This window comes from Sciurus vulgaris (genome assembly GCF_902686455.1).
Source record: "Sciurus vulgaris genome assembly, chromosome: 3".
Classification (NCBI taxonomy): Eukaryota; Metazoa; Chordata; class Mammalia; order Rodentia; family Sciuridae; genus Sciurus; species Sciurus vulgaris.
This window is the reverse complement of record NC_136463.1, coordinates 169,226,207-169,370,385: the sequence shown is the minus strand read 5'-3', so window position 1 is coordinate 169,370,385 and position 144,179 is coordinate 169,226,207. Positions and strand designations below refer to the sequence as shown.

Sequence of the window (144,179 nt, the reverse complement as noted above, 5' to 3'; positions counted from 1 at the left end):
GAATGGTATTTCAATGTGATGGAAAACAGAAGTTGCTAAAATTTCCCATTACTCAAAAATGTTGATGCGTTGTATTTGAAAAGGAGCAATTGGAATCTACTGACTTGGTAGATAGTATCAGAAAAATCCATATTTTGCAGCAAAGGTGAAATTGTCCCATTTTGATAAATCAGCTCAGCAACTAGAAATCCTTTCTTAAATGTCACCTTTGTTTTTTGCCAGTCTTTTTGCATTTTAAACATTGTTTGGATAGCCAGTCTACTCTGACTTATTATTTCCAGCCATTAGTAGCCACACTTTAAAAGGTGATATTATTGTCCATGCCATTTCTAAGTTGATTCTTTCTTGACTTGTGTGGGAAATCTTTTCTGAGCATCTCCAAGTCTCTTTATTTCCTCTGGCTGTATCCTTTCACTTGAACCTTTCTGCAAGCTGCTGAGAAGTTGATGTAAATTTTCAATTAACTTTCAATTAAATCTAAAATAAATTAACTTTAAAAAACCCAATTGAAATAAAGCAGAATTATAAAATGACATTATTTTAAAGTGTAATTTAAAATTTAATTCCATCCAAAAGAAATCAGAATTAACTAGAAGAAAATTCTGTTAAAAAGTAGAATATGCCAAAGAACTTTCCATTGCATGCAAAAATCTGGTGTATAAATGTTTCCGTTAAACCTCACAACATATTAACTTAATAAATTTAGTGAATTGGTTGCTTGGCAAATTGATCTTTCTCAGAACTGGTTTCCTGGGTATTAGCTTTTAGCAAATTGGCCTTTCAGGGAATTCACTTTCACCCATTGGTGAAAGTGATTTTCACTGAACCGGCCAGATGACACCCATCTTCACCCTCTCCTTTTGAGTTCTCCAGAGTTCACTGTGCACAGTCCCCAAGACCCTGTGACTGTAGCTAGCTCTCAGGGTGCCTGTTCACCCTGAGAGTGTGGAAGGGCAGGTCTTTAGGAAGTAGAGGCAACATTCAGGTTATTTCTTTGGGGTCTTTCACATGACAAGACAAAGGGTTTTAAAAGGGTCCTTGTGACATAGGTATGGCATCCTTGTCCCATCCCTGATTGTCTTGAGAAACACTGGGTGACAGAATTGAACTCCATCTAAGCAGCAAGAGGGAAAAATTAAGGACTCTCATTTCATTCTGAAAAGATCTTACAATCACTTACGCCTGAGATTTCTCAATCTCAAGACTGCTGACCTGTTGGTTCAGATGATTCTTTATGGTGGGGGACTGTCCTGCTCCTGGGAAGATGTTTAGCAGCATCTTTGGCTCTGTCCACTAGATACCAACATCACTCCCTCGTTCATGACAATCAGAAGTATCTCCATATATTGCCCGATGGGAGAACCATCCTTGGTTAAGAACCACTTTCTCATCCCATCTAGAACTTTCCTTTACACTCTATACCCTCTGAAGTTTCCAGGACCGAAGAACTCACCTTCTCACTCAGGTTTTCCTGGGAGGCAGTCCCTTTGTTATCATCCTGGGTTTCCATTCTGTTTTTCATCAGATGAGGCTATGGGCAAACCTCAGAACCTGTTTCATCCTCTTTCCTGTTATGACCTGGTCCCTTCTTCACAGCTTTATGGAAAGGATTAACCAGCTACACAAATGCAGTGTTTAGCCCTTTGGTGTGCTTGATAACTGTATTCGTTTTATTACCCAATTCTCTTGTCTTCAGCTCCCCTCTTTGGACATTACACTCCCTGCAGATTGTCTGGTCTTTGGATCTCATGACAGCTCTGAGCTCATCCCTTGAAGCTTGCCATCCCATTCTCATTCCTTATCAGCAAAGTCCCCAAACCTTGATTCCTTCTCAGACAGTTCAGAGATGGCAACACATCAGAGTTTAAGGGCACCTTAGTTGTTAAGTCAATGCAAAGTGGGGCAGAAATGAGATTCAGGGCTGGCACTGTGAGGGGGATAGGGGATTCCTCCCAGGCCTGCCAGAAAGTTTGCTCCTTCAGACTGTGACAGCCACTGCAGAAAGCCTGGTGCTCCTTCAACCTGTGTCTAGAAGAAGTGGCAGATGAACAATCTAAAAAGAAACCAAAGCCCAGGGGCATAATTTTCTGCATGAAACCTAGTGCTGGGCACCCCAGAAGGGCCAGTTTAGGAGACTGAGGCTATGCTGCCCTTGGTGTCTTTCCACATCAGTTGCCCACTTGGAATTAGCTCCTGACACTTTCCAGGAAGTACAAATGAGACACCAAACTTGAGCCTGGAGACCTGAGTTGCCTGCCAGCTGACCCCTCAGAGCAGCCAGCATCTGCTGGGCAGTGTAGAAAAGAGCATTGGCATCAGAGAGCCAGCAGATGTCCCTGTGAGAGGACATTCTAAACTCCTCCTCCTTGTAGTGGTCATGGGCTGGGCTTACTTCATATGCCCCCATATGTAAATTGGACTTGATATAGCTTAATCGCTCTTGTTAATTTTATGCCTGGAAAATGCAGCCCCTGGGGACCGCCATCTTGTGTTGAGGCAGGAATCATGAGTCAGAGTGCTGGGGATCCACCTAGCTGCTGCCAGAAAAGATTCCCCTAGTCAGAGATGGCATGCCCTGAAGGGTAAGCAAGGGACCCAGGGGATTTCCTTCCACTGATTTTGATATATTCAAGAACATTTTCATAAATGCTCAAGCTAGCTCTTGATTCCCTTGGTATGGGAGAGAAGAAATTAAATTGAAATGACTCTAAATTGAGAGAGTGTTCTCCCAAACTTCCACTATAAATGGACTGAAATCATGAGTAATGTTGGGACTTGCTCATAGGGAAGCCCTGTCTGCCATTCCTGGGCAGGACAGCCTGCTAGTGCAGGGGATCAGATGGGATTGTTTAAACATGGGGCTCCTATGTCTGATCTCCAGCTGTGTGCAGTTTACTCTTAGACAGTCTCTTGATTGATGACTGTAAAGCTCAGAGCATCACTATTATGGTTTGGATGTGAGGTGTCTCCCAAATGAGCACGTGTGAGACAATGCAAGAAGGTTTGGAGGAGAAATGATTAAATTATAGCTTTAACAGTGAATTAATCCCTGATGGGACTAACTGAGTGGTGACTGGAGGTAGGTGGGGTGTGGCTGGAGAAAGAGGTTCATTGGGGTTGTAGCTATGGGGTATATATTTCGTGTCTGGAGAGTGGAGTCTGTCTCTCTCTTTGCTTCCTGATCATCATTAAGCTGCTTCCCTCTGGCACACTCTTCAGCCATGTTGTTCCTACCTCACTTGGAGCCCCGAGGAATGGAGCCAGCCTTCTATGGACTAAGACCTCTGAAACTGTGAGCTCTCAAATAAACTTTTCCTCCTCTACAATTGTTCTGGTAGGTTTTTAATCACAGCAGTGAAAAGGCTGACTAAAACAACCCACTGTGAATCACCAGTGCCTGCCCCTTGCTAGGTTTTAAAGATAAGAGCTCCAAATGGAAGGTTTCCTGGAGTCTGGGGAAGAAGAGCAAGACTCTATTTTCCACATCTATGAAAAAGCATGAAACTGCTTTTCTGGACATCTCTGGGGAGGGGGTCTTGGGATATGGGAGGAAGAGAGAGGCATTTCTAAGGTCTTTTCTTCTCTCTGAGGTGATTTGGGGAGGGGAGGATGGGATGGTTGCAATTTGAAGGTACCACATCTGGATAGCTTCTACTTTCTGTGGAAGATCATTACCATGCTAGAACCTCTTGAAACAAATGTGACTTCCATCCTTCCAGAAGCGCTGGGTCTTGGCTGGAAAGGATGTTCACTTGGGTTCTCTAGTTCAGTGTTCGGCCCAAATTTCAGCAACACAACCAAACTTTTACTCTAGGTCCACTGGGGTTTGAAGATCATTAGACATCATCAACGTCTATATTGTGACATCAGAGAAAGCCCAAGAGCTAAAGAAACTCTGAGGCCAGTCATCCCAGTGAAGCTATCCTAAAGTTAGGTTTGGAGAAGTGATGTGACTTGCCTACACATTAATTCATGTCAGAGTCTGGACTAGGGAAGAGATATCTTGCCTCCTAGTCTTGAACCACTTCAGAGAAACCCACCATTCTCTCTGGTTCCACCAAGCCTGTGCTTGCTTGGGGTGTTTCATTGCTTTTATAGTTTTTTTTTTTTTTTTTTTTTCTCTTCTAAACAATTATCTTTACCCTTAATGTGATCGAGAGCCAGGAAGAATGGTATCATCTCTATGTTCTTTCTCTTTAATAATGCTTATTGAATTATTCATGATCAATAACGTTTATTGGCTTATATATATATTGAATTTTTCACTCAACAATAGTCTCTGAACATTTACTGAGCCCTGTCTGTGTGGGGATGGTCCTCAGAGCTCTATGTGTGTTATCATATATAACCCTCAGAGTCACATTAGGGAGTAGCTACTCCTAATATCTTTAGTTAATAAAAAAAGACATGGAGTCCTGAAGAAGTGATCTGACTGCCCAGGTTTGCACAGTTAAACTTGGATTTGAGTCTCATTTATGCCATTTTCTGCCTGGCACTGGGGTTGATGATATTAACTATGATGGTTTATTGCATATGCTTTTCTACTTTAGCTCAAATTAGCTCAAATTCTAGTTCAAATTAATTCTAAGGTCATAAATGAGCATAAGTACTTCTACAGACTGACATTTGCAGTCTGACTTTCAATGTTTCACATTGCCTCTTTCCATAGGGAACTTCCGTCTCTTCCCAACCTACATGGAAATGAGCATTCTGATCTTTAGCCACTACCTATTCCTAAAAGATTGTCCCCAGAGATCTTTATGTTTATATATGTCCTTCAGGGCTCTGAAAAACATCTTCCCTACGGAACTCTACCTGTGTCTGGCTGGCTGGCAGGAATCTCCCCTTCCACTTCCATCCTCTAACTTCTTATCACATTTGACACCTTCCATTTGGTATCAAAAGGTCTTCACTTAGCTGGCCTTATAAATGAAAGTCTAAAAAATGATTCTAAGCAGGAGAATACAGGGTTAGATTCACGTTTGCATGTTCTGTTTTTCCATGCAGACAGGACCACCAGGGAGAGTTGAGCAGAATCAGAAAGGGCCACTGGACTGCGGGGAGTCTGGCTTGGTGGATGAGGAGGCTCTGCGGTGCTCTGGAGTGCTCAGAAAGTATTGCCAGTCTCTTCTTTCCAGCCTCTGGTGTCCCAGCCCTTTCTCTAAGGATATCTTCGAGCTCAGCATGTCTTCCTCTTTCCTCTGACATCCCACCCAAGAACTTCCATGTGAGAGTGTGTGTGTGTTTATGGGTTTGTGCTAACCTGCCATTGTTGTCGCCATTGCAGTCAGTATTCCGGATGCAGATGCAGAGAGATAGAAAGCCTCCAAGTGACAGTTAGTTAGAGTTTTGAAATGAATAGTGTTGGAGATTGGATACTGATAAAGGAAGTCTATCTCTGCTTGGCTTCCTGGATGTCGAAGTGGTGGGAGCCCGTGAGCAGGTGACTGAGGGGGCAGATTCATCTTCTGACCTTGGGAAAATCTCCCTACCCACTCAACACTTGCATCCGTTTATAGCAGGCAAGAGTCATTTTGATGTAGAGTGAGGGCACTGCCAAGATGACCCCTGGAAGACCCTTCTGGAATGCACCATCGGTGATACTGTCTCTTTAGCCCCTGAGCGTGGAGTATGTATCATTATTTAGCCACGTGAAAACAGAACACTGCCTAGATTCATGCGGCCGAGCAAGAGCTGTTCTGCGATCTGGAGTGTTTTTGCATTTCCTCTTGCAATTCCCTTGCTTCTTCCCCATTTTGGCTAATCTACATGGTATACAACCATAGAAACGAAATGATGTACCCCATTTGTGTACAATGAATCAAAATGCAGTCTGTAAAAAAAAAAAAAAAAAGAAAGAAAGAAAAAGAAAAACAAATCAAACCCCCCCCCCCAAAAAAAAAAAAACCAAAAAAGAAAAAAGAAAAGAAAACTATGCTCTCCTCCAGGAGAAAGAGATTTCATTTCATAGAGTGGGAGTTAATTCAGAGGCAGGACCCTGCAGTGGGAAGGAGGTGGGAGCAGTGGCCTCTCCCTGGGTCTGGTGAGTACTGCGAGTTGGAGAGGGAACATTCTGACCTTGTAAAAGAATCCCAACACAGATGCGCAGAGGCTCCCAGATGCGCCCCCAGCCCTCAGAGGGATGCAATTTAAATGAACAGAGACCTTGAGTCTCTTTAAAACAGCCTGGGAAGTAAGTTTATATTTACATTTTGCCAAGACTCAGTTAACACAGGGCTTGTTTTCTTTGTGATTCTGAGGCCCGAGTTAGAAGAGGTAAGTTAATTTCATTTGTGTGCACAATATAAAAAGGGACAAGAAGGATGGAAAGAAAAAGAAGAGTCTAAATGCACTGAAATATTGATGGAAAGACTAAAAGAGAAAACTGGCATCAAGATAAGTCAAATGATTTGTGTAAGCCCACTGGAGCATTAGTGGCAAAACTGACCTGAAAGTCAAAGGACTAAGTCTAAGTTTCTCTTAGTAATCCTAAAAGTCAGTTTTCTTACAATCAAAACAGTCTTAAGAATTCCCTGAGTCCATAAAGACTTGAGAGTCTCTCTCTTATATATTTGTGTTTCTGAATATCCATATACACACGTATGCACATACATGCTTACATACAATATAACTAAGAGAATACTCCAAAATTCCAATTGCACCTAAGAGGACACAGTCCCCATTCAACAGTCTCGACATGTTGCAGCTGCCATGAAGAATCAGGTAGAAGACTGTGGAAATCAGAAAAGGGGTATGGAGCCCTCCAAGTGGTAAATCACAGATAAAAGAACACCCAGAAAAAGAAGTTCACACCTGAGTTAAAGATAACACTCTGGGGCCAGGTAGCTTGATAGCCCTGCTCTAGGGAATTGAATGGATGGGCTTGATGAGCATGGAGCAAGGCTGGCCACATACGGAAGGCACCATTTCTGCAAGAGAGGAGGCCGTTTTGCAGAGGCAGTCGGAGGTTTGTTAGCAAAGGGTGATAACCAAGTAAGGATGTCCTGCCAAACAAAAATGAATCAACAATCAGAAGCCGCACCCACCCCTCCCCCAAGGGGTTATCTATTGAAGAAACTACAGTTTCCCATGCCAACAGGAGAGGGCGCTCTTGAACTGAGAAACACTGTCACCCAAACAACCAGAATCAGACCTATGGACAAGTAAATAATGTAAACGTTTAAAAATGAACAGAAAATGGCAGACAGCATCCATATGAGACCACTAAGAAAACAAAACAGGAGAAATAAAACATTTTAGTAGATGAAAATGCTCCTTCCAAAATCATGCATGAAGTAGAAGAGCACTATAACACAATACCCCAACTAAACTAAATAGCCCCAAACAAGCATTTTAAATATGAAACAAAACTCTTAAGTTACAAGTTCTAAGGTTTAGAACCAAAACAGGCTCTCTCCAACATTAATCCCCAGAAAATGTGAAATAAGAATTGAATGAACTCAGAAAAGTAAAAAATCACCTTAAAAATAAAGGCTAACTTACAAAGCACCCAAATCAAGAGATTTGACTGAAAATATAGAAGCCATTGAGGAAAGTCATGAAAGTCAAGTGAATGAAGATAAAATAAGCAATTAAATAAAAAGGTTAGACAATAATTGATAGAAGTAAGCCCCAGAAAATAGAAAAGAAAACATTATAATGGTCAATAGCTAGTATTCAAGATGATAAACTCAGAATTTCTAAAATTATAAGATTATTTGAAGCTGCATCTTTAAAAGACACACAGTGTAGCTGGGAAGAGAAACCTGGAATAGTGAAGTCCAAGACATACACTAGGAATGTCCAGATCTCCAGACAAAAGACTAGGTAGCTTACAGTGGAAAGAAACTCAGATTTCTGGAAAACAGGATAACAGTGCAGTTTCATTTTCAGGAAAACAAAGGAAGTGTGATACAAATATTTCTTATCCAGATGATACTGAGAGAAGACCCCAGAGGACATGCTGCTCTCACTACCTGTCCCTGAGGGACCATGACAGGGTGAGCATATTCAGTCCAGACAGGACCAGGACCTGGAAGACTCTGGCAAATAGCCGAGCATGAGCACTGCATGGATTTCAATGTAAGTGTGTAAATGAGCCAGGATGGGGACAAGGGCAGAGGAAGTATGTATACTGTTGTATGTTCTGAGAAAGCAAATGAGGGACAGCTGTGTAGGGTACAGGTGGGAATGGAGGATGGTGTTTAAAACAAACCAATCAGTCGGCAACAGAATGAGGACTAAGGAAGAGTGACAAAGGGCATCCTAAGAAGTGTTAATAAAATAGGTAAGAGCGAGAGTAAAATTTTAGCTTTCCTAAATCCAAAAAGGAATATAAAATGGAGCAGAGGAAACAGAGCCCATTGAAACAGAAATGACACGGAGTTAATTTTATACAAAATATGAGTTGAGATCAAGCATATAAATCAGATTTATAAATTATATCTATTATATTATTCTAACTTATTAATGCTTATTAATAAATTGTGCAGCTCTCCTATTTAAATTTTTCAAATTGACTCATGGCAAAGCACATTTCTATGAGATACATAAGAGACAAACCTATAATACAGAAATGCTAAGAATAAAGAGACATTAATAAAGGCATTCTGGACAAATGGAAACAATGAAATAATTAAGGACATAAAGATCTAATGCATATAGTAAATAAAGTAGGAATTATGGATATATTTCAAAGCTTAGACCTTGATAATAAACCCTCTTCTTAAGCACAAATAGAATGCTCACCAAAATTGACCTATGTTGTTGGGTCACTATCTCAATCTGCTGGGGCTGCTATAGCAACAACAAAAAGAACTAGATTGGATGGATTACAAAAACCCAAAATTAATTTCTCACAGTTCTGGAGGCTGGGAAGTCCAAGATCAAGATGCCAGAGACTCAGTATCTAGTGAGAACCCTCTTCCTGGTTCACAGATGGTTCCTTCTTGCTGTGTCCTTATATGGTGACAGGCACTGGCTGTCCCTCTATGGGTCTCATAAAGGCAGAGCCTCACAACCTAATCACCTCCCAAAACTCCATCCCTAGGGCCATGGCCTGGAGGTTAGGAGATTGACCTATAAACTTCGTGGAGCATGAGGATACAGAAGGTGCCACAAAGTAGCCACTCATGAGAAAACCTTGAAATGCCTCTGGAACTGAACACTCATGCCATCTAATACCCTCTTTCCATTGACAACTGTTGGGTGAATGGGGTGCTGGGAGAGTTTCTAAAGTATGTATATCGTAATTTATGTTCTGCAATTAAAGCAGTGATCTGAGGAAAATCCATGACCTTAAATGCTTAAATCAATAAAAATAATTAAACTAATTTTCAACTCAAATATCTAGACACATTACAAAAAGAAAACCCACAAGAAAGGAAATAATAAAGATGAAAGAAGAAATTAATGTGGTTAGAAGACAGTCAAAAGAGTAGAACTTATAAAGAATCATAATGTTGGTTCTTTGGGGAAAAAAGCCAAAACAAAACACCAGAGATAACCTAATAACACACACACCCAAGAGACCAACTACAAATATGCAAAATAAGTAAAAACTAGAGGGAAATCGTCATTGTGAAAAACATAAGTCATAAACAGACTACTTTGCAAAACTATGCAAGTACATATAAAAACTATGGAATTGATTACACTGTATGAAAATGCAGTTTACCAACACAGACCCCATTTGATATAAAAGTTTAAGCAGACTCTTCTCCAAAGTGGAAATAAGGTGGAGAAAGTTACTAACAAATGATTCCACACAGAAGTGTCAGGTCCAGAAGGTTCATAGGGAAATTCTACAGACTTGCAAAGATCTGACTATTCCAAGGCTTCATAAATTATTGTATAAAAAATGGTATAAAAGAGTATAAAAAATGGTGAAAAACTTTCAAATTATTTCTCTAAGAAGTAAATATAACACTGATACCTAAACATAATAAGAATTAATTATGATATGCATCATTATTATTTTAAGAATCTACTCTATAAATACAGATGCAAAAATTAAAGAAAATACTAGCGGAAAGATACGAACACTACATTAATAAAAGAAAACATCACTACCAAATTCTAGGAATGCAAGGAGTTAATTAAATTTTTTAATTAATTTTTTTGGTGTTGAGGATCGAACCCAGGGCTTTGTGCATGGTAGGCAAATGCTCTACCACTGAGCTACATACCCAGCCCCTGCAAGGAGTTTAAATAAGAAATTCATTAATGTAATTCATCTTATTAATAAATTTAAGGAGAAAAGTCTTCTGATTACATCCAGGGAAAGACCTTCAAGAGTAGTTGATATTCATTTTTGAAAAATATACTTAATAAGAGTTGAGAGATTTCTTTATACAATTTGTGTATATGTAGATGTACATTTGCATATGTAATTTAGGTACATTTCTGGCCTAAATTTATCATCTTATGTAATTGAGAAACATGGAAGTATTTCTGCTAATGCCAGAAATGAGGTAAAGATGCCATCTTAGATTTCAAATTGTATTGGGGATGTCAATCAATACTTTTAGCTAAAAGTGTAAGAATTTGCCAAAAAACTAGCTCCATATATGGATGAAATGACAAGTTAAGTTTGACCATTCACAAAACTAATGAGTAAGCTAATTTAAATTATATAAAGAATTTGATAAGATAGTAGGATATAATTTAGCATAAAAATCAATAGCCTTCATATATTCAGGAAATAACCAATGTCAAGATATAATGGAAGAAAAAAAAAACTCATTTATAATTGCAGCAAATAAAAGTTGAAACTTAAAAACAAGTATGCAAAATCTGAATGAGGAAAAAATTATACAAAGAATGATACTATACTTTTATCATTTATAAAATTGGAAAAAATTCACCAATACTCCTGAAAGACATTAGGGAACTAGTAAAAAGACATGTGTTGTTCTCACACAGGTGTCGATTCTTCTCAAATTGACAAGTGAATTTAACCCAATTACAAGAAAAATGTCAATAGTTTTTGTTTTGTTTTGTGGAACTGAACAAATTAATTTTAAAGTCATGTAGAAAAATAAATATCCAAGAAGAGCTTGGACAACCCTGGGCAGGGGGACGAGGAAAAGGAATGAGGGGAATGATCTCGCCAGGTACTAAAATGTGCTGTAATATTTATTTATTTTAAAAAATTAAATTTTATTTGTTCTAATTAGTTGTACCTGACAGTAGAATTCATTTATACATTTTGATGGTCATACATAAATAAAGTGCTGTAACTACTGATGATTGATGAGTGTACTACTGGCATACAGAGAGACCAGAGGGACAGAATAGAAAGTGTAGAAATAGATTTAAGTAACATGAAAATTTATTATTTGATAAATGTTGGCATTTCAAATTGCCAGGAAGAAGATGGACTTTTTAGTCTGTATGTTGGGACAGTTGGATACCCATATGGAAAAAGGGAAAACTGAATCCACACCTCAAACCATATGCTAAATATTACAAGAATGAAAAAGCTAAATGTAAAAATATGAAAGAAATCAACCATATAAAGTGCTAGAAGAAAACATGGAAACATGGATGAGTTTTTTGTAAATTGAACATAGGAAAGGTTTTCTAAATCTGACTCAAAATCCATGTGCAACAAAGGAAAAGATCAATAGATTCTATGACATGAAATTAAGAAAGAATTGTGCAAGAAAGAATAAAATCAAATGAATAGTGAGTGATTCACTGGGAGAAAATATTTGCAACATGAGTCAGAGATCAGTGGTTATCTCTCTAAAATAGAAAGCATTTTTAAAAATTGTGAAAAGGACCAAACTCATGAATCCCCACACAAATATTGGCAAATTATCCTCAAACACATGGAAATATGCTCAGCTATACTCAAAACAGTTACAAAGAATAATACTGTACTTTTATCATTGATAAAATTGGAAAAAATTAACAAATTTGATAATATGTGCTATTGAGGAAATTGTGGGGGGAAATAGATTATATTATTTTTCTAGGGATACCATAACAAATAACAGATTGAGTGGATTAAATGACTGATAGTTATTCTCATTGTTCTAGATTCCGGAAGTTCAAGATCAACTTAATCTCTTAATCTTAATCTCTTAAAGATTCTATCTCCAAATATAGTCATATTGTGAAGTACTGGAAAGTACCTGAAGTTAGGGCTTCAACACATGATTTCTTTCTTTTTTGGAGGGTGAGTATATTGGGTATTGAACCCAGGGATGCTTTACGACGGAGCTACATCCCCAGCTGTTTTCATTTTTTATTTTAAGACAATCTCACTAAGTTATTGAGTCTGACCTTGAATTTGTGATCCTCTTGCCTCAGCCTCCTGTCTGGGTTTATGGGCGTGGGCCACCATGCCCAGTACAACACATGACTTTTGAGGAAACATAATTCTGCCCATAACACAGACACATAAACTGCTTTTGGAAGTTTAAATGTTGTAATCCATTTGGAGGGATTATGGCAATCTCTAAAAATTATATATATAACATTTACCCTGTGACTCAACAATCTGACTCCCATAACTTTTTCCTGAAGCTAAAACTTCAAACATTCAAACCAACATAAAGAAAACAAAAACAAATGCACAAGATTAATCATCAAATCATGGGCCATAGGAGTTAAATAACAGAAACCACCTGAATACCAGTGTACAATATATTGGCTGTATCAACTATGGTACCTATAGACCTGCACACATTGAAGTAACTATTGGAATAAACAATCAAAACTCTAGGGAAGAACTATATTAATTACTTTGTGTCATTTCTAGGGTATGTTTTAAGTAAAAAAAAAAAATTTCCAATGTGAAAGGGTACATATATTAAATTATTTATTCATGTAAGAAAAGAAGGGAAATAACAAAGAAAAACATAGACACACACACACACAATTTTTGCAAAAACTGAACATGGGAAGAATAGAACCAGCTGCTGCTGAAACAGTTGCCTGCAGAGTGGGCAGAGGGTGGGAATGAGGACAGGAAAGGGGAATGAGGAAGGAGTGAAACTTCTGAGTATGCCTTTTTACATAACTTTGATTTTGAATGATGATAAAGTTATTCATATTCCAAAAGTAAAATTGAGCAACACAAAGGACAATAATACAAAAGGCTCTAATTTGAATACAAAGAGAAATAAACAAACCCTATTTTATAGCAAATCAATAACAGAAGCCAATTGACAGACACACAGAAAGCAAAAATGAACTCCCTTTGACACAGTGCTCTGACTGTACATGCTTGGTGGGCTATGACCTAAGGGCCAAAAAAAAAAAAAAAAAAAAAAAAAATGCAGAGAAATTTAAACTTTGCCCTGTTTGTTGTCGATTGTGGTATTGATATAGTAATTCACAGTAGTCTGTGCAAATTGTAGGCTAGAGAAATGCGTCAATATTGGGTGTTTTTAGCTACCATAAGAGAAGGAAGCTATGAATATAGAATGACAGGAGATGAAGAGTCCTTTGTTGTGCATTTGCTGGTCTCAGAAGGAACTTACAGTCTCAACACTTGAATTTCTTAGTTCTGTTCAAGGAAAAAAGTCCCAGGTTTGAGGAAAGAAAAGCAAAACTTGAAGGGAGTATGGTATTGTTCCAGAAAATAAGAAAGTGTTCAAGAACTAAGAAGAACATATCAACCCAACACAGGAGCCAGTTTGAAGGAATTCCCACCTGCCAAATTAGGGACAAATTGAGCATCAAAAAGAACAATGATCATAATGTCTTTCAGCACATTGACTTAAAAAATCATGTTATTTAAAAACCAAATGAGTGAGCAAATCCTCTCAGGTGGGAGGGTGAGAGTTCTTTCTTACAGAAAAGTACTTTACTAGCAGGGTGTAGACTAGGGAAGGATGGAGTCAGGAAACAACCATCGTGTTGCCATTGATGCACTGATTAATTAGGTAAGCATCACAGTGGATGCTGAAGGTTGTCAGGTATCAAAATACGCACTTCAGCTGCACAAATTATTTGCTAATTGGATATGAAAAGGCAGTCCATATTGGAAGCACCTGCTGGACTCCTTCTTAAGCGGTAATCCACAGTTTTATCTGTAATGGGATTGTTTGATCTGCCTCCTGATGTGATGCACTGAGAGAGACACAGTAAAACTTACATTCTTGATGAATATAATTAATCAAAATTCATATGTGAGAAAACCATACAATCATTATGAAAACTGGTAAGGAATTTCCTAAAAATTAGAAATGTCATATGATCCAGCAATCACTTCCACAGGAAATGATATTAATACTTCACTCTTACATTCATTGCAGTGTTATTCACAATACTCAAGAAATGGAAGTAAGCCCCAGTGTCCAGCAACAGATGAATGGACAAGGAAAATGTGGTATAAACACAGGATGAAATATTCAGTCTTAAAAACAAGAAATCCTGTCACTTGTAACAATACGGTTGAACATGGACTGCATTATGTCAAGTGAAATTGATGACTGAGACATGCTGAATGACATGATTAAGAACATTTTATGTGGAAACTAAAAAGTTGGAGTCAAGAACTGGGTGCAATGGTGTATGCCTGTAACCCCAGTGGCTCGAGAGGCTGAGGCAGGAGGATTACAAGTTCAAAATCAGCCTCAACAACTTAGCAAGGCTTTAAGCAACTTAGTGAGACCCTGTCTCAAATTTTTTTTTTTTCTTTTTTCTTTTTTTTTTTAAAGAGCTGAGGATGCAGCTAAGTGGTTAAGTAGCCCTGGGTTCAATCCTTGGTACTCCCCCCACCAAAAAAAAAATTTGAACTCAAAAAAGTAGAAAGTAGGATGTTGGCCAGGGCCTAGTGGGGTTTACAGATGTTGGTCAAAGCCTACATAATGCTGATTGGATAGGAATAAGTTCAAGAGCTCTGTTGTACAACAGGGTGAATATAGTAAATAGCAAGGTAGTGTGTAGTCTTGAAAAATTGCTGCGAGTTGATTTGAAGTGTTCCCACTACATGTGAGGTAAAGTGTTTGTTAATTAATGTAATTTAGCCACTCCACATAGGGTATTTCAAAAAAAGCATGCTATATGTGATAAATAACATACAATATTTATTTGTCAACAAAAATAAATAAATATGAGACAATAATAAGGAAAACCAAAATTTGGGGGACTGGTCTGGATATTGCAAAATTCTCATACTACTTTAAAGTAAGACAAAAAGTGAGAAAATTGTTAATTAAGAAAGAAGAGATGAGTCTGGGGCTGTAGCCCCGTGGTAGAGCGCTTGCCTTGCATGTTGAAGCATTGGGTTCCATACTCAGCACCACATAAAACTAAATAAATAAAGATATTGTGTCCACATACAACTAAAAAAATAAAAAAGAACAAAGAGACATGACAAATAACTGTGATCCTTGATTTTAAATTTGATATTTGATTTTTAGAAATTTCTAAAAAATACTTTTGTGATCATTGAGAAAAGTTTAATTTTTGATATTAGAGAATATTTTTGAAACTTTTTGAGTGATAATGATATTGTGGATACATAGGAAGAAGTCCTTATTCACAGCAGATGAGTTATGAACAATTTAGAAATGAAGTGTCATGATGTCTACAACTTTGATCCCGTTGGTTCAGAGGAAAAATTAATTCAAACACACAAGGGGGAAAATTGCTAAAAGTAGATGAATAAGGTAGGCATAATAAATTAGCCCAGAGCCACATGTGGAGTGGTCCATGGCTACGAAGGCAGTGACAAGTATCCTACAGATGCTCACAATAGACTTCTCGGACTTATAGATGGCCACACGTCATGGCATGTATATCACTCCAGATGAAAATGGAAACTGTGAGGGTTTTCATGGGGAAATGGCATAATAATGAATCAACAGATGACACATCCATTAACACAATTTCTTGCTAGTTGTATTTCCTTGGAAAACTGAAGATTTGTATGCTAGTGAAGAAACCTTTGGATTCAGTGAAAACTCTTAGAATTATTGCTATCATTATTTTCAGGGTAATTTCAGAGCCAGTCTTTTATCTAGAGCTGTGTATTTGTTTATCCACTTATACTATTTATCTCAGGTCAAATATGTTGCCTGACCCTGAAGATTAAAATATGACCCAGAATGTCTGCTTCAATGTCTACAGGGACAGACACGATAGAACATTAATTAAATATATTGCTGTGGGAGCCCAGAGGAGAAGTACCCTTAGACGGGGGAATTTCAGTGGGCTTCAGAGAAAACCTGATGTAGCTTCTTATAATTTTCCTTCCTGGTACTTATTCACATTTATGGCTATGAAACAATTGAAGAGATGACTGAGGTAACATTCATTTCCCTACTGGACTCGCGTGGTGGGAGCAGACACCAGTCCTGTTTGATTCACCATTTTAGACCCGGCACACAGCTTGGGCCATTTTGTATTTTCGATAGTGATTTTGACTGAGTAAATTGAATTGTTTCAGATCCCCGGCATGACTATTCATCAGATTAATAAGCAGTATGGAAGCTTTTATACTTGGAAGCGATGATATGTACAAAAACAAAGGAATGAAAGGGAAGAAAATGTTTCTGGATTGGAGAATTGCATGTACCATCGGCAAAGGTAAGTGAAGAGTGAGGAAGACGAGTTGTGGCCAGCTTGTGAAGCTCCAGAAGCCTTACTAAAAAGGGAGGGTCAGCAGGAGGTTTGTACCGAGGAGCAACATGACTTTTAGAAGTTTGATGGTAAGCTGATAAGAGCCAGCGGTACTGGAAGGACTACTGCTCACAGGTATCTCTGACGTGTAAGGAGGATTTGAAGTAGGTTTGGACAATGAGAGTGTGAACTTGAAGATACTGGTGAGGGAATCTAATCTGAGCAAATGAATCAACAGTGGTGCCATTCATTAAAATAGAGAAAAGTGTTTCTACTGAGTTATTTACTAGACATTCAATGGGAAACCTTAATCACATTATTGGAAAGCTTTGTATAGAACTTATGAATCTATTTAGAGACAAAAATCCTGAAGTGAGGAATCGTAGGTACAGAGGTGATAGCTGAAGCCATTGTGGAAGAGGACATTTCCTGAGGGTCGAGAGTGAGATGACGGGGGGTTGAGAATATGCTGTTAGGAAGCACTAATAATCCTTGAGAATCCTGTTGTCACTTATCTGTCCTCCCTGGGAGCTCACTCCAGATCATCAGAGCTTCAAAGCACACGGTTTCACTATCAATCGGGAATGCCCATGTATCAAGTCAGGATCCCACCAGGAAGCAGTACTCGCGGAGGTGGTTTGTGACTTTAATGAAGGGACTACTTCATTCCATGGTGTCAGCAGAGTTAAGAACAACTGAGGGCGCCAGAGAATAGCAACAGTTGGAAACCCACTTCTAGACCATCAGACAAGGAGACTGGTGAGAACTGGGGCCATGAAGAAGATTGCCTAATAGGAAACAGAGACAAAGAAGAGGAGTCGGGGTAAGGGACCCTTCCACCTCCCTTGCCTCCACACTTTAAAACATGAGATATGATTCCAGTGGCACAAAAGCTACCATTCTCAAGTTTGCAATCCGGTGGCTTTTCATCTGCTCACCGTGCTGTGTGCAACCATCACTATTATCCAATTCCAGAACATTTTCGTCATCCACAAAGTCAGCCTGGGAAGGCTTTGGATGCCTTACTAAAGGGTTTGGAATGTATTTTGTAGGCAAGGAGGAGTAAGGCAAGGTTTGTGCAGAAGCAATGTGATCAAATAGGTTTCTTAAGAAGAAGGCAGAAATGTGGAGAATATCTAGACCAGAGAAGAACCCCTCTACCTTTGAGCAGGTATGGCTCATGGCCTCCTTCCCAAGCTTTTGCCAACTGCCAATCTACTTTCTGTCTCTGTGGACAGAAATATGCTTATTCTGGATATTTCATATGAATGGATCATAGACTATATCTTTCTCTTTTCAATTAACATGAGGTTTTTCAAGTTCACCCATCCATGTTGTAGTATATATCAGTATTTTGTTCCTTTTGAGAATAAAAAATATTCCATTGTATAGACATACCACATTTATTTATCCATTTGTTGATTGATCGATTTGGATTATTTCCACTTCTTTGTTGCTTGCACAGACCCTCAAGTTCAGCCAGGGCCTTCTGAGTTTTTTTTTTTTTTTTTTTTTTTTGAGCATGCACACAGCCCCACATACAGGTGTGGACTTACAGGCTTCCAGGAATATTAGAGTGTCTCCAAGGCCCTGTGGACAGCTTATTGTCCAAATTATCCTTTAAAACTTTTTGTTTCCACCAACTGTTTTACTTTGCCTCAGGCAGCACATATATTGAAACTCCTGCAGGTAAATATTTTTGACAAATGCCTCCACCCCCAGAGGATTTTGGCACTATGCAAGTTCTGAGACAGGTAGAATTTTGGAATAGTCTGCAAATTTATCAGGCACAGAAACACAATTCCTAACATACCACTTATTCAGGCCCTTTAATAAACCAGTGCCTCTGGCAGAATTCCTGGTGCCTTTTCTCTCCATCCTGATGAGGCAGATGTACAATATTCCTTATTTAGGTCGTGAGATTCAACCAGCAACTATTCTTTGACTGATCTAAGGTTTCTGAATGGGAACTCCAAACTTCTGTATTTTCCACAAAAAAGTAATAAAAAGACTGCTTGATGAGGCCTGGGAATGTTGTTTAGTTTACAGAGGTCTAGAACTTGGGTGAGGTGCCTGACCCTCCAACCACTGTTCATTCGTCTGCCATGTGCGTTGCTGTGAGGAGCCTCATGAAGTAACCAGGTTCCAGGCAGAGTAGCAGAACATACAGTGCCACTCTCTGAGAGGTAATATATGAGTGATTCAAACATAAATTGGCAGGCTTTGATTATTTCCTGAACTCCCAGAAGAAATTGATAAATTTCTCCTCATGCAGAAATTCTCATCTCCTCTTACCATTTTTCTCTCCTCTAGCTCCCCACTCTCCTTTAGCATCCTGACCGCATGGAGTCTTAACAATTAGTGCCCATTTGAGTTTACATTTCAGACTATCATGTTCCAATTGTTCCCTTTCCTTGTAGTTATTAAAATCTACCTCTCTTGTGTGCCTATCATGTCAGAAAGCTATGCTCTACACTTTTGTACACTGAGATGATAACCACTGCAAGAGAATACTATTATTTCTTCCAGGTAATATATTTGAAGGAGCAACCAATAAAAATTCTAGGAAAAACAGAAAGATAGATATTTAACAGAGGTAGGTATTTAATAGCTACCATTTTTAACTTTTGACTCTGTGACTTTTACACTAGGTACTTTCTACATTTAGTCCAATCAGTTTTCATAACAATGCTGTGAAGGAAGTATTTATTTTCTTATTTTGTAGGTGATACATCTTGTGGATTGACAAATCTTATTGATCATAAAGATGAGGAGATATAGGTAGTGAAAGGTAGAGCTGTCCTGCAAGATTGGTTTCTTGAAACCCTTTCAGGAAGGTTTTCTTCTTCCTTGACTTTATAATGTTTTTTCTTCAAAATGCTGCCCACTTGCTGCTATGGTTCTGCATGTTGTTATTTGAATGCAGTGGGTGTGACTTATGACCACTGATGTTTCCCTTAGCATGTGACTTCTTACAAGTTCATTACTAACCTCCACTAACCTCTTCTTTGGTAAAAATGGCACCGCTTCCTCCAATGTGTTCTCTCTCCCTCTCTCTCCACTTGCCCCTTCGGACTGTTCTATCAGATCAATTTGCACCAAATCATCCACTCTAAATCATCTGAGGGTTAATATTTCTTTTTCCAAATGCTTTTTCTCCTCCTCCACTTTTTTTGCATGCCATTTTCATTCCTTTCATAGAACCTCCTGCCTCAGGAATTGATTTTCCATATCTAGACATGCACACTGTGAAGATGCATTTTCCAGTTGTTTCTTAAGGTCATCCAACTTTCTATTTTTTATCATCTTTTAAACTTCCACACAGGACAGCATTGAATATTGGTCTTCTGTTAATCTAAGATGATTATTTTGTAAAAGACTTTCTGGTGTACAAGACACAGCTGTGTCCAACTGTATATAGTCACCAATTAGTTTTCTTTGTTTTTACTTTGTCCTTTGCTATCTGTATTATGACTCAATGTGGATTTGTATGTATACAAATTTTATTTGTATGATTTCATGTTAAACCTCAACTATATGCTTCCTTATGTGAAAAAAAAGAGGTACTGTGACTTCCATACCTTTCTAAATTAAAAACTAATAAACAGTGAAAAAAAGAAAAGTAGAGCTATGAGTTGAACCCAGGTCCAAGGCTTTATTTCAAAGCCTTAAATGACCCTCTAGCAGAGTGCTCCTGGCAGGGAGCACTGCAGGATGGAGAAGCACATTCGGGATGATGAGGTCGGAATTCACGTTCTTGAGTTTCACTGCATGCCTTTTAATTCTAGTGAGACAGTATAGAATTCTCTTCCAACTCAGGAATTTTCTTCTTTAATTTTCATTTTCCTTCTTTGATTTCAAAGATCAGTTTTTTCCAGCTTTTGTTAATTGACAAGAGAAACCTCAGATCTTTCTCTTTAGGTGGTCCAAATTGCTCAAAGAACAGGAAGAATTAATAAAAGGCACTGTTCCGCGGGCAACAGTACTTTTGTGAGTCTCTAAATAATGAATGCTTCATAGCCAGGTAGCCCAGAGGAGGGTTCTGGATGAAGTGAAGGCAATAAATAACACAGTGGTCTCAATGGAGATGTGGTGAAACACCCGTACGCCCTTCTGTTCGCCTCCATCTGTTGTTGTGGGACTTAGGAGGAAAGGCATAGTGTGCCTTCAGGGGCAAGGAGCCCAGCGACGTTTGTGAGTGCTCTGATTTTAATGAAAGTCCAGGTTGGGAATGTGGTAGGTACTAGTCAGGAAATTCTGAGCCCTGGCTTGTGCTGCAGGGAAAGCAGCTAGCTCCTGATTGCTTATGGGTGGGTTATCTGATACCCGACTGCTTTTCCTATTAATTATCCAGTTGGGCAAGAAACCAGGGGAGGGTGGGCTATAAGTAAATCGTCCTCTACCTCTGTCTCTCATATATTGGTGAGATTCAAGCCCAGGGGAGAAAGATTAAATGTTTGAATTTGCCCATGATTGTTAAGGAGAAATAAAATTCAAATTTTGTGTATGAATTTCTGGCATCTTAGTTATGACAGAGGTGGTCTCAAGATACACTTTGGGATGTGCCTATGGATTGTGTACACTTTGGTCATGTTCTGCATGCTCACGTCATCCATGGCATTGATATCTAAGTTATAATGCTCTTTGCCTTTACAGGATTCTCTTTCCTGATCTTTTTCTCTTTCCATTCTTCTTCACTCCCTTTACAAATGAACAGTGTCCCCTTTGCCCTTAGACTGTAACAGAGGGAAGGGGAAGGGAGGGAGGGGAGGGGCCCACCACTGGGGAGGACATGGAGACCCAGGGCCAGGGACCCACACTGCTCAGCACATATTTGGAGCAGTCCATATTTGTTGACTTTTCACAAAACAGTGGTCCCTGAACCTCAGGTTATTGGCTAGAACTAAATACAAGTCTTGGTAATGAGTCTGAACAAAGTTAGAATTTGTTGGCTGTGGTGAAATCTGAGGGCAAAATCAAATTCCCATCTTGCGCCCCTGACTAAAGCCACTAAAAATAGTTCCCCATTGTGGTTTCTGAGATTAAAAGAAAAGACAGCTCTAAGTGGTTTATTACACTAGGTTCTGAAGGCTCACAGACACCCGATGGTTTCCACTCAGTTGGATTTTGATGGGTTAAGTTTAAGTGAATCAGAACCAGAAGGATTAAATTTCCTTTCCAATACACATACGTTTTAAATGAAGGGGGAAAGGTGCATGGGGCACAATACACTTATTTGCCAAACCCCAAACATTCAAAAAATAATTCAAGATGTCTCTGTAAATCCAACCAGCTGTGCATCTTCCCTCTCTCTGGAAATGAAGGTCCTCATGTGCATTCTGATAGGTTCATGGAAAGTGATGGCTGATCCTTTGGTATCCCAGTTTTAGATCATCTAGTCTCTGGTACAGATTACTCTAAATTCTCAAATGGTCTGTTGATAGGGTTTTAGTAGTCTTTCCCCAAAAGTATGATGCAAAGATTTCTTAATCCATCCAAACTCACCCAGTATCTGCTCAAATACACATTCTTATGAGGTGAAGATTTTGATTTACCAAGAATGTATGTCTCAAATATTTAGGTCAAAAGCATTTATTTTGTCTCCAGTTTACTTGTGGTAACATATTAATGACTATTTGCTGAGTCAGGGTGAGACCAATGTTATGGTTTGGATGTGGGGTGCCTCCCAAAAGCTCACATGAGAGACAATGCAGGAAGGTTCAGAGGAGAAATGATTGGGTTTTGAGAGTCAGGGTGGTAGGGTATGGCTGGATTAACTGAAGTGGTAGGGTGTGGCTGGAGGAGATTGGAATTGGGGTGTGACTTTGGGGTATGTATTTTGTATCTGGAGAGTCTCTCTCTCTCTCACTCTGCTTCCTGATGATGTAAGCTGCTTTCCTCTGCCATGCTCTTCCACCATGATATTCTGCCTCACCTTGAGCCCCAAGGAATGGAGCCAGCCTTGTATGGACTAAGACCTCTGAAACTGTGAGCCCTCAAATAAACGTTTCCTCCTCTTTAGTTGTGCTGGTCAGATCATTTAGCCACAGCAGGGAAAAAGCTGACTAATATAATCCAAAAAAAATGGTGAAAACATGGGTCAATTTTTTTCTGGAATCTGAGTGTAAGTTAGAGTATAGAGGCTAAATAAAGAGGAAGAGAGGAGAACAAGAATGTTAAATCAAGAAATGGCGGGAGGGGACGGGAAGAAATGGGAGCAATGGGCTATAGTATTAGAGGAGGGTACAATCCTAAGAAGATTCAGCTGAGTCCACATGTCTTGTAGACAACCAAAGGTGAGCAAATGGTTCCACCAACCATATTTGTTTAGGCCAATTTAGGTGATGAAAAGTAAGGGTAGGAACTTATTGTTCCTTTTTGCAGGTGGATTGTCTTAGGATATAGGTGGTGGATTACAAAAACCATGGTGTGGGCAGGTGGGAGTGAAGGTTAGAGAAGGTGCTTTCAAGGTGCAGGCCTGCTACTAGACAGATTGAGGTGTCATTGCTGGAGAGGGAGAATGGAGATGAAGTGAAGACAGACAGCGATGATGTCTTAAAGAACAATATCAAAACCACAGATGTATTTTGGAGTTGAAAGCATATTGGTGCTCATTTAAAAACTGCTCTTGACCCAATTCCAGTGTTGTATTATGTGCATGGAAGAATATGTAATAACAAATCCCATCATTGTGTACAACTACAATGTACCAATAAAAATGTGGGGAGAAACTGCTGTAATTTATATATTGGTAAATAGGTGAAGCTGTTCTAAATCCCTAGCTCACTTTCTAAGAAAAGTATAACACCCCTTCTGTGATTAGTATAGTGCTAATAAAACCCCATGGAATAGTCATCAAGATTAAGTGTGTCAAAATGTGTGAAATGGTAAAAAAATCTTCTCATTGCTAAGGTGATGGAGTTGGCCCTGGTCATTTTCACTCAGCTCAGCCTACCATGAACCTGCTGTGGGCAAAGTCCATTTTAAACAATGACCTAGCATCCTGTGTTCTTCTTGGTCTCCACAAGCAGACAGAAACCAAGGGAAAAGGCTCTCTCTCTCCCTGCGTGAGACTGCAGGCCAGTCACATTGCAGAGGAGCCCAGCGTTGTCACTGACCCCTCCCCAGCTCTTCCCTGTACCTGACGCTCTGGGGTTCCCGCCCCACTTTGCTGTTTGTCTCTGGAGTGCACATGTTAATGGAAATTACAGCTCTGCAGGGGGCACACATGGCCAGGGGCATCCCTAAATCTCTGGGAACAGTGGGAGGTCTGAGCCTGGAGAACCTGCATCCAGTCTGCCAGTTAGTGGCTTTGAGACACCCACTCCTGGAGGGGCTGCGGTCTGAAGCACACAAACCCCCAGGGAGCTGAATAGCCCAAGGGTGAGTTGCTCATAGCATGAGCAGGGGCGAGAGGCGGAAGAAACCGCAGTGACCCAAGTAAAGATGCCTTGCCGACCTCATGTCATCACAAGAGATGAAGCAGCCCTGCAGGCTTTCCACAGGTGCTGGTGGCGATGTGCGCTGGTGTGCATGCTCACGCACATGCGTGCATACACTCATGCTATAATGACCTCTGCGGAAACCTCCTCCGCTATCCTTCCCATCCACACAGTTGGAGCAATTAGGTAGGACTTGGGTAGAATGATTCATGCTTCAGTAAATTCAATTTCAACAAAACATAATTATGGTGAGTCACCTAATCACAGCTGTAATCATGGCCCACCCCTCCAGAAGTCAAAACAGTTGAGGGCATTCAGCAAGGGCAGCTGAGCCCTCAGGATGACTGAAGCCTCCACCTTTTGCCAAGCAGCCATTTTTGGGACTCCAATTTCTTTCTAATTTTTTAAATTATAGTACATTTCAGACATACATAAGGCTGCAATGAATACTCTAGGGAATGCCGTGTATACACTAACCACCTTAAAAATAAACATTCCAAGTATGGTTGCAATCCCTTGAACTGATCTCAGTTCCCATTCCCCAATTTCTCAGGAGACAACAGTATCTGATTTTGGTATTTATCATTCTCCTGTCTGCCTTTATAGGGCTACTCTCTCTTCTGCATCCTTCAATTTATATAGCAATGTTTTCATACATTTAATGTTAAACGGTATCATTTGTGTGTCCTTCTGCAACATGGTTTCTTTTCTTAACTTTTAAAGATTATTTCTATTGAACATGTATTTTAGTTTTATTGCTCTAATTTGCTTTTAGAATTGCATGTATAAACAGGTCAAAACATAGCTTTATTCATTCTACCTTTGATGGGTGTTTAGTTTGCTTCCAACATTGTCCATTACAAACAGTGCCTCCAAGAATAGCTGTAGAAATGTTCCCTGTACAGGTTTGAGTTACCCTGGGCACCCACCTAGAAGTTGAGTGGCTGGGTTGTTGAATATCCCCCTTTTACTGCTTATGCCATTAGTAGTGGAATTAGTAACAGTTGAATTTTGGCCTTCCATTGATTATATTACTATCTATTTTTTGTTCCTTTGTTCTTTTCCTCCCTTATTTTGGAGCACTTGAATAGTTTTAGTATTTTGTTTTAATTTATATTGACTTAAAGGAACACATTATCATCTTAGTGGTTGATCTCTATCTTTTTTCTATTCTCTCTCTCTCTCTCTCTCTCTCTCTCTCTCTCTCTCTCTCTCACAGTCCACTAGGAGCTAACAGTACCACTCATGTAATCCAACAGCTCTATAGATTTGTTTACTCCATATTCATCTTTCATATCATAGTTTCCAATGTGTAACATTCACATACACTGAAAACATCACCAATAATAACATTTTTAGTGTAAGCAATTATACATATTTTAAAGTGTTTGAGAGGAAAGATAGTATTGTTTGTATTGTCCCAGAAGTGATGGCCATTTGATGTGTCAACTTGGTTAACTTGTGACGGTCCCTGTTATTCAACCCAACACTGACTTAGGTGCTGCTGTGAAGGAACTTAATAGAGTTGCTTAAACCAGTTACTTTAAATTAATTGAAAGGGAGATTATCCTGTGTTGAACCTTTGAGAAGGGCTAAGGCTGTCCCTGAGCTCAGAGACTCCCAACCTGTGGGGTTCCAGCCTACCCATCTTCTTCCCTTCTTGGTCTTCTGCCCTACCATATTTAGATAAGCAAAATCATCGGTAGCAAGCCATTCTTTCTCTCAAATAATATATATGCACAGAAACAAATAAATATGTAATATACATAAATAAATATACATAATTACAGAGTCATAAAACATGGCTTACACATCAGAGGTTTCCTGGTTTTGATACTTTATTATTTCCTGAACAAACCCTAGATATTGTTCTTTTAGTCTGAAGAAGCTCTTTTTGGCATTTTTTGTAGTGCAGAGAGCTGCTAGCAATGAAGTCTTAGATTTCCTTTATCTGAAAGTAATTTTTTTTTTTTTTGCCTCCATTCCTGAAGAATGTTTTGCTGGATATAAAATTCTGGATTGATAATTTTTTTCTCCTCAGAGAACTTTACAGCTATTGCTCTACTGCCCCCTGCCCCAACCTCCATGGTTCCTGATGAGATTCCATCATCATTTGCAAAAGTTTTCTCTTGGATGTAATATATCTTTTTTTTTTTTTTTTTTTTTTTACTTTTCTCAAGATTTATTCTTTATTCATAATTTTAAGCAGTTTGATTACAATTTTTGTAGACAAGTCTTTCTTTGAATTTTATCAAAAGTTTCAGAGTTTTCTAAATCTATAACAAAAACAATTTAAAAGCAATAACTTTAAGTCGAATTTGTCTTCCACCAATTAGGGTGTTGTTTGTTATTGCTACAAAAAAATCTTTTAGCCTCATAGTTCCTTCCTTCTGGAACTTTGATTGTATATATTTAGACCTTTTGGTGGTCATTTTCTCTTCTTAATTTTTAGTCACACACAAAGACATATACACACACATATATATGTATATTCTGGATAATCTTTTGATAGTTATATGTTTACAAATTTCTGCTGATCTATTGCTTATCTTTTTTCACTTTGTAGAGTATCTTGTTTTATATATATTGTATTTATTTTAATGGAAGTAATTTTGATCAATCTTTATGTTTGCTTTTAAATTTTCTTTTCAATATAAATTTAAAAATTATTTCCTACTCCAAGGTTTTAAAGATATGGTATGATGTCTTCTAAAAGATTTTAGGTTTTCTTTTCATGTCTATGTATTCAATCAACGTGAAATACAATTTTGTCTAAGGGGAAATGTAGGAATCTTTTTGCATATTACTAACAAATTATTTCATCACATATTCTTTTCTCCAGTGATCTGCAGTGTTATCCCTATTTTACATTATGTTTTCAAATATGGGATTCCTCTTATTTCCTTAGAAAAGTCTTCCCATCAGAGGAAAGAAATTCTCCACCTAGGAAGACTTTATGGTGTCCAGAAAAATTCAAAAGGGAGGAAAAGTCAACATTATGATTTTATTAAGACTAGTGGTTACTAAATTGGCCCTTCTAGATGTTCTTTGAATTTATTTCTAATTTTGTAAAGGAGGAAGTTTGGGGAGATGGTCAAGTGGTGAGCTTCGGAGGAACAGATGTTGACCATTTTGTTTGTAGCACCCGCCAAGGTTACCAAGCTTATGAAAAATAAGTCGCTCATGAGAAAGATCTCTTGGACCAGTCTTTCCCTGTCACTTTCCAACTAGTAAGGTCACCCTCTGGGTGAACAATTTTCAGTGTCTTCTTGATAGAAATGGAGGGATTTAAACTCCAAATTTCTACTAAACTCCGGTATCTTGAGCTCAAGTCATGCATCTGTTCTATTTTTAAAAAATATTTTTAGTTGTAGATGGACACAATATCTTTATTGTATTTACTTATTTTTTATGTGATGCTGAGGATCAAACCCAGTGCCTCACCCTGGCTAGGCAAGTGCACTACCACTGAGCTACAACCCCAGCCCCCATGCCTCTGCTCTTAAGAGGAAAGTTTCCTTCTCCAGCCCTCCTTGACTGAGTGGACAGCTACAGGAAAGAAACTGGAAGGCCTTTGTTGGTACTCTCCCCTATATTGAGCCACATTCACAGCCAGAAACTGTTTCAAAGGCTTGGTCGACACTTGGAAACAACTGGTGGTTGTGGATGATGCCCTTCGTCCTCCAGCTTTCCTGACCACATAATAGCCAGCCTAGTCAGGGTCTGAACTGACCTTAGTGATCAGGTACTCTGAACCTGTAAATGTTGCCTTTGTATTTAATCTGTTTTTTTTTTTTTTTTCTTTCTTCTTATTGCAAGAAAGGGCTAACACAGAATTCTCACTCTGCCCACTGACCCTCTTCAGAGACTCAAAGAGCATTTTAGATTGTGTCTATACAGTTCCAAAGAATTAGTTTTAGAAACTTTTTGAAGAATGTTCCAAAGGGAAGAATAGTAGAGTGAATCTGACCTAACTTTCCTATGTACGTATATGGATGTGCTACATTGAATTTCACCATTATGTATATCTACAAGAGACTAATTAAAAAAAGAACTATAAGTAAATAGCAGTAAGATCAGTAGAGAGTAGAGAGACAGGAATGGAGGAGGGAGGAGGGGAGGGAAGGGGGAAGTACTGGGGACTAAATTAGAGCAAATTATATTCCACACTTTTACAATGATGTCAAAATGAATCCTAAAGTTATATAGAACTGAAAAGAACCAATAAAATAAAAAATACAGAATATTCCATTTAACTTTCTATTTATCAAATTGACCCTTGATCTTAGTAGCCTCTTATAAATGCACAATGTGATTGAAATCTTTGTTTTTAATTTTCTTGATAAGAAACATTCCCCCACATTCTCTTCCTGTTTTTCGAAAGCCCCCTCTTTGTCTTCTCCAGACTATATTCCAGAGTCAAAAATGAGCATATTACTTTAGTTCTTTTTCTCCATCAGAAGGACCCAGAACCACATATCAAAAAATCACACACACACACACACACACACACACACACACCATCTGAACACAAAAATGCGTTTGGGTCTTGGAAGCCTCCCATGGAAACTTTCTTTGCTGTTTACTCCATGTCCACCAATCATCTACCTTCATATTCCATGATATTCCGTGTAGGGAATAGCTGTAGCAGCACACTGCAGAGCTGGCTCAGGACTACACAGAACCATAGCGCCAATGGAAATTAAGCCTTTGATGTTAATGTCACCTCTCTACCTTATATAATTTTCTTCTTTGGCTGCCCCAGGTCAGCAAAGCCATCTGAAAGCAGTGCTCTGCAGAAGAAGACCATAGGACCAGGAGGCATGAGCAGATGACCAGCTGGTCATCTCAGTCAAGTCGAGTTTTCCATCAGTAAAGATCAGGGATCACAAACTTAGATGCCAAAAGGAACTAGTCATTTAGGTTAAATAAGGTAAGTGGATCTGGCGGATCCTGTGATAAGCGTGGGAGTTTGTTGTTCCTCTAAAATGCCAACCCTAAAAGGAGCACTTAGTTAAGATTGTTGCCATGAGGATGAGGGCCCCCAGTTTCCAGGTCTTCTGAGTTTTCTAGAGATACCAACTACATGCATTTTTTAAAAAGGAGCTATCTCAATATCTTGGTATTGGCAACTAATACAAAAACTCAGAAATTAAACTTTCTGTGTTACTAGTAAAATATGTCTCAATTCCTGGGTCACCAGTTGTAACCTCTAGACTAAATGGTATTTAAAGTCTCTTCCAGCACTGAAATTCTACACTTTAACTATCCAAATGTTCTAAATTGAAGAAAGAACTTGTGTTTGAATATGAGAAAAATTTTCCTGGCATCCAATTCTTATATTTTGAAACAGGTGACCAATGTGAATTGTGAAATGTCCTTCAAGTGATCTTGAAGAATAAAAGACACCTCCTCCTGTCTGCAATTAGTTATTAGTAGTTGTTTGGGGGCAAGGCGGGGGATGTTCCCTTGTAATTCTTCTCAGTTGGGATATTGTGCAAAATGGTATTTTATGAGTTTTGTTTCAAATGTCCTCAGATTCTTTCAAGAGAAAAAGGAGGTGGTAGATAGGTTTCTAATTCCCAGGCCCTCTCCCCACTCAATTCCTGGAACTACCCTGGGGGACTCAGTAAACTGAAATTTAAAGTTTCAGTTTGTAGCTTCCCCTCTAAGATTTAGATTAGGTTTCATAACTTGGAACTGAGTTCAGGCAGTAGTTGGAGTGTGGCTGAAAACGTCTATAGCTCTGCTTGTCAGCATGCTAATGAAAACCAGAGAGGGCAATAAATAAAGGTGGAGATGAGTGAGAGCAAAGAGAGGAGACTTTAACCTCGCCTCGATTTCACTGTAATTCTTCCCTTAAGAAAATTGATCACAATGACCCTGATCCATTTTCTTATGGATTAGAAACACCTAGGAAACCCACAAACATCTTTTATACATGATATGTGCTCAAGCCCAGAGTCAGCAGTTCAACAAGCAGAGAAAATTTAGTGTAGTTACTGATTGTATCAGGATAAATATGAAGTTTCTGATTCCAAAGTAACCGCAGTAAAGTAAACACACCACCACCCTTACAAAGAGACAGAAGATAGAGGCAAGAAAACAAAATAGAACACAGATGTATTTGGTTATTAATGAAACCTATTGCAACAGCACCGTGCGTATTCATGGAGGAAAAGGAGGTGAACTGAAGCCCAGAGAAGCCAAGTTGAGTGAATGATCCACTTTCATGTTTAAATGAATAACATGGGTCATTGATAGTGAACCCAAGGGAAGACAGGTCTGTCTGAGATCGTATTTTTCTCCAGTACCATTATTATCACCCAGTCTTTAAGTGCTAATCCATATACCTGTTAAGATGGAGAAGGGACAGAAATATCTAATTGAATACTGTCTATGATGGCCATGGTTTAGAGATATTATGAAGTGTCCCCTCAAAGCTCATGTGTGAGACAATGCAAGAATGTTCAGAGGTGCAAATGATTGGGTTATGAGAGTCTTAACCTAATGAGTGCATTAATCCACTGATGGATTAACTGGGTAGTAACTGTGGACAGGTAGGAGGTGGCTGGAGAAAGTCGCTCACTGCCTTTGTTTTCTGTTTTGTCCTTGGTGAGCAGACATCTCTGTCTCTGCTTGCTGGTGGTCATATCCTAAGCTGCTCTGCTCCTCCACACCCTCTGATTATGATGCTCTGCCTCACCTTGGGCACAAAGCAATGGAACTGGCTGTCTATGGATTGAGACCTCTGAAACTGTGAGCCCCAAATAAAACTTTCCTCCTCTAAAACTGTTCTTGTCAAGTCTTTAGGTTGCAGCAACAAAAAAGCCGACTAAAATGCCATGTGTCGTCTTGTCTTTCCAGCATCCAATTCTTGTTTCTTATGATACCGGCTTGAGTTTTCTTTGGGGCACAACTCCTCCAGTGCTGGGTGCGGCTTAAGTGGGCCTCTCCAGCAGCTGGCGACACAACCAAAGCCTGGACCCAAGGAGAGGCAAAACCTGCTCTCTGAAGAATTTGAATCTTGAGAGATGTGACCAGAAGTCCAACAATCATCCCAAGAGAGACAGTGAGTGTGTCCCCTCATGCTGTTCTGGGACCTCACCTTTTCTGAGGTCTGATAGTTTATCTTCTGTGACTTGTAGAACTGTCCCAAAGCCTGCAAATAGATTCTGCTTTACACCAACGTTAACCAGAGTCACCTCTGTTGCTTACACTTCAAGAAACTTAAGAAAGTATTCTAGATATCTTCCCTGTGATTTCACCAAATGAAATCTGATGGTGAGAAGACAGACTGAGAATCCAGAAAAAAATGATCAGAATTAACTAGTTAATTTGGTAAGGTTGCTGTATACAAATTCAATATATAAAAATCAATTGTATTTCTATTTATCAGCAATAAATAATTAAGAATAAAATTTAAAAATATACCATTTATAAGAGCGTCAAAGATGCCAAATACTGGGGATAAATCTACAAGTGAATGTATATGTATATAATCTCTACATAAATATCTATAAAACATCATTGAGATGACTTAAAGCAGACCCACATAAGAGGGTTGTTGTCTTATGTCATTAAATTTGGGGGCAACTATAGATTTCTGAAATAAAATCTCAGAACTGATGATGACACCGTAGTACAAGTTCATTTGCAAATAGGAAAATGAGGTTAGACGGATAGAACAGGCTATTGGAGTTAGTAGAGAACGATCTCCAGTAGCCTTTTACTACCAGTCTAAGCATCCCTGTAGTTGGGGTAGACCTATACTTTGTATCTCCCAGGGCCAATGCTTATACAATACTGGCCTTTGCCTGACTCTGCCATTTTCTTAGAGCATTCTACTAACCATGGAAAGATCAACAGGCTGGGTTTACTATCTGTGAGATTCCTGGCCTGAATTAAACATATAAATTCATGTTGATTTTCAAGGTTGGCAATTTGCTATATCTCAATTTGAAAGCAGCAGGTCTTTGCTGGGAGACTCCCTCAGTACCCCAGTTCAAGGGACCCATGCAAACAAAGGGCATCTTTTTGTTGCATTTTTCTAGTGTCTGGTCATAGACATGTGTCAATGCCACTTCCCTTCCTTCTAGAAAAACCAGACTTTAGTAACCAAGTTCAGACTGAGAACTACAGAATTCTATCCCACCCCCACCCTTGATTTTCCCTGTGCTCTTTTTTCCTCTCTTCCATGGGTTATTTTTTCCAACTTGGGAGACAAGGAGAATGTGTATCCCAGGTAAAGTGAGGAGGGAAGGGGGAGGAACTATGGCACAGACACATCAAAAGAGCCCTTTGTGCTCAGGGCACATTATTCCTGGATTCCAATCAAGTGCCCCAAAACCCAACCAAGCTTTTCAGACAGCACAGAAACCAGTCATGCAAGCCTCTTGGGCTCTGCTTTTTTAAAGCTTTATAGGGTACACTGAATTATTTGGTTGGGTCTTTTCAACCGTGTGACATTTGGGTTTTCAATGGCACAAATGGAGTTGATCATTAATTATTTGGATGCTTTAATTAAAAAAAAAACTCACTGTGGATTTATGAGGGTCTGCTGGGGGGCAAGGACAAGGAGGCCTTTAGTGATTCTCTCATTTGAATGAGAGTGAGGGTTGGGAGGGTCTAGAAAGGGAGGCTATAGAATCATCTTCCAGGAAGATCTTAAACCCAAGTTAGGTTTTATTTGATGGAGGATGGGCTTACAATGGAGAAAATGGAAAGGGACACAAGAGAATAGAATTCTGGGACCTGTCAAATGCACTAGGGGGCAGGGCATTAAATAAAAATCAATGGTGTAGCAGGGAGCCATCAGGAGTTCCGGAATCAATACCTTTCGTGTCACACTACTAAGTCCTCTGGGTTGGGATGGGGGAAGGATTGGCTTTAGGAACATTGGATTATTTGAAACCAGAGAGGGTCCCTGGGGAGGGGAGTCTGTGAGTGGAATGTTGAATGCCCAGAGGGACAGGATGGATGTCTTCCTATTTCAGAACAGTGAGCCTGGGAAGGTAGACCATCCATGTTCATCCTTTCCGGGGCATTTTGCAAGTTCAGTCTTCTTTTGTAACTTGGATGTGTATCCCTCTTGATTCACACACGCACTCTACTTCCTGACATTCTGAAAAACCCTGGCACTCCCAGAGTCTGCCTTTCCACAAAGGTCAATCTCAATGACAAGGGATCTTGGGTAGGGTGGGAAAACTTGGGAAAGGAAGGAAACTCTTCTCTAGAGACATGAGGGATGCCCATTCATGCAGCCTCAGGAATCCAGGGACCTTAGGAAAAAGACTCAGCATATTTAAAGAATATTTATGAAAATCACTTAACCTTGACATCAGGATGTACAGTCAGGCCATATGCTAAAAAACAAAGCAAAGCAGAACAAAACAAAACAAAAACAAAACAGTGATTTGTGTGCACATTTTTGCTGATTTGCCCACTTGGATTAAAAAAAAAACACACGAAAACCTTGCTTCTAGTTAGAATAATTCAATATGGAAAATAAAAATAACTAAAAAATTTGGATGACCCTGTTGTCTCTCCTAAAACTGCACAAAATTGCTTTAAGAATTATTTCTATGGTGCCATTTGACAGGACAGAACTATTTACTTCATTTCACAAGGGAGAGAAACTGAGTCTGAAGGAACTTAGACAACATGCTGAGAGTCATAAGCGATCAGTGGACTGAAATTTTAGTCTCCTGGAAAAACACATTTCCAATAAAAGATCTTGCAAACTTATCCACAGGGTTATAGCACAGGACTCCTCAGATGGTGCTCCAGAGCACTCACAAGAGAGTTACTGTTCTTCCTTAGAGACACGTTCCTTCAAAGACCAGCCTGTATGCATCCAATTTAGAGATGAGGAAAATGGAATTCACCCCAATGCTTGTAGCGAGTCCATCTGGAATGTTTGGTAGTGTTTGCTTTGTCCAAAGTTAAGGGCTGGAGATGTCAAGAAAAACTCTGGAGATAAACCTGCTCCAGTGATTAGACAAAGGAATGATGGAATTAGAGACTAGGAACCATGATGTTTAGTCAACATGAAAGCAGCAGCAAGTTTTTGGGTCCCCTCCCAGCCTCAGGAGATGATGTTTTGAAGGTGGGAGTTCAAAGCTGGAAGGGAAGAGATGGATCACAGCTTTTACTCCAGCAGGCAGAGAGGGCAGTGAATCATTATCTCAGGACTGCTGTCTACCTCAGTTAGAGAAGACACAGGGACCCCACCAGTGGGTTTAAGCAGGTTAAAGTATGCCATTGTAACTAGGCTCGTCTTGATTTTCTCTGTAACAAGAAGCAAGGGCCCTCTTTTGGTGGGAAGCTTGTAGGGAAAGGAGATTGGTTCCAGTTTTCATTCCAACATATATGGATAACAGCTAGTCACATACTTATATTTGTACCTAAACTCAAGATGCTACAGTAGGATAAAGTTTGATCATCTTACTTCAAAGTTAGGACTTACAGATTTCAACAAACTTTAGGGCTGTCTGCTGATGAAAGAAGATATGTTATTTAAGAGGCATTTTGGGGGATCAAACCCTGAACCAGAGTAAATGCATCTGATGTTCCTTTACCTGGGACGTTCTTTCCTCTCATATTTACCTAACACACTTGTGTTCTTCATTCCCATCTTACCTCAGTTCCTTAGAGATGCCTTTCTGTCCTCCTTACTCTAAACTAGATCTTTATGTAAGGTGGAGCAAAGCATTCTCCATTTTTCCTTTATACCACTTGTTACATTAAAAAAAAGAAAAAGAAAAAAGAAAAATGGTGATCAACTATTTAATCCTTTCTTTCACTAGATAGTAAGGCTCTTGAAGATAAGGACCATGCTCACATGATTTCCAGTGATAGACAATAGCTGTTGAAGACATAGCTCAACAGGAAAGCCCAATCTTAGATTAGGTACTCTGAATACCTGGTGCCCTAGCCTTTAAGAGACTCAGTTCCATCATCTGTAAGTAATGAGGTTGGAATGAATGATCTCTAAGGCTCTTTTCAACAATATCTCTCTATAGTGCATTGTGACCCACTTGTAGTTCAGTCCTCCTTTGGCAGCTCCTTCAGCTCCTTAATTCACCCCTCAAATAATTGGCACTCTCCAGCACATTAACGATAAGAGGATGTTTTACTATTGATTCCACAGTTCCTTGGACAAAATTGCAGCTCACAACTCCGTAAACTTCATTTCCCAAATTCCCATTTGTCATTTCTTCCCTTATTTCCTTTTTTGGCTCTCTGCTGCTTCCTCTTTCCCTTGGGACTCTCTCTCCTCTCTGCAGCCTCCAAACATTCTCTATTTTAGTGAGAACAATTTAGGACTTTCACAAATACCCTTCCCTATTCAGTTGCCTTGGGGTATACAGTTGTTGCTGCTCCGACATCCAGTGAGCTGACTGGATCAGCTCAAATTCATTGTGAATCTCTCTCTGAATTCACTATGACATGTTGGTAGCTTGAAACCAGCCATGGTAAAAGTATTTACACCATGGAAATTGGCAAATGCTACAGATCAGAATATTTGTCTCTTGGAGAAATAATTGTTACCATTGACCAACATATCACAGCATAAGCTCCTCCTCCAGTCAGGTTAGGACCTAGTTTAGGAAGTGGTTGAACCAAATGGCCTGTCTTCATTAAACATCATCAGGCAGACTTGTCAGAGCTGAGAAAGGTACATAAAAAATTGGAAGTTGTATTGATCACTTTTCAAACAAACACAACCTATGCCAGGTGAGTCAAGTGAGGGACCTTAATAAGAAACTTGTAGGTATTGATAGAGCTACAGGGGGCACATGGGTGAAGTGAGCCATAGGTCATCAGGAAGCCTCTATTCCCTCTAGGGCTGGACTGGCCAAGAGAGGAGGCGGTGTTACCAGAGTTTAGGAACTGGGACTGTAGAGGGACAAACTTCCTAGTGGAGTGGAACCCTAGAAGAGACTAAGCTGCTGCTGCTGTGTCTCCAACAACATAAGGAATGAGAAAAATATAGTGATTTTTTTTTTCCTTCAGTGTTACGCTGAAACTTAATCAGAAGCCAATAGGCGTTTAGGAAACGTAGCGGGCAGAGGTCAGTCCCTCTGATGCAGCACTGCACAGAACAAGGGTTGGACTGAATCTGACAACAAACAGGTAAGTCTCCATCTTAAAACTGGACATCTAATACCTTCAAGGCTGCCACCATATCATGCTGATTTCCTAAAGTCCCAGAACCAAGCATTATTCTATGTACCTAAATACTTCCCTTGAGTCTGACTCCTGGATTCATTCTACAGTCAAGAATGATTAAATTTCAAAAATTAAGTTGCTGACAATTTTGCTGTAGGTTCATAAAGTTGTTCCCAAGAACAGGGGACCATCTTGTTTTGTAGACATATAGACACTTTTCCATCTTTTATTCATGGGACGAAAATAGTAATGGCTAGACATATTCTTTCTTTTTTCTTGTCCTCTCTTTATTTGTGTGTTTATTATTTCTTGAGAATCTAGGTACTATACTAGATTGCCAAAAATGTTTTGGGATTTGCTATCAGAGAGATTCCCAGTAGAATGGGAAGCAGCTGACCATAGTGCAGTTAGGCAGGCACAGGCAATGTAGGATTCACAGACTAACCTTAAAGGTATAAAGATGCTGTTTCTTGGTTTGCTTCTGTCTAGGCTTGCTGCAGAGTCAGATCAGAGCAACCAGGGCTCTCTCTAGCAGCTTCAGTGCTGCCCCACACACACACTTGGACACTTTTGGGGTTAATTCTGTCTTTACTTATGTAAGATCCATCTTTCCCTAGGGTTATCCCCACATGTACTTTTCAGTAAATACTGATGTCCTTCAGTGTCTGCAGTGAGCTGGTTCCAGGAATTCCTATGGATACACAAATCTGTGGATGCTTGAGTATCTTATATATTTGCATGTACACACAATCTGAGCATATTCTCCAACATACTTTAAATCATCTCTGGATTACTTCTAATACCTAATACAAGTGCTCTGTAAATAGTTATTATATGTATTTTTTAGGGAATCATGATAAAAAAGCAAGTCTATACATGTTCAGTACAAATGCAATTAAACAGAAATTTCCATCCACTGCTGTTTGAACTCATGGATTTGGAGCCCGTGGGCATGGAAGCCTGGCTGCACCTGCCTATTTGGCTCTCTGCTCATCTTCCCATAGGGGGTTAGTTTTAGCATTTTGTAATAACTCCAGGGTCTAATACACATCAGCAGATGTCAGAAGATTTCTTCCTTGTCTGGAATGTGAGTCTCCATTTCAAGCCTAGGTGGACCTAGCAGTGTTTTAGAGAGTGGTGTGTTTACACCAACACCCTCTTAACACTGTGCTGTAGCATGTTGGTTCAGAGTCTCAAGGGGTGCCAGAATTACTCAACACTTTCCCTTCACCTCAAATCTTCAGTCTGTGCTCTTCTAGGGAATCCAACGTGGAGAGCAAGAGATGAAGTGGGTAAGAGTGAGAATGTAAGAATGAGAACGTGCATGGCATGTGATGAGGGTCTGCAGGAGGCATGGTGGAGAGAATCTGGGAGAGACAGTGAAGAGAGGAGGAAGGGGAGCACTGGGGACGGAGGAGGGAGAGAGACAGAGAGAGAAAGAGACTCATTCTTGCTGCCATGAGCAGCAGTGGCACATACTGGTGAGAAAGGATTTATCTAGGAAGGATTCTGAGTCAGCCCCTCTGTGTGCTGCTCCGGGGGCCACCCTTGTGCTGTGTAACACGGTGCAGTTCAGCTTTGTTATTTGGAAATGCTTTGACTTGTAGAGATGGGATTCCAAAAGACCCAACTCAGGTCACAGGGATCCTATATTCCAGCAGATTTGAATTATAATGTTCAAATTATGAAGAGTCATGAGTCCCTAGAGAAGTAGCATGCATGCAAGTATAGACAGAACCCTAGAGGTTAGACAGGGTTCTGGGGCTGCTCCTGGTGTGGTGCCTTTCTCTCCTTGTGCATTTGAGCAAGTCACTTATTGTCTGTTAGCCAGTTTCCTCATCTGCATGCAGCAGTGATGATAATCCTGGCCTACTACACGGGTTTATTGTGAGACTCACTTAAATTCTGTCTGGTGAAAGCATTTTATAAATTGGAAGGTGTTTCAACTATGCAAGGAATTATTATTTAAATGACATTTCTTGGTAGGGTTCAGCTGCTTTCCACAAAGTGAGGGTCAGATTACTAGTGCCACCCTCCTTGATGAAATAGTCCCAACTTGCATCTTTCAGTTTTCCTTTTACTAAATAGGAAATTAAACCCTCTTCACTTACAAGTGAAAATTGCTACAAGGTGTATCTAACTTAGAAATGCCTAAAATATTCCATTCAACTTGGTTCAAATTGTCCACGTGTGGAGGAGGAAGCCATAAAGGACTTCTCCAGAAGGAGGTGTGTGCCCCAAGCCTTGTGTGCTGCAGGCTTCAGGCCACCAGACTTTCCAAAGAACAGCAGGAAGAGGGCTCTTTAGGTTTCCATGGGTGTGTTCTGCAGCCTGGTGGGTGAGCATTTGTGTATGCGTGTGTCTCCGCGTGCTGGTGCATTTATGAGAGGATGTGGTGGTGGCTGAAAGCAGGTGGTTTCCGGTGCCAACACACTGCTTGCTTTTTAGAAAGAGTGGAGTTTTCCTTGGCTCCACAGCCAGATGCTTTATCTGTTTTCATTTTAAAGATATGTTTCCAAAGCAACATTTCCTGAAATCTTTTGGCTGCATCCAGGTATGAGATTCATAATTGCAAGTCCAGGGAGAAGGTGAGCTGCCAGGAAGAAGTTTCCAGTGGGTGGGCCGTCCAAAGGAATGCCAGTTGGGGTCTTGCCAGGAAGTGGAGAAGAAGCCAACAGCAAGGACCCTTCATAGGAAAGGTTCTCACTCCAGTTCTGACTGGAAATTCGTGTTCTAATAACTTTAGTTTGAATGATCAGACTGGATTCTTCTAATTGAGGATGGAATATTGAATTTTAAGTTTAACAAACTAACAATATTTGAAATGAGTACTTTCTCAGGATGAGCTTTTTGTTAACTGTTTGCAATTTCTCCCTATGTTTAGTGGCACCATGTGTCATCTTGATCTTTTCTGTTCACTTGGGTAAATAACTTGCATACTCTGCCAGAATTTGAGCTCTGAGCGCTTGTCAAACTTATCCCTAAGCTCTCCAGTGTCTTACAGTGCTAGCCCTCAGCTTGTACTTAATACATGTTGGTTGCATAAATAAATAATGAAAACATACAGATATTAACTCTAAAGATAACTTTTCCATCCCCCACTTTGTATATCCTCAGTTGTTGAGAACTTCTTGACTCTGTCTAGCTCCTGGTTTTGTTATTCCCACATTTATGGTCACTTTTCCCTGTTCAAGGCCTGTTCTAGGTGACGGGACTTACCTTGCTGAACTCCAGTTTGAGTTGAAATGACCTCAGGGTAGTTAGTATATTGCATTTCCCTCTCAGGCTCTTCCATCTGACCTAAATTCAAAACAACAGGGTTTGTTTTTTCCCAGTTCCCTGTTTTTTCCCCTTCTATGGCCCCAGAAGACTTCACTAGGCTTTGTGGATATAAGTTACAGAGGGACAATTCTTTTCTTAACTTGAGGAAAAACTTCTAACAGAGCTGCCTAACAATGAATCAGATTCAAGAAGCAATGAATTCCCTGCCACTGGAGATTCTCAAGGACCGATGCAACTAACTTGGTGGGTTGTGGAAGGGGCTTCTACCTTGAGTAACAGAGAGTACCACACTGCTATGATCCTTCAGAATTTGAGGTGAACCATGGTCCATGAATTTCCATCTCTGATGGGGGTTCTAGTAATCAGGCATCTGGTTAGCTATTGTTACCTCTCTCCAAATATCAGTGAAGCTCTATGTCTCTTTTCTAACAGATCTGAATTTGCTAAGTATAACCTAGTGGATAGCAGAGAGGCTCAATCCCCCTGCTCTCAGGTCAATGATGACAGCTCAGGGGGCTGTGCTGACAGGGTGGCAGCCTGTTGGTTCCACACTCACCATCCATGATCACCTTAGTTCTTTTTCTTCTTGCATATCCTAAACCACAGACATTTTGTTCTAATTCTTCCTCTTACTGTGATTCCCACCAGTCTTTCTTCCCTTCTTTGTTCTCTCCTAATGGTTCTAGAATATGACTCCCTTCTCTTCCATGAAATAGACTTTTCTAGGGCCATGCTTTTCATAATATGGAACACTGGGACTTAAGTAGTGAGACAAAAGTCTCTGGGGAAAGTTTCTTTCCCTTCCTTTCTTCTAGTAGCTGGACTGATGAAATCCCATAGGGGCTTATTAAAATGTGACTACTACTCCACTCCCAACCAGGAGTTAGTGACCCAAATAGTAGCTAAATTGTGAATGTGAAATATCTATACTAAGATATGCCTGGGTGTGGAAGACAGGAAGAAAGAGGGAGGAGTCAGGATCTCACCACAGGGCAGAGAAGGGCGCTATGTGTGTGGTGGGGTGGGGAGGCACAGGTCTGTACACTATTCCAGTTGGAAGGGGCCTTGAAGGTCTAGTCTCAAAGCCTTAAGAGGAATAGATATAATCAAAGCCATAGGTGTAAAAATATTCTTCCATCCTTCCTTAATTTTCCCCTAGGAGTCTCTGAGTGTTTTTGTATAGGGGCTTTTCTGGGGTGGAGTGGATTTCCCCAAGTTGGAAAATTGGGATAGATGTTGATCACTGCTATTTTGCAAAAGAAACATCACAGAACTGTACCTCATCCACTGAAGCCAAGTCAGGACTCACTGGTGCCCCTTCATGGTTTGTGTATTCTAGAAAAGATGAATAACAATTTCCTTTTGCACAGGAAACACAAAAGGATGCTTTTGGATTTCTACCTATGGAGGGTGAATCATATATTACACATCTTCTCTGACCCTCATTTTCAACATTTTTACCCATGGAATACCTAGTACAAGGTAGGTATCCCCAGATGCTTGCAAAGGAGGATGAAATTTTACCTATTTCATTTGTGGGATTTTTTTAAATCTCATAATAGGATTTCACAGACAAATGGCCAATGTTAGAATCATTTACTGTCCTTTAAAAGAGTTTGAAACAGTAGCCAGGTGTCTTTCTCTGGGGCTAAGGTCCTGAACAGCCATATTACTTCTGAGCAGCACAGAGGCACAAAATGGTGCTGTAATCCATTTATCCTATGGGGGAGATTGTCAATGTATTTTTTTCAACACTTTCAAAATCCCAGTTGTTTATAGTAACTGGAGATGGCAGAACCTGGCTGAAGTGGGAAGGCTGAGTTTTATCTAACCTCTAATTTACTTCTCCTCTCAAGTTTGTCCAAGTTCCTGAGACGCCTTTCCCGTGTAAGTTAAACCAGTTTGTCAAGGGAAATATAAATTAAGAGCTCTGTTTCTGAGTTAAATGGAAACTTGGGCTAGGGAAGCAGATTTTTGCTATGCTCCTCAGATCTCCAATATAATATAAGAATTGGAGTCAGTGTGGGACTTAGACTTGATGGATTCTAGAGGAATACTAAACTCTAAGAATGTGGGAGTAATGTAGAGCCCGAAGCCCAGACTCTGACTGATCAGTGCTCTTAATAATCAGGTTGGAAATTCCATGGCATTATTGAAAGAGGAAAGTTTCTTCACTTTTAGACAAAATGAGTTGTGAAACCATCCATATTCTCTAATTTGATTCCCAGATGGATCAGCCAAAGACCATGCCCAAACTAACAACTGTGACGCCATGGTCATCCCCATGTTTATTGTAGAAAGGCAGCTAAGCTTCTAGTACTGCCTGAGCTGTCCAATTATGGATCTCTGGATTGTATGACTTGGAAGACATACAATTAAGGAATAACTCTGGCAAAACTGGGTTTGTAAAACTGGTGTGGAGCCAATGAGAAGTAACACAAGTCTCCTTCTATTTCTTTTTGCTGGCCTAGAAATAATGATTGCGGGCTTAAAGCCTTTACTGTGAAAGGCAAAGGCAATTGGAAATCCTGTTCTTTAATGGACACTCACAGGGCACTAAATTCCACCTTTCCAGACTTCCCCAGTCTGCTGACCCTTAAATCAGTATTTCTCACAGAACTTCATAATGGTTACCTCATATGCCTCACAAAACATTGAAAAGATTTGATAAGAAAAGATAATGTGTTAACAGCCTGAAAACTGCTATCCTACTTAGTTAAATTATGAGGAGCCACTACAGTAAATAGGCAGATAATTCAAGGAAGAACCAATGGCAGAGTGTTTCTCAAGAATAGTTAGCAGATGACTGCTATTTAAAGCACAGTGGAGGGTAAAAAGGAGATCTAGGATTGTGCTTTCTAAATCCTCTGGATCAGATTTGCAGGGGTTGGGTCCCAGCAGTCTGCATTTTAAGCAAACTATTATTGTAGATTGGATGACATCATTTGCACATGTATGTATTATGGTTTTTAAATACACTAGGTGCTGTTGGAATTAATAAATCATATTCAAGAAGGTTCTGAATTTGTACAGCTTGGAGTTCTGATGTATTCTCTTAATCACAAGGTAGTTTATGAAATTGCTTGGTTTTAAAAAATGTTATTCACACTTAGAAAAAGTTGGGGGCCATGCTGTAGATGAATAAGTGTTCAAGATGTAAATCACTGTTAGAATCTTTCTGGAATCATAGATGGATTCAACTTTCAGACACTTAATGGGAGCCTCCCATGAAAGGGACACAGGTTCTCAGAATTGTCCAGCTATTGACAGGGCCTGGGCTCCAGCACAGGTCTTAAGACTCTGGGTCCAATTTCTTCTAACTTATGTATCTTCTGGAAGAGATGAGACTAGAAGTGATCTGACCTTATAGGGAGGAGGGATGAAGGAAAGTAGTAGCGAAAGGACTTCACAAGTAGGGAACTTGAGCTGGAGACATTTAGATTTACAGTGTATGAATGTTTTATGAAGACTAGCTTGTCCTGTGGGTATATTCTGCATATTACGATGGGAGTCCTGGGTTATGCTGGAACTAATGGGGTTGGAGGAAGCCTGGGGCTAGCAGGAGCAGTTAGCTTGAGTGACCTGGGGCCGGGGGCATTGCGACTTGTGATGAGGTAGAAGTTGGCCCCTCGTTGCTTTGTGAGGCCACTCTGACTCGTGCCTTTCCCTGTCTGGGTGCCAAGTTGTAAGATTAGCAATTCTGGGGCAGGACTTGCTCTTTGGAAACGGGCAACTCTCTGGTGTCACAATGCCACCACACCCTCCACCTTTTGATCTTGATGTTGACCACCCAGCCTGATCATGCTACCTTATACTCCTGGGACAATTATGTGAATTGACCTCCACAGCAGAGGGCTGGGAATTCTTCGTGGGCAGTCCTCCCGAGATTACTGCAGGGTAGGTCTCGCCAGTCCTGGGATCTGGGACCTCATGGGAGAATCAGGGCCCTCTTAGCTCTATTGCTATTCCAGTTTATTGAACACATAGGTGTGTCACAGATTCAGCAGAAACAAGTTCATAGAAACCAAGTTTTTATACTAAGGTTAATTATTTCATTGTTTCCTAGGAGCTGAAAATTTACAATTTTCAGTAGTCATCATCTCAATCTATGAGTATCAGAAGCATCTCACCTTCTTTTTATATATTTATAAACCTAGTTTATAAAACTCCTTAGAGGAGTTTAAGATATTAATTGTTTATTTTGCTTCAATAGTTTATCTACCCTCTAGTATTGATGTGTGCATGAGGGGGCATACACCCTCCTCCCCGCCAGTCAGTGTTCTTGGGACAAGGTAGGCCCAGGTCGTCAGGAGAATAGAAATGAAAGGCTGTTTGTAGCCTTGGTCTTTAAAGCCCATGACAGATGAGAGCAAGAAAGGACTCAAAATAAATAAATAAATAAATGAATAAATAAATAAATAAATAAGCAAGCTAAGCCAAAAAGAAGCCTAGAAGAACAACCCTAGAAAATACTCCCTCACATAGAAGTGGAGAAGAAAATGAAATGGGCAAAGGATGAGACTTTACCTTTGGTGGGTACTAGAAAGAGGGACCCTGCTTTTTTTATGCCACCTGCTGAGACTCCCATGCCCCTGGCAGGGTGCAGACATCAGAATGGAATGGAAACCCTGGGCCTTAACAGGCAGGTAGCAGGAACAAAAGATGTTGAGTAGCAACTCACTTGGATTGATGGCCGCTAATGACCAATTGCTCCAAGGAAGCTCAAAGGACCCTCATGTGACTTCATAGCTGAGGTCCATATGGGCTTTAGTCCTGTGTCTTGGGGAAGATGAAGGATTCTTGAAAGAATTGAGTTCTGATTCCACCAGAATAGCATCTCAAACTATGAATTTAGTTGTTACCACTCTCCTCTTTCCCACCTACCATTGTTTGATATTTCCCCACCTATCATTATTTCCTGTATAGCTGGCACATGCTGTAATAGGAGAGTTTTCTGAGTTGTAGCAAGCTGGTGGCCACAGTCACCCCATCCGTTTGCAATAGACAGCTGTGATGGCAAAGGAGCACCATCTATACAGAGGCCAGCCTGCATGGTCACTTGGGGGCCTTGGGTTCCTTGTTCAGCAAACTTTAGAGCTAGGGTCAAGAAATGGGCCGGCCAATGCTCTCTGAGCCACACCATTTCCACTTAAATCTACGTGATTTGGGAAAATGTGAGTTAGGACAGACGAGAAAGAGAGAAATATAATATTTGAATATTTCTAGGCTCACTCATTCTGGAGTAAAATACTCAGACCCACAAATGAACATTTACTTTAATCCTTTTGTCTTTAATTTGATTCCTCTGATATGTTCCCTCTGAAACACTTTCAGAGGTGGGGAAGGGGAACCAATTTATGCCTTCATAGAGTGGACATCCTTCTCAGAAGTCTAGGAAATCTCTTACAGATTTCAAAGGCATCTTAACCTTTTCTGACATTTAAAAGCAAACAGAAACTCTGCCAGATAAAAGTGAGCTGAAAATAATGGTCAAGTTGATGTCCAACTGGAAGGAGCCTGGTTCTTCCAAATTCCTTCCCATTTGCGCACTGTATTGTGCGCACACACACACACACACACACACACACAAACACAAACACACACACACACACACACACACACACAGAATTGCTCAGCCACCGCAGACAGAATGAGCTCAGGGCAAATTATCAACAGAACATGGTTCAGATAATATTTTATGCCTTTCTCTATTATTAAGGTTTTAAGGGTGGGTTTCAAAACTGGGAGGATTAGAGCTGAGCAGTTGGGAAACACACAGCTGAGCACACACTCTCTTCCTCTTTCTCTCATTGACTCTCTCTCTCTCCCCTCCCTCGCCTTCTCTTTAACAAGTTAGCAGCATGTGGCTTGCCCTTGTTCCAGCAGCGATTATTAAAATAAAAAACACCTTTGGCCATAAACACAAGTGAAAATTGAAACACGCTCATGAAATTTTATTATTTTTTGCTTCAATAACTTCACCCTACATGGAGTACTTTATTGGCCTCAGGAGGTCTTTGGGTTAGGAATGAAAAAGCACAGGGGTGGGCGATCCTGAATGATCAGGGTTGGGAGGCAGCTGGGGGTTGCTATGCGTGCATCTTGGCCTGGGGCCTGTGAGCTACTCAAGTGTGCAGGTTTGCACACATGCGCTGCTGGAGGCCAGGTCTCTACCCCACCTCCTGCCTTTGGGTCATAATAAGGGAGTTGGGTGCTGAGCTGGTTTAAAGCCAGCCCGCCCCTTTGCTGGCTTGCAGGACCTGTGTTCAGGTCATTTGGCTGATTCTATAGAGTTCCTGGAGCTTTGCTTTGACTTCAGGCACTTTTGCCCCTCCCTGGAATCTCCTGCATCCCCCAACTCAGAATGAAGGGGTGGGAGTGGAAGGGCAGATCTTAAGGAGCCAAAGAAAAGAGAGTAGAGAGAGAGGCCTCCAGTCATATAGGGTGGTCCAATCGAAGTCACTGACTTCCGAAAAGAGAGAATCCGCAGTGTTATATGATGGTGGTTGAAAAAAAGACTTGAAAGACAGAATTTGGGTCTTTGTGTGAGAAATAAATATTCATAAAAGAGAAATAAATATCCATATTAGCTTTTTTATTTTTCATTGTTCCAGTCATTTGCAGCTATGAGTAGTCCCAAGTATATAGTCAACCATTTGACAGCGTATGCTGTCTCTCTCAGAGGTGAAATACAAGGTTTGGGGATATGCTCTCCTAGACTGCAGTGATAATTCTGCTCTGGGACATTCTTGGTGACCTAGGCTCTGTAGAGATCATTACTGTAGCGTTCCTGGAATGTGGTCCCCCTTGTCATCATGGCTCAAGATGGTGCTGTCTATATTAAGGGAGCAGATGGAGAAAGGGAGATAAAGAAGAGGGCAAAGGAGTATGTCATCTGTCTCCAAAGGGAGGTCGCAGGGGCTGCTGATGTATGTATCCCATCAGCAAGAAATTAGTCCCTTGGCCATCCTATTCTAAAGAGGCTGGGAATATCAATCTTTTTAATGAATAGCATTCTAGTCAGCTAAAAAGAGAGAAGAGATCTCAAAGACAATGAGCAGACTCTGCCACAGCCATTAACAGGAGTCCAAGCCTTGCCTGTCTTGTTGGTCTGTATTGGTTTAATCACTGTTCTTTCCGTTGTTCCATGAGTCCACGTCTTCATAGGAAATCTGGACTCATCATTTCCGGGTTGGTTCATTTTATCTCTGTGACTTTTGCTCAACAGCCTTCCTCGATGCTTTCCCATGGATTCTTGTTCTCTGTCCCATCAAAATTGTCCTTGAGTCAACTTTATGCAAAACTTGCCAGCTTCACTCTAGAATCAGAACTCGGGTTGGAACTAATAAAGAGAGAAAGAGACTGAGTCTATTAACCCCTGTTGTAACTTTATCGGAATTTTTGAAAATTAAGAATCTGGGCACACAGGCATTTGCCACATGGCTTGCCTCGCACTTATCAATGTGAAGTAAACTTAACCAACTTCCCAAAGCCTTCCTAGGGATGGGCTGGGACCAGAATATCCTTTGGATGCTATCTGGCTCAAGAACTGTGGCTTTTGTTCTCCCTGTGGAGCTGCATGATTTTAGTCCCTCATCCTGAGCAGAGTGACTCACATCACATCAAATCTCCCTTTGACTTCCTCTGAGCTGCCTCTCTCCTGAGCCATGTGAGATGTCTCCAGCTGCTCCCTTTCTAGCATAATTAAATCCAGTAGTCCTCCTTGTTGACCTCATGAATCTGAGTTAAGCCCATTTATGAAATATGAAATGATCCCAAATGCTCATGATACAGCTTTCCCAGGGGCTTGTGGAGGTGGATCTTAAGCTAAGAGCTTCCTGCTGGAGATGCTGAAGGGGAGGCAGATGTGGCATCACTGGAGATAAAGCAGCACCTCCCGTGGGTTGGGCTGTAGCCTCAAGGGGTGGTCATGATCCTCAGTGTTCCCCAAGAGCCTTCTTTCTATCATCTCCCTGCTTCACTTCTCTTTCCACTTAAGGGTACTTAATCTTCCTTTGAGCAAGCAAGGAAAACAAAGGTAATGTCATTTCACAATGGGTTAATGCTTTGTATTGACTCTTCGTTGTGATTGGAGAAATGGAGCAGAATTAAGTTAACTGATCTAAATATTCACAAATGCATTGTTTCAATGGCTAAGTCACAGGACTGGGTTTCTTCTATTCATCATTCATACAAGAAGGTAATTAAAAAGAACATGAATGAATCAAGGCAAATGAGCTCCACTGGGGACATGAGAGCTTGCTACACTTATTGGGTAGTTTGGTGGGGACAGACAGGGAGCATATCAGAGACAAGGCCTGGTGTTAGTAGACAACACCCACCATCCCACCTTTCATGCTTTTGAAAAGGAGACAGGACTTCTCTGTTCCATCTCTCATAAGGGTGTTGAATTAGAGGACTACTTCTGGTTTGTCTCTCCTCCTCTCACCTACTTCCTAGCTCCCACCCCTTCGGCCCACCAAGCAAAGAGAAAGAACAGCACGTTTTATTGGTGAGACCATGTTCAAGCTCACCACTTTGGTGGGCCTTCTCTTATGGTAACTAGCTCAGAATTCACTGGACCTTTTCCAAGATGGGCACTTATATCTGAAATACAGAGGTGGGAGTGGTAGGGAGGATGATAGAGAGGAACTTTCCTATAGATCTTTCTGAACCAAAGAAGACTTAAATCATGTCCTCCAACATAGTAAACAAGAACTCCTATATTTCATGGCAGGGGAACATAGTCAGTGCTTATTTTCATCCTATCTAAGTCCTGTTTTCAATTTTGTGGAGATCTGGGTATGAAATCGGCTGAAAGGGACATGCCATGAGTTGGTCCTGTGCCTGGTCCCTCCTGGTCATACTCACTCTACAAAACTTTCTCAGCACTTACCTCCTTGAACACCAGTGCTTTCCCACATTCCTAATCATCTTCCTGTTCATTCCAGGTTCATGACATCACCCTCTATTGTACCTACCTACAACAGGTATGGAGGACAGGAAGAGGAGATATTAAGATGGAGAGAGGTAATACACAATAAGAATGAGACTGTCTTGTGTGACCAAAAGGTGAAATGCTAAAATGCACAAGCATGTTGAGGATGTCGGGCACTTCTTCTGGGTTCTGCCTGTCCCAGACTTGAATCCCAGTTCCATATCCTTCTAGCTGGGTGACCTTGAGTAACTTTCCTGATCCCTCCATGCTTAAATTCAATTGTACTGCTGACCCTATAGGATGGTTTTGAAGATTAAATAAGTTTTTATATAGCATCAAGCACCCAAGTGACTATTAGTTGTCACCACTACCAAGGCTGCTGTCGTTGTCGTCATTGTTGTCATAAATGTAGAGTTCTCAGATGTAGGCTCACATCAGGCCTGACTTAGGTGGTAGAGAAGATTCAGGTCTTATTCATGCTTTGAGGGAAATTGTCAATATACAAGAAACATTCTGGATTGAGAAGTGACATATTTACATTCTGGTCTCAGCTGAGTGTGGCTTTGGAAGCCCTTCCCTCTCTGAGTTTTAATTACATGGATAAAAAATAGAGGGTTTGTTTTTTAGTGACTTCCAAGTAGAATGACCACATGAGATAAACCTTGGTGCTCATTAAAAATGCAGAGTTCCTGTCTCCTCCCAGCATCTCCCAGACATTTCATGGGTCTGAGATGGTTCGGGGACTTGAGTTGTTTCAAGTTTAAGTTTTGTTTTTCATGTGCTATTTATATCTGGGATACAACCAGAGCTTGGACATCAGGACCCTGGGTCATCTTTAAGTCTCTTGCTCTAAAATGCTCTGCTTGCATGGCAATGGTGTGGGAAGGGATGGAAGGAGGAAGAGATCTGAACAAGAAGCATCAGAATAAGGGCTGGTTGGCAGAAATTTCCTGAAGGTTTACTTTTCACCATTTTTCTTATTAAAACAAACAAACAAACAAACAAGAGTTTCATACCAAATGTATGACAGGTTTCAAATCTCAGTTGACTAGAGCTTTCTGATAAGCTAGTATGACCCCTTCTGCTCTATCATGAGACACAGAGCCAGACTCTGGGAAAAGAACTGTCTCAGATAAACTGAAGGAATCTTCTTCCCAGAGCCAGTTCCCAACACCTCCATTTCCTTTGGAACAAATGCTCATTTGACTAACCAGAATTTTTGGCAGCCAAAAGCAGAAAGGAGAATCCATCTTGTTGCTCTAACATGGGGTGTGGCTGTTCTCAAACCTTCCCATCCAAGGGTCTTTCCTTGGCAAACAGGATGGCTTTGTTGTGGTCCCATAGCATTTGTCCCTTTAATCCAAAGAATGAAAGAGAAAAACAAAAACAACAACAAAAAAAATGGTTCCTTCCACCAATAAACTGGAAGTCCTTTCATCCATTGAATGACATGGTTTCTCGTTTCTTCCCTTCACCATGGGGACAGGGTGGAGTCCACATTCCCTCAAGGAACCCAAGGTCATGACATTCATGGTGAACAAACTGCAGCCTCTAGAAAGCATTTCCAATTAACACACACAAAGCGTTTCCTACTGTCTCTTAAATTATGGTTCTATATTTATCGCTGCCAGCTAGCCCCTCCCTCTCTCCCCAGCTCCCCCTATGCATGATTCCTTCTCCCCCTTTAATCATTTGTAGAAGTGTTCCCATTCTTCTTTCTTCCTTCTTTCATTTTTGAAACCAATTCTGTTATAAGAAGGGTGTAATTGTTGCTAACATTTTGATATCCCTGTCTACTAAAATTTACATGACACTGAGATTTTGTGATAAAATTCCTCATTTGCCTCCAAGATTTTTGTTGATGGGCATTTAATCTGTGCAGAATTTCATTATCCTCTGATTTACTGTGGCTTCAACCCAAGCAAAGACTTTTCAAGTGTCAACTTTTCCTCTTTTCCTTCCTCTCCCCTTTGCCTGTTGTCCTTCTAAACACACACACAGATGTGCCTGTGCTTTCTCTCTCTCTCTTTTCTCTCCTTTCCTCTTCTCTCTCCTCCACTTCTCTGTCTCTGTCTCTCTCTCTCTCTCTGTCCTCTCCTCTTCTGTCTTCCCCTAGTTTTTGAGTTTCAGTGTTCACACCCAATGGATTGGCATTCTGGCTTTGTCCACCCCCAGGACACTCCTCTAAGAGTAGCTTTGAGAGCATTCACCCCTGAGAGGTGAGGGAGCGCCTTCTGTTTGAGGAGTTGTATTGAAGATCCACAGAATGGCCTCAGAGTTCCCTTGAACAACTCACAGAGGCTGACCCTGAGCCTTCTGAAAGATGAAATCATACTTCAGCTTCCTAAGGGGCCAGTCTGCAATCTAAAGGACGTGACTTTTGCACGACATTTGTAAAATAAGATGCCTAATGTGTGTGTGTGTGTGTGTGTGTGTGTGTGTGTGTATGTGAGAGAGAGAGAGAGAGAGATATTCGTGCAATCAGTGGTGAGACTCTCTTCCCTGGTGCCACTTGTTCTTATCTCTTTGTTGACACATCCCTTGGAAGGTGAATGCCCACAAAAGGTAGGGAGGTATCTGTGGATTTTCAAAGGTGGAGAATTTAGCACCTTCATCCCACCAAGAAGCACCCCTGTGTAGTGTCAGGGCTCTTTCCCCTTTTACCTATTCTACTTGTACTCATCCCTCGCCTCTTTAGTTACCTTTTCTCGTCACTGACTACTGCCCCTCGTACTCCACGTTGTCCTCTCCTCTTGCCCTCATGTGGACAATCTTTAGCCTGTAGCCTTGCCCCTACCTCCTCACTCCATCCCTCCGTGTTGCTTAAGCATCCAGTAGTTTCAGAATCCAGTGTTTTCTTAGTGTGACTTGAGGGCTAAGAGGCTAATATGGTGCCTCTGCACACTTCAGTCAAGGCAGACAGAAGATGTTTTACCTTTCCCAGAAGAAGAATGCTATGTGGTAGAAACTCTAGCTACTTAGAAAGCTTACCAAGAAAACATGAACAATCAGGAAATAGGTCCCCTCAATTTACAACTTGTGTGCAAAATTCAGAGAGTTTCTCGCCTTGATTTGTTAAAACTGGGAGGGAAAGGTTATTCTTGTGTCCATAGATGTCCAATAAGCCAGACAAGGTGAGACCCATCTGGCATCCCCTGGAAGATTATTAGGTGTTATGGTTTGGATGCGAGGTGTCCCCCAAAAGCTCACGTGTGAAACAATGCAAGAAGGTTCAGAGGAGAAATGATTGAATTAGAGTCTTAACTTAATTGGTGAATTAATCCTGATGGGATTAACTGAAGTGGTAGGGTGTGGCTGGAAGAGGTGGGAATTGGGGGTGTGGCTTTGGGGTATATATTTGTATCTGGAAAGTGGAGTCTCTCTCTCTCTCTCTGCTTCCTGATCAATGTGTGAGCTATTCCCTCTGCCACACTCTTCCACCGTGATGTCCTGCCTCACCTTGAGCCCCAAGGAATAAAGCCTTCTATTGATTGAGACCACTGAAACCGTAAGCCTCCAAATGAATTTTTCCTCCCCTAAAATTGTTCTGGTTGGGTCCTTTTAGTCACAGTTGCCAAAAACCTTGACTAAAACATTAGGAAACCATCTTGCCATAGTTTTCTTTGGTTTTTATCAGAACCTTCAAATTCTTACTCTATTCATGAATACCTGGGCTACTTTTCCCTCATTGAAAGGTTCCCTGGCTGCTTGACTTATTATTCTGATGAACTTAACAGGATTCTCAGCTTTAGGAAGCTGAAACATCAGCAGACTCTTTGTTTTCAATTCTTGAGTTACCTCTGTCTTGCAGGATCTGGGGTGAGTTGGGTGACTAGGGACTTCCATAAACCAAGAGAATTTGAAGTTTTTTTCCTCTGTTGGATGGTCCAAATTTATATCTTGACTCAAGGACTTCCCAGAATTTAGTTGGGATGAGCCCCCAAAATCAGCTTTGAAAATTTACCTGCTGTGGTGGTTTTATAATATGTCTTCAAATTATTGGCAGGTCTCCACTGAAATTTGGATTCCCCTGCCCTTTAAGATGGATCAGGCTTTGCAACTGCTGTGACAAATAGAACATGGAATACACTGTGCTGTGTGCATCCAGAGCTGGGGCAGACGGGCTACTTGGCAGGTTCCTGGCGCTCTCTCTCTCTCTCTCTCTCTCTCTCTCTCTCTCTCGCTCTCGCTCTCTATTGCTCTCTCTCTCATGCGAAGCAAGATGATATGTTCTTAGTGGGAACATGGAGAGGACACAGAGGGTTCTGGCCACAGGTCCTTCTGATAGCCTAGCTGCTGGCCAGCATCAAGAGTCAGCAGGTCTTCAGATGATCCCCAATTCCAGTTGCCCCAGCTGATGCTGATTAGAGCAGAGATGAGCTATCTCCACTGAGACCTGTTCATGTCAGATTCACAAGAAAAAGAAGTGTTGTAATTTCAAGCTGTTCAATTTGGGAGTGGTGTGTCACACACCAATAACTGGAACACATGTGTTTTTTGTGTCATTCTTCCCAAGAGGTATAAGTACTGTCACATTTTTGGAAATTCCTGGTTTTGATCTAAGACCCTCATTCCTAAACACTCCAGTTCTAAAATGGCATGCTCCTATGAATGGATTCTGTGGACTAAGATACCATGTGGAATGAGCCTGTTCCTATCAGTAAGTAGCTTTGCAATTGCACTGGTAAACCTGGGACTTGGTTTCCTTAAATGTAAAATGATGGCATGGAGCTAGGTAATCCCCAAGGTTTCTTCCAGTTCAGTTTATATCTCCTTTCCTGTGGGTCTGCTCTACCTTTGATAGTGAGTTTACTTTCTAGAAGTTCAGCTTCAAATGACTGAACTGGCTTTTTATCACATGACCTCTCTTTATAAGTATCATTGGTCATTCAACAGTGACTTTTGGTGTCTTTCTCCAATGGAACCCAGTGATGGAGGCCACTTGGAGACTGCAGCAGTCTTAGGGAAAGGCTGTGTCCGTACTGGATGTGAGAAGTGAGCCCTTATCTGACTGCTGTCAGATATTTGGGAGTAAGCTAGTCACTGACTCCCCACTTCCTTGCATGTTGCCTGCGATAAGTGAATTAAAGTGATTCCTGCCTGAACACAGAAGGCCATGCTCCTGACATTGCTGGTTTAGAAAGGACCTATGCGGGTCTGAAAGCCATCTAATGGTCCTCCATTCTGTGACAGTGTGGATCTCTGAAATTCCCCCAGAATTCTGGACCTCTTTCTGGTCCCATTCAAAGTGAAGGCCTGAGTGATATTTCTCCTCTTCCTGCAGAAGCCTGAGAGAACTTGCTACTAAGTGTGGAAACCCCATGAGAAGAATTCATGTCCAGAGAGGGATTTCTTCTTAGTCAGTTTCTCCTGAGAAACAATGAATTGGCTCAAAGAGATGGGGGAGCAGGCCAAAATATGTTGGGAAACCAAAAGCAAAAGGAGAATAAAACAGGATGGAAAAAAATAATAAAAAGGGTTGGAACTCTTATAAAAGCCCAAACCAACAGTGGTAATTCTGAAAGTGGAGGACTTGATGACATAGCTTCATAAAATCTTTGGTCCTGAGCATGACCTGCTAACACCACACTCTCCTCCCTCCCTCCATTCAGCCAGGTGGAGGGGCATCCACAGAGGCTACTGGGCACTTCTGGTGCTGCTTTGAATTTGGAGTCTTTCCCTCATAGTCAGGACAGGGAAGGTTCTGGCTGGTCTTCATTTGCTAACCCTGAAATGCCAGATTCTGAGCCTCATTTTATAGGCTTCTTTTATTGGGCAACTTGATCTGCTAGTCTTTTTTTGACATGAACACCCTTGACAACTCCAAGATTACCTTGTCTCTTCTGTGGGGACTTTGATTCTTCAGACCACAGAAGTGTCTGAATTCCTCAGTTTCTTTTAACATGTCTTTATTCTCTGCAGAGAGAAAAAGGATGGTCACCTAAGTCTGGTGTCTGCTATGCTTTGCTCCATACCTACCTAACTGAACGTACACCCCTAAAACCTGTTCTGAGACTGGCAGCTTCTGTACCCAATCTACTTTGTTCTTACTTTGGCCCCTACTGTGAGCCTTCTGTGTCTGAGGATATCTTCCCCATCCCACCTCTAACACCTACTTCCTGTCTCTTGTGAAACATTCTTTGATCTTTGGGATCCACATTAACCACCACCTTTCAACGAGGACTTTCTCATGTGGGAAGAAATACGTGTAGAGAAATACACAAAGCAAAAAGTAAGTAGAATTCTCTCCACACCAACCACACTTTTCAGATGTAAACATTCAGAGTTATTTCTAGTTTTAGAACTTCTGCTGGTTATTTCCATATGTGTAAAAAACATGCTTTTACCTCCATTTCAATTTTTTAAAATAGCATGATTTTATACCTTTTTTTCCCCTATGGGGAATTGAACCCAGGCACTTATCCACTGAGCCACATCCCCAGTCCCATTTTATTTTTTATTTTGAGACAGGGTCTAGCTCAATTGCTTAGGGCCTTGCTAAGTTGCTGAGGCTGCTTTAAACTTGAGATCCTCCTACCTCATACTTCCAAGTCACTGGGACTACAGGCATGCACTACTGTACCCACCTATTTTATGCTATTACAGATGAGAAATTTAGATTATTGCTAGCATCCCTTTCATTGGTCTCTTTGCTACTTTAAATAACATATTAAAATGTCTATTTCTCTATTTAAAAAATTAGAAAATATCTTGATTTCTTCAGTATTTAAGAATGGCTTCAGTATCTAATAACTTTCTTCTGCCTTTTCTCTGACCCACCCTGCCTTCAAGTATCACTGTCCTTTTGAAATTTGCAGGCATATAGCATTTACATGCAATTTTGTAGCCTTAAAGTCTTTTTTTTTCAAACTTTTAAATGGCAATATACATATTGAGAACCAATAAATGGTATTTGAAAAATATCTCCTCCAAACTTGATAATGTATTTGGATATGAAGAAAAAGGGTAGAGGTTGCATGTTGTCACTTAAAATACTTCAAAGGTCAAGATCAAATAAATGCTCCTTGTAGATTCCAGTGATTTTTTAAAAATGATGATAAAAAAGGGGGGTTAACACAAGGAATCCTGTATTACCTCTGAGTTGATTAATGAGGGTAGGAGGAATATATAACATGGAGAATCAACTAGAATAAAGGCCATCCCTGTTCATACTTTAAGGGATCATGGGGAAAAGAATGAAGATAGAGGAAAATTGCAATGTCGTGCAGCAGATGGGATGGTGTGTAGGATCAAGCACTTAAGAAGCATCCAAAATAGCTACATAAAATGGAGTTTGAAGGCTGAGAAACGTCTTCTTTATCTCTTGGAGGGACTCAACAGAAAAGAACCAGCTTTCAGTTGGCCACATCAAAGTATAACTGATAGGTCCCGTAGTCTTAGGAGATGGAAGGCTTGGATTTTTTTTTCCTCTTGAGCAGCCTGAGTTCCTATGCTGTTTGGGAAGGATGTAGACCTAGGGATGAGAAGTTGGCTAAGAGACTGAGGGACAGTGGAAGTGGACTTCTGGGCAGGGCTGAAGAGGCATTAGAGTTATGGAATGGATCCCCTAGGCTAGAGCCTTAGGACGACTCAGCCAGTCCTGAGCACCATCCACGATGATGGCAGCAAGGCTGGGTCAAGCACTGGAGGGTGACTGGGCTATAGCCAAAACAAAAAAATATTAGGCCATGAATTATGCCACCGGAGACTCTCAATAACTAATGTCAGAAGATTAGCCTGGATAGAATCACTTTCCCAAACAGTCCTACTTGCCAGCATTGATCAGAAGCTGCCATGAGGGTCTCCTTTCTCTCTCTGGCCTTGAGGACACTGCAAGCTATGATCATATGCCCACAAACTATAGTGGGAAAGGAAACAATGGGAGAGTGATGAAGTCTGAGAACGTATTTTACCTAAAAGCACTGTTGAAATTATTATATCTGAGTGAAATTATCTGGTTTTTTTTTTTTTTTTTTTTTTTTTTGAATTTACCTGTTTCTCCTCCTATCACATGTGGATATCTGGAGAGGATCATACTACTTTCAAAAGTGTGAAGAAGCCACACTTTCTCTGCACATTTGGGTGTAATGTGAGTGTCTGAACCTAAGAGGTCTGGGCTGTTATTGGATACCATCTTTTGTAACCACTCAGAGTAGAACTATCTGGCAAACATCCTCTGGCTTAAGAAAGCTTGCACTGTCCTATAAAAAATTTGGGATTATTCACAGTCATGGGGGACAGGGAGAGGCTGGATCCTTGAAACTTCTCACAATAATTTAAAAATCTCATTTTTGCTGAGAGTTGATCATTGACCAAACTTTGCTCAGAGGTTGCCAAATGGACCGATTTGAACTGTATCCCTTTTTATTGTCCCTATCAGAGGACTGAAGAACCTGTGAGACAAGTAAACATGGTTTTAACTTCTTTTGGATGCTGGCACTGGGCAAGGGTTGAGAACGGAGGTTGAGGATGAAGCTGGGGGAGTCTCAGAGTCACCCAAGTTCTGCCCTGGGAGTGTATCTCAGAGAATCCATGACTTTCCTCTGAGCTCTTCAATGCCTTACTTCCAAGTGGTCCTAGAAGAAAATCAAAGTTCCTCTATAGGTGGCCAGGCTTGCCCCCACTGGCCTCTGCCTTTCTTCTGACGTTTTTGTGTCACTGTTTTCTGCCCCATTCAGTAAGCATCAAATGCTCTGTTTTATGTCAGTACAATTAAAAAGTTTTAAAAATTTTTCTACTTGCATATTTTTCTTTATTGGGGAGGTTTTGTCCTTATAAAATTAGTGCAAAACTTTTAGAAATATTTTATTTTACACTCACTTTCTTTTTTAAAAATTTTGTTCTTTTTAGGTATATGTGATAGTAGAGTTTATTTCGACATAATATACATACACAGAGTATAACTTATTCTAATTAGGATCCCATTCTTGTGGTTGTACGTGACATGAAGTTTCACCAATTGCGTATTCATGTATGAACACAGGAAAGATATGTTGTCATACAGTTTTTAGAAAACATTAAAATCTTTTCTGTTCCTTTAAGACATGATCCTATTCTCTTCTCAAAGCCTCTTCATGCCTTTCTTTCCATAGCTTGTCAACCTCAATGTCCCATTTTAAATGTCTTCTTTATGAAAAGGATCTTCCTGACCTCCTGTGACTCTTACCTATTGTTATCTTTCATGGCACCCTAGTTCTTGACTTCTTAGGCATGTATCACAAGTTGTGACAATTTCATTTTTTAACTTCCTCCTTTGTCCTTTTTCCCACTGGAACATAAGCTCTCAAAGGACCATACATGTCTTTCTGATCATTATATCTCCATTAAATAGCATGATTCTTGGCCTATACTTTTCTTTCAATAGATGGTTGCTGGATGAATCAAGTAGGAAGACATAATTTAATACTTTGAGCTCAGTTCAGACACACTGTAGCCAAGGGGAAAAAGAAGGACAAATCACCTCACCTACCCTATAAACTGGACAATGTCTGTTAAGGACTATGCCTTGGTTGTCCCTGGGGAGATGGATTAAATTAGGTGATGTGACAAGCTACCTCATGACATTGAGAGGGTTAACACTGAACAGAGAAAGAAAAGACAAGTGAAGTTGGTTCACAGCAAAACACATGTTTCACCTCAAATCCACTTTGTTTCCATCAGGAAAGGCGGGGAAGGAGCACTGGGGAGAGATGATAATGATTATTTGCCTGGACTTAGCTTCCTCTGAGTTGCCCAGTCACCAGTGACCTGGGGCTCTGAGCTTCCTCCTCCCCTTGACCCCTTTCTGCCTCACCAAATGAGTCATGGCCAAAGTGTTTGTGGAAAAGTCCTAGCAAATGGCAAAGGGGAAGGGGCTGGAGAAAACCCTGAGAGAGCTGGCTTCTGAGAGGTTCTAGAGTTATCTCAAGCCCCAGAAGATGAGTGTGGTTGTCTTCTGGGCCCCAGCCTGTGGGACCCTGTGAGACTCAAAGACAATTTCTCTGAGTGGTAAGGTTTCCAGGACACTGGGGCCATGGGGAGGGAGAGAGAGAGCTCACCTCCTCACCTCACCTCAGGTGGACAGAAACTCCACCTGGTCTTTGGCAGCAGTTTGATTTTGGGCAGGCAGGGATATTACTGGGTGTCATGCTGGAGTGCCATTAAAATACTCTGGCACTGCTGCTCATATTCAATACCCGAGAATTAGTTATTAGGCACTTATATATTTTTATTATTGAAAAATCAACACAGTGAACAAATGGTAAAGTTTGGGCTCACTACAGCACATAGTCCAGTGGGCTAATTATTGGTATGGGTTCATGTCACATGTCCTTACGTGTTGGGGACATTTCAGTGCTGAGAATAAAGCTGCCCTGTTTGGAGGCCCCTTCAAAACCATGGGATTGGTGGCATTCAATAATTAGAGTGACCGGGGCAGTCACACTTAAGATCCCAAGAGAGCAGAGCAAAAAATGTTTTCATAGGACAAATAGATGTTCAAATCCATGATAGGCGGGTGTTTCAGAGCTTCCTGAGGACAGAATGAGAGAGGTCCTTGGGGCATAGAGAGACTGTCAGCTGCAGGAAGCAGCTCCTGGTCTTGTTTGGTATCCCTGGCAGACAACAGGGCAGATTCTCCTGGTCCTCACTCTCACTCCCCGGCCACTGATAATTCAGCCACTCTCATGCCTCCTCCTTTCAGGTGCAGACCTCAGTCCTTCCGGCTCTTCCTTCCAAGCTCCTCCTTGGACTGGCTGGTACTCTCCAGCTGGGCAGGCTGTTCTTGCTGGCTCTGCTCCTTTGTGCTCTCCACATCTGCCACTTCTTTCTTACTGTTCTGGGTGGGATTTGTGGGGTAAGGCAGAAAGGGGGTCTCTGGGGGATGCTAAGAAATTACCCAAGTCCAGATAAGTTCTCATTGCAGTTCAGCAGTCCTTTGTCAGGGTTACACGCAGGTGCTCTCACCTACCCAAACTCCTCTCCTCGGATATTGGAACATGATGATCCCCTTGCTGGCCACTCTTACCTCCCATGACTGTCCCTCCTGTGCTTGAACAGTACCTCTGAAGTCATCACTTTTCTTTCATCCCCCAAGGACGTTTTCTTTTAGCCATTACCCCCATCCAACTTTGTTTGTCTCATACTCATTATAGACCTTGAGTTAAAGCAATTTGGTTTATTGTTATAAGAGGAAAATAACTTTCCTTCAGCTTAAGCTATTGTTTGATGTATTTTCTATTACATAAAGCTAAATACTAGACTAACCAATGCACCAGAATTCCCTGGTCCATTTGATTTTTTTATTATTTATTATTTTATTGAGACACAACATTCGTACATCTTTACGGGTTACATTATGATTATTCAGTACATGCACAACAATCAAATAAGGGTAATAAGCATTTCCATCCCTTAAAACATTAATCATTTTTATGGATTGAGGATTATCTATTCTTTTTTTCCATTTTGAAGGAAGTTGTCAATTATTATAGCCTATAGTTTTCCTACTGTGTTAAAGAAGAACCAGAAGTGATTATTCCACTCTGTTTTGGTGTCCTTTATTGATTTCTTTCCACTCCTTCTCTTTCCTGCCCTTCCTAGTCTCTAGTGACCACCATTCTGTTCTTCCAAGATTGACTTGTTAGGTTCCACAAATGAGTGGAAATATGTGATTGTCTTTCTGTGCCTGGCTTATTTCACTTAACATGATGATTTCCAGTTCCATTCGTGTTGCTGCAAATGACATGATTTCCTTTTTTTTTTTTTTTTAATGATGGAATAATGAAAAACTGCAGGTTAGGAAAATCAACATATAAAAAATAGATTAGGTAGAGGGGAGTGAAGAAAGGGGAAGTAGTATGGGGGTAGGAAGGATAGTAGAGTGAAAAAGACATTATTACTGCATGTACATGTATGACTGTATGACCGATGTGATCCTCCAACATGTACAATCAGTAAAATGAGAAGCTATACTCTATTATTTATGTATGATTTATCAAAATGCATAATTTTATTGTCATGTATAACTAATTAGAACAAATTTAAAAATTAAAAAAATAGCATTTTTATATACCAGGAATGAACTTGCCAAAAAAGAAATTAAGAAAGCAATATAATTCCAAGTAGATACAAAAAGTTAAAAATATTTATGATTACATTTAACCAAGGAAATGAAATATCTCTACCATGAAAATTACATCAACAAAAGAAATTAGAGAGAACGTGGTTAAATGGAAATATAGGCCATGTTCATGGACTGGAAAACTCAATATTGTTAAAATAATCATACTACCCAAAGTCATCTGTAGAGGAAATGAAATTCTCCTTTAATTTTTGATGTTTGATGCTGTAGCTGCTAAGGTTTTTCATGTCTCCTTTGATTGTACGCCTTGCATAATTTTAAGATCGATAGTGCTGTGAGAGCCCTTTGATATTAATATCCAGTTCCTTAATTTGGTATATGGGGAAAGTAAAACCCACAGGGGAAAATAACATGGAAGTTATCAGGATAGTCAGGACTGAAGCTCAGGAATCTTGAAAGTTAGTCCAGCATTCAGTGCCAATCATCTTCCAATCTCCTTGATTTGAAATCATAACAAAGGTTAAGAGTGTGGAAAAAATCTCTGCTCTTTCTTTGTGTGGCCACTGTGGACACACACTGAGCACAGTCATTGCCTTTGAGGCTCTGACCATCATGTGGAAGACAGACCCTAAAAACATGGGCAGTCATCACAACCTGGGAGAGTGCGGGGAGACCCAAGGCCCTTGCTCACTCAGCTTTTCTGTCCATTTCTCTAAATTACTTTCCTGGAGACAGATTATCAGCTTCTGTTCAGTGCCCCAGAGCAGCATTCAGATGTGCGCTCTGTGGTCACACAGGCTCCATGAGCGCACACTAATTAACTACAAGAGGCACACACAGGAAACATGCTGCTTGCCAGCTGACCATTTCTGTTTGTCTTTCTTTCTTAATCTTTACCTCTGTTACAGTCCATTCAAATGTCCAACATGTTACTTTTCTTACCTCCATTTCTGTCTGTGTGTATGGCATCTCAGCCTCATCCTTCACTTTGAATACAGAACATAGTCTTCATTTCCTTTTTATAAATCTCAGCTTCAGAGATTGGGTGGTTGAACGCACTTTTCCGTCTGTAGGGAAGCTCTCCCTCTGGCTCTTCCTTTGACTGTCTTTTGCCATTCCTGTCTGAGCACAAACATCGACTCCTTGGAGAGTCCTTTCTCACCATCTTGTGCTGCCTATCAGCCTCTCACATGCCACTTTCTTCCCTGTTTGGCCTGAACGTCTTATTTTCCACACAGTGTTGAGCACCAACTAAATGATTGCATTTGTGTATTTGCTTGTTTAGTTTGCATTCTTTGCATTGGATTGCAAGCATCTCTCCTAGAACCCCAGTATCTATTCTTATGCATTCCAGTATCAAAACTGTGCTTGGTTTGAAATAGACATTCAAAAATCATTTGTTGAACTGAAGTGAACTGAAGATGAACTTTTGAAATTAGCTAGTTCTATTCATGGGCTGTCAGTGATGGGGGTGTAGGGCAGCCCCAAGACCCTGGACAAGCCCTCATGTTGGCTGTCAGTCATAGACGTCTGATACAGTGAAGGACTAGCAAGCAGTGACTCTTCTCTCCTGACACCCTTGCCAGCATTTCTGCTCTCTTGATGTAACAGTGAGTAATCCTCAGATGTTAAATTAAGCTCATTTAGATCCACACCAAGCTAAAGAGTGGTTTTCTTTTGCAAGGATGGGGGAGTTTCCTCTAAAAGGTTTTATCAAAGGTGCCTGCCTTCACTTACTGCCTTCACTCACTGACTGCTAATCCCACCTCTACTTAACTTCTGAGCTTTTTCTGGGAAAGTGTCTCTCCTTCCCCTGATCTGCCTGTACTGGAAACCCACAATTATCAGAAAATCTCCTGTGATTCTCCTTGAGAGACTAGAGAGATCACAACTTCTTACATGCCTCCACAGATGCTTGGATGGGTTTCCAACTTGGCTCCCTGTGTCCCCTTGTGTTTGATTCAATCTAGTCTCCTTATCTTGAGCTTTATGGGCTGCTTCCCCCTTCCACACAGCTTCATTCCTCTGCTCAATATTACCATGTGCCCACTTCCTTCTATTTGCAGGCTCTCCTAAAATGCTTCCTGATCCTTGTCTGCATGCCCGAACCCCCATTCATTCGATCCTTGGCCCGTCACCACCCCTAGAGTATTTACCTACCGCTCCTTGTTCCAAATTTCTTCCTCATCCACAAATCCTTACTCAACATTTCTTCCTGTAAGAGGGCTTTCCTGACTCACTCTTTCTGGTTCTTATTACCTAATTCCAGACATCCCTCTGATGAATCTGTCTGTCTGCACACAGCTGCATCTATAGGATCCAAATGTGTCCAGAGATGAGTAGGTATCAGATTTTTGGTTCTCATTTAAATTTCGTGTTTGGTAGAATTTCTTCCAGGTAAGAAACTCATTTACCTGGGTCTGGGGGTAAATGGGCAGACAATTTGTCTACATTTTATTTAAATAACTTCCTTTCTCTTTTGTGGGCATCAGAGTAGAGTATAAATTGGAAGACTAAATGAGTAATCATCACAATGCCAGGGCTATACCTCCTTATCATTCTTGCTGCCCCGGCTCTTGCTCACCCTCTCCAAAGCCCCTTGCCACTTGTCAGATCAAGAAATGATCTGAGTCCATTAGAAACTCTTCTTTTTGAGGCAGCCCAGCACCGTTTGACAGGAGGAAGCAGAAGAGGTTAGCAGTAGAAAGTACCTCTGTCCTCAGGGGTCTCATAGCTTGTTGGAGAAGGAGAATCAGTAAGCAGACATAAAGGAAAACACTTTTAAAAGATGGAAGGAAATGGCTTGGAAGCCCAGAATTTGACTTCTGGTCTTTGTTTCACCCACCATTGACTCTCCTGGCAACTGTCTAGGAATATTTCAGAGTCACTTGGGTAGATCCCGAGAATGAATCAAACATCTCTTTTCATAGACCCACCAGGCTGGCCGAGAGCTGTGACTGTCATTCTGTCCATTCCCTTGCACCTAGGCCAGACCACATCAATTCTGCCTGCCCAGCCAGGGGCATCTCCTGTTTCCAAACCTCACCGGAGACGGATCCTACCCAGCTCTCTGTCTGCTTTTCCTGCCCTAGTGGTTTTGAGCATCAGTAATGAATGGCTGAGACCGCTGCATTCCTTGGCCACCTCTTTGCCCTGCATATTTGTCAAGCACTCCTGGGGAGGGAGCTCAAGGAGACGTAGAGGCAAAGGCCTCTGTGTGGTGGCCCAGCCATACTCAGCTTTTTCCACTGGGCTTCTCAACTGCATTCTGTCTGTGCTCCAAGGAGGGGAAGTGGTTCCCATTTACAAGAAGATGAATGCTGGTATTTGACTTATTGCTGTACCAGGGCCCAGAGACCCTGGCAGGGAAGGCATCTCTTTAATTTGGAAAAAAAAGACTGAATTCCACCTGCCCGTTCAGTCTTCAGCACCTCTTCCTCTTCCACCCTACTTTTCTCTTCTCACCTCTCCACATGGGATTGCAGCCTGTCAGGACAGGACTTACTAACAGTCCTGTCTCTGCTGGGGGTCCTCACAGTTCTGCTATCCTGATGGATGGAATCCTGTCAACTGATATTGTTCTGTGCTACAAACTGATGCTCTAAAGTGAAGAGGAAGTGGTTTTGGGTGAAGGGGTCATACTAAATGAAAAGAGAGTCGATCAAAGGCTGAGATTTATGTGCTTTTAAAAGCAGATACCTCAGATAAGTTTTCTGTGTGTATTTTCTATGGAGAATTCCATTCCTTCCAGATATATTCAGCTTTTCTCATTCTGAAGAGTGACTTTGTAGATATAGAATTTGATGGTCAACTCTCATTTACAGCAAGTAAAAGACACTGGCCGTCACATGTGCAGTAAAAATGAGTATGAAAATGGGTGTGATGGTCAGTTTTGTGAGTCACTTTGAATGGGTCATGAGGTACCAAGATATTTGGTGAAATACTATTCTGGGTGTTTCTGTGTCAATATTTCTGGATGAGATTAACATTTTAATTGGTAGAGTGAAGCCATTGACCCATGAGCCATAAGTTCAAAAAGCACCAGAGGCAGCTATGTGTTCAATTCTACTAGTGTAAAACTGGGTGTAGACAACCTCATCTCCACCTTTGCTGTCAAGTCATGAAGAGGCTGGAGAAAAATGCTTCATGGGTCTATGGCTTATTTAAAACTACACACCTTAGAAGCTGGAAGATGGTAAAAAAAAAAAAACCCTGAGCAAAGGCCAAGGTCAAGATTATTGCTGACTTGGAGATGAAACTTGTGATATTCCTAAAATCACATTCAGATGGAAATCTCCCATGGGCCTCTATGTATCTTGAAGTGACCTTACACAAGACCAACCTGTAGCCCCAATTCTGAAACACATGAAGAATAAAGTGGGCATCTGTGACATAAAAACGTCTGGAAAAATGAAAGTACCTCCAATGAAATTAAAATGAGAGAGCAACCTGAAAATAATTTAAAAATAAGTCTATTTAGGGTTGCCAAAGATATAACCTATAATCAAAACTTAAAAGATAAAACAAAAAATAATGAAAGGAAGAAAAAATCAAAGCCACATACAAGAATATTTAAAGTAACAATAGTAAATTGTGACACTAAAAAATAAAGTCATTGAGACAAATTACTATTAAATGGAATAAACTCTTAACTAGAATTTAGAGCCAAAACATTAAAAAAGAGAGAGAAAGAAAAAAATAAAATTAAAAAAATTAAAAACAAAAATGGGTGTGATGACTAACTTTATGTATCAGCTGGGCCATGAGGTACCCAAACATTTGCTCAAGTGTTATTTCAGGTGTTTCTATGTGGGTATTTTTGGATGAAATTTGCATTTTAATTGCTACAGTAAAGCAGCTGGTCCTCTATAATGTGAGTGAGCCTCATCCAATCAGGTTGGATGAAGTCCTGACTGCCAGAAGAAGGTCCTGCTCTCTCAGGAGAGAAGGATTCCTCCAGCAAGCCACCTTCAGACTTCATCTGTATCATTGACTGTCCTGGGCCAACTTGGCCACACTACAGACTTGGACTTAACAGTCTCCATAGTTGCATAAGACAATTCCTTGTAATCAGTTTCTATCTACTTAGGCACAAATCTTATAGATTTGATTTCTCTGGAGAATTCTACTACCAAGGAAAAACAGACCCAGGAACTGAAAGAGAACTTACACATACATGAAAATATGTGATGGGCAGTTAAGACTTATGGGAAATGGATTGAGAAGCTCCAGTACGCATCTGATTTAGTTCCACAGGAAATAGATACGAGAATGATATAAATTTCCAGAATTGAAGTCACAAATTCTTAGGTTGAAAGTTCACACTGAATGCAAATAGAACAAATAAAAAGTAAACCCACACTTATTTATGCCATTGTGATCTATAGAATATGAATAATAAAAACAAAATCTATCAGAAGAAAAAAAGTTATTGACAGAAGAATTATCTCCTGCTACATTAGGCCCCCAAATACAAATGAGTTAATATCTTGATAGTGCTAAGGAAAAAGTCAACCTAGAATTTTGTACCCATCTAAATTATTGTTCAGTTGTGAAAGCAAAATAAGAACACATTCAGTTATATAAAGACTAAAGAAATTTATTACTCATGGAGCCTTGTATTTACTTCTAAGGGAACAAAAGGGAAATTGGAACAATTGGAAGCAAGACAGAAAGAGTTGTAAAGTATTTCAGTGAAGAACACTGATTATTGACTAAAATTTTTTGTGTGTCAAAAAAAATTGAGTTAAAAGTCTAAGCAGTATTAAAGAACATTAATGGCAGGGAGTGCTCAGTTTGGTAATTAAAACCAATTCTACAAGCCTTGTGTTGTTTCAGGGGAGGCTTGAGATAATGAATACATTCATTTGGAACTTAGCAGAAATTTTTGTATGTGTACATATAATTAAAACTTTGGGAGGAACCATTAAAATAGAAGAAATAATGATTCAGCTTCTAAACAAGAAGCCAAGTGGGAAAAAATTGGTGACAGTGGGGAAAATAGCTGGACCTCTATTGATCAAAAAGAAGTCAGGGGAAAGAGGAAAAATAAGGATTTATAAAGAAGTACAAAAAGGGGAATGCACAAAATAAGCTAAACATTTGTTTTAAAACAGCAAGTAGCAGACTCTCATATATAATCATTCCCACTCATCTTTAAGTTTACCAAACACACAAAATGATAAGAAGTGCCTCTATATAAAAAATGTACTGAAAATACAAAAACTTGGGCAGAGGGGAAACATTTTTAGGGGAAAGGCTACCAAAAATAGTAAAGGTTGGTAGGAAACTTAAATTGCATCTTTAATGTTTTATTTATTTGTTTTGTAAAAAGCCTGAAACAGAATAATAGTAACATTTTTAAAGTGTCTATGGTGGCACATTGTTTTTTTCATTTTCTCTAGAATTTTCTATGTATTAGAAATATGTCATGATTTTTAAGAGAAGAAAAAAAAGAAAAGAAAATTGAACTGTATAGCTTTAGAAACAGGAATTAAAGCAGGTATAGATTTATTTCAGTGGTGCATTTCCTCAGGCTTGAGAGCCTTAGAAAGATTTGTAGGTCACAGGCAGGTAGATACAGATGAAGTCTGGAGATCACGCAATTCCATATTCATGGAGGTCTTGCCGTCTATGAACAACTAGGAAAATAAAGGAACAAACCATAAGGAAACCCAGGGCTAAGTTCTAGAACAAAATGTGGCACAAAGAGAGGTTTGGTCTCAGGGAGAACTAGCAAAGGGCTGTTTAATTCTCTCAGTTATCAGACTGACTTCACACACTTGAAGTGACTGCAGAATTTTTACCTGGTATTTATTGAGTACTTGTGATTCAGAAACCTCTCTGCTACATGTTTGGGCTGTGTTATTTTACATAATCACTCTCAGCCTGTGAGCACTAGACTTATTGACTATTTCATTATGAAGCAGTAAAATTCAGTGATTGGGGTCATGGGCTCCAGATTTAGATCACAGCTTTGCTCATCACCCGCTTTGTGATCAGGGCAGCTCACTTAATTTCTGTGTGCCTCGGTTACCTCATGTTAAAAAAAGGGATAATAATATCGATCTTACTGCATTGTTGTGCAGATTAAATGTGTTGATAGATGCAAAGGTTTAGAAGACTGGTTGGCATACAGCCGCCACGATGTAAATGGTTACCATTATTTATTGCTAGGAATGAAATAAAAAGGTCTGGGGAGACAAAGGAAATTGCAAAAGTTCACAGCTAGTAAATGAGCAGGATCTCAAATTCAGAGCTAACTCTAAAGTCAATTTCTTAGTTGCTACACTATTCTGCCTCCCCAGAAACAAAAGAGATATACAGACATCAGAAAATAGGAGACATTGAGTTACTGGAGACAAGTAGGGTGAGTTAGCAAGACAGAGATAAAGACTTTGTGGCAAAAGTCTTTCTTGATTTCCTCTTACATGGTAGTAGACAGAAGTGGTTCCCCAGTCCTTCAAACTGAGGAGCTTCCATAAGAAACAAACAAGCAGGAATTCAGGGGGGAAGACAATAATGACCTTGGAGCCCACCCATCAACATGTTCCCCCTTGCCTCCTTTTCTGTAGCCTGCTGAATTTGTTTAGGCATCTGCCTTCCTCTGTGAAGAGTGGGCTTTGGGGAGAATGGAGTCACATCTTCAACCACAGAAGCTTCTTCATGATTGATTTGAGACAGTAATGGTGCCCCAGTTGTTGCTAGAGATTGACTTGGGCATGGGTATGTCACATATACTAACTAAAAAATGCAAGAAAAGGTCTAGGAGGAGCCTTCTGTGAGAGGCACGTTAATGTGGGAATAGATGAGCTCACTTTTCTGCTGGACACTGTGGTATCTGGGTGCCAAAGTCCATTGACTGAAGTAACAAAGTAAACAAGCTGGCTTATAAACAACAGACATTCATTTCTCAAGTGCTATAGGCTGGGAAGTATAAGAGCAAAGCACCTGTCTTTCAGAGGCTGATAAGGACCTACTTTCTGGTTTATAGATGGCTTCTTACTGTTTTCTCACATGGCAGAAGGGGCAAGGCTTCTTTTATAAGGGCTTGACTTTCATAACCCAATCACTTCCCAAAGAGTCTGCTTCTTAATATCATCAGATTGGGGGTTAAATTTCAATATATTAATTTTTGTAGGACTCAAGCATCATTCTATATCAACAAGATTATGGTAGCCATCTTATACCATTGGCTTAGCTAGCCTAAGAATGAGCTCTCGCAGGGAGGGTGGTGGAACAAACAGATGGAAGGAACATGGGCCTTGGTGATGTCAGTGAACTGCAAATTAACCAATCTTGGAATTTCTCTACCCGTGAACTTTTGTCATGGGAGATAATATGCTTTCTTCATTATTCAAGCCAGTCGAGAGGTACAGTTTTCTGTTCCTTGCAGCCCATATCATCCAAGGCAGTTCAACTACCAAATCAATCTCACCCATCAGGGGCGAGAAAGCAATAGTGTCATGGGATCTTGAGCTTTCTCCACTGAGGGGCAGCCTCAGGTCTATGGTTTTGTTCCTGAGAGTTGGGAGCAAGTTGTGGCAGCCCAGTATGACAGCTGGGCTTGGTTTCTTGTACTGGAAAATGCATACTGTGAACTAGGTCATGAGCAGCTGGAGGACAGAATTTCCCCAGCTCTTTAAACTGAGGAGCTCTAGTAACAACCAAACAAGCAGGAATCCAGGAGGGGAGTGGAGATGACAATGCTCTTGGAGCTTCTCCCTACTCAGATCAGATGCATGAAGGTAATAAAAACCACCCAAAAGAAACTGTTAAAAAGAGGCCTTGGGAAGCACATCCAAGAGACTGAAAAGAAAGGAGAACAGAAAGAAAATCTTCCAGACCAAATGACTCTCCAAAAATAATGAGACCAAAGTTCAAAGAAGTAATTTAAACCAAAAAAGGCAGGGAGGGCCTAGCCAGTGAGGGGCAGGCTCACTCTGCAGGGAACAGAGGAGCAGCAGGATGGAGCTGAGCAGAGTTCAGTTGAGGACAGCCCATGGGTCACAGGGAACCCAGAAATGCCGCTACTGCGCAGGTCAGTGAAGGGGGCAGGCCCAGAGGGTGCATCCTGTTCTCTCCCCCTGCCCCAGTGTGCTCGGGTGTTATTCTGTCCTCACCATTAGCCAGACTACTCGAATTTGCAAAGTACAAATCCCATCTGCATGGGCATTCTGCTGCTGCAACAGAGAGCCCACTAGACCAAGCAAATAGGAAACCTTACTTGCTTATAGCCAAACTTCTTTTTAAGCCCTTATTTATATTTCATTGCAGCAAAGAATCACAGGACCATCCAATAAGCCAGGGATGATGGATGCTAAACTCATTAGCTGCCCGCTCAATTTGTAGACTCAGGCCCTTGATGATCCTGTATGGCAGATAATTGTCCCATGGGTAAGAATAAGAACATCCATTTGGCGCATCTGTGTCTTCTGCAAGTGAATATGTGTAATCATTTACACATTTACAAGAATTTTCTCTTTACCTCTCTACTTGCCACATGCCCTATTTTAGACTCAAACTTTCTACCATTTACCACAACCTTTTAAATCATAATTGTGTGTATGTATGTGTACATGAAATTGAGCATTTAAAGAGGTACTGCAATGAACCTGGAGATTTAAATCCCTAGATAGAAAGCCCTAGAATGCTTTCCATTCCATGTTCTTTGCTTGATTATGATCTTTGATATTTATTCCTATGACAGAGGATGAAACTGATCTGTGTATCATGCTCACTGATTCACTCTGCATTCAGATACACAAACAAAATGTGACTTATGTAGAGTTTAAATTTTTTCTATGACTGATCGATTAAGAACCTCAATAGCACTAGCCAATGGGATAACAACCTTGTCAGTCAATGATTTCTCAATTTCTTCCAGTTAAATAATATTTATATCGATGATACTTATTGAGTTATTTGAAAGACTCTTCCTTCCCCTACTCCCTCCAAGATGGCACCTGGAGGATAGGGGGGTTAGAAACAGTTCGTGATGAAAGAAAAGAAGGGCCAATATGTTATCCCATGGATTTCCACTGGTTTCTATTGGAGTGGATGTTGCTTCAGTCCCAGGATTGTTGGCCTTTAGTCCCCAGTACACTGGAGGCAATGTGGTGTCTGGGGTCTTCTCACAACCCCCTTGGCTCCTCTCAGGAGCACTTGTGAATTTCTGGGTCCACTGTTCACTAGCAGGCAATGGAGTGCAAGTTATGATGATCTCGGCTTACCTTTCCAGTCTTTTTCTTGCTCTGCTGCTCAGCTATCACGCAGACCATGTTGACTATGGCTTTGTGACTCTTCCGAGAAGACTCATAATTTCCTCCAAGCTGTGGTCAATGAAGAGTGCTGCTGGCCATCTCCCATTAATATTTTCGGTTCCTTCCATTTTTTTTTTCCTGGAAATTTCTACCAGGTTTTATTTTTTATTTTAATTTTTTTCTGATCTTGGGTTTATCTCAGGGATGAAGAAATAAGGACCTGTAAATCCAAATTCCCTGCTCTTCTTCTGTCTGCTCCCTGTAATCCATGTTGGGACACACAGTTTCCCTTCCCCTCTGGTCTGCAGAGTACATGTGCAACATTCCTCTAGTCTTCTCTACCTGAGAAAGACAGATAGTGTGTGAGGAATGAGAACTTGTTTTCACAAGTAAATGGACATGACTTTTGAAATATTTTTAAAAATACAGTAATTGCATTACCATATGTAGACCCTCTAAGCTAAATGGGAGCTTAATAAAGGCTGAATGTTTTCTCTGATATGTGGAAGCTAATTCACAATAAGGAGGGGAGGAAAGAATAGAGTTACTTTATATGAGGTAGAGGGGAGTGAAGGAGGGTAAGGGGTATGGGGGAAGGGTTGATAGTAGAGTGAAGCAGACATTATTACCTCATGTGCATGTATGACTGCATGACCCATGTGATCCTAAGTATAATCAGAAGAATGGGAGATTGTACTCCATTTATGTATGATCTTTCAAAATGTATAAATGCATTCTACTGTTATGTACAATTAATTAGAACAAATAAAAAAATTTTTAAAAAAGATACTAAAAAAAAAAAAGACTGCTTCCTGGCTGAGAGGGGAAGAGGAATAACTGCCTAGGAGTAGCATCTCCAAGGGTTTTGCGTATTCTTTCCTTTCCGAAATGCAGGACTCTTGGTTGTTTTTGCTTTCTTTTAATTTAGATAGTACACACTTCTCCATCTGTCCCTCACCCTCCTGCAGAATGTTCCTAGAAGAAACCACAGTAGCTGTCTATCACATAAGCAGGGTGGTGTAATGAACAAGATGTCTGTTGGAATGACTCTTCTATGCTCTTTGAATTCAGAAAAGTCAAAAGAATAATATGATAAACATATTAACACATTTAATCCTATTTAAAATGTTTGCTTTTTGCTACTTAGACTTCAGATAATGTGTATACATATGATCTTACAGTTTAAGTTGAAAACTATTTTGTTACTCTTCATAGTCCCAGTATCTTCACTTTCCCCCCAGAAAAAAATAACTACAAATAATCTGGTCATTCATTCCTGGCCATGATCTTATTAGCTTAATACAAATTTATTTTATATTATAATTATATTATATATCCTACATTATATAGTATTACTCTGCAGATTTTTTAAAATTTCCTAAATGATATGTACTATGGTTTGGTTATGAGGTATTCTCTGGAAAGTTCATGTGTTAAGAAATGCAGGAATGCTTAGAGGTGAAATTAATTAATTATGAGAGCCGTAACTTCATCAGTGAACTAATCCACTAAATGGGTTAATAATTTGAATGGACTATTGGGTGGCAACTGTAGGTAGGTGGGGTGTGCCTGGAGGAAGTAGGTCACTGGGGGTGTAACCTTGGACTCTGTCTTGTCCCTGCCTTCTCCCACTGTCTCTACTTCCTGGTTTCTCTGAGCCGAGCAGCATCTCTCCACTCTGCCCTTCTACCATGATGCTCTGCCTCACCTCAGCACCAAAGCAATGAGGTCAGCTGACCACAGAGGGAACCTCTGAAACTGTGAGCCCAGAGTGAACTTTTTTTCCTCTAAGTTGTTTTTTTTTTTTTTTTTTTTTTCAGAAATTTTGGTCACAATGATGAACAGCTGACTGACCCCAAATGATACTACATTAATTGTTCTGCAACTATTCTTTTTAGTTAACAGTATGTTTTTGACATTTTTTTTTTTGCATATAGTCCCAGTCCATTCATTTTAAACTGTTTTCAAATACTATATTCAATTGTGAACATATCACACCTCTAATTCCCCACTGAAAAAAGTTCAGATTTTTTTCCCCCAATACTTTCATCTGGTATTTGATTTTTAATGTTAGTAACTACTGGCTCAACCTTATACTTTAATTTCAGGCCCCATTTTACTGAAAACCTATGTTGCTAAAGCAGCCTAATTTTCCAGCTGATTCTGAACTACTGTCAAGAGACAACTGAGCATCTTCATGTGCCCCATATGGTTATAGATTACCCGGCCCTGGGCCTCTCTTTACTCAGTTCCTGAATCTGAAAAGTAGGATCATAATTGTTTCTTTCTCCTTGGGCTGTTATGAAGAAACATAAATAAAGGATTATGGATTCTCGTGGAACATGTACCCAGTGTATAGCAGATAGTAATTCCTCTGTTAGCAGTACATATATTAATATTAATGTATCAATATTAATGTCTAGTATAGAAACAGAACCAGAATCCTGACTCCCTGGCCAATATTCTTTCAGGGACTTCTTTGAACTGTGTTATCTCTGTTGATAAGATTTTGTCTTCAAGAGTTTATGGTTTGTGAAGACACAAATCCAGTGTGGATTCATGGAAGCAGAAGCCACAGGCAGAGGCAGTAGCTGTACTGCGGTCAGGACTCGCAGGTGCTGCTAGCCAATAGCTGTCCCCTGGGTTTTCCAAGCATGCCTTTGCAGGACCTGCTTGGGCCTGCTACAATTGAGCACAGGAGAAGGGCAGCTCAGATCCCTTGTTATAGGCCTATTCTTTGCACAGGTCTGGCCAATCAGAGCTCTGTTGCTATGCGGCCCCTGCAGGCAGAGGCTGGCTCTCCAGCCCTGCTCACAGCCAGCATGTTGTCCACAGACACCCTTTGCTGTTTCTGTTTGGATTGATTTTTTATAAACACCAATGCATACCTTTTCTCTTCACATTCTTCCCCTCTGACCCTCCATTTAACCCGCACCCTAGGCCCTACTACCCAGTCACACAAACCCACACAGGAATGAGACTCAGACTATTAGCAAAGAAAACTTGGTCCAAGACAGAAAAAAATCTTTAAAAAGATTCTAGGCTATGCTAAGCAATGCTGAGAAAAACTGCCCTGAAAGATATTTGGGGACACTAATTAAAAGGTGGTACCACCCACATATATTTAAATGCCCATTCTTTTGTCTCTGCTTCCAAGAGCACAGAAAACAACAGGAGAGAACTAACAAGGTTTCATATAATCTGCTCTCTACCTGCTATTCCTACCTCTGTCAAAGACTCAGCCCAAAGCTAGTGTGACTATTCACCAGCCATCAGCACCAGAGGGCCTCTCTGGCTTTCTTTTCTTTTGGCAGAACATCTGGATTCTGTCTGCCATCCTGCACTCTGATAAGAGACAGGACAGAAGCAAGGCAGCACATTCTTGAGAGAAACGGGGGTTGCATGCAGCCAAAGTTCAAAACTCCAGAGCATCCTGGGAGGGGGGGGATATAGAAGATTGACTGACCAAGATGGCAGGATAAGATGGGGTGGGTTGGAGGGAAAGTTCTACTGGGGGTGGGAAAACTATGACAGTCAAGGATTTGGGGGTGCTAAAGGAAAAAAAAAAAATTAGAATTCTAGTAAGTAACTTGACCTGTCTTATTGGAGCTTCTGAAATGATAAAGAGACATGAGTACAAGCTGGAATAACTGAGTAGCCATGGTGCTTTGAACTCAGCATAAAGCATTACTGGTTCATTACTCCAATTTTTAAATCGTTTTAGCAGAACATGTATAAGTAAATTGATGGCCTTTTAAATAACGGTCACAATGGCAAAGTGCCAGTTGTGGTAGGGAGACCAATTTCCTGGGAACCTAGTAAAGCTAGTTAATACACTGTTGCTACTGAAGAAAAGGAGAATTAAACAGAAAGCTAGACTACCTTGCTTCAAATGAGTTTTCTCCCGAGATCTGCTTATAGTTTCTTCCTTAACTTCTCCATCTCTCCCTGCTTACTAGGTAGTTGTTCCAGGGACGGGGGTATTTCTAGTGCTACAATATACATAGCAAGTATTATGCAAAAGCTGTGAGAGTAAACATATGGGGACCTCTGATTTTATTTTTGAAGAACACAGCTTAAAAATACATGTGAGTATAGGAAACATGCATATCTTGCTCATGCATGGAGCCGCAGTAGCCATTTTGGGCTCATGAGGAAAATGCCTACAAAATTATAATCGTTGATCCCAAGACTGTTTAACCACTCCATCAATGCTAACAAAAACCTTATTGTACAATAGTTCCTTATGATTTGACAAAAATAAGTCCTTGCCATTAAAAAAAAAAATACATACGAAATACAAACTGAATTCTTAAAACCAGTCTAAAATAAGTTAGAGTTAGAAAAATAGTATCCCTGTATCTTAAGGTTTTAAACAAAAAATTCTTTTAAGAAATAATATCTCATGTGGTAAACAAACATTTTTGTGATATCAGGAATTCCTTAAGTTCATAACAATCTTTATTTAAATTAGCACTGTTGGTTTTTAAAAAGTATAAAAGAATAAGATCCCATTTTGAAAAATTATACCTGTCTACCTATATGGAGAGATGACAGGAATGGTTCTTTCCTAAGAGCAATAAGGGCTATTTTAAATATGGAATATTGGAATGAATTTTAAATGTCTTTTGCACTTTTCAGCTTTTTAAATTTTTATTTATAATGTTGAAAACAAACACTATTATTTCATACTGATATAATTTTCCTTAAGAGGAAAGGCAATTAAATCGAATGCCACACACTTTTCCCTGTGGATCTCATAAGGTTTCCTGTGTATGTGTGTGATTGTGTGTGTGTATGTGTGAGTGTGTGTTGAGAGTAGCAGTGTCAGCAGTATCTCAGTGCATCTGTCCCTAGGAGACACTTTATGATATTGAAATTCCAGGGAAAGAAGACCAGACAAAGGGGACAGAAGTAGTGAGTGAGAAGAGAAATGGAAATTAGGAAAACCGAGCATAACTCAGCAAAAACAAACTGAAATTTTCAGGAAGCTCAAACTCCCCTTTGCCCCTGAATAGAATGAGCCTGGCCCTCTCAAAATTAGAGCTCTACCCTTGCCTGGGTAAACTCTAGGAGAGTATGGGGAGGAGAACACAGGGAGGGTGCCAACCTGGCTTTTCCCTCCAGAGGGGAGGCTGGGGGTGAGTTCTCTGTCTGGTGAAAGCAGGGAACAAGGTTCTTTCTGTAGCTGGATTGAACTGGGGGAGACCAGAGGCCTGGAGGAAATTCTCAATAGCCAGCATTTCTCAGAAATACTGCGGAAGTCTCCCAGACAAAGCAGACAGGTTGGCATCTCTTTCTTGAGAGTCAGAAGAAGGGGAAGGAGCGGGACAGACCTAGCCAACATACCAGGGACAGTGGTGAAATCTCGGGAATCTGGGGGTCTGCCAGCCATGCTTCCACTGCAGCTTGGGTGGGAGCATTTAATGCTTGCACCTGGAGGGCTCGAGTGAACTTGACTGCCAGATCACAAAGGGTCACCCCTAGGCTGAAGGACCTACTGCCCTTGAATTTACCTGCTGGTGCCAGCTCCTAACTCGAGGGATCAGTATAGATTTGGGACTCCCAGCTTGGGTCCTAGGACACTTGGGGTCTACTCTTGTGCTTGACATTCTGTCACCTTCTCTCTTCTCTGCCTCTTCCTCCTGCATTGCCAGACACCATTCTTCACCTACCAATAGACATTCATATTTGGTGTAACCAAGCACTCGGTTGCAGAACTAAAATCTAGTTCCCACGGTCTCTGGGCCAGTAGCACCCCTCTCCCCCACCCCCATTACCTCCACTCCTATAACCTACAAAGAAGAAAACAAACAACACACAAACAAAAGTTAAGAACAGAAGGGAGATTTCCTGACCTTGGCACAGCAGGAAGTTGTAGCCACACAAATGATGCTCTAAGACCAAAGAGTCATATGTCATGACCCTTAGGTGGAGCAGCCATATCCTATATCATACGGCTGATATCATTGCTATATCATATGGCTATATCATTGAAGTGCTGACATTGACCCTCTTGCCCTATAGTAGGCCAATTCTAGCTGTAATAGAATTTTTCAGATGGAAAATTGCAGAGAGGAGTGACTGCATTATACAGCAGGTATAAGTAAATGAAGAGAAGCAATATAAGCCTAGAAACAATTATTTGATATCCCAAGACCCTTCCTATATGATCTAAAATGACTTGACTGAGAGAAGTGTCTGGAGAGTTTTTATAATGAGAAGTCAAACCAGCAGACCTCATAGTCTTCATCTGTTTAAGTTACACTAACTTTCTCATCTTATTATCTGAGTTTGGGATATAATATGGGAAAAGCATATTTGCTTGAAATTTTATCTAAGACAAAGTAGAAGTTCACATTCTGCTTCTTTCTGACTTGTTTTATCCTGGACCTATCTTTTCAAAATCATCTTCTCTTTCTTTTACGTCAAATACCAACTTAACTCATTCATACATCTAATTAGTAATTTAGTAGAGGCTGTAGTTAACTAATTTTATTCCATCACAAAACAAGTTTCCTGCTAGCATGGAGGATGAGATTAACAGATAACAATTAAAAAACAAAAAGAATGTGTATGAATGAAATAGTGACTTCTTCAGGATGATATGACCTGCCTCCAGGTCATGGCACAAGGCCCTGGGTTCAATTCCCAGCACTGCAAAGAAAAAAAAAAAAAAAAAATTAAAAAGAGCCTATTTACAGAAAACTTCGTTATTCTATAATTTCCACATCAGTGCTGCTCAGACTCTCACTATGCCTCTCTTGTTTTGACCTTAGTAAATGAACTGAAATATGGGGTTCCTACCCTAAGATGTCAATATGGAAAGAGACCTTAGAGGTTGGACTGCACACAAGTCCCCATGTAGCTGACGGGCAGAAGCAGAGAAAGCATTCTGCTTTTCCAAAGCTCTCCCCTTGACCCCACTGGTCTACAATGAGGTGTCCACAGAAACCACAGCCATCTCTTCTTTGTAAGACAAACATGAATCTGTCTTGGCCTAGTACTCTGGAGGAAAGCAGGGTATGAAAAGACATTTCTTCTGTCTCGCCAGATGGCTTCAGGATAAAATTCTTACCCAAACCAAGTGTTAAGAGTCCAGTCAACTATTTCAAGGAGGACAAGCGGTGACATGAGTATTTGATTCTCCTCCTTCCCTCTGACCCCCTGTATCCAAGCTTGGTATGAGCAGGCCTTGCTGAGGCAGGCAAGATCACTGAGCTGAAATCAAGATGGGTCCCTGGTAGAGTAACCCTTTTAAGAATGAGAACCGTATGCTGAAGAAATCCTCACAACCTTGGCAGTCACAGGTTTGAGATTCCAGACTGAACTTTCTCTTTCCATACCTCCCAAAGAGCTGGCTGAGCCAGACATGGAATAAGCAGAAGAAAACCGAACACTATCCAAACCATCTGGGAACCCACAGTGGAAAATTATGGGGGTAGTATGTTGGGACAGCTCTGCCTTCTTGTGATCAATGCATACCTCTGGACTATCCTGCATTCTTTGCACAACCTTTCCTTTTGAAAAATGAACAGGTAGCATTTAGAATGGCTACTCATTCTTCAAATGTGTTGGGGAAGCGAGAACTTCGTGAAGCCAATGCACAGGAGGCGGGTGGCAATCAGGAAAACTTGCTGGGCAAGCACTCTAATGCTGAGCTACACCCCAGCTCCAGGAAACACTTCTTAAGTGGGGACCCACAACTCCTGTGACAGGACCAAATTTAGAACTCAGAGCTCTTTTATGTTCATCCTGGTGCTCTTACTCCCTTTCCCCTTACACCTGGTTCCTTGATTTTCAGGACTCATTTGAAATCCGACCTGTCTGTCCCATTGTCCCTGTTTTAGAGGATTGCATGGTTAAATATGTCTTTGAACAGATGTTGTTTACATATTGCTGAGTTGAGGGCACATACTAGATGCTTATTGCCTATTGACTAGGGATGACTTGTTGAATTCAGAAAGAAACCAAGGCTTTGAAAACATAAGAGATTTCTATTTAGATGTTTGTTTTTTCTTAGACCTTCCCTTTCCTTTCTCTTCTCCACTTTTCCTCTCATTTTTTTCTGCAAAGCTCTGTCTAAGTCTGCTAAACAGAAGATGATCCAGGTGATTGTGATTTAATAGATATGGACAGAACATCCACCCTGGCTAAAAGAGACACATCTGCACAACAGACCTTCAGGATAGAATGCCAAAACATGGAGCACTCGGGAAACCTCTGAGTGAAGGCTGATTCTAGAGGCATCCACCCTGGGTTACACTGGGAGTACTGGCTTTGCATTTGGAGTCTCAACACTTCACTCTGGGGGCATTTAGAGTAACACAGGGCAAATGAGCTGGAGATTTTCCTGCCTCATTCTGAATGGGAGGTGGGGAAGAGACCCAGAGCCTGACTACGAATACCTGGGCTTCACAGCCCCTGGATGCCGGAGTGAGCTACTCCTGATGCTCATGCTCACTGCTCCAGGCCCTCTGCCACCCCTCTGACAATTCTTAGTTTCCCAGTTCTTTTTCCTTCCTGCTTTTCAAGTACCCATATTATTCAGGTGCTGTGTTCTTTTTCTCTTTCACAAACACTTTCCCTACCTCATCTACTCCCAGAGCTTTGTCACCTACATGGGGATATCTCAGAAATCTGAACCTCTTTCCTGAGTGCCAAGCCTAATTGTTTAGTACACTTCACAATTGAATGTCCTTCTTGAATAAGACATAGTCTTAAACTCTCAACCTATTCTCTCTCTAGTATCTCCCACCTTAATAAGTGACACCAAAATTGTACCCAGTTTCCCAAGTCAGAAATCTAGGAATAGCTTGGGCTCTGTCTTTATTGAACTAAATGTTGTCAATCAATCACAGTTTCCAGAAATCAGTTGAAGCCTATACCTTGACTTTGTTCTCACCTGTTTCTTCCATTCTTTAGTCCCATTCATTCCTGTCTGCAGCTACAAGCATGGCTTCTAACCACAAGACTGTGAGTACATAATTTAACCTCTCTGTGCTGTTTCTTCATTTAAAACAGGAGGGCCTTGAACTTCATCTCTGAGGCTTTTCCCTGTTCTGACCTGTTTCTCAAAGGTCCCAAAGTGAAACCCAAGCTTCCTGTCTTTCCGCACCCTCTCCACCTCCTGGTAGTTGTTCTTCCTCCACTTTGCTGAGAGATTTTGATGGCAATATGGCCTCCCTAGGACTCAAACCTGTGGCCAGGATGTGAGTTCCCAGACATTCCTGAGGGAGACGTTCTATGTCCTTTCCTCCTGCTATCATAGCAGAGAAAGGAGTTGCCTGAAGCCAGGGCTTACACAGAGTGGCTGTTATTATCCTCTGTGTCCCTACCATTATTATTTTGAGGGTGCTATTCCATGGCTCTGCAGAGGCAGACACACAGATGGAAAGTCTTAATACATTTACTCCTCCTTCAAATCAATTAAAGGGCAAATAATTCCTTTTCCCTGTTCCACCTCCACCTCTGTCTGTCCTATCAGCTAGGACACTAGGCTTGATAGTTTCTAAGTCTTCAGGTTTCTCTGAGGATCATGGCTCCTTTGGTCTTGACTTGGAATTTTCACTGAAGGTGATCAAGATGGTGTAGCTGCTGTGGACTGGCAAACTTACTGTGGTTTCTAAAATAACACTATATTCTCTAAGTTTGAGGAGTTGCCATTTTTTTGTTCCTTGGTGGCTAGGAGAAAGGGAAAGTCTGAGGCTTTCATTCTCCAGGACCCCAGAGTTGCATTTGCCTCATCTTATGTGTGAATTGGGCAGTTTGTTTGGAATATCTCTAATTGCTTTTCTTAGTTCTATGCAGAGTATATACAAATGTCCTTTTTCCTTTCCTACAGTCCCTAACCTCATCTTCCTAGAAGTCTAGCGAAGAAAGAGAGAAATAGGAGTACATACCACATTGAGGTTTATTGAAATTTCTGGTAAAAAGTTGGCAGAGACTATGCAAGAGATATTCAGACATCTCTAGACTTTATTAAATGGCATGACCTGAATAGAAATTTGAAGTTATCTATATCCTCCCCAGCCTCGCCCTGCCGTTTCTCAGGTATGGAGAATCAGGCTTTCAGCAAATTGGTGGTGTGCTCTAGACTCCCAATCCTGTGTAGTTTCCATTACTATCTGTTTCCTAATTGCATGTGGATTTCCTGATTCTCCAGAGCCAAGGAGCATCAACATTTGGCTACAGAAATGCTGTTAAACCCTGAATAAATAAGAGTGAATGAGCAAGGTAGCATTCAAGGTCTCTTATTACTAAACCGAGATGAAGTACTTGTATTAAACCTGAGCTTCAGGCTGCTTCAGAGCTTTTAACTTTTTAAAATAAGTATCCAAGGAAATTCAGGTCTGTGAGACATATCCCACCTCACCAGGCCCCATTTTGCTCTTAAAAGATGGGAGGTTTTTGTTTGCATGTCTGAAGCAGAGAAAGACTTTCCTAAATTTTGGTCAACAGGGTTTGTTTTGGATCTGGGAAGAGTGGAAGGGGCCTCAATTGGAGTGACTTCATGGAGGACTTAGGAACGTTCTCTCTTCTCACCCAGAATCACTGTTGACTTACATTCAACCATTAGAATTTTGCTAAAGTAAAATATTGATAAATATATTAGGTCGGAACTCTAAATAAATAGTTTTCATGCTTGGTTCTGCTCCTGTAACTTTTAACTTCATGCATATATTCATTTAATTAGGAAACAAAACAGTCATTGAGCTACTATATGTCTGGTACCACTTTAGGTGCTGAGTATTCACTGTGCAATAATGCAACAATCCTTTTCATTATAGTGGGGAAAGCAATAACTAACATCTAAATAAACACATAATACAACAATGTAAATGTTATAAGGAAAACAATAATTGGAAAAAATAGTAAAGAGTACCAGACTAGAGGATGTGTTTGTGTAGAGGTGTTCTATGGGGCTTTAAAATGGTTGTCTTAAGAATTTCCTTTTATCTTTTTTTTTGCAAGGTGGATACTAATGCCTTACCCCTGAAGTGTGGGCTGGATTTAGTGACTTATTCTAACAAATAGAATAAAGTGGAAGTGATGGTGTATGATTTTGGAGGCTGAATAATAAAGTCACTGTCTTCCTCCTCTTTTCTTGGATTGTTTGCTCTGGGGGAAGTGAGCTGCCATATTGTGAGGCTACTCAAGCAGTTCATAAAGAGGTTCATGTGACAAGGAACGGAGAACCCTGCCAACTTCTTAGCAAGGAGTTATCCACAAAATGGACTCCCAACCCCAGTCAAACCTTCAGATTAGCTGCAGCCCTTGTCAACACTCTGACTGCAATGGAAGGAGAGAATCTGAACCAGACCACTCAAGTAAGCTGACCCTGGATTCCTGAGCTGGAGAAACTCTGAGACAATTAATATTTGTTGTTTAAAGCCAGAGATTTGGAGAACAACTTATAAAATAGCAATAGATAACAACTGTATGTGTTTAGGGAAGCTCTTTTGGGGAGGATAATTCTTGAGCAGAAATTGAAAAGAGGAAATGAATTAGGTTTAAGCAGAGGGAACAGAATTGGCAAAGTACTGTAGAAAGAATGTGCTGGAATTTTCAAGGAAAATCATCCATGACGTGGAGAAGCTTAAGACTAAGCCTCCTTTTAGTGGAAAGCTTGGATTTGTATCCTCTGAGGATTAATCATTATTTTCAGACATTCCCCTTTGACTGAATTTCTATCAATTATCTAAGTTATTTTATAACTCTGGAGAGAGAATTCAATTCATAGAACACTCATGTTAATGCAAATGATCATTACCAAAGAAATACAATGAATGTGACTGAATTTTACCCCATAGAGGGGATGGCCCTCAATAGTATATTTTAAATAGCTTGTTTGGAAATAATTCACATGCCATATAATTCACCCATTCAAAGTTTAGAACTCAGTGCTTCTCAGGATACTTGTAGTATTGTGCAAATGACACCATAATCTAATTTTAGAATATTTTTATTCCCTCCCCCAGCAAAGAAACTCCCTCTCATCAGCTGCTTGCCTTGCCTTTTCATCATCTCACCTACCAATAAGCCACAGACAATCACTAATCTGCTTCCCCTCTCTGTAGATTTTCTTATTCCGAGAATTTCATACAAATGCAATTGCATAACATTGACTCTTTTGAGATTGTCTTGTTCCACTTAGAATAATGCTTTCTAGTTTTATCCACTTTGAAGAATATATTAATACTTAATTCCCAAGTATATCAATTATATGGACAGGCATTTGGTTAGCTACCCGTCCATTGATGGGTATTTGGATTATTTTTCTTTGGGAAGTATGAGGAAGTTTCTATGAACGTTTATGTATAAGTGTTGTGGATGTATGTTTTCACTTTGGTATTTACCTGGAAGTATTGCTGGGCCTTATGGTAGGCTCATGTCAAATAGATTTCTAAGTGGCGTGCCATTTCACATTCCCTCTGGCAAAGTATGAGGATTCCAGTTCATCCACATCTTTACCAGCACTTATTACTACTCATCATTGAGTATAGCCATGTAAGTGGGTATGAGGTGACATCTCAGTGTAGTGTTGATTTGCATTTTCTTAATGACTAATGATGTTGAGTACCCTCACATGCGCTTGTTGATTGTTTTTGTATCTTTCTTGAGCAATTTCTATTTAAATCATTTTCCAATTTTAATTTTTTCTTTTATTATTGAGTGTTATGGTTTAGATACTAGGTGTCCCCCAAAAGCCCATGTGTGAAACAATGCAAGAGAGTTCAGAGGTGAAATGATTGGGTTATGAGAGCCTTTACCCAATCAGTGTATTAACCCCCAATTAACCAAGTGGTAACTATAGACAGATAGGGTGTGACTGGAGGAGGCTGGTTCCTGGGAGTATCTTTGGGGTTTATATTTTGCTCTTGTTGAGCAGAGCTCTTTCTCTCTCTCTCTCTGCTTCCTGATCATCACATCCTGAGCCACTTTCCTCCATCCTACCCTTCTCTCATAACAGCCTGCCTCACCTCCAGCCCTGAGGAATGGAGTCAGCCATCTATGGACTGAGATCTCTGAAACCATGAGTGCCAAATAAACTTTTTTTTTTAAAATTCTTATTGTCAGGTCTTATAGGTAATAGCAGTGAAAAAGCTGACTAAAACACCAAGTTTTAAAAATTATTTATATATTCTGAATAGAAGTTCCTTATCCAATATATGGATGACAAATGTTTTCTTCCATTATGAAGATTTTCTTTTCTGTTTCTTGAGGGTATTATCTGAGAATGAAAATTCTCAATGTTAAGTTTAATTCATATATATATATATATTTTTTTTTTTCTTTTGTTGTTTATGCTTTTAGTGGTATCAAAGAAGCCATTGCTTAACTCAAAGGCATGAAGATTTAGTCCTGTGTTTTCGTCTAAGGCTTTCAGTGTTCTAACATATATGTAGTTCTTTGATCCTTTTTAGGTTAATGCTTGTGAGTATTGTAGTAAAGATTCAGTTTCATTATTTTGCTTGTGAATATCCAGTAGTCCCTTCCATAAAAAAGGTTTTGTTTCCCTTTTGAATTATTTTCACACCCTTGTTGAACATGCTTGTCATAAATGTGTGGTTTTATTTGTGGAGTCTCCATTCTATTTCACTGATTGACACATCCATCCTTGTGTCAGTTTCGTACTGTCTTGGTTACTGTAGTTTTGTGGTAAGTTTTGAAGCTGGGGAGTATAAGGTATAAGTTCTCCAATTTTATTTTTATTTTTTGAAAATCATTTAGCTTTTCAAATCTTTTGCATTTCTACATAAATTTGAGGGTAAATCTGTCAATTTCTGAAAAATGCAACTGATATTTATCTTTAGGGATAAATTTGCATCTGTCAATGGAGTTGGGAAGTATAATCACCTTAGCAATGTTAAGTTATCTGATTCATGGATGTGGACTGTTTTTCTACTCACTTAGATTTTTTATTTCCTTAATGGTATGTTGTAATTTTTGGTGTATGTCTTATGCTTCTTTTATCACATATACTCCTAAACATTTTTTCTTTTTAATACTATTATAAGCAAAATTGATTTCTTAATTTTATTCTCAAAATTTCACTGCAGGTATGTAGAAATATAGATAATTTTTGCATTTTGATCTTGTATCCTCCAACTTTCCAACTTTTCTGAACTCATTTTAACAGTTTTAAAAATTTTATAGTGTATTACTTAGAAGGTTTAATATTATAAAATCATGTCATCTGCTCATAGAGATAGTTTCATTTTTTCCTTTCCAACATGGGTGACTTTTATTTCTTTTTCTTACCTAATTGCCCTGGCTAGATCCTCTAATACAATGATGAATAGAAGTTGTAAGAATTTACATTCTTATCTTAATCCTGATCTTACAGGGAAAGTATTCAGTCTTAACCATTAAATATTATGTTATCATGTGGATTTTCCATAAACGGTCTTTACCAGTTTGAGAAAATTCTTTGTTGTGCTTTTTTTTTTCATGAAAAGGCCTTTGAATTTTGTCATTTTTTCCCCTGTATTCATTCAAGGATCATATGATGTTTTGCTTTTACCATTGTAATAAGGTATGTTATATGAAGTGATTTTTCAGATTTTTGAAATCACCCAGCATTTTTGGGATATGTTCCAGTTGGTTTTGGTACATACTACTTTATATATGTTGCTTGATTTAGCTGCTAGTGTTTTGTTGAGTATTTTCATGTCTGTGTTCATGTGGGATATTGGGCTGCCATTTTATTTCTTCTGATGTCTTGTTATATGAGGACCCAGTAATCCAGGCCTTGTATAATAAGATGAAAAAAATGTTCCCTGTTCTTGTAGTTTTGGGGAAGTTTCTGAAGGATTGGTGTTAATTCTTCTTTAGAGAATGTTTGGTAAATTTTAAACTTAACAATTTAGTTGTTTTACTTGTCATTAATCTATTTGTTTTTTCTATCTATTGAGTAAATTTCTATGACTTGTATCTTTCTAGGGATTTCTGTTTCATTTAAGTCATTTAATATGTTGATACACCATTATTCATAGTATTCCCTTATAAATCTTTTTATCTATGTAAAATTGGTAGTGACATCTCTTTTTTATTTCTGATTTTATTAATTTGAGTCTTTTCCTTTTCTCTTTTCGTAAGCCTAGCTAAAGGGCTTTTGTTTGTCTTTGTACCAGGGATTGAGCCCAGGAGTGCTTAGCCACTGAGCCACATCCCAGCCCTTTTTTATATTTTATTTAGAGACAGAGTCTCGCTGAGTTGCTTAAGACCTTGCTAAGTTGCTGAGGCTGATTTTGAACTTGTGATCCTCCTGCCTCAGCCTCCTGAGCCACAGGGATTACAGGTGTGTGGCACCATTCCCAGCTCCATTTTTGTTTCAAGTATTTTTTTTTAATCATCTTATGGGGTATTAATCAAATCAGGACCTAGTTTATTCAATTTTCTTTATTTTATTTTCCCTCTAGCTTTATATAAATATCAAGCTACTCATGGATATTTAGAAATACATTTCAGCACTCAAAATCCTCTCTGGCAAACTTCTGCCAGCAATGTAACTTGAATTCCGATTGCTATGTTTGTTCCTGTTTTCTCTTGTCTTTTGCTTAATAGACTTTTAACTTGCCTTTTGAAGAGTTCACCTAAAGTCCTGAGAAGTGATGCAAACCCCAGACAAACACCTGGGGAAGTTTAATGGCTGGAACAGGTGGGCCTCCAAGGATTGCTACTGCCAGGCGATGGTCTGATCACACAGCCCTGATTGCTTAAGGTAATGGGAACCTAAATTACTGTGCTCTCAAGTCATTTAAGGGAATTCAGTTTGTCATCCATGACACTAGTACAGGGAGCTATATAGTGTGTTATTCAAAGATTTTTCCTCTTTCGCTCTTTTCAATTAAGACCAGAAGTCCCTAAGAGAAACACTGTATAAACATAAGGGTAGAATTAAGATAAATGCATTCCTTTTCCTTAGGAAATTTTCCATGATGAATGAACAGCTCTCTACCCCTTAGTCAGCAAGGTCAAGTGCTGGCTCTTTAAGAAAGATCCACTTTTCCAGAGCTGGGACTGAGGATTGGGGCTGGTGGCCTGATAAGGCCCTAGGACTTGAGAGAAAAATCTTTCTCTTGAAAAAGAGAACCAATGATCAGTCCTAGTTCTTCCCAAGAGGTTTGCTGCTTCTTGGTGATTTCAAAGCTGATGGTGAATTTTGTATGATTGCTTGGGGTCTTCCCCAGGGGCCTCTGGAACTGTCCTCTACTGTTGAGGCTGAGGAGACAATCCTCATTCCAGATGGACACAAGGCTGTGTTTCTCCATTTGTACTAAGGAGTGAGTAGACAGCTAGGCAGTGTAATTTAAAAGCCCTCACTTATCAGTACATCTGGGTCCCAGACCCAACTCTCACTGAGTGCAGCTCAGGAGTGTGACATGTGTGTGCAGACTCCCCTGGCTAACATCACACTGATGGAATTGGACCACATTTTCCAAGGTTCTTTCAAATTCTAACATCTATCTCCGAGTGTTACAGGAATCTCTGAATGTCTTTAATATATTCATTTGCTTTTTCTAATTTCCCTTTATTGTACCTTGTTTCGGCGGTGACTTTTTGAAAGGGCTATTCTCTCAAAGTTAGAAAGCCACTGATTAGCAGGATGAGAAGACATTGCCCTTGGAATTTTGCTCAGGTTTATTTATAGTATGCTATCCATTTTAGAATCATATAAGGATGAAAAGATCCAGAATATAGGATGTCTAGGAATGTTCAGTCCAATGCACATGATAGCATGAATCGTATACAATAGGAAAAATTATATGCCTGGAGTTGAGGAAATTAGAGGAAAAGGGATGATGTCTAGTATTAGATCTGTGGTCACTTCATGCTAAGGCAGGGGTTCTGCCTCTCTGTCAAGGGAAGAGAGGTGCAAGTTGAATCATAGATGGGCAAGAACTGAGGAAGAACAGGTGGTGAATTATTTTTGTAACTTTATGTAGGTCCTCAGGACCTTCGAATATCACTCTTGGATGAGCCTCCATTTGAGCTATACTGTCAACAAGAGGTAAATGAAATCTTGGACCCATGATTAAGACTGCTTGGACTGGGGATACAGCTCAGTTGGAAGAGTGCTTGCCTCACATGCACAAGCCCTGGGTTCAATCCCCAGCACCACAAAAAGACAAAACAAAAACAACAATAGAAAAAAGACTGCTTGACCACTACTGTCTGAAAGGTTAATGGGAGTAGATTACCATGGCATGAACATAATAAAAATTAATATAATTGTTATCTCAATATAAGACAATATTTAAAAGAGAAGGAAAAGTTAAAACAGACTAGTCTTCCATCAACATGGCAGGAGATTAATCTCTGTTTCATCTTTAAAATAAACACTTTCCTATCCCTGGTATCTTTCACACTAATTCTTAAATACTGTTAATCACTCTTAAATATAACTGCAATCTTAGTATCAGATTTGTTTAAAATATTCCTTTCTACTTACACTGAACCCTTTCTTTGGTTCCAGCTTCTTAGGAACTTGTATAATTCCCTGAAACTTTTGGCTATATTTCCACAAAAAATAATCTCTCAAAAATTTTTGAATATTTGGCAGCAGTAGCCCAGAAGGAGTCCAGTGATGGGCAGAGCTGGGGAGGCATGACTAAACTTTCTCAGAACTGTTGGTTTGCAACTAAGTAGTCCAGAAAGGCAGAAAAGGAGAAGCTGGCATCCTGTCCCCTCAACCATCTTCTTTGTTTTTTCAAATGTCTTTATGCCTCTCTAGTCACCACTTTCTTCATTAAGAGCAGGGCAAGTAATAAAAACCACACCGGCACTATTGACAAATCATGATTGTCTAGAATCTGTTTCTTCAGGGGTTTCTCTGAGGGGCTCCCCAGCCATATTCAAGTTGATGGATCTGGACCCAGAATTCCAACTCTTACTTTCCCGCGCACAGTTTGAGACAGGAGTTGAGGGCAGCAAGGAAGTGATGGAGACTGGAGACTACAGGGAGAGGATCCAGGAGACGATCCTGGCCAGTGGTGACCATTGCAGAAATGTGTGACTTTATACCGGTTGCCTGGGCTGGACAGGTAGAAAGAACACCTGTAAGGAAGCTGGTTCTGGGAAATATCACAGTACCAGTGGGTGTGTGACCCTCACAACTCAGGAACACCAGAGAAGGTGTGACAGTGGAGAAGACACAGGCGTGCTGCTGGCTGGCTGCACCCCCCACAGGATCGGAACCTTTGGGATAGGACATGATGATAAAGGAAGGCCTCAGAAAGATATTCCCTAGGGATGAGTTAAGCTGGGGGACTTTAAATAGAGAAGCAGTCATAAGATTATTAGATTAAGGACAAGAATAAACCTATAATGAGAAATCGAAGCTGGTCTTAGAAGGAATGAGGAGTACAGCCCACAGGTTCCACTGGAGAGTAAGGCGGAAGCACAGAGACCTGCTTCACTTGTTCCAGCTGGCATTTCTCTTTTCCACACTCTGGACAAGAACAGCTCTCTCTGCTTCAAATTCTTGAGAAAGAGTAAGGGAGACTCAAATTAGTCAGGATGTCAGATCAGGCCATGTTTCTGGAGAACTGAATTCTAAGGATTTCTAGCCATAATATTCTAAGTAGAATTTGGGAATTTTATCTACTTTTTTGGGTCATCTTTAGAAGACCAAGACTTCCCCTCTTCCTGCTGGAGGCCTCAGTTACAACTCCAGGTTGTATGTGGAATGACTGAGCAGCCCAGTGCATGGATTTAGCAGTTCCTGAGTACTAAGTCCACTCTCAAGGTTGCTTTGTAATAGTAGTGTTGGTGGGAAGGGTGAGATCTCCAAAGAAACGGCAGTCACCCCAGAAATGCCCCCCAAAAGTACATGACCACAAAATGCATACCAGAGAATAAAGTAGTGTTTGAAACCATAATCAAGTGGTACTGATTCTAAACGATTGTTTCTTATCATGGGTATAACTGACTCCTCAGAAAAAACAACAACAACAACAACATTTCTGAGTCCCTTTGACTGGTAAGGGCAGAGCACTGGATATTCTGTCTGGTTTTTACATTTTTTGGCAGGATCTGGTTTCCATAATTAAACATAATTATTTTGAGATTCATCTGTGTTATGGACAAAAAAAAATGACCCATTTTCATTACAGAATAGAATACCATTATAAGATATGCCACATCTTGTTTAATGATTCACCTGTTAAAAGACATCTGGGTCATTTGTGATTTTGGGCAATTATGTCAACTACTCTAAATATTCATGTTCCTGACTATTTGTGTCGCCTTAAATTGTTATTTACCTAGAAGAGGAATTGCTGGATTGTATGGTAAGTGCACATTTAATTTTTTAAATAAGTTGTCAAATTGTTTTCTAAAGTCAAAGCCACCAGCAATATATGAGAATTCCAGTTACTCCATATCCTTGGCAACAGTTGGTATGGGTTGGTGTATTTAATGTTAGCCATTTCTACAAATCTGTACTGGCTTCACATTGTAGTTGAATTTACATTTTTCTAATAACTATTGTTATTGAGCATCTTTCCATGTGCTCATTTATCGATCATATATTTTCTTTAGTGAATACCCATTTAAATATTTTGCCCATTTTTATTGGATTTATTTTTTCTTATTATTTAATTTCAAGAGTTCTTTATTAATTCTGGATAAAACTCTTACATCCATATATCCTTGAAAAATTATCTTCCAGGCTACATTTTTATCTTTTAATTCTCTTTACAGTGACATTTGAAGAGCAGAAGTCTTGAATTTTGATGAAGTTCAACATATGAACTTTTCCTCTTACAGATTATGCTTTAGGTGTTGTGCCTAAGAAATCTTTGCCTAATCCAGGTTCAAAAAGATGTTCTCCTTGTTGTTTCCTACAAGTTTTACAGCTTACCTTTTACATTCATTGAGTTATTTTTTATTATGATTTAAGACATTGATTGAAAATCATTCTTTGCAAGGATATCCATTTTTTGAGAACCTATCCTTTCTACATTGAATTATCTTTGCACCTTGGCAACAAAACAAGACAATAAGATGTTCATGTCTGTGTGGGTTCGATTTTGGATTCCTCATTTCACTGATTTTGTTTGTTGATCTGGTTGCCAATATCACAATGTCCTGATTTCTGTAGCTTTTATAATAATGTCTTGAATTCAGTTAGTGTTAGACATCCAACATTTGTCTTTTTCAAATATGTTAATTGTTCTAGGTCTTTTGAATTTTAGAACCACCTTGTCAAATGTTACCAAGAATCTGCTGAAATTTTGATTTGGATCGCAATCAATGTATTACTCAATCAGGAGAGAATTGACAACTTAATGGCACAAATTTACTGTCCCATGAACTTGTTATATCTCTCTATTTGTTTAGGTATTTTCAAACTTCTCTCAGTAATGTTTTCTAGCTTTCAAGTCATAGACCTTTCGCATCTTTTGTCAATTTTTCCACACATATTTCATATTTTATATTTTTGTAAATGATATTTTAAATAACACTTTCCAATTGCTTTGCTAAAAAATATAATTGGATTTTTATAGATTCCATCTGATTTTCTATCTAGACAATCATGTTGTCTACAAAGAAAGATTTCACTTTTTCCTTTCCAATATGAATGTTTTTTAAAATCAATATTTCCTGCCTGATTTCCATGGGTAAAACTTGCACTATAATGTGGAACAGAAACTGTTAAAGCAGATGTCATCTTCTGAACTCAGGAGAAAAGCATTGTCTCTTATCACTAAGTATATTCAATATAGTTCTTTTCTATTCCCAATTTGTTGAATGTATATGAATTTCAGATTTAAATTAATTTTTTTTAGTCAGGAATGGATAGTGGATTTTTTCCCCCAAATTTTAAGTGATCACATGGTTTTTAATTTTCAAAGTATGCTAACATCATCAATTACTTTAACTCATGGTCGGATATCAAGCCAAACTTGCATTCCTGGGGTAAACCTTATTTGGGTCATATTCTTTATATATTGTCGAACTTGATTTGCAAAGTTTTGTCTAGAAGTTTTACATCTGTGTTCATGATGGTTGCTAATATGTAACTTTCTTATCCTAAAATGTCTTTGTATGGTTTTTGTATCAGGGTAATACTGGATCCATAGAAAGAGTGAAAAACTATTTTCTCCTTTCCAATTTTCTGGAGTTGTTTGCATAGAACTGGTATTATTCTTTTAAATATAATTCACAAATGTAATCCTAGAGTTTTCTTTGTGGGAAGAGTTTTAGTTTTATTAGGTACAGAGCTATTAATATTAGTGCTACTTGAGTGAGCTTTTATACTTCGTGTCTTTTAAGGAATTTGCCTACGTCATTTAGGTTAAGTTATTAGCATGAAGTTTACTTAATATTTCCCTATTGTCTCTTTCATATTGTAGGGTCTATTAGTGCTGCCCCTCTCATTCTAAATATTGATTATTTCTGTCCTCTATTTTTCTCTCTGGTTTTTTTTCTCATCATTCTAATTCAGATTGATTAATTTTAGTGATGTTTTTAAACCACTCCTATCATTTCATTGTTTTGTTATTTTTCTATTGTTTTACCCTTTTTCATTTCACTGATTTCTGCTTTGATCTCTATCTTGTCCTTTTAAAATTTGCTTTGGGTTTTATTTGCTCCTCTTATTTTCCATTTTCTTAAGGAACATGCTGAAATAATTGATTTAAGATATTTATTTTATTTTCTAGTACAAATATGTGGTGCTATATATTTAGAGCCATGTCCCAAATTTTGATTTTCATTTAGTTCAAAACACTTTCCAATTTTCCTTTTTGAATTCTCTGATAATCTGATAACTATCAACATTTGGTAACTTTGTTATTATTATTATTTTGTAATTAAATGGAGAAATAGACTAGAACATGATAGGAAATTGTCTTTACTTGAGATGAGGCCATAAAGGAGGGCTTCTGGGAGGAGGTGACATTCTACTGAGCATCAGAGGGGTGAAAAGGAATCAGCCAGATAAAGAGCTGATGCAGAGCAATTTGGGCCTAAGGACAGCCAGCACAAAATCCTGAAGCAGGAAAGAAAAGAGAGGCATCTGAGGAGAAGAAAGGTGGAAATTTTTTTTTCCTAAGGTCCATCTCAAAGCATGCTGCTTCCAAAAACTGCAAAGTACAGGAGCAAGTCATATAATGAGGACAGAGAGCTGCCATGTTTGACCTGGCCACAGTCCTTCGAGGCAGGCTAATGGGTCCAAGGACCCGTGAGGAAGGCCTACCATTCTAGGGATTCAGTCACCTTTGAGTTGTTCCATTGATAGTGTTCCATCCTTAGAGTGCACTGTTCTTCATTCTTAGTAAATTAAATTCTTTCTCTTTTCTTTCTTTTTGTCTCTCTCTCTCTCCCTCTCTTTCCTCTCTCTCTCTCTCCCCCGGTGTGTGTGTGTGTGTGTGTATGTGTGTGTGCACGCGATGTGGTACTGGGGATTGAACCCAGGGCCTTGCACAACACTAAACATGAACTCTACCACTGAGCTACATCCCCAACCCAAATAAGTCCCTTATCCTTGAAAGTTTACCACAAGTGATCACTGAATTATTATTCTTTTTTTTTAGACTCTAAAGAAACTTCCCAGATGGACCCCAAATAACTGATTCATATCAAATATATTTCTTTGCTTTTTCCTTTGCCCTCCCTGAATGAGTTTCTTTGATTCTGGTGACAAGATTAAACTGATAAATCATGGACCCAGTCTGGTGCCATCCATTTTCAGTTTTATTCTTTTTCATCACAAAGGATCTGTGATGGAAAATGTTCTTCAGTCAGCCGCAGCTGGCTCCAGCGCTACAGTGAGTTAGTAAACATCTGTTAAAGACAGGCTGAAGACGTGCCTCCCTGAAATTGTTTTCTCCAAGCTGCTTCACTAAGGAATTGTTCTCTTTATCTCTGGAAATCTTTTCCTGGACTTTTTCTCCCCCTTGACTCCTCTGAGCTTTCATCACCTCTTCCAGTGCTGTTCTCCAGCGAGTGATTCACAGCTTGTATGCTTCTCTCATGTCAGACTCAGGAAAGTCTAAGAGAAAGTTCCATTTTTTTATCAGTGATGAGAACCCTGCTCCTAAGCCGTGGGCCATTTTTCACCTCCCAGTAGATGATCTGGAAGGACTCAGACTCCTGTGGGCAGGGGTATCAACCTTGGAACATCTCTTGGGACCAACTGGGAAGGCTGTTGGATGGGATCAATCAGACATTTCACCACAAAGATGGTTTTATGATGTTTCCAGAGTGGAATCACCCCAAGAGAAGAAAACATTAAGGATTCTGTCCCACTTGGGATCTCTCTCTCCCGAAGCAAAAGTCTTACCTGAATCTCTTGTACTGATCATGTTTCTGTTTCCTCCACTCCCCAGTCAGGAAACCCTTCCCAGTAACGATAACGGAGGTGAGGAACAATGGCACTCTTCTCCCCACCATTGGCTAGGAGGGAGGGAACATGAGACTTCCACCCTCTTTCTCAACCTGCTTGGTAGATCCTCCCTGAAGCAGGAGGTCACTGAGCTGACTGCTGAGGACCTGACTTTCCCTGAATCACGTTTAATAGGGGTGGGGTGACAGTGTTAAATGCTGTCCACAGTTCACACATGGTATCATTTTGTTTCTTGGCTTTGTGTTCTCTTGGAGGAATTGCACGCTCATAGTCTTGTGTCTTTTCGTCCTAGTAAATGCCATACAGTCTGTTCCCCTGAGCCAGCTCTTTTAGTAGAGGGTGATTGGGGAGGATATCCACCTTTCCTCCAATGTCCAACTGTGCCAGGAGGTGGGGCAGGCAGGTGCTTCCTTGCAGCTACGATATGGGTTGCTAGGCAGGTAACTCACAGATCAGTTGTCCAAAAAGGTGAATCCTAAGACCGAGATTTGAATAGGTGAAACAATAAGCCCCATTAAGATTGAAGTTCAATTTCTATTCTCCAACAATATTCTAGAAGCCCTACTTTTAAGGAAAGATGAAGTACATATTTCATCAATAAATTTGCTAAGCCTTTGAGCCTATTTGGGTCTTGGGTGTTTTTATTTGATGCGACAGGGACTAGAAGAAATTATAGCCTCCTGTTTTCAACCAACATATAAATTTTTTTATGTTAAATGTAGCCTTTAAAAATGAAAGTGAGTTGTAAATTGGTGCCAACTGATGACCTCCCAGAGCTCTGGATATTATTACTACCTGGTTATGTGTCTCTTTGCACTCTTTGTATTCATGTCTGAGAAACTTAGATGCATCCAAAGAAATGGAGACCAAGAGAGACCCAGTTGCATTGCCTAAAATCACAGACACGTGGTCAAGCTCCATCCCTTCACATCTTTCCCATGGTATTTGAGGTGGCACTATGTATTGGTAGCTTGTCTCCTTAATGCTGGAGAATGAAAGTGACACAATGAAGACATTAGAATTGTCTCTACTTCTATATGCCTGTACACCATTCGCTTGATGCTGTTAGGAGCTACCCCAAATCTTAGTTAATAAGTAGCCTGAGGAATTAAGTAAACTCTCTGAATCCTGCAGAGAATGGACTAAGCCACCAGCTACATACAATCACCCGCTGGTGTTGATGATTTGATACCTTTTCTCTGCCTATATTATCACTACCGATATAAATTCTGCAGATGAAATGGTGCTTCTAGTCCCATGGAGAAAGTTTTGGGTGTGTTTAATTTCCTGCCACGCTCTGTGACAAAGAGCTAATTTTTTTTTTTTTTTAACCTTTGATCAAGTAACTCTAACTTTGCAAAAGCAGAATGTGTTGGAATAGGAATACTCAGGGTCCTTGTGTCATTTGGGACATAGCCAGGGCAGCTATGGGGTCGGAATGTTTTTCTTTTATTCCTGTTTTACTGCCCTGCTTAATTCTCCCATTTCAAAATGTCGTTGAGTAGGCTGGTGTCATTTGTTTTCATAAATTAATGTCCATTGCAATTTATGGCCACATGGGCCCTGGAAAATAAAAGCCCTGTGAGTCTCTTGGAAGGTCTAAAGCAAAGCAGTGGGCAAAACTCAGTGTGAACTCTCGCACTTCAGAGCTTCGTTCTGGGGGGAGAGTAAATACTTACGAAAAATCTTGTTCTAAAACAGTTGGACACAAAGGACCTCTTCTTAGGATTATTTTTGCCACTGCTTCTAATTCCTGTAGCAACTAGAAAAAATGTAAATACAGTGAATTCTTCTTTCTGGGAAACTGTGTGGATTGGGGAACAACTTGGCTCAGCTAGGGAATCAGAAATCTAGAGTCTGAATCCCCCAGATAAGTTCAGCACCAATCCTCGGTGCAGAAGGCTGTGTGTTAAACTGTAGCACAGGGAAGCTTGACCCCTGATGTGCATTTCTCTTTTTGCTACTCCTTCGTGGGTCAGCGAAAAGAACTGGGTCAGTGAGAGGCACGGAGGGGAAAAAAAGGGAAAAACACTAGAGAATTTGATGATTCTATGATTCTAAGAAATAATGGCTTGTGGGAAGCTGGACTCAAAGGTCGGCATGGCTGCAGCCAAAGAGGAGGCTGCTGCTGGGTCGCTGGGAGCATTCAGAGACCATCTGCAGCTGGACTGCAGCCTCTCACCAGGGCACATGCCTGGGGTATGTGAAGGGCAGGACCAGAGCCCTCTTGGTATAAGGCTCTGTGACTTGGGGCTGGTAACGTAAATTGATTCCCAATCAGTTTCCTTTCCGGGCAAAACAAAAACATCAAGACTGGACACACTCCAGGGTCCCTTCCATATCTAGCATCCTGTTGATGACAATCTTTGATTTATGAAATTATATTAGGATGAGAGTGTTATTTTATCCTTCTACTCAAGCAGTTGGCATTTACATTCCTCCAAACAGGAACAAAGTTATCTAATAATCTTTACCTAACCAATACTCTCGCCATATTTTTGTAGATTTTTACAGTTAAACATTTTTTTCATATATAGAAACCATGAGGTAGATAATGCAGGAAGAATGATTTCCCCTTAGAACTCCTAACTGGACTGGGATTTAAACTCAGTCTCCTGGACATACTGCCTCTCTGTTATTCAACAAAGTTACTCAAATATTTTTTGAGTGCGTACTAGATGCAGAGTACTTGGCTGAACAAAGAAACACAGCAGTGAACGGGCTAAGCACAATCATAGCCTCAGGTTGCTCATATCTTGTAGCAAAATAGCATTTAACTACAACACAGTGTGTGATGGTAGGGAATAAGAACATCTGGCAGGAGAATTTATCCAGAATAGATATCAGAAAAGATCTTCCTGGAGAAGTGAAATTTGGTATGAGAAGAGTGAGTTTGCTTTGGTCAGGCCAAAAGGGATTTAGGGGAGAATGTTCCAGGTCAGGGAAATAACACATCCTTTGCATTAGGACAGGGTTTCCTCAATAGCATGTATATAGGCTGGAGGAAATCATGCAAGAGGAAGAGAGGGACCTATTATTCTTTAGATCTGAAATGTCCCCCAAGGCTCCTGTGTCAAAGGCTTAGTCCCCAGCTGGTGGCACTTTGGGTGATGTTGGAAACTTGCAGAGATGTGAAAGTCAGAGGAAGTAGGCCACTGGGGTGTTGTCCTTGAAGGGTATGTATTGTTTCTGGCCCTTTGCTTTCTCTTGTCTTCCCAGCCACAATTGAGTGAGTATCTGTGCTTGGCTATGTGGTCTTTGCCATGATGTTTTGCTTTGTCACAGGCCCAAAGTGATGGGGCCAAGTGACCATAGACTGAAACCTCAAAAACCATGAGCTAACAAAAATCTTTCCTCATTTAAGATGATTTTTCTCAGGTATTTTATCACAGTGATGGAAAGATGACTAACACAGGACCTACAGGGCAATTAGAAGATTATTTCCTCTATATTTACATGTAAAATGGTCTTTAGATTGGTTCTCTTCTTGTGTAATTACATCTACCTCACATCAAAATTCTTAAATTTGGTGAATTTAATAAAATAGAAATCAGTGGGCATACTGGATAGTCCATGAAACTGAATGCCTGCTATATCCATGGCCCCCTTCTATTGTAAAAACCCATGGCAGATATTCCTTTCCTCCAGGGGACAATAGAGTTAATTTCATGTGACTCTTAGCACTTTGGAGACATCTGTGGAACCAGGGATAGAGATCTGAGCTAATGACCATCCTAAGAGGAGGTGGCCCAAGGGGAGAATCTACATCCTGGAATTGTGCCAGGCTGGATAATGATCAAGGGACCCAATCATAGTATTTGAAGGTAAAACAGAAATACAGGGAGGCCAATCATTGCCCTCATATAGAAAGCAAATCCCGGGGGGAAGTTTTCTAGAGAGGAAGACTAGAGACTAAAGCAGAAAGAGCCATGGAAAGAAGCAGAATTGTCAAAATGGAAGCATGATAGAGAAGCAATGGCTTCAACATCTGAAAGCCACAGCAGGCCACAGTGGGTGGAGTTGGGTTTTCTGCACTGCTGCTGGGAGTGTCCCCAGAAGCAGGCTTTCCAGTCCATCAGTGACCTGATGAGACTTAGTTGAATTAAAATAGACCCTACATACACATTCAACAAACACCCCACCCAGGTCCAGGTGGGTTGTGTCTGAAGAGGTCCATGATAGTGCCATTTGTGGTGACAGGAACTTGGAGGCCATCTGGAAATCCCTCCATGCAGCATATGGTGAGCACGCATCATGGAGAGCCGTGCGACAGAGAGAATGAACAGCCCGGATGAACACCTAATAATACGGACACACTTATTACAGTGTTGGATGAGGAAAGTAAGAAACAGATATATAGCAAAAGAGCATACCTTAACATTAAAAATGCATGTATTATCAAATACATGTTTCTTGGGACACGTGGAACCCCAAAGAGATAAATCAGGCACAAATGAGAGTTGTTACCTGAGGGGTAGAGAATAAAAGAATAGGATTCAGGAATGGGGATAGAAGGAAATAAGTAAGCAAACCAAACAGGCGATAAGCCATGGCCCAAGGAGTGCAATTCACTAACCTTACCTACCAAAGGAAGGAGGGCAGGGCCATGAGGAAGGGAGAGAAGGTGACCGGCACACGGACACCTGTTTAGCCACATGGCAAAGTGATGGTGCCGTGGCCTCAAAGATGAAGGATGATTGTCCAGATCTACAAGGCCCAGAAACCCAGCTGTGGGGTTCCTGACCTTCTAATTCCAGTTGTCTTTGTAATAAATCCCCACTGTCTGAGGTCACCTGAACACCTTCATGTGTCTAATAGCAAGTTGCATAATGAGATCTCAATGACAGATCAAGCTGCTTTCATCAGACAATTAATATGTACTAGACCTAAGTCAAGCCTTTTATATGTAAAACATCACTTAATGTCTAACAAGAATTGCATGTGTAGGTAAAATTGTTATTCTTAGGTTACGAATGAGGAAACTGAAACGCAGGCTAAATCATTTTCTCAGTTATGAAGCCAGTAGGAAATAAGCTGCATTAGACCCAGGCAGTTTGATCCTTTTTTTTTTTTTTTTTTTGGTTCTGGGGATTGAATCCAGGGGTGACCAACCACTGAGTCACATCCCCAGCCTTTTTTATAATTTAGTTTGAGACAGGATCTCACTAAATTGCTTAGGCCCTTGCTAAGTTGCTGAGGCTGGCTTTGAACTTGCAATCCTCCTGCCTCAGCCTCCCAAGCTGCTGGGATTACAGGCATGGACCACCATGTCCACAAAGCAGTTTGATTCTGAGTCTGTGCTTGTAACCACAAAGATGTATCAAAACATGCTATTGAATAAATTCCATTTAATGAGAGGCTAGTTTCTCCCAATGTCAGACATTTCTCAAATGTCTTAGATTTTGTTTTGTTTTTTCCTCAATGACCCCAGTACAGCTATTAATGACAACAGATTTGAAGAAAGGAAGTGTTATCCTGTGTAATGACATTCATTTCCAAAGCCCTGAACTTCCTTCCATAAAGAACTGAACACCAAGGGAGTGAACATCAAGAACACAAAATTTAGAGTCACAAATTCTGCCTCTCCCTGATACCTGCCTTGGGTGAGTCACTGAGCTCTCTTGGCTTCAGTTTCCTCATTTGGAACCCAGGAAGGAGTAACGACTCTGGGGTCTGTTGTCTTAGGGATCAGATGAGATCCTATAGGAAAGAACCGTGAACACACAGAGCCTGCATTTGGGTGGCTGGGACACAGCCATTGGAGACACCACTTGAGGTGGTCATTCATCTTTTCTTCTCCTCCATGGTGCCTTTGTTCCATTGCAACATGATCCAGGAAAGTTATGGCATCCGTGCCATGGGCATCTAGTGTGAGCTTCGACCTGGGAGAGGGGTCAGGCAGAGTCACCTCCATGGTGCTTTGGTGTTCAGCAGTAATGGACATGTCCAGTGAGTATGGCCTCAGTGTTGTCTGTTCTCTTACTCTGCCTGGGGTGACTTGGCCCTCCTGGCCTGTACCATGGATTGGAAATGTCCTCCAAAGGCTCGTGTGTTAGAGGCTTGGTTGCCAGCCTGTGGCACAGTTGGAGGTGATGGAACCTGTAAGATATGGGACCTAGTGAAGGGAAGTTGAGTCATTAGGGTGGCCCCTTGATGAGGACAGTGGGATCCCACCTCCTTCCTGTTTCTGTCTCTTGGCTTTCCAGCTGCCATGAGGCCAACAGTCTTCCTCCACCATGTGCTCCTGTCACCAGGCTGTACTGTGTCGCCAAAGACCCAAAACAACCAGGGTTACTGACTGTGGAGTGAAGCCTCTGAAACTGTGAGCCCAAAGGACCATTCCTCCTCAAAACATGTTTATCTCAGGTATTTTGTCCCATGATGAAAAGCTGACTAACATGGTCTGTTCTCAATTTTCCCAACAATTGAAGCAACTTGGATGTGTGTTTCCCCATGCTCACTCACTCACTCAGTCCCTGCCAAATTCCTGTTGTTGAAATTGTACCCACCCCGCATAACAGAATTTCTCCACCAGGCCCTCCCAAAACCTCCTTTACACACCAGAGTTTGATTTCCCCTTCCTTGGAAATCCTTAAAATCTGGGATTTGTCTCTTTCTTAGGAAGTCTGCCATCATAACTTTGGTTATGGTTTTGAATGTGCTGGTCTTGCTCCCTATGCAGAGGACAAGCCTGCCATGGGGGCCCCTGCGTGTTTTACCTCTGTACCTCCCCCAGCCCCTAGCCCATGCGCTGTAGAGGGCACGTAAAAGACGCCTGGTGAGCCCAGGGGAGGGGATGGCGCTGCCGCCTGGGCTGGTGAGAACACGGGCCCCTCCAGGCTGCCCACCCTTCCCGACAGTGGTGGGGGAGGGCGGGGGGCCGGTTGTGCCTCCTGCTGGTGTAAAGAGGCAGCAACATCTGACCTCCGTCTTCAAGTTCTTCACTGACTTTTCTAGAATGGCCATGAACACAGCACTGTTTGACTCCATTCTAAGATGCAAAGTATTCAGTTGCCACAATTCTTTGCTTGTGAATTCATTCAGGAAACTTTTATAAGGTGCTTACTTGTGTCTGATGGAGGGCTGGGGACAAAGAAGACCAAAACATGCCTCTTGACCTTGAAAGACCATTGTATGGCCAGAAACATAAGTGAAGGCAGACAGTTAGAATAGAACAGTGAAAAGAAATGCTGCAATAGGGATGTGAGCCTGTGGGGAGAGTCAGACAAGCTCTGGGGACCGTTCTGGTGATCATTATGTTGTGGCGCTGTGTCTTTAAGCCTCGGTTTCCTTACAAATAACACTGTTCACCCTCCGGGATTGCTGTGAGTGATGGAATGAAGTAATGCACGCAAAGCGCCCTCACAGGCAGGGCCCACAGGGGCACATAAGAAGGGTTCTGTGCAGCCATCTTTTCTGTGCCATGAATCTTAGTAGAGTGGGGGTGGGGATCGCATGCACCTCACAGGACTCCCGTGGAAATCAGATCAGGAAATGGCATGGAAGGGGCTGGAGACCTGGAATGATCTGCCCTCTACTGTCCTCTGCCTTAGTGGAGAAGAGCAAGTGCCAAGGCTCAGAAAAGAGGAGCAGGTATCTCCTGAAGGGTAGTAGGTGAAGATACTTGAGAGGGGCACAGAGGTTCCAGTGGCTAGAGAGCCTACTTCCAATCCCTTACTGCCCTTACTCTCTGGGAGAAATTGCCTAAGTCTTTGTTCTTCATTTTCCTTATCTACAACAATAGACATAGCACTCACTACCTTACCAGGTTGCTTTCAGTATTGCACAGGGTAACGTCACCACCATCTTCTTCTTTGGAAAGCTTGCCTTCTCAGCACCAGTGTCTTCTCCATGTCTCCAGCTAATCCCTCCTTGGATGGGAGGCATCTGGAGAGCCTCAGCTGGAGGAGGGAGGACAAGGTGGAAGGCAGGGTCATAGAGAGGTGAAGTTAAGAGAAGAGTTGAGTGGGAGTCTGGGTCCCAGAGAAACAAGTCTACTCAGGCACCAGTCTGATGAATGCAAGAGGCCCAGGCTGATTGCTTGCTCAGTGTCAGGCACGTGGCTTCTAAAGTTATATTTGAAACGCTGCTGAAATTATAATCCTGCTGTAGTTCTTTGCAGACTCTCCGTCAACCTGGGCAGAATGCAGGGCTGGCATGGAGCCAGCAGCATCCCCTGACCCCTCCTCCATATGACTCAGCACACATCAGACAATTTAATAGCTTCTAAGTTCAAGTTTGAACTTGCTCCCAAATGAAAGCCTCCTCCCCTCTGTGCACCCCCCACCACTACAACTCACTCTCCATTTCCAATTTACCAGCTAGTAAATTCTGAGTTGAACTTGGAGTCAGAGTTTCATTTATTTTTGGCAGAGCATCAATTTCTTCCAAGAAAAGAAAAGAAAAAAGTGTGTGGGGGGACTGGGTTAGGGCAGTTTTAAAAAAGCCCAGCTAAACAAATAGGGCTCATGGAAACAGCCCCCCAATCTTAAGTAGCTCAGTTCAGAGAGAACAGTGCTTTTTGATGCATTAAGTGTGAGTGAATTTGAATCAGAGTTTGAAATGATCTGAGCATGCAGCTGGTATTACCAACCAAGCGCAAATGGTCTCTTGGTTTGGAGAGGTCATGGGGTCACTGAGATGCTGGTGACTTCAGAACTGGAGAGAGGATTTGAAGGTCACCATGGTACCGGCACTCATTTTCATCCTGGATTGTGTGACTGCTGGGCATGTGACATCCTTCGTGCTTTTGGACAGCAGAAGACCTGTTGATATAAGAGCGCCCTGGTGGGTCTGCCAACCCTCTGCAGAGCAAATGGTGTTTCTCGCAATGCAAAGTCTCCCGAGTTACAGAAAAAGACATACAATGTGCTCAACTCCACTCCTAGTGGAAAAATGCAAACCAAATCATCGGACTGGAAAAACATTTTAGTCTGATAATAGCCATCAGCTTTGGAAAATTCTCCTCAAGCTTGATAATATTCACTGCTGGAAATATTATGGGAAAATGACTACTCTTTCATGTTTGTTGGTAATAATGCAAATGGCATTACCTTTCCTAGAAGGAAATTTGACATTGTTTGTCTTTGTCTTCATCTGCTGCCTTGATCATTCTGTTCATTCCTTTTTTAACCCCGTATGTAAGTTTCCCATAGGCAATCACTCCTCATAGGCTCCATGTGTATCATTTTGTATAAATTCTTGAAAAATATGAGATACTGTTTTGTGTGGATGTACTTGAATTTACAAAAGTGGACTTATGGTATACTCCTTACTTTTTTCAGTCAGCACTATATTTGCAATATTGTTATGTAGACATTTAAACTGTGCTTTAAACTGCTACACAGGATTCCTTGGTGTTCACCCACTACTGTTTACCTAACAGCTTCCCCAGGATGGACCCCCACTTGCCACCAACCCAAAACACCTTTGCCCAAAACAAAAGCAGTGCACACAAAATAACAACAAAGTACCTCCCAACACTGCAATGAACATTCTTGTACGTGTCCCTTTATGGTATTTGTAGGCATTTCTTTGATCTATCTGTATCTGTATCTAGAAGTCTAAATCTATCTACATCTCTTTAGAGTAGAATTATTGGATTGTGATGCATGAGTGTATTTATTTTGGTTAACTGAGACAGCAATCTGAAAATACTTCCTCAAATTAAAAATCATGTCTATTCATTGACTTGGCACCGATAAGAATATATCAGTAAAATGCTATAAATTTACCAGCATAGACATACAAGCATGTTATTGGGAAACACCCTGTATTGGGAAAGCCCAGTGCATTGCTGAAGGATCATGTGAGCACATGTAGGTGAGCCTCTAAAATGGGTTACTCTGGAAAGAGGTGAGAGCATCTCTGGGGAGTGAATTTGTGCATCAGGCCCAGGCCCCACCATGGGCTGTGCCTCTTGTACAGGTGGGTGACTACTTGTCTCCATTTTGTCAGTGGTATCGTGGGGATCTGGCACATATTTGTATGTATCAGAATTCTTGAAGGAAACAGTTTCTTGTTGGGGGCTGTGCCATGTTGGCGGCGCCAGGATGGCGCCTGATCACATCAGCAGCGAGGAGGTTAATTGACATAAGCACACTCAGGTGATCTTCTCGTCCACGCACACAATGTATACACGTGTTCTCGAGCACTAATTGCCTGCTCGAGCCTCTCGCCTAATCTTTGCGTAAGAGGCGTGGCCCTGCTCTCCGCATCCTGGAGGTGATATAAGTGTAGGCGGAGCGAGACAGAGACACAGCAACCATTAGAAGCGGTCAGAGAGAAGAAGACACGCCACAGCAGCCATTAGCAAAAAAGCCAGAGAAAAGAACATAGCAGCGAGTAGGAGCAGCGGCGGAAGGCAGATCGCGGAATGGAGAAAAGCCTGTCTTTCTTTCAAAGTTTCTCTTTTAAGAAAAGTTTCTTTCTCTCTGATAAGCGGGGTCTCTCTCTCCTCTCAAAGCAAGTAAACCTCATTTCCTCTATCCTCTATGAACAAGCAAGAAAGCAGTGCACCAAAGAGAAAGATAGAAGTGCCTCAGTTTCCACTCCACCACCCATAAGACCCGTGCAAGTTGTTGCTGCAGGCGGTGACAAATATCCATGGATTATGGAACCGCAAAGAGCCAGCGATGGTTTCTCACTCAAATTGAGTAATTTAAAGAATGTGTAAGGAAAAGGACTATTTATAAAGGTGTGGACAGGGTAAAAGAGACCATGCCTGGCTTGTGGGAAAGCAAAAGGGAGCCATTGCTGGGAATGAGTCATAGGAGAAGACAGACAAGAGGAAAGGCAGCTTTGTGGAAAGGACTGTCTAATAGGAGCCATGGCCTACTGTCCAAGGAGGGAGTTGGACCGGCTGGGAGACTCAGGGGACCAAGTACCTCCCAACCCTCCCCCGCCCTCCCGTCTCTTTTACTGTCACCCATGGGCCCGCCCCTGCTGAAAGCCAGAAGCAAGGGCTGCACACTTCTGCCGCTCTTGTTGCAGATCAGGGTGCAGCATGGACTGTGGAGTAGGGTGGGAAAATGGAAGGTATCCAGCCAAACACCTTATGTCACCTTCATGAGAATTAATTGAGTAAATGTATTAAGTGCTTAGATGAGTAAGTGGTACGTAGTAAATGCTTAAAAAGTGCTATTATCAATATTTGATTAATGTTGGTATTGATTGCTCTTATGCCATTGAGTCAGAGCCAGATACACTGTAGTGGGACTGATCAAGTCACCATGATATAAACCAATGATAAAGGAAGATAGAAGCTGCTTAGTGTAAGGAGAGTGAACCCCTTTGTAAACAAGGGGAAAAATGTGTTAATGGTGGTAGTGTTGGTGAAGAGGGTTGAAAAAGGTGAGCAGGAAGATGCTCTTGCTCTTTGTTTCTACCTTCTGCTCTCCTATGTGTGATTTTAAAAGCAGGTGCATGTGTTATGTTTTTATAGATGAAAATAAGTGCTAGCTGGCAGGTAGATTTCTCAGATATGGATTTCTTCTTTAGTAGTCACTAAAGTTTTTGAAGTATTTGTTAAGAGAAAGCATGTTATTTGGGAAGCACAGTATGTTCTAAGTATTAGAATTGGCCTTAAATAAGTATTTTTGAGAATGTAAAGTTGTCTCATTTGCTCGTGACTTATTACTTAGATGCTAACTTTGGACTCAAGTACTTCTTCTCCTTGACTCCAGCCTGCGGTGAATGACTTCTAACAGTCTTAAGCAATAAGGAGGGACCTTCATCCACAGAGCAAGTTCATTCCAAATGAGAGATAAAAACTGATAAAGACATAGCTATAAATTGGTATCAATACTTAAATAAAAATAATAAAAATAGATTAGATACAGAGATGAGAAAGAGACAGATATAGATACACATGTGTCTTATTTCACTGTGGTTTTATGACTGTACATATGCAGAGTTTGTGGATGTGTGCAAATACACATATATGTATTCTCAACATGGCACTAGTATACTGCACAGATGAAGAGACTGGGATCTGAGGTTGCTCTGCTTAGATTGTAGTTCTGACTGCACACTTATCATCTAGTAAGTGTGGTCAAGTTACTTCTCTTTACCTTGGCTTTCTCATTTCTAGAATGGAGTCCGCTACCTACTTCAGAGGAAAGTTGGAGGACTAAATAAAATGAGCATACCTGGCATTACAGTAATCACTCCATGGATGCGAGCCAGCATTTACTCTTAAGTGTAACAGTCCAAGTCAGCTCTGCCTAGTGAAGAATTTTGTTTCATTTCAATTCAGTCTTTGACTCCACTATCAGGAAGATAACTTGGAACAGGACGAAATGAGTGTAGCTGGTATCTTCAGGCATGCAGACCTGGAGGGAATGGAGCTCTTGGAGTTCAAGTATTCTTCTAATTTCAACCTCCTTGTTTAGATCAATGGGAACATGATGCCCTAGATCACATTCAGTGACCTGTGCAAGCTTACAAGGTTGGGAATATAACACCAAGTTTCCTGACCTCCATCAAGCTCCCCTTAAAGTATCTGTGCATGGCTGTGGAGGGCTATTTATTAAGGAGGGGGACAGTTGTACCCAAAAGGAATCCCTTGGGTGGTAGAAGGCCATCTGGCCCATTGCCCTGCCTTTTGCCCTCTTTCTCGCTATGGTGCTTACTCAGGAAACAGTGACCAGAAACAGGTCCATCTTGTAGCATGTGAGATGGAACAGACCTGAAGAGGTCATGCCTGTGACTTAACCACCATCTGACTTGCCCCTTGGAAAGAAATGAAGGTTTCTTCCTGTGGTAGAAGCCTCACTCCTCAACTCAGATGCCCCATGGATTCTCTGAAATTAGAGTAACTACTTCCTTCTGTCATTCTGTTTTCAAGTCTTACTGCCCCCAATACTGGGCACTTTTATTGTCCTTTTAGCTGGGTACCAAGCCCCACTACCCAGAAGGGAGTTCTGCTCTGGTATGACCACCTGTTGAAAAGAGGTGTCATCTGAACCAATGTCATCATTGAAATCATCACAGAGACTATGGAGGACTAAAGGTTCTGGGCATTGGCTCAAACTGAGGAGTTAAAAGATGAAAAAAAAAAAAAAAAGTGTTTGACCCAGTAGTCTGGCATGTTTTTGGTTTGGTGTCAGAGAAATTCTAATCATTAGAACTGTCTGAAATGAAGTAGTAGGTGTCCTGTCCCTGCAGAGACTGGCAAACCACTTGGCATAAATATTGCTGAAGAATCAGAAGATCTCAGAAGTCCTTATTCTGTGACAAGGCCCTATCTCTTTCCTTGCCCATCAAAGAGAGGAGAGAATGGAGAAAAATCAATGTAGATTAAGGGAGAATGTCTTCTGCTTTCTCTTATTAAAAATTGTTTCTGTGAAGGAAAACCAATGTGGTATATAGACCAAAGCTTAGGTTTGGAATCAGGACGTTGGGTGGGTGTTATCAGTCACTGCGTGGTTTTCATGCCAATCACTTCTACCCTTCAAGCCCCTGTTCCCTCACTCATCCTTAGAGGATAAATTCAGAGAATCCCAAATTTCCTTATGCTTGGAACTTTGGTTGAGAGCTCATAGTTGGTTAGAAAATAATTTTTAGTCTTCTGTATGCAGATTCACATTGAAGGAATAAAACCCACAACACTTTCCAGGGCCATGGATGTTTACTATGTTCCTCACCAAGAAAATCACAAATGCTGGGGAATTCATTAGGAGGAGGAGTCTTGAGAGCTTTCTGTCAGTCCTTCTTAACTCAGTGTGGAGGCCTGGAGCAGTCGTACCAGATGCTGCTGCTCAGGTGTTGCTGCTTGTACTTAAGGCCAGAATAGAGAGAGAGGACATGTTCGAAATTGAAAGGAGACTGACTCCCGCAGCCTAGAAAATTGTTGCTCCTTCCATCCATGCTGCTGCCATAACAGTGGACCTCAACCAGGCAGCTTCAACGACAGAAATGTATTGTCTTACAGTTCCAGAAGCTGGAAGTGAGGATGTCTGCAGGGTGGCTCCTGAGGGCTGTGAGAGGAGGTCTCCCTCTTAAGTTTGTTGACGGCCATTTCCTTTACATCTCGCTTCACATTGTTTTCCCTCCAACCATGTCCTGTGTGCAAATTCCCCCTTTCAGTGAGGATACCAGTCATGGTGGATTATGGATCACCCCAATGACCTCATTTTAAATTAATTATCTTTATAAACACCCTGTTTCAAAATAAGGTCATATTCCAAAGTAATACAGGTTAGAAGGTGAAATTTAGGGAAATACAACCCGACCCACCCCACCTGTCAAAATTGGCAGGAAGGGTAACTGGCCATGAATCATGAAAACAACAATATACTTACTCCTTTAGGTTCATGTACCCCAAAGGGTTCCATTTCCTCCTCACATCCTTAAATCTTCTTTCTTCTATATATATCCCTTAGAGTTGGTGGGTGGCGTGTATGTTGGGGAGAGAGAGAGAGACAAACGCACAAAGAGAAAAATGTTTGCACAGATTTCCTCCTCCCAGAGGTTCTGCTCATATACACCTGTGGGCTGTATGTGTGTCCAGTTTTCATATAAATAACTAACTTTGAACTCTTGTCAGGATTTCCCTGAGGATGATCTTACTATAGGAATAGAAAGCTATGGCTTCCCAGGGTGAAGCAGTAGCCTCACATTCACACCACCAGGAAAATGGCTTGGTGTAAATCAAGTCTCATCTCAGTAATTACCCCAGCAGACATTTATGTTGGGCTGGGTCCCAATGCTCTTCCATGACTGCCGTCATCTCCATTCTAGGCTCAAATGACCCACTTTGCTGTTGAGTTCATCCTGGAGCCTTATGGCGGGTGGGAGGAGGGAGGGCCCAGAGAAAACATCTTTTGCTGTGCTTGGAGTCCCCAAAGACTGGGGCCACTGGACTTGGTCATGCTAAGGATGGAGACAGTGCCTGGGCAATGCCCAGTCATCCAGATGATCATGAGGGAATGACTTCCAAGCTCCTGCTCTCAGGATATTTTTTTACTTTCTTCTGGGGTTAACTGCCAAGGTTAATCCATGATCTTGTTTACTGTGTGACTGGCCAAATATTTAAACTGACTGGAAATAAATTTCCCAAGTTTACCTCTCAACAGTTCCTCCAACTTCATGTAGTGAAGTCTTTCCAGCACACATGAGGAAGCAGATGCAGTTCATTTTGGAGAGGCAAGAACTCAGGCAGGGAGAGGAAGAGCCCGACTCCTGCCTTCAGTGACTCAGTGGGAAGATGAAGACTTTAACTTCTGGGCTCCCAGTAAGAACTCCTTCCAGCAGACCACCCCTCTGCCTGATGTGAGCCCACTCTATGAAGCTTTGGGCGAGCATTCCGAAAACAGTCAGGAGCATCAGGGCGGTCTCAATGCCAACTTCTCAGGTCTGTCATCCATGAAAATTGAACCTTCTCCTAGTTTTCAGGGTTGGAGAGAGTTATCACCTAACCGTAATGTAAGTCTAACTGGGTAATGCTAGTGCAAAAACAATGTGAGTTTTACCTATAGCCTGGAAATAAGCAAACAAAATAAACAAATACAAGATGAACAAATGGAATGAAAAAGGCAACCAAGAAAACCCAGGATTCTTGGGGTGTTCACCCTGATATCTGATTGAATGCCCTTTTGTTCTGGCCTCTCTAGGTTAACATGCCTTAATTAATCTTTCCGTAAAAACTCTATGGTGTCCCCACACAGATTCTTTTATTTGTCCACACTCCAGGAAAACCAATGAGTGATTAATGACCAGGTGGGTGGCTTTGAATGAGTAAATTCATCTTCAGTAAATCCTTGAGCAGTTGTTACAAAATGGACTTCCAATTTCAGAAGTTACCAGCTATAATAAGCATTTCTTGGGCATATATTATGCACAGGCATTGTGCTAAGTGCTTATCCATTTTATTACAAAACTCTTCAAGTTAGAAACAATTTCTAAGAGAGGTAAAAGTCCAATAAACTAATACACATAATCATGCCTAGAAAGTATGAAATGTTGTAAGGATTGGAGGAAGGCATGCTGTTATTTTATTATAAGACCCCTGAAATTCCTTTAAGCCTAAGAATGATGTAGTGAAATGAATAGCTGCCTAAAGGATATGCCCCATCACATACCAGAGAACATCACCCAGAGAAGTGACATCAGCTTTGTTAGGGTTAGAAATGCTGTTCGACCTGCTTAAGGAACCACAATAATGTGGAATCGTCCTTCAATAACCAAGAGGTTGGCAACTGCCCAAGATATACATTTTGTCTGCTCCTAGCTGTGGTCTTAAAAAAGCAAAGGCCTCCTTTGCCTTTTATGCTTTGATCAGGGGCATAGACTTCTCGAGTTTTGATATCTGCTAGTCTCATTGTCCACCTCAGCAGAATGGGAACAATATTTCACGTTTGTACTAACACATTAAATGAATTGATGCATTTAAAACATCTATCTCTTAAAGTGATGGCATACAGGAAGTAATAATAATTAAACACCCACAGTTTCAGTGTGATTGGGAAATGAAGACTCAGAGCTGGTGGGCTTACTCAGGGTGACACATTCTGTAAAATGGGTGGTGCTTAAAGGGAAGTGAGTCTAGAGGCATAGGAGCTGATGGAGTAGAAATGCCCTTTGGGCAAGATCCTTGCTGCTTCTTACTCATTCAATGCCACCCACCTGGTCATTAATCACTCATTGGTTTTCCTGGAGTGTGGACAAATAAAAGAATCTATGTGGGGACACCATAGAGTTTTTACGGAAAGATTAATTAAGGCATGTTAACCTAGAGAGGCCAGAACAAAAGGGCATTCAATCAGATATCAGGGTGAACACCCCAAGAAAAGAGTAGCTGTACTGTCAAAAGAGGAGCTTTTGAATGAGACACATCTCTGTGAGCAAATCCCTGCACTTGCTGAACTTCAGCTTCAAGGATTTGATATACTACTTCATGGAAAATACTGGACCAGTGCATACTAGAAGTTGCACTTTAGGTCCCTATTACAGTTTTCCATATCATGTCAATTATGATCTAAATTATTATTTATAAGCCTCTTTTCATGTATCATCATAAATTACCTTATTTGGTAGTGAGGTAAACAGAAAAGGAGCTAGAAATAGGGATTCTCAGATGAATGCATTAAGTGAGCTAATGTATTCTTGGACCTAAGATGTCTAGCTCTGTGTTCTGGTTCTCGTTTTGACACTATCCCCATTGACTATGTACTGGCCTGCTCTCCAATGGGATTGGACTAAGTGACCCTCAGGTGGCATAGTTTAAAGATGACTATATAATCACATGAGTTCCACAGAGTGAAGTAAAGTCTGCACCTATTTGGAAGTTGGAGGCAGGAGAGAAGAGGAGTGGAGGGTTCAGATTGAAGTTCACAGCAGCCATTGAGTCACAAGTTCTTTTCAAATACTGACATGAGTTCCTATCTAGTACTAAGTTCTCAGAGTGGTGGAAGAAGAGTCCCAGATGAAGTGGATCTTTGCTCTTTCCCCTGGGTTGGCTACCCTACATGAGGTCTGTGGGAGGGTTAACAGAGCAAGATGAAGGAAATAAATGAAGGCGCAGAGCTTGATCAGTTTGTAGCTGCCAGTGCCTGAGTTCTTGTTGCTATAGCTCACCAAAGCTCGGACTGCAGATCGGACACAACCAGCTGGTTGTGGTCCGAGATTCCTAAAAGGCTCCTTAGATACCAGTTGTCCCATTTAAACTGGGTAGAGAATAAGGTAGTGGCTGTTCTGGTCCACAATGCTACTACACTCTGAGCGCTCTGGTTCCGGTCCCAAAGCAGAGAGCGCAGGCTAGTTATGAACTGAAGACCAATTATAACATCAGCAGAAGCACCTGGGTTGGTCTTGCTGTCGATTTGATAAGCTTTCCCATTTCCCTATCTGTTCTTAGAAAGTACTGACTTCTCCACCTGCTCAGTGTGAAAATGCCAAAGGTTTGGAGATGTGGGATCACACAGCCAGGGTAGTAAAGTCAGCATGGCCTTCTGAAAGCCCAGTGTCTTGCCATCTGGAGCAAGTGGCCCCAGAAACTCTTGCTCTTTTGCTATTTTTCTTCACGCTCATCCTCATAATTGGCCATTGCCAGTTACACATCCCCTGTTGGTTTGGTCAGCCCTCCCACAGATGACATTTTGTGTTTTGTGTTTGTCCTTCAGGGCTGCTTTCCCTAACTCTGAGTTGTTGCCTTGATAAGCAACCTGCTCCACCTATTTGGTGGTGGTTATCATAAGAATTTTTCTTTTTTATGTGGATATAAAAACAGAATAATAAGGTCTAATTTCAAGACCTCTGAAAAGCCATTATTCTTTACTAGAAAATGATTTGTGATTTCTCGCCCAGAAATCTCAACCTTTCGGAATTCTTTTCCTAGGCTTTATTCCTTGAGAACATGCTAGAAAAACTCTGTAGGAAAGAACATACATTAACATTTATCTCTTGGTTAGACTTTAATAGGATGAGTATCAGCTTTTTCAGAAAATGAATTTGTCCAGGGATGACATGAAGATTGTTTGACTGGGTTGGCAGGAGGGTAACAGGAGAGATGAGAGGGCTGGGAAATGGGCCTTTCTTTAGGAGGCCAGGAGTGTAGAAAAGAATCACACAATAAGGCTGAAGGAAAAAAGATCTTGTTTTTGTTTTAATTTTAAGGAAAATCTGCCCTTATGGTGAGATTTTGGAACACTTGAGATGTAGTGTGTTTTCTCCATCATTAAAGGGGGAAACTGTATCACTTAGACATTGGAAAATGAACACATCTAAGATTTTAAGTTGCTTAATAATTGAGAGTACCAGCAAGATGTTACCATTGATTTGAAGGGGGAATTCAAGGAAGCACACATATACAACGTGCGCAGAGGCAGAAATTGGATTCCACTTAGATGAAGTATTTAAAATAGTTAAAATCGTACAATCAGAGTGGGACAGTGGAGGCCAGGGGCTGAGGAGAGGAGGGGTTGAGGGGTTATTGGTCAGTGAGCGTAGAGTTTCAGCTGAGTGAGATGAACATTTATAGAGATCTGTTCTGTTGTACAACAACGTACCTACAATCAATAGTGCTGCATTGCACACTTAGAAATGCATTAAGGTCTCATGTCAAATGTTTTTACCATGATTTTTTTTTAGAAATCACCACTGCCTCCAGGGTGCTTCCTTGGAAATCACCAGCTGCTTCAGCTCTCCAGACCATTCTTCTATCCAGAGCAATATGCACCTGTCTTTATTGTTTCTTTAACATATTTTATTGACCTATTTCATTCCTGTGTTCGCATTCACCATTAACACGTAAGCTCAAGTCTATGTCTTATTTGCTATTTCAAAACTGGGATTCAAAACATACTACCCATTCTGGAGAGCATTTGTTGACTAGCTAGTGACTCTTGGTATTGATGTCACAGGCCCTGAGGATGCCTGGAAGGACAAGCATGCCTTCTAATCTGTAACTATGTGTTGGGATAAAACTTTAAAAGAGTAACAGCATATTTTGCCTTTGGAACTTTCAAAGCAAATTATGTTCCATGAATGTACAATTATGTCAAAATGAACCTCAGAAAAACATTTAAAAATCCTGTGTCAATGGGTACTGAGTCACAGTTAGATAGCAGTAAGAAGTTCTAGTGTGCAGTAGGTACAAATAAACACATATATAAATGTATATACTTATATAGATATATATCTCCAAAAATGTATTCTGTATATCCCAGAAAACTAGAAGAAAGGATTTTGAATGTTTCTACTATGAAGAAGTGATAAATATTTATGGTGATAGATGTATTTAACCTGACTACACAATGTATACATGTATTGAAACAACACATAGTACTCCCATTAATATGTTTTTGTTTTTATATATCAGTTAAAAATAAATTCAATTTTAAAAAGGAACCTTAGTAATCATTCAGCCAAAAAAAGTCACATGTAAATATGATAGAAAACAATATAAACACATATGTATAATGAGAGCAAATGTATAAAATGTATATGCAGATACACATAAAGACTGGGATGGGGCTAGGCATACATCACAGTGGTAGAGCATGTGCCTAGCATGAGGAGGCCCTGGGTTTGATCCCTAGCACACAGCACACACATCACATGCAAATGTGATGATAGATTAAAAAAAAGAATGCCAAAAATAAAAAATAAATGGTGACATTTCCTGAACTTGTCCCGAACTTGAATGGAGCATCTTATAACAAGAGTCTCAAGACCTCTCGATGGATCGTGGGGTTTGGTATTATCTTCACCATTACAATGTTCAGTTTTTTAAAGAAATCATGAACACTCGATTTTGTTGCAGTTAACTGCAGCAGGTTGCTGCAGGGAGCTTGGCCGTGTTGACCTGAGCTGCCATCCTGATCTCTGGAGAGGGCAATGCACACAGGCTCCAAGATCAGTGATGGCTCTCAGCGGTTTCTTCCTCTATGCTCATATCCTGTGTGATCTCAGGAGAGTCACACCTCAGTTTCCCATCCCCGCCCCCATAGGAATGATATTAGCTTTGACTAATTCCAAAATTTGACTTTGCAAGAAGGCCAGTAAAATGATTGTCAAGTGAATGTAAACGACTGCCAGGCCCAGAACCCCAGTACGCAGAGGTTGCTTAAGGATCTGCTTTACACATCAGAAATCCAAGTAAGGAAGAAGGAGACCTCCAATGGCCCTACCAATCGACTGGTAGAGGCCTCCTCAACTTGCAAACACCCTTGTCATTTCTCCTGGCAGGCTTCCCCATGTTATTTGTTTGCAATGACATGACCCGCTGGCGCCTGGAGACAGGGCAGGGCGGGAAGGCTTTGGAATCCACACGACTCATTGCCCTCCCCACCCCCACAAAGCTTTGTCCTCTGGCATAGTCTCTGGGGCCCTGGGATCAGATTGCTGGCTTCCAGGTGCCAGAGAGACACTTTTCTGTTTGCTCTCCCACCCAGACTGCCCTCAGTTTGTCCTTCCCCCAGGTGGGGGTGGCTGATGACAGAGGCTGTTTTGAAATGAATCTTTCTCCTTTCTCCTCTCCCTTTCTTCCCTCTACCCCCTCAAACCACAAGAACATTTTGGCTTCTTTCCATCACTTGGGGTTTGTGTTGGAGATCTGAGTCTGTTCTTGTTCACTGTAAATAACCCAGAAGTTAATGTAGGGGTGCAATCTTTAAGTGTGAGCTGCCCTTGGGGAACATGAAGGAATACGTAGAGCTGGTTGCGCAGGTGATGGTGACTCTGCTTTGATGTAACCCATGCAGCAGGTGGTCCCTCAGTATTTCCATCCGAGTCTGGGTGGCCTCGTTACTGGTGTTTTACCCTCTTTAAGTGCCTTTTATGCCCCTCTCGGCTGGACATATTCCTTGTCTTGCTGTCTGCTTCTCAGGCCTAGACATTTCTGTAAGGATATTTTCTTTATGAGAACGGCAGCTAGTGCTCTGGAAGATGACAGAACGTCAACATAACTGGGGAATTTTTATGTTACAAGTTGACAGAAAGGCAACTCAAACTGATTTAGGCAAAATCAGAAAGGCAATGCTTCGCGTAGCCGAGAATTCCAGGGTTGGAGGAGAAGGCAGGGGTTCAAGAGCAGTAAGCAAGACCCAGGCTACCTGCTGCTCCCATTTCCAGATTTAGCAAAGAAACATACAGGACATTCAGTTAAATTTGAATTTCCATAGAAATATGTATATTGGGTATGAGTACATCCCATAATGCATCCTACATTTTATCTGGCAACTCTACCTGCCATCAAACTTGGATGCCCCATGCAACAAACCAAAGACCTATGTCAAATGGACTCCTTTTCCCCAGTTGTCAAATATCCAGGCTTACTTGAGTCTAATGCTTGAAGGAAGGAAGATCTCATCTCCTTGTCCCTAGGTGACTTCATATTCCATCTGAGCATTTATAGTGCTCTTCCTGAATGCGGTTCTGATCATTTATATTTTCTCCGTCTCACATGGCCAGGATTTAATTTTTGCTGATGCATTTAGGATGATGGTCAGCCTCTTCCTCTATCTCAAAGGGTTGGAAAATTCTCGGCCCCTCCCATCTGTGGTTCCTTAAACGTGTTTTTTTTTTTTTTTTTTAATTGTAAACAAATGGGATACATGTTGTTTCTCTGTTTGTACATGGTGTAAAGGCATACCATTTGTGTAATCATAAATTTACATAGAGTAATGTTGTTTGATTCATTCTGTTATTTTTCCCTTCCCCCCCACCCCTCCCACCCCTCTTTACCCTCTATACAGTACTTCCTTCCTCCATACTTGCCCCCCTCCCTAACCCTAACTCTAACCCTAACTCTAACCCTAACACTAACCCTTCCCTCCCCCCCATTATGTGTCATCCTCCACTTATTAGCGATATCTTAAATGTGTTTTTAAGAGGAGGTTTCAGTGTGTGTCGCTGGAATACTTAGAGTCCACACAGTGTGAAGTTTTCTCCTGGTGTGACTGTCAAAAACTGCAGTAAAGGCTGGAGCACAGTAGTGGTACCATTCATGTGAGATTCCTGGCTCCTCCATTTTCCTGCACTGGGTGACCCTGGCTATTCAGATACATAATTGAGAGGCCATTGTCACCTGAGGACTGTCCTGAGTGCACAGGTGTTAGAGACAAGCTAAGTATCATCTCTGAGCCCATAGCAATTCCTACTCAAAGACTGTACTGACCTCCAGCCTGCATTCTCCTTCACTGTGTGTCTCCAATTGCCTGGTTAAGACGTTGGATTAGACAAAGGGGAATGAAGGGAAGGAATGGGGGATGGGAACAAGAAAGATGGTAGAATGAATCAGACATAACTTTCTTACGTCCGTATATGAACACACGACCAGTGTAATTTGACATCATGTACAACCACAAGAATAGGAAGTTATACTCCATGTATGTATAATATGTCAGAATGCATTCTACTGTCATGTATACCTAAAAGGAAAAAATAAAAAAATTAAAATTAAAACAAAGATTCCCTAGCATGAAAAACACTGAGTTAAATTCTGTTCAAGATAGTGTTATTCTTTCAAGTTGAATTCTTTCGGGTCTTTTTTTTTTTAAATATAAATACATTTTTTGGTTGTAGGTGACACATTACCTTTATTTCATTTTTATGTGGTGCTAAGGATCAAACCCAGGGCCTCACCAGTGCTAGGTGAGCACTCTACCACTGAGCCACATCCCCAGTTCTTTTTGTAAAAAAAGTCAAATCTCCCTATAGTCTAGTGAGGGTGCCCCAGTGAAATGAGCTGGAATATGAGGCTCTAAATAAAAGATGGCAATGAGAAAAAAAAAAATTATGTTGAAAAATAACCAGTTTGACCAAATGAAAAAATGTCATACTTTTGAGTCAACGTTTGGATACCAAATTAAACCAGACAAGAAAAGAACAACAAAATAGATCTAAATGGCATTGTAACACATTCCTGCCCCAGGAGAAATTATGCCTACCCTCCTCCTGGAAAATTAAGGCATATTGTTTTCTAGGAAGGAAATGGACACAACTTCACTTTATCTCATGGTTCCGCCATCATTGTCAGGCTCTGGGGACAAATCCAAGGTGCATTCTCCTTTCCTGCATGTGCCCAGTCACCTCCACCCCACGTGAGCCTCGTTCCTCTTGTCCTGGGAGCTCCTCATCCAGAGCAAGTTTGTTCTTTATGTCTCTCAGTTATTCAGAGTCAAAAACAGTAGCCCAGAGAAGCCAGGATTGGGGACAGGCAGTTAGTGTAGAAATAGGGGATCGGTCAAATCGAGGAAATGGAGGCCATGAAAGCCATCTGCCTCTGGAAGTTGGAGACTGCCCTTGGGAGAATGGAATGTCAAGGATCTCAGGAGCCCACTGATTACCAAATTTACCTGCCCTTATCAAGGACTGCAGGAAAGGAGCTGCTAATTAATGCCCCCTGGGCCCTTACCTGGCTGAATCTCCTTAGCCCTTCCCCTGCCCATTCGCTCCTCACTTTATGCATCTCACCTGCAAAACCAAGCCTAGTCAGTAGACAGGAAGGAGAGATAAGCAGGGAGAGAACTGGAGAACAAGAGACCTTAACCTATAAAAGATGTAGGGTACACTTACTTCTTGGGATTCTAGAACATTAGCCATGGCCCCCTTCTCCCCCTCGGGAGAGGTCTATAATATTGCTAATTTTAAATAAAAACAAGCTTGATCTGCTTGCCTTGGCGTGCTTCTCTAGTGTTCAAACTTCAACATTAGAGGGAGCAGAACTCACCGGTAAACGACAGTATCACCAGACTACATTTATTCTCATTTTAAATGACAGGACATTGCTTTCTTGATGTTTTTAAAAAAGAGTCTTTATAGAGGAAACACACAGATATTGTTAAGTCCATCTGAAAAGGCAACATTCTGTATGATTCTGACTGTATAATATTCCAGCTAAAACAAAACAATTGAGATGATTGGGGAAGGAAAAAAAAAAAAAAAAAAGCAATGGTTGCCAGGAGCTGGTGCAGAGGGAGGGATGAGTGGTCAGAACCCAGAGAATTTTTAGGGCAGTGAAACTACTCTGCATGCTGTTACCATAGTGGATACATGACGTGTTGCCCAAATCCATAGAGCTGTACAATACAAAGAATGAACCCTAATGTGAACTATGGATGTTAACTAATAATGCCTGGATACTGGTGTATCAATTGTAACAAATATATCACACTAATGAAAAGATGTTAAAAATAGTGGAAACCATATGTGTGGGTACTGAGAAAGTATGTGGATGTTCTCTGGACTTGCTGTTCAATTTTTATGTAAACTTAAAAACATTTTGAATATTAAAGTCTATTAATTAAAAATGAAAGATGGGACCAACCCTAGATGCCCTTCAACAAATGAATGAAAAAGAAAGTGTCATACATAAATAACAATAGAATATTACTCAGCCTTAAAGAAGAATGAAATTATGGCATTTGCAGGTAAATGGATGGAGCTGAAGAATATCATGCTAAGTGAAATAAGCCCATCCCAAAACATCAAAGGCCAAATGTTTTCTCTGATAAGCAGAAGCTGATCCGTAGTTGAGGTGGAGGGGTAGGGAAGAATGAAGGAACTTTAGATTGTGCAGAGGGGAGCGAGGAGAAGGGTGGGGCCATGGGGATGGGAAGGAGGGTAGAATGGAGACAATCGTTATTACCCTATTACATGTATGACTACAACACTGGTGTGACTCAGCACCATGCACAGTCAGAGGAGTGAGAAGTTTGCTCCATTTGTATACAGTGGGTCAAAATGCATTCTATTGTCATGTATAACTAATTAGAACAAATAAAAAATTAATAAAAAAAGAAAGAATCTTGTTACTCCTGGTATTATTTTTTTCTATTTTTCCTATCTTATTTCTTCTGTAAGGGAAATTTGAGTTGAAAGTGACCTAAATTTGCTGAGGGTCTAATTTAGATCTCTAAGGACTTCTCAGCATTTCAAAATATTTCATTTAAGCAAAACACAGATTTATTGTTTCTGTGTAGTTGGAAATTATTGGCACATGTTCATTTCAACCATGAAGTTGGGTCTCAGGCACATTTCAAGTTAACAAGATGTTCTTATTTCTCTCAACTCTGTCTTTTTATATCATCACATCTTGCTTGTTTTCTTCCCTGTGCTTTGTCACTGGCCTAAGCTAGGTCTATAAGGAATCCACGCAGGGTGCTGCTGAGCAGGAATCTTGCATATAACTTTAAAATGGTCCCATCCCTGAGGCTGTTTGGAGAGTTTTACTGCATCCCTCCCCAGCCCTCTTGATTATCCGTAGATGCCCTATAATAACCAACTTGAGAATGCACTGAGTTTAATTCCCAAGTGTGGGTCATTATCTTAAAAACCTTGGTCACACGTATCTGGGATGATCCACAAAGACTCTCCAGATATTTATTTAATGAGAGCAGCAAACCCAAACAGAGAACTGTGTGGTTACAAAAGGAATTTTAAACAAAGTCCTTGAGCAGTGTTCGACCCCTGTCTTCTGTAAACAGTGCCCCCCTGCCCCTCTCATCCTGCTAGTTATTCCATAGGGGCCAGAGTAATCTGTCTTGAGACACTGAAATCACAGAGTGCTGTACTTCCTCAAGGCAGAGAAACAGCCGTGGACCTCAGGAGTGGAGGCTGATCTCCTAGCAGGACTGTCTTAGGAGCAGGAATATTTTCCCTCTTTCAGCCCCCAAATTCACCTTCTGGTCAGAGGAGAGAAGGAAGACACTGCTAAGCATTTTACACAAGCCAGACCGTTTAACCCCTGGAGATGGGTGTTAGGGTCTTTTAGTTTGTAGATGAGGAGACTGATAGGCAGGGAGAGAAAGCTGCCCGACCAGGATGAAGTGCCCAGATCATTCCTTTGGGGTTGGTGTTAGCCTATGGTAAGACAACACAAGACACAACTGCCAACCTTGGATATGATTTTGACTTTTCTAGTAAACACATCAAAGAACAGTAAACAATCAAGTTCCATTAATTTTAATAATTTATTTTATCTAGCTCATTATTGGCAATACATACCTGACATAAAAATCAACAATTTGCCCTTTTTTGTTATTTTGCAAAGACTTCAGAATTGAGTGTATGTTTTATGCTTATTTCAGACTATACATATTTCAAGTCACATGTGGCTTATAGTCTGGATATCAAATAGTGCATTCTAGATGTCCTGCTTTTATCCTGGGATCCAGCTGCATTACTCAAGGTCTGTTTTTCCCTGGCTATTTGCTGAATTGTGTTCTCATACAGTGCCCTTGACTTTTGGTGAAGAACACCCCATAGGAAATGTCACAGCCCCTGCTGTGTGTGAGTCAGTGACCGTTCCTGGATCAGTCTCTGCTCTCCACAGCCTCATGCTATTTAAGTGACATATTTTATTGTTGTGCTTTCAAAATGATATAATTCCTTGTTTGTCAGAACTTGTGTTTCATAGCTGATTCTGTTTGGTTTTGCATTGGCTACTAGGAGGCTCGGGACCCAATTGTACTCAGTTACAACTATGGATTTACTCATGATTTAATGAGAGACCATAGTGACATGTCTTGTGAAATGTTCTGGACTTCATAAGTATACATCATGTGTTCACAGTAAAGTTTTCTTTTTTGAGTTAAAAGTGACTTAGACTTGTTCCAGTAATGGATACATGTTATATAGTTCTTTCTCAGGCAAAAGGTACTAGATAATGTTTAAATATGTGAACAACCTTGAAAAAAAATCTGTCATTAGGTTCTAAGATGTAGCATGGAGAGTTTTTAAATATTTAATTTACTTTTGAGGATTTCCATAGATCTTCCTTTCTTGAAAATTCTTAAACAATGCCTCCAAAATTAAGTTAGCCACAGCTAGTATCTCTTTCCTTTGTGTAATATAAAAAAAAGGACAGATAATTTTTCTTGGATGATGCCAAGAAGAGTTCCCCTCCCCCTGTAGAAGGTAGATAGACAATGAACACAAAGAAATGAAGCAATGCTTTGATATAGATCTTCGTATGTTTCCCCCAACTTCCATTAAATTTGCAGAGAGATCTGGTGTTATTCTGTTTGTTTCATGAAGGCCTACCAGAGAGCTTGCCAGAGCTGGTGCTGATGTGTTGCTGGACCTCTGAAACGCATTTCCATATAATTATAGAAGATGAGAAACATTCAGAAGGAGGTTTTCAAGTCTCTGTGATTCCCTCATTTTGCAGATGAGGAAACCATACCTGCACTTGCTGACAGCGTGCTGGTTAATGGGGTATGCAGAAATGACAACATTTGCAGTGGCGTCATCTATCTCAGTTGCAAAGAGCAGGTACATTCATGGAATTCCAAGTAGAACGAAAGGCCATTTATGCACCTCAGAGACATGGAAATGCATAGAATCCAGGCTCCACCCTCCATTTACTTGAGTTTGTTTGACTTTTAATTTCTTATTGGTGTCATACTACCACATCAAACCCTAGCTCTCAGGACTTAAAGAACCCTTGTTTCTGTTCAAAATGTATTATGCTGTTGGTTTAGCTTATCTTTCACAATTTGGTCACCATCTGGGATGGAAATGCTTCTCTCTTTCAAGAGAGGGTAAACATGGAGCATGTAATAGCAGACCTGTTCTGTGCAGTTTCTCGGGCAGGTGTATGCACCAGCCGAGGCCATGCAGGTGGACGTGGAGTTAAATAAGACCAGCCTGTGCCCTTTGGTTTTGTGTCACAAAGTTAAATGGATTAAGCGGAACCTTTTTTTCTACCTCCCTGTCCTCCTCTTTCATCCAATTTTTTCCTCTCTTAAGTCTCTCCCATTGGAACGAAATACACATGGCTGGGCCCATTAGTTACAGGGGCCTCCTCCATTCTCCATGCTGCTTCCCCTTGACCACCACTTCAGAGCTTCTAGGCCAGCACACTGCTCACTTCTCTCCCTTCCTCTTCATCTGCATGGCTCCTATGCCAGGTTGATGCCATCGCCTCCCTTATGCTCCTGGAATGACCTGGTCCATGCTCCCTCCTCTATCACTCATTCTTCACCAGAACATGAGCTCTTAAAGTCCAAATCAGATTATATCACCTCTCTGTTTAAAGCCCGGCGATAGAGTTCCAATGAGATGAGCACTCTCTCGGACGGCGTCTCAGGTCGGCCCCTCTCCTCTTCTTCTGCCTCCTCTAGGTCTTCTCTCCTCCCTGCCAGCAGACCTCTAGTGGAATGGGCCCCTTCCATTCCCTCTGCTGCATTGTCAGTAATTAACTTGACCCTGCTGCATATGAACAGCGTGATGCACGTGTTAACTTAGTGTGTGCAGGTTAGTTTCTGTCTGCACTGGAGGGACACTTAGGCTATATTTAAATTTCTCTAATGCACACTCCAGAAAGGGCCTCAACAAGTACTTTAAATATCAATTTCTAAATCTGTACTAGCAGGTATATTACTTAGTATAAGCAATGTTCAATACATTTCCACCAATGAAATGATAGATATGTGATTAGATGGAAGGCTGTAGAACATCCCTTCCTGACCTTGAACATATAAAGTGAAAGGACCTGGCAGATCCAGCAACCCAAAGCTTTCGGAGTGGCTGGGCACTCAGTGGTGGAGAACTATTAGAACTGTGCTTGTGTGTCTCCACTTAGAGGATTATGCTCATCAACTGCCAATCGCGCTGTCAGTCCATGATTGCTTTGACATAGGGTTCTCGTTTCAGGCAAGGTACTTGTGGGTTCCCTAAAGGACAGAACAGGATACACGGCTGCCTTCCCGTGTGCTCACAGAGAGATGTTTGGGCTTCCAGTAGAATGTTCTCTGAGGCTGGCTTCTACTGCAATGTGCTACTTGGCACATAATAGTGGAAGAGGAACCATATGGCTAGCCTCTTCCTGATTGTAATAGAATAGAATGCAAATTATTAACAGCCCAATTGGCCTTCGGTGAGGCCTTGTCACCCCTGAAGACACAGAGCCCTTTAGTGCTTTTCTAGAACACTCTCTCACAATTGCCTTTGCGTCAGGTTCTCTCCCTTTTCTCCCTTTAACATTCACCTTCTGACTTAGCTTAGTGTTAACTTAAACTTCAGTTTCTCAGGGTGTCCCTAGTTGACCACTCCTTCCAGGTATGTCCCCTATGTGTCACTCACTTGCCAGATTGCTCTCTGATTCACCTCTGCTCCTGTCCTCTTCTGCTCTGAATCATAGGGAATGACTCTGGCCAGATGTGGCCAATTAGAGGCACTGGGAGAGAACTGGAGAGTGGGAGAAGGGGAGAAGTCATGGTTCTTTAGCCCTTTATTTGAGTTTAGCTCCCAGATAGTCTCAGTTTCTGAGCTGGGTTGGTACCACCTCTTCCCATTGCCTCGTCAGCACTGGAAGTGTGGCAGGCTTCCTATGTTGCTAATCTCTTTTTCTTTTTTTCAGGGGAAAAAACGACCTACCTTTATTCTATGAGCTAAGACAGAAGGGAGGAGGATCCGTTTTTCTTTCCAGACCTTGATGTCCTCAGGTACAACTCCAGCTCCTTGCCTTGTAGCACATAGCCATCTGCTCAGCCATCTGTCCTGATCTTGATGCAATGCGATGTATGTGGCCTTTAGCAAATGACAAAGAGGCGCCACCTACCCTATGTGTCCTCTTAAAGGCCCAGGCTGGTTCTGGGATCCTGGGGGCAGGCATGAAGTCCAGTGTCTCCTGAGACATGTTGCTAATCTCCGACTGGTCCCACTGCACTGTATACTTTCTGTCGTATGAACAACACATTCCTTGTATTACTCCCCTCTGTTTGTAGACCCAGATGGCGTTTGTTCCCTGATCAGGTCCTGTTATACTACACACTGTTGTAGTAGATTATGTCATTCTGCTTTGTGTTTTCTCCACAGCTTCTTTCATTGGTTATGATTAGTTCCTTGTTTCTCTATTTACTAGCATCATGTGTTTTTCCCACATTAGACAGAAATCTCCATGAGCAGAGAGTGTAGGAGTCTTTGACCATTATTGTATCCTCAATGTCTTCAGAGACTTAGGTGCTCAATAATAATATACTAAAATAATAGAAAGGCCTTGTGTTTGGGTCTTTTAATCTTGGACCCATGAACCTCTCAAGTATCCCATAGAGGAACTTGAGGATAGAAATAAACTTTTTGAAATTAAAGGTTAATATCTATGTAAGTGCTTTATGGGTTTTTTTCTCCTCATTGGCAAGAGCCCATTCATTCATTAGAGTCTCAGAACAGTAAGACCCTTCAGAGTTAAGAGACAGGGCATCTAGTGGGGGACAATTTACATACGTAATTGAGATTGAGGTTTTCCAATATCACTGTAAATGAAGAACTTGGGAGCAGAGAAGAAGGAATGCATCTCTCATCCCAGGTATTCAAGACCAAAGGCTGAGGAGTCAGTCACCCCTGACCTCTCATTTTCCCCTGGTCTTTGCAACCAGTTCGTATTAGTTGGCTCCACCTTAAGACACATCCAGAATTTAACCCCTACCATCCATCATTCTTTCTTTGTACTTAGTCCATGAGTACCAGTGATGAAGTTCAAGCACTCAAAGGAATGTGCACTAGAGAGCTGAGTTATCTACTGCTGTTCTGGGGTGAGCTTTGGATAAACTCATTGGATTTGGATGGTGGAGGGCTTGATGGTAGAAGGTAGAGTAAGGTTTAAAAGGAAAACGACAAGAAGTGTGTGTGTGTGTGTGTGCGTGGGTGTGTGTGAGAGAGAGAGAGAGAGAGAGAGAGAGAGAGAGAGAGCGAGAGAGAGAGAGAGAGAGAGGGAGAGAGAGAGGGAGCCAACCATAACAAATGTTTACCAAGGAGTTCCAGGTCATTCCATAACTCTTTTTCAGCCTCTCCCATCTGTCATCCTGAAATGCTTGTGAGATTGACTTGAAGGAACACAGTCAACTTTTGTTTTTGGAGACTGCAGGATAAATATTACAGATTTGGAACTGTTTGGCTTAAGACTTCAAAGCCTTGAATAAAGCTGCTGGATGATTTGGAAGCCACCTGGCAGGAAATTTAGCTTTTTTCAGTTTGGGGTAATTTTTTTCCTTCTCATCCTTTAATTCCTACTTGCTCCCCTCCATCCACCCCAGCACCAAATTAGCAATTTGGATGCTGTAGATGCAGTTTAGAGGTGGGTACCAGCCAAGGTCACGAGGCTCGGTGTGTAAGTGAGTGCCAGCTGTATTCCAGATAGGATTTCCAAGGCCAAAAAGGCAGTGGGAGGGGGAATCTGGGTTTCTTGGTCCTGGTTTTTCTTCTTTTCCACACACACACACACACACACACACACACACACACACACTTTTCTACTTTTAATTTCCTGCTTCTAAAAGGAACGATGTAACATCTTTCTGGCCCTTTCTCACTGGGATCTTGCCTCGGTCCCCTTCCTCATGGATGCACAAACTTGTACATGTAAAGGTAAAAATAAAAAACGAATAGCTCATATCAAAGTACGGAACCAAAGCAATAAGAATGATAACTAGGCAGAGTGAGTTCCAAAAATCGACAGATCTTTTGAAACCTAAATCCAAATTCCGAAGGGGGAGGTGGATATTGGTAATTATAATAAATTGTGAGAACTCAAGTTGAATAGCCATGTGATGATTATACTTATTAGAAATTAAATAAACTTGACTCCAATTCATAAGTTTGTTAATTATTGTCTTTAAGTGTTTAAGTTCAAGATCTTCTGAATTATTATGTGTACCAAGAAACTATCTTTATTTTTATCTAGCTATCTACCCATTTAACCACATGTAGATGTAGATATATGTGGTCTGTTTCTGTAATGACTCGTGATTGCATTGATAAATGTCTGGGCGTCCAACAGAGTCAACACAGTCTAGACGCATGCACCTTGGTGTGGTCCACAGTCAGGCCCAATTTCTGCCTTATAAACATTTAAAATTGATTCTGCTTTTTATGGTACCAACCATTGTGTCACATTACCCTAAAACAGCATTCGCATAAAAATCTGTCTTATTTTAAAAACTAAGATTATTAGTGGAGTCAAAGAAGGAGAGAGAGGGGAAGATTGGAAGGATGGAAAAGGAAGGAATGGCGGAATGGAACTGACCAAATGATGCTGTGTACATATATGAACATCCCACAATGAGCATCACTCTTACGTATATCTATAAAGAACCAACTTTAAAACAATAAATGAATAGAAGGCAAACCAGCCCAGGAGAAAGGGAAACAGGGAGAGAAGAGGGGGAGGAAAAAGTTATGTCTGAGAACTGAAGTTATATTCCATGTATGTGTGACTATGTCAGAAGGAACCCCAATATTATGTATGCCTTCAATGCAATAATAAAAACATAAAGGAGCACAGAACAGTTTTCAACTATACATTCTAATTAGTTTATTGGATCACTTCCTGTGCATCCTTGTGGAAATCGTATTGGTCTAGGGTACTTTACACAGGGAGTCCATGTACCTTGGCTCCTTTAAAGCCAAAAAAGAATCTCTATTAAATCAGTGGAATTATAGACATAAATCTTCCACTCACCAAGCAGTGTTGAGAATCTGTTGTGTGCCAGGAATGGTATCCAACTCTGAGGCCAGAGTGCAAGGAGTGCAGTCTCAAAGAATTCACAGACCCCGGAGGAGGTCAGAGGCCATAGGTACTGTGATCCAGGCAGGGGACAAGATGTGGCAGAGCCTCCAGGAGGTAGACATGACCTTCATTCACTCTCCAGGAAAGGCGTCTATTCTGCAGGAGGTGATGGTGTTCTGGAATATTAGTAGAAGGTAGCCAGGCAGAGTGGATGGGGTCCAAGAGAATAGGTCCAGAAATTGGTAGGGGTAAGGCCAATTGACACCACTGGGATTTTATTGCTGGACTCTTCAGGGTGAAGTCACAGGGAATAAGCAGCCAGGCTGACAAGATAGTGGTTGAGAATCAAGATCTTAAAGGGTTAATAAGGCTCAGGAACATTACAAACCAGAGGTTACTATGAGCAGGTTTACATTTCCTTTAACTCCAATCTATCATCACTCCTTGAGAATGGGGTCCACTTTTTACCAGTTGACATTCCTGGCTCCCAAAGAAAGATATTATAAAATTAGAGTATGTAGAATATTAAACACCAATTAAAAGCAGAACCCAGATCAAACAGAAGTGGAGTATAATGTAGCCTAATATTCAGAGATATCACTACCAAATTGCTATTAGTTCATTGGGCTTGGTAAACTTTTAAGGATTGGCAGGATTTAAACCCTTAGAAATGTGATGTGAAGGCATGCAGTCTTTTGGGACTTCTAGAGCCCTAGGTTACATGGCTGCCTTTGGTTCTGCTGATGGAGGGAATGTAAAAAGGAAAAAGAGGAGGAAGACCATCCTCAAACAATTGCAGTGAGAATCCATGGATCCGGACTGGGGATGCTGAACCTCATTTAGATGCAGGCTGGTGGATCTGGAGTGAGCCAGACTAACTTGGATCCAGCTCCTTTTCTTACCTACTAAGTCTCTTTCCCTGTATCTCTGTCTCCTCATCTGTAAAGTGAGGAGAGTTACCACAGGCCAACAACTGAGGCTGTTGTGGAAATTAAATGTAAGTTAATGTGTATCTCATACTTAGATACATGCCTGCACCTAACAGGTACTCCTCAAGGGTCAGCTATTCTTATACTGTGTGGCTCTCATCATGCATTAAATGAAGGACCTGCCTGGCATGTCATTAAACACAGTGAATATTCATTTCCTTTCTCAATCAATAGTAAGACAGTAGGATCACGATGGAACAATGGGATCCAGGGGACAGGGCTTTGGTCCAGGTGACCTAGCAATGGCCCACCATGTGCTGACTCTGGCTCTCAAATTAGTTGCAGGGATTTCTCCAATAGTCTTTGGCTATTACTCTGCCAAACCCTCTGCCTCGCCTCTGGAAGACACATAAAGCAAGCCTCTGCCTCCTTGAAAACTGCATTCTTACCCAGATGGGAAAACTGTTCTGTGCCACCCTGTTTTCCATTGGCCCAGGTTTTCTTCTTCAGTCCAAATACATTTGCATTATGCTCCAAGCTTGACTGAGGCGAGAGGGTGTTTCATGTAATTCTGGGGCTGATTTCTCCCAATTTAATACACACACACACACACACACACACACACACACACACACACACACACACACTTCTTCCTGGGGTCCTGGAAGATGAAAGATCCACTTTGGTAGGTGCCAAGGAGCCCTGGGATTTCTCCATTATTGCAATGTCTGCATGTGCTGCCTTCCTCTGATCCGGTGACAGGTTGGCAGACCAGCTGGAAGCTCATCTTAAAGAATGACCTCAAACCTTCGACCCAAACACCACAGCTGCATGCCTGGAACCAGGTCTGTTTTCCTAGAATATCTGGTTACAGCATTTTAAAAATGAGCAACCTCATTATCAATAGTGTTTCTGAGAACCAAGCATTCTTTTAGAAAATGCCAGCTCTCCAGGGATGGCCAGAGCTACAAAGCAGACACATTCTCCCGCCTGCCACCCCTCCCTTTGGCACCACCCAGCCAAGCCCAACAGCTCAGCTTAGCCAGAACGAACTCAACTCCTGCTAAGGAACTGGGGTCCTGGGTGACTGAAGGATGGAGAGGGGTCTCCTTCCCCAGAGGTCCTAAAGAATAGGAAAGATTTTTGAATCTGCACTAAGTCAGCATTACATTTCAAGAGAGTGTATTGAATTAGAACCTGAATTTTATTTCCCAGATTTGATATGTGCTAGTTGTATAATCTTCAACAAATATTGAAAATTTTCTATCCTCAGTTTCTTCATCTGTGATGCAGGGATAATTATTATAAAGAAATAATTCTTGGGCAAATGCCTTGCATATTAGAAAACCTTCAGAGTTTAAAATTTTACCTTGTTCCTCTTCCTTGATCTTTCCTTATTGTATATGTACATGCTTGTTTTTTTGTCAGTTCAGGCTACTCTAACACGATACCATAGACTAAGTGGCTTATTTCTCACACTTCTGGAAGCTGGAGACTGGTATTACGGTGCCAGCAAGGTTGGGTTCTGGTGAGTGTTCTCTTCCTGATTGTGTCCTAATATGGCTGAGGGCAGAGAAGTAGTTTTTCTCCTTCCTCTTCTTTGAAGGACACAGATCCTCTAATGAGCAGGCTATCCTTGTGAACTTAACCTCTCAAAGGCCCCACCTTCAAATACCATCACTTTGGGTAACAGGGTTTCCACTTATGAACATTTGGAGGACACAGATATATAACAGTCTGTTATTATTCATCTTCTGGAAGGATAATGTAGTGCTGACTTTGTACTACAAAGTCAAACTCAAGGCTCTCGATCCTTTAGAACCTTGAGGGAAGAAGACCCAGCTCCCTCCCTTTGTCACCCAGGACTTTGGTTTCTTAACAGGACTTGCATCCTGGAGCTCATGTTTTCTAGACTGCACATTTGGGCATGGCTGGGTGATACCTAAGGACGGGATGGCAGGCAGGAGAACATGTCAGCTCTGCAGCTGTGGCATCGCTGGAGAGTGGGTAACTCGTAAGATTACAAATCTGTGAGAGTTTAGGGGGACAAAATTCATTTGAAGTAAGTTTAAAACACTCTTCTTGACACAATGCTAGGCAGAGTGGACATAAAATAAATGCATAAAGAATGATTATATTATGTAATTATTCATCTCCTACTTAAAGAATACAAGGAACAAGGCCATGGGCTTTTTTTCAATTCCAAATACATCCATGTATAAAAATAAAGGTATACAATGTATGTGTGTGTGTGTGTGTGTGTGTGGTTTCTTTATCTGCAAAGTATGAGTATCTCTTTCCAGAATAGAGCTGTCAAGATTCCTTGTGTTTGAGGTGGCTTGGTGGCTCATAGGGTGAATGAAGTCTTTACTGAGAGATACCTACATTTAAAAGTACTGCTTCTGCCAGGTGCTGTGGCACGTGCCTGTAATCCCAGCAGTGGGGGAGGCTAAAACAGGAGGATTATGAGTTCAAAGCCAACTTTAGCAATAGTGAGGTACTAAGCAACTCAGCCAGACCCTGTCTCTAAATAAAATACAAAATAGGGCTGGGGATGTGATTCAGTCAGTGGTCGAATGCTTCTGAGTTCACCACCGCCTCCAAATATCCTGCTTCTTAGTAACTATGGCTTTCTGCACACTGCCTAACTTCTTTGAGCTTTAGATATGACATCTGTAAATTGGATCCTTGCCTACCCCACTGAGTTGTGGTGTAAATGGAATGAGTAACACATACAAAGCATATGATCTCATGCCTGGTCCTCATCATTCCTCCAATATAAGTTCAACATCCTACAGATGTGATAAATGGAGGCGAGGAGTGATGGGCAAGGGCTAGAGATGACATGCAGCAGGAGTCCAAGGGTGAGAAGGGAGCCCCTTTGAAGGTCCCCTAGGAATACAACGTAGTCTTGTGCAGAAGTAAGCCCCAGGGAACAAGGAAGCTCAGACCAGAGCTTTGAGCTGAGTACTTACTCCCATTCCAACGGGAAACCAAAGTTGACATGTTAACCCAAAGTTGACACTCAGGGCACCATTTAAGATCGATCACTGAGTTTGTCTAAGAAAACAGTTGAAGTTCTGATTCACAGTCTTTAGGCAGATAAAGAACTGAGAAATGGGAAACAGAGGCACATTTCTTTCTCCATTGTATCCCCAGGTGATGTCACTGAGTGTCCAATTATTAAATGCCATTTGTGTTCTGATGACTACCGAATTTTTATTTCCATCCTGGACATGTGTTCAAAACTTTAATTTTATAAATGCAGCTGCCTGCTCTGTATTTCTTCCTGCATATCTATCATATGTATACATCACAACTTTAAAGTCCATTTTGGTCTTCCTCCTTCTATTCCTGTTTACTTGTCTACTACAATCCCTTGGATCTTGTGCATTGTTACATAATCTTTTTTAAAAAGCAACCATTTGTAGAGCAATATTCCAGGCTACAGGGACTGTGCTAAGTACTGGGAGACCAGAATGAAATAGGAGAAAATCCCTGCCCTCAACGGGCTCACTAATTAGTATGAGGAACAGCGAATTGTCCTCAAAGCATTTAATGTGTCTGAACATTGTAATGATACAGAGAAGAAAGGGTAGAGAGCTCAGCGTGATTCTGAGGAGGTAACATTTAGGTTGCTGTCATGTATGTATAGTGGCCTTATCATTCCCGGTTAGGCAATCTCATAGGTCAGGTATGGTCTTATGATTTGCCTCTGCTGACAGAGTGTGAGCACAAACAGCACAGGCTGCGTTGGGGAAGCTTTCAAAGGCATCACCAGGTTACATTCTTTTTCTTCTTTTGCAAGAATATTATGATCCAGAAAGGGGTTTTCCCTCCAGCCTGGATCTCAGACTGAAGAAGACCATGGAAAAGAGCAGCAGCCAACATAAAGGTCAGTGAGAAATAAAACTTTGTTGTCATAAGTCACCAAGATTTTTGGGTGGTTTATTGCTGCATTTAAATGAGTAAAGCTGACTAATACAAATATTGGTACCAGAAGGGGAGTGCAATAGAAAACCTACAATGTATGACATTGGCATTCAGATTAAGTATTAGATAACAAGGAGACTTAACGGTGATGCATGATATTTAGTGGAAAAACAGTTGGTCAAACTTTTGCTTATGATAAATTGGAAGGCAGATTACATACCTATATAAAACTAGGGCTGGGGATATAGCTCAGTTGGTAGAGTGCTTGCTTCATATGCATAGGGCCCTGGGTTCAATCCCCAGCACCACAAAAAAAAAAAAAAAAAAAAAAAAAAAAAACCTATACATATGAAAAGTCTGAGTAAAAATCACCCCAAGACTCAACAGTATACAAATGTAATTAAGAATTTATTTTTTACTCGTGTGTCCACAAGTTGGTGAGGTTCCTCTGAGCCTAGGTAGGCTTGACTGGGGCTAGTGCCACTGTTTGCTGAGTTTGGGTGTACTCCATGTATTTCTTGAACGTCTTGGACCATTAGCTTATTATATTAGCCTATTTTTTATTGCTATAACAAAATACCTGAGTCTGAGGAACGTAAAGAAAAGAGGATTATTTAGCTCACAGTTTTGGAGGCTAAAAGTCCAAGGTCAGGTGGCTCTATTTGTTTGACCTCTTGTGAGGACCTTGTGGCAGATGGCATCCTGGTGCAACATACCCAAGAGGGATGACATGGTGAGACAGGAATACAGAGAAGGAAGGGACCAGTCTTGATCTTTTATAACAATCCATTCTTGCAAGAACTAACTGAGATCCCGTGAGAACTACACCACTTTCTCCCGAGTGGGACCCCAATGACCTAAGGACCTTGAACTCTGCCCTGCTTCTCGAGTTTCCACCATCTCCTCACATCACCACCTGAGGATCAAACTTCCTACACATAAACCTTTGGGAGATACACCCAAACCATATCCAAACCATGACACTCACTGAGGCATGTTCTACTTGAGATGAAATGTAGCAACCAGGAAATACACTCCAGGAAGGAGAGGCAGTAGGTATTTGCTAAACCATAACAAAATCTAATGAACTTGAGGCTGTGGGTAAATCAGTGGGAAAGCACACATACCCTGTGGCCATGTGGCTAGGTGTTAGCTGTGGACCAATGCTTAGGAGAGTCTGACCTTGGGCAAGCCACAGCTTCTCTAAATACCAGTTTCCCAATTGGAAAAACAGTGAAAAACTAACTTCAGTATTTTTGCAAGGAATGGAAATTTTAGCTAACCCAAATAAAAGTAGTGATTGGGTGATGGTGTAGATATAATTCAGGAAATAGAACTCCTGGAGTCCAAGGGAAACTCAGCAAGGAGGCGTCAGGACACAGGACTAGCTGCCCAGGGGGAACTTGGGTTTATTGTTCTGCCGTTCCTCTGCCTCAGCTGAACCCAGGTGTTTCTCTTCTGTTAAACTTCACTTGCCTGTGTGTTTGTGCAAAGACAGATGTGTATTGCAATCATATATGTATATAGCTGAAGGGAACATTTTTCTCAACAGAATCTTTCTTAGGCTTTGATAAATCATCTTATTTGGACAATAGAATCCCAGGGGAAAATTCAGGTCTCCAAATTCTTTTCCTGGATGAGAATAGAATTTGTTTCACTCCTCAGATGGAGGATGCAGCAGAGACTTAAAAAAAAAAAAGAAGAAGAAAAGAAAAGAAAAAAAAGGCTGTTTGACACCTGTCAGTATGGAGTCAACTAAACAAAAATGCCAGGGGTGAGAATATTTTTTTCCTAAAAATTTGTGAAGTGTTAGCATTTTAAGTTCGGGTCACTGTGGAGTGGCACTGAAGCTGTGCATAACTGATGGTGAGACAGGAAAGAACTGTGACATGCAATACCTGAGAAAATGACAGGTATTGTGTAGGGAGTCTGCATAACAAGCTTTGGGCTTTGGGGAAGTTTGGATCAGTTTTACCTAAATGCGATCAGTATTACACACAGATCTAGTCCAGCAGGACCCCTGCCCAGGGTCTAGCTCCTCAGAGGGTCCCTTGTAGGATGTCTTCCAGTATTATCCATCCCCATGGATAAGGAATTTATGGAGTCAGAGGATACATGCCTCTGGAACCTGGACCTGTCTGTGTTCATGGAACCCAGGAACCCTGTTCAAATGGTCCCCAGCTGGCACTATAGCCTGCGCAGACATTTTGCCTAGGCCCCTCCTCTGCAAGGTATTCTACTTCATGGGTGTGCATAATTTGGAGCCAAAGGAGTGGCTTAAAGTGCTTTGTTTGCAAATGCGTCAACAGAAGTTTGGTGTCTGGATCCAAGGATGTCCAAACATTCATACATATGAGCAGGAGGAGGGCAGAGAGGGTGTGGCCAGGAACCTCCATGGGCTAGTGCCTACCCTGGTCCCTGGCTTCTTAGAGGAAGTTTACCTCTGAAGGGCAGGGGGCCCACTGGGCATCCATGCAGCATTATTTGAGGGGCACTGCAGAGTCCTGCCTCTGATACTGGGTATGCTTTGAGCCCTCCTGCCCTGAGAGTATTAACCGTGAACCTCTGCCTAACTAGTACAATAATGAGGCAGAAAAAATCCTGTTATAATTTTTAATGTTCAAAAGCTCATTCATCTCCATTTGTTTCTGTAAGAAAAACATGTCATGAGCTGCCACCTGTAACGTGAACCAGGCAAGACTTGGTTTCCACACAAGGCCATTACTTCTCCACTCAGAATGCCAGAATGTTCTCCTTGGAAAGTTTATGGAGAGCTCATATCCTGCCTGTTTGCCTTTAATAAAGAAATGTTAAATATTTTAAAATAACCTTTCTTTAACAGGCCAGGAATATGTATCCTCAGGACTTGTGCTTCTTTAAACATCCTGAGGGCTATAAAATCCTCTGGACTGGACTGGCTGCCATCGCAGGGGTGTGCCCGACTCACTTGGTTTGTGGGGTTCTCCCTGGTTTATGGGGCTACAGCTGGTCAGGAAGGAGATTCCAAGCTTCCATCATTCCTCATTTATTTGTGTCCATCATTTATCTGTGTTCTTCCTGCCACTGGACTGAGCAAAATCAAGGCTTCCTTTCTTCGAGGCCCACTTTCCTTTGTCTGAATGGACGTCAATGCTTTGCCATACCTCCACCAGTCACACAGGACTCTGTGTGTCCCCACTGTCCCTCATCCTTCTTCTCCAGTGTCCACCGTGGGCTGGAAGAGGAAGGGGCATTGAACTTGAGATTGGATGATTGGGTTACAAATCCAAGGCTCTTCACTTACTGACTGTATAAAGTTGGGCAAACCAATGAATAATACCACTTTGGGAAAGAAGCTGGGCTTTCGTTTATTTCTTTAAAAAATGCTTCTCTGGGCCTGCTACATGTTGGACAGTGAGAGGAGCAGGGAAACAAAGAGGAAGCATGACAATAAACAGAGTGACTCCAGTGCTTGACCTGGTTCCCTTCTAGGCAAGTTGTGAGGGTCCAACACAGGAATTTTCTACAGTGCATTGTAGACGGCAGCCATGGGGAATCTGAGGGTGCTGACCAAGGATGGTGTCCCCCAGCCTTATTTCAGAGTTTTACATGTAGTTAATATGCAGGAACTGCCTGAGCCCAGGGTGTCTATCCAGTCAGTATTTGTAACTGTTGTTTATTTATTGTAACCTCATCCACAACTTCCTTTAAAAAATAAATGTGGGCGCATGCTGAAGTCAAAGTGATTTTCATTAGAGTTTATTCTGGTGATTTGAAAATCAGTTCCCCTGGGCTTGGGGCCTTCAGTGGAAGGTCTTTCGCATCCATAGATGATGAAGGCCACAGGAGACCTCCAGTCTAACAACGAAGATCATTGTCCACTGGTGGGGCCACAGGGTCAGGATTCACAATCAGAATCATCTGAATACAAATCATAATATAAAGAAAGGAAATTCTCCATCCGTGCAAGCTCCTGGAGCCATTGATTGGAGTTACAGATACGGCTGTTCTCTCAGCAGAAATATATTAGGACCATATGTAAAGATAAATATTCTGGTCTGAACAAGATATGAAAACAAGAAGCCAAGAGCAAGCCAGTAGGGACCCGGCCACTGCTGTGTTTCCACCCACACCAAAGAACACTTGGGCCCATAGGAGGTGGAGGTTCTGTTCACCCTTTCATTTGCTCATTTATTCAACAAATATTTATTGAGCACCTGCTGTGTGCTGGGAATTCAGAAGGAAGCAAATCCTGGCACAGTCTCTGCCTTCCCAGGTGCTGGCAAAGGACACGGATACTAACTGAATGATCACACAAGCTCATCTGCAGTGTGGTGGTGATGTTCACTACGAAGGAGTGGTGTGTAGGACCAGGGGAGACTGCGAGGAAGAGAGAGCTGATCCTTCGGGGAACACAAAGCAGCTTCCCAGAGAAGCGACTGACCTCTGTTTTTGTGATCATGAGTCCTTCTCTGTCTATCTCTTGTGGTTTACTTTCCCGTCATCATTTAGGGACCTTTGTGATTACATTGTGCCCGCTGAGATAATCCAGGATCACCTCCCCATCTCGAGATGTCAACTTCATCACATCAACAAAGTCCCTTTCAGTGTGTGAGGTGACAGAGTCACAGGTCCTAGCCGTGGGTGTCTCTGGGGAGGCATTACTCTGCTGGCACCACTGGGATCTACAGTCAAACCTGAGGAGAAATTAAAGAGAAAAAGACAGTTTCAGCTTTGAGCAACTGAAGATTATGTCGTAAACGCACTTGGGATCTCCTCAAGAAAGTGCATGGCAGGTTGGCTGCCTGGCAGCAGCAGTGCTAAGTGAGCAGAGGCAAAGCCCAGAACTTAAGGCCTGGGTGACATGTTTAGGTTGCATAGGGCTGGTCCTCTCTAAAGGCCAATCAAATGCTTGATAATCCAAGGGGTGTGTGTATTGATTTGAAAAGACCCAGATTCTGGCCTCATGTCTTGCTGTCAGGGTAGCAGGGCCGCCCATGAGACTTGAGGGTGCTACTTCTCTCAAAGCATCACCCCTGCCCTTGGAAGGAGTCTGGTTTCCTGCTCTTCTGGAGGTTCCGAGTATGCACTGCTTATTAACATCACCAAACACCCCTCTCACACACCTCTTCCCAGAAAAATCTAAATTGGTTTAATCATATTTTGTGTTTCCCTAGTAGAATTTTTCCAGTTCTAATTTTTCAAGTTCGCTTTTATGGTGATATTTTTTCCTTCCCTTCTCATCTGCCTGGGGTATAAAATGTCACTACCACCACTCTGGTATGGGATTCTAAGTATAAAATCTCAAGGGCTCTCGGTAGCACAACTCACAGGACAGCAAAGAGCAGAGAATTGAGGCTGAGTGGACAGTTGCTCCTGGCACAACTTTGTAGCCACTGACCCAAGGCCTTGCCCATGGTGCCACCTTCCTTTCTGTCCCACCACTCACAGAGTTCAAGTTCTCTCCAGTCCAGCAGGAGAATACCTTCCTAAGAGGTCAGAGCTAGGTGAAGGTGGAGTAAAGGTAGAGGACTGGATGACTAGTCTGGGTTTTCCCAGAAGTCTTTGCAAGCTAGACAAAGACATGGCAGTCAAGGACTCACAGAATTGCAGTCAGGAGATTCTCAAATTCACTGTGAAACCAGAGGTCTAATTTTCTTTTCTAAAAGCCACTTTCTTCTTCTCTCTCCCTTGGAAGCTTCCACAAATTAGCATTAACTCATCTGTTCTTTGTGAGGAAGGAAAAATTGGGAACTGAATGGAGAACAGCAATTATTAGAGTTTGAGAAGGGTAGACTCAGAGAGGCTGGATGTGATCAGGGCTGGATGCAGGTATTGAAATCTGGCATTGACCCCCATCAGTCTCCACAGCTGATATGAGTTTATCAAAGTAGAATTTAAAAAGTGGGAAATCTGGATAGGAGCTAAAATCCACTGAGCCGTTGCTTTCTGCTTGTGCAGGCCGAGATCAGAGCTTGGAAGAAGTTGAGGTTTCTTCTTTCTACACTTCTGTGCAGAGCACGGACGAGACTCCTCCTTCTCCTGTGCTCCTCACCTGTAAGAGGCAGGTAATAACCGACTTATGTCATGAGAGAATACATGACAGCTGAGATAATGTGTGAAAAGCACTCAAAAGACGCCTGGCACCCAATAAGCTTTCACTAACTGTTCACTAAGAGCTAAGAAGATGATGATGATGATGATAATGAACTCCTCAGTTTTTCTAACCTTCCATTCTGGTTAGGTTCTCAAGCTTTAAAAACATCAGGACACTTAGAAAAAGGTCTAGTTTTCCAACTTTGCTGATAAAGAAAACTCTAGCAACTTACACTGACCCTTGCTCACCTAGCCCACCAATAACACTCTGTTCAAATTTACCTTTGATTTTTTACTTTGCATATTTGGTGGTGATGGATGGGGTGGTCTTTCAGTTTGTTTCTAAGCAACTGTCTGGCTGCTGTGGAGATGTTGGACTGTTCTAGGGGAGCTTGAGAGAGAGATTTGCTATAGCATGGAGTTCTTTAGAACCTACCACATTCCCCCCAATTACTCCTCTCAAAATGTGAACTCTTAAATCATTAGGTCACACACACCCTTCTGACCCCACAGAGGATGATCTGCTGGAATTTTCTCTTGCTTCCAAATAACCAAGTTGAATAGGGATTGACAAGTATCTCAGGTTTCCTACAGGTCTCTTCACAGTGCTTATGTTCTTTCATGACTTGCCCCCAGAACCCCTTTCCCATCTCCCCCAGGGGTCTAAATGCTCATTTACAAGGCTCCCCTGGGGAAGGAAGAAAAAGAATACCGAGAAGATGGTTCATTGCTCAATGCAGCCCGTGACAACAGATCCCCCAGCTTCTCCTCTTTGCAGCCCATAAACTGCTCTGTAAAATTTAAAAAGCGTGAATTTACAGAGCCCAAGAGGAGCCAGGAGGTGAAGTCCCATCTCCAACTGATGGGCCAGGCATACTGATGAAGCAGGAATATGAGGTTGTGCCAATTTCTGACCAATAAAATATCTTCCCTGCCTTTCCAAATTCTTGACCTTCTCTTTCCCACAGAACACGAAGTGGGAACACAATAAGGGGTGAAAGGTCAACAAAAAGTAACAAAACAAAACACAGTACCCAGAATGCCTTGGGCTTGTCAGGCACAATTGGGTCACAGTGGCCTCTCTTCTGGAACTTTTATTCCTTTGTGGATCCTTGGTCAACCTGCCTACCTCAGTATCCCCTGATTTTCTATTTCAGGGAATCGTGGTTTGATCACAAGCAAAAATTGTTGCTGCAAATAGAAGCCTAATGATCTTGTGGAAATTGAGATGACTCCATGAATCCTAAGGAATGGTTGAAGAAGCCCGGGGAAGATTCTAGAGACATGGCAGGGCTATTCTGGCTTTGTGACTTTGGCAGGCTACTGTAACCCTCCTGAGGTTCAGCTTCCCATTCCTAAAAGAAGGGCATTGGGGCTGGAATGGATCTTGAGATTTCTTGGTCTGATGTTCTCTAGCTCTTAAGCAAGTGTGAAGCCAGGAGGCACTGTCAGGGCGTGCATTATAGGAAAATAGGAACTGAAGCTGTCTAGGTTCTGAGCCCTGAGCTCAAGTTTCTGAGTGACCATTTCACCTTCATCTTGTCCACTGTCTACCTCTGTCAAAGATTGAATTTACTTATATTTGCATGGTTGAAAATCTAATTCTGTGGGGGAGGAAATGAATTAACATTGGTTAGATAAGAAAAATGTTATGAAGATATCAAAATATCAAACAGTGGAGCTGTCAGAATTATGATAATATGTCTTGACTACTTGTTCAAAGGTAAAAAGTTTCTTGTCTATAATGACAGAATGCATCCAGATAGTGGACCCAGACAAACTTCAAGGAGGCAATAAATTTGATTTACCATTAACCACTTTGTGGCATGTTATATGCATGACACTGTCTTAGTCCAGTTTGAGTTGCTATAAAAAAATACCTGTGATTGGGAAATTTGAAAAGATCAGAAATTTATTTCTTAAAGGTCTGGAGACTGAGAAGTCCAAATCAAGGAGCCAGAAGGTCTGGTGTCTGGTGAGGGCTGCTCTCTGCTCCAAGATGGTACCTTGCTGTTGTATCCTTCATAGAGGAGTTACACTGTGTCCTTAAATAGCAGAAGGAAAGTAGGCAGAACACTGTGTGAAGCTTCTTTTAAGAAGGATTTAATCTCATTCACTATGAGAAGTCCTTGTGGCTTAATCACTTCTTAAAATTCCCATCTCCTAATATTTATCACTTTGACCCTTAAGTTTCAAGGCCCAGATTTTGGAGAGGACACACTCAGACCATAGCAGGGCTGAAGGATGAAGGGTGTTCAGTTGAGTTTCTGTTTGGGTAATGAACTACTGCGTGCTTATCTGCCAACAACCTGGACCGGACAAAAATCAGACATGGCGCCCCTAGATTAGAAACACTGGAGCCCAGAGAAGGTTTCAGTTCAGCTGTTAGTGGGATTCAGTCTGGAGCAATGAAGAGAACATTCAAGGCTTCATCCAGTCCAAGATGTAGATATAGAATAGGGATTGTTCCAAAATGAACTTGTTGGGGATAAGGAAGCTCATGACAGCCCTAACACATGTAGAGATTCCAGGCTGCAGGGACAGAAAGAAGAATACCTGAACTTGAAGATAGGCTAGTTCCTCTGTTGGGTTGGATAATCTCTGCTTTCCAGACAGTAGAAGTAGTTGACCTAAGGTGATGGGAACTCGTAACCAAATTCACTCATTCACTCGCCAGTGGCCCCTGAATGCACCACATTGTGAGCTGGGAGCTTCAGGCTCCTCACACTGAGGACTTTCCAGGTGGATCGTGACAACTTGGTCCCTACCGAATGCACAGCATCAGCAAAGTTTTATCCCTTCTTCCTTGCCAAACCTTTCTTTCTTTTGTTAAGGTAAAAGGATGGGGGAGAGAACGTGCATGATAGATGTTTTCAATTTGGAATGAGAGTAGTATCACGGGTTTTGGATGATGGCTCTATAAATATCTATAAATACTCCCCAAACTGCCTGGGCTGCTTCCTCCAGGCCGGCTTTGTCAACAAAGCAGTCTGAGGGGCTTGCCAGGGGGCAGGGAGTCTCAGGGCCAGGAAGATAGTTGAGAGGTGATGTGCAAATCTGAGCTTTGGAGAAAAAACTCAGAAAGAATAAACCTTTGCACTGATGCCTGGCAAGTAAAACCTGCTCTATAAATAATATTTATTTCTTTTTTAGTACAGTCTTGAGTTTAGTGGTTTTATATTTTTTCTTACTCAGTTTCTCTCTTGATTATATATGAATTCTCCACCCAAAATGGCCTTTTGAGGTTCCAATATATACATCTGGAGTGCGTTTGAGTCTGTCAAGGGGAGGTGTCCTGGCCTTGTGATTTAGGTAGATGGGGCTGGATGAGGTCAGCTGCATTTTTGAGAGTTCAGTTCAAGGGCCTCCAACTGGCAGGGAGCAGTCACATCCTCCAGGACTACCAGCCAAGTGCACGCTCTCCCGAAAGTCACTGGCTGAAGATAAACATGTAGCCCATAATAGCTTTTTCACTTGATCTCCTTTATTACATGTTCCACACTTCAAATTCCTTTGCTCCCCTCCTGTATTCTTCTGGATCTTTCAGAACAAACATTGAAGTAGGGAAAAAAAGCCAACTGCCCTCTTCCCTCCACCCTTCCCATCCTTTCTGAGTGACTCACTTGAACTGGGACAATTAATCTTAATCAGGACAGTATGACAGTAGAAGAAGACATTCACAGGGAGGCACTTTGGTGCCAAAAATTGGTGAGGCAACCAGCTCCTTCCTCTGGGTTGCCGTGGGGGCAATGTGGGATGATTTGGTTGTTTTAAAAATAGCATTTTGCAAAATGAGAGCTGCCTGTATCTTCAGGATGGACAGCAGGGCAGGGGTTGTGTAACGCCTGTGCTAACCACTGAGTGCGCAGGCACTTTTAATAGTGTTGGCTGGGAGGTGATACAGGCCACCAGGCCCCAAGGACCAGCTCCACCTTCTCCCGGGAGATTAAGGACAAATAATTCCTCGTGTTTGTACTGGTGATTTTCTCCACAGAACTCAGAGCTTCCGTGCATGTGTCCTTAACCATTATCCTCATTTTCTGACAGGTGCAATTACTCATCTCCTCTCTTTTGCCCATCTCCTGTTTTGTTTTTCTCCACATGGGTCACACTTTCCAATAAGCCATAGCTACACCTGGTACCCTCAAAAGGCTTTGGTGAACAGAGTGTGCCTGTTGCAGACCGGCTCAGCAAGTCCTGAAATGACCAGGAGGAATCACCTCATCACCTTATGAGTGTGGGCTCATCTTTTCATTTGCAATTAACTGATGGAGTCTTCATTAGCAGAGGTCTAGTATTACTTTCTGGAGGTCCAAGATCTCCAGGGATATAGTCCAAAGTGCACAGTCCTTCTTCCAAATACAGAACTGAGAGTGAGCCGGGCATATCATCTGCCCAATTATGAGTCATTATTGGTCCTCTTGCTGCCACAGGTGCCACATCTGCCCCTATGTAGACAGACGGGTGCCACTTCTGTGGTTATGCCTGGATCACAGGCATCAAAGCTACACGCGGATAACAAAGTCCAGGCACAATGAATCATGATGCCAGAGAAGCTGAATTAGAGGTGCTGGGGTGTTGATAGAGACTTCCAGTTCACTAAGGGTGACCGTCCTCCTGTGGACTCCACGGGGACCATCCTATCCCAAATCCTAATGTTCTAATAAGATCTCTCTCGCACCTTTCTCTTCAGTCCCATAATGAATTTTCCTTTGTCCTCTGAACAAAGATTCTTCACACATAAGGGAAGTCACTCCTATGGTTCACTCCCAGTGCCTGGCTGCCTGATTTCAGAAAGAGTCTGACATATTTATTTTCTGTATCTTGCATCATCATGAACACTACTGTACTAGGACAAAAACGATCCATTGGTCAAATTGTGCTCCAGTGCATCCGACAGCACTCAGGTGCATTACAAAGTCATTGTCCCAAGAACGGGTCACGGTGTAAGAACGAACTTCCCCTCCCAGTCCTCCATCTTGAGTGTGTCCATTCAGGGTTAAGAGGGTTGTATTGACACTGCACTTTCCAAAGTCTGCTGTCATTCATGCATCCCACAGACCTTCTCAGAGTCCGACACTATGTCAAGCATCATCTGGGATACTGTGGGGCTGAGATAAAAAGTAGAGAATCTATGTACAATAATTATGTAAGCTGGTCAGGGGAAGCAAGATACATGCATTAACAACTGTGAATAAAGTAAAAAAGATTTGGGTGCCCTGAAAAATAGAACCAGATACAAAATCCATCAGGGTGCTTTTTTTCGGGGAGTGGAAACTCAGGAAAGGAGGAGTGAGGAGGAAAGGATATGAGAAAATAAAGAAGAACAATTATAAAGCTGGATACAACTTGGTAATATGGACAGTTAATTGCTCAGTCTCACAGACCTGTCTTATGAGAAGGTCTCAGGGAATTTTGTGGAGGACAGGAGAATGGGGAAGAAATTGTAGACTGTCTCCCATCTTCCACTGATGAAAGTTTCCATCTAGGGAGCATTAATTCCCCTGCACTGTGCATGGGACATGTGCTCTGGCACGCATGTACTGAGAAGCATGTCCAGCCCATTGAGTCCAATGTCTCAGAAGATGGACCAAGACAGGAGGTTAAGAGGCTCAGAACTAAGGCATGAAGCAAGACCCTGCCAGACTGCTCTTCCATGCAGTTGGCCAGAAACCACACAGCGAGATGGACCTCAGTAGCATCTGGGGCAGAACAAGGGCTGAGGGCTCCCTGAAGCACCTGAGTCCAAGAGGATCTGAAGTGACATATAGGGAGAACTCAATTTGGTAAACATAAATAAGCTCCAGATAAAGGGTTTTGAGGATTCAGAGAGGGGAACTTGCTCTTAAAAGTGGAGTTCGGGAAGGGGCTGAGGGGGGACTTTTGGAAGAGGCAAATCTTTAAGTGTGACTTTGCAGAATGGGGAGGTATAGCTATGTTGGGTGGGTCCAGGTGGAGAGGGCTTCCCATGAGAAGGAGCCAATATGATTGCAGGGACATCGAGGACAAGTGGATCATAGTACAGGGCTCAGTTTGGCCAGAGGATGGGAAAGATGAAGAAAAATCGAGGAATAAGGCTGAAAATGTAGGGAGCCAGGAGGGAGACCCAGGGGGAGGGGTTTCGATTAGAATCTTCAGGCACTTGGGGCCACTGCTGCTGCGGTGGTGAATGGTTTAATTTGGGAATTTC

At 41.2% G+C, this 144,179-nt stretch overlaps 1 protein-coding gene across 4 annotated transcripts; it reads left to right on the top strand.

Moving 5' to 3' along the window:
• The first annotated feature begins 27,220 nt into the window (after positions 1-27,220).
• On the top strand, positions 27,221-139,394 carry LOC306656938 (uncharacterized protein). 4 transcript variants are annotated; one of them, XR_013762677.1, is made up of 6 exons: positions 27,221-27,768; positions 28,789-28,956; positions 30,891-31,095; positions 36,042-36,161; positions 40,850-40,961; positions 69,755-69,879. XR_013762677.1 is itself a non-coding variant. In XM_079132556.1 (4 exons), the coding sequence occupies exons 1-4, from the start codon at positions 53,053-53,055 to the stop codon at positions 139,159-139,161; spliced, it is 234 nt and encodes a 77-aa protein (XP_078988682.1). In that variant the 5' UTR covers positions 53,029-53,052; the 3' UTR covers positions 139,162-139,394. The 4 variants fall into 4 exon arrangements, 1 of the variants encoding a protein (XP_078988682.1); XR_013762676.1 differs by lacking the exons at positions 40,850-40,961; positions 69,755-69,879 and adding an exon at positions 81,715-81,829; XM_079132556.1 differs by lacking the exons at positions 27,221-27,768; positions 28,789-28,956; positions 30,891-31,095; ... (1 more) ...; positions 40,850-40,961; positions 69,755-69,879 and adding exons at positions 53,029-53,077; positions 131,790-131,876; positions 137,855-137,961; positions 139,147-139,394.
• The last annotated feature ends 4,785 nt before the right edge of the window (positions 139,395-144,179 follow it).

Bases quoted from the DNA above. Each gene is read 5' to 3' on its own strand.
- LOC306656938 (XM_079132556.1), top strand. From the start codon at position 53,053: ATGTGGAATGAGCCTGTTCCTATCA. The intron at 53,078-131,789 runs GTAAGTAGCTTT...TTCTTTTGCAAG, and splicing joins GAATGAGCCTGTTCCTATCA to AATATTATGATCCAGAAAGG. The intron at 131,877-137,854 runs GTCAGTGAGAAA...CTGCTTGTGCAG, and splicing joins GAGCAGCAGCCAACATAAAG to GCCGAGATCAGAGCTTGGAA.